Source organism: Trichosurus vulpecula, chromosome 9, assembly GCF_011100635.1.
Source record: "Trichosurus vulpecula isolate mTriVul1 chromosome 9, mTriVul1.pri, whole genome shotgun sequence".
Lineage (NCBI taxonomy): Eukaryota > Metazoa > Chordata > Mammalia > Diprotodontia > Phalangeridae > Trichosurus > Trichosurus vulpecula.
This window is the reverse complement of record NC_050581.1, coordinates 207,623,558-207,748,889: the sequence shown is the minus strand read 5'-3', so window position 1 is coordinate 207,748,889 and position 125,332 is coordinate 207,623,558. Positions and strand designations below refer to the sequence as shown.

The window sequence follows — 125,332 nt, the reverse complement described above, 5'->3', positions numbered from 1 at the left end:
GGAAGGTAGCATATACAATATTAATCACTTAGTCATTTCCATGCAATGGAGTTGACTACCTACCATTTCTTGATCTGAACAATTTAAGATCCTTGGATACATTCAATTTTTTTAAAAATTCTAATAATATATTATTTTTCCTTCCATGACTTAGCTCGCCCGGACTTCACAGAAGCCAAAGCATTGGGATGGCAGCTTTGTACTTCTCTAATAACTGCTCGTTACCCTTTCCTTTGTTTCTGCCCTAAGAATAAAAGCAAATCCTCCTCCTCTGAAATTTCTGGTGACTGCAGATAGTTTTCCAAGACTAAAAGAAAAGAAGCCAGCTAACTGGTTGGCCAGGGCCCATTAAGTAGCTGCCTACCCAGAATGACGGTTCCCTTGCTGATGCCAGATTTGTTGGTGTTTCTTTGTCAACACATGAAAGCAAATCCTCTTTTACCTAAGGAAGAGAGAATTTATAGTGTTTGAACCTGTTAATCATGAGCATCTTTATCAGATCTAAGAACACTGGGATGGGGGATATAGGGCACTGAAGGGCATAACAAGGAACACAAAGTATTGAAATATTTCTTTTGTAGTTTTTTCCCCCCTGGAAAATTATTTTTCCTTAGTTAACTTATATGAACAGTTCATAGTATGATGTCAAACACTCTATCATTACAATGTAGCACTACTGCCAGATAGTCAAAATCTGTTCCACTTTCCACATTTCTGTCAAAAGAACTTCAGACCAGGAAGCCTCAAGGCCAGCTGTCCTATCTTCCCTTAGGCACAGAGTCTCTCTTCTCAAAGTCAGCAACAGAACTTCAGCAGCTTGTTCTCCCCTTGTGCTGATGTCACTGGGTGGCCCCAGAAAAGCCACCCATAGATCTCCTTCCTTGGTGGTTGGGGTCATACCTAGGAACTTACTTGAGAGAAGCTCTGCCCTTCCTACTCCTCTCTAGAGCCTGAGAAGGATGATTGATTCCACTTTCTTGCCTAGGTTTAGAAGGTAGTGTTAGAGCTGTAGTGAATAGGATAATTAGATGAGTTATTTATTCTAAATACCTTTAACCTGTAGTCCTGCTTGGCTTTTACTACCCACTTGTTGCAAATCACTCACCTCTCCATTTGTCTATGGAGTGATCTTTGTAGAATTTATTGGCTGAATCTTATCGCTTGACTTCTAGAGAAGCTGTGTAGTCTACAATAAAGACTTGAAGCCAAAAAGAAAGAAAGAAAGAAAGAATTACCAGAGGAAATGAAGCAAGAGGTCTAGGGTTCTTTTAAGAATGAAAAATGTTTTTATCAATGAAATGATAAAAAATAATAAAGAAGTGAATGCTATGAAATTTTTTAAAAACTGAAAAAGGAATTAACATCTTGACTCAAGAGGTACAAAAGTTTGCCCAAGCAACATTCCGTAAAAGTTAGAGTGGACCAAATAAAAGCCAATTGCTCCATGAGACAAAAAGAAATATTAAAACAAAGTCAAAGGACTAATAAAATACAAGAAATATAAGGTATCTCATAACAAAAACAATGGACATACAATGTATAACAAGTAGGAATAAAATCATTAAGAATCATTGGACCATCTGAACACCATGACCAAAAAAAACCAACCCCAAAGCAAAACAATCTAGACATCATCTATTTGCCTCCTGTCTGTCCTGTTCTTAAAATATAGATTGAATGTTCTCTCTCTCTCTCTCTCTCTCTCTCTCTCTCTCTCTCTCTCTCCTCACTCTCTCTTTCTTCCCCTGTCCCAAGACAAGGAACTACAAAAAGTAGGTAGTAATGAATGAATGAATGAGTTGAAAAAGTGACATCTCTGCTTTTTAGTATGCTGTCCAGATTTACCATAACTTTCCTTCCAAAGAGCAAGCATCTTTTAATCTCATGGCTGCAGTCACCTCCTGGAGTGATCTTGGAGCCCAACAATATAAAATCTGACACTGCTTCCATTCCTTCTACCTCTGTTTGCCAGGAAGGGATGGAACCACTTGCCAAGATCTTAGTACTTATTAATCACCTACTACGTGCCAAGCACTGTGCTAATATGTGTATCCCTGGGGATATAAAGAGGCAAAATACAGCCCACATCCTCAAAGACCTCACATTCTAATGGAGGAGACAATATACAAACAAACATATGCAAAGCAAGCTATAGACAGGATGTATAGGAAATAACAGAAAGAGATCCCTGGAATTAAAAGGATCCCTTAGAAGATGGGATTTAAACAACCCAATCTTAAAAAAAGAAATTGGAGAGGATATCAATGAACTTCGTAAGAAAAAATCCCCAAGACCAGATGGATTCATAAGCGAATTCTGCCAAACATTTAAAGAACAATCAATCTCAATGTCATATAAACTATTTGGAAAAATAGACAAGGAAGGAGTCCTACAAAATTCCTTTTACAACACAAATATGGTGCTGATGCCCAAACCATGAAAAGACAAAACAGATAGAAAAAATTATAAACCAATTTCACTGATGAATTTCTATGCAAAAAGTTTAAATAAAATACTAGCAGGGAGATTACAGCTCTATACCACAAAGATCATACACTATGACCAGGATTTATAACAGGAATGCAGGGATGGTTCAATATTAGGAAAATCATCAGCATAATTGACCATATCAATAAAAAACCAACAGAAATCATATGATTATCTCAATAGATGCAGAAAAAGTCTTTGACAAAATACAGTACTCATTCCTATTACAAACATGAGAGAGCATAGGAATAAATGGAGCTTAGCTTAAAATGATAAGTAATATTTGTCTAGAACCATTAGCATGCATTATCTGTAAGGGAGCTTTCCCAGTACAATCAGGGGTGAAGCAAGGATGCCCATTATCACCTCTATTATTTAATATTGTACTACAAATGTTAGCTATAGAATTAAGAGAAGAAAAAGAAATTGAAGGAATTAGAATAGGCAACAAAGAAACAAAATTATCACACTTTGCAGATGATATGATGGTATAGTTAGAAAATTCTAGAGAATCAATGAAAAAAAATACTTGAAATCATTAACAACTTTAGCAAAGTTGCAGGATACAAAATAAACCCATGTCAATCATCAGTGTTTCTATATATTACCAACTAAGTCCAGCAGCAAGAGATAGAGAAATTCCATTTAAAATAACTGTAGACAATATAAAATACTTGAGAATTTGCCAAGACAAACTCAGGAATTTTATGAACACAACTGTAAAACATTTTTTTGCAATTTTAATTATTATTATTTATTTAATATTTTTAGTTTTCAGCATTGATTTCCACAAGATTTTGAATTATAAATTTTCTCCCCATTTCTACCCTCCCCTCCACTCCAAGATGGCATGTATTCTGATTGCCCCATTCCCCAGTCAGCCCTCCCTTCTGTCACCCCACTCCCCCCATCCCCTTTTCCCTTATTTTCTTGTAGGGCAAGATAGATTTCTGTGCCCCATTACCTGTATATATTATTTCCCAGTTGCATGCAAAAACAACTTTTTTTTAACATCTGCTTTTAAAACTTTGAGTTCCAAATTCTTTCCCCTCTTCCCTCCCCACCCATCCTCCCTAAGAAGGCAAGCAGTCAAATTTTCTATTCAACTCTGGTCTTTTCACTGAGAAAGCTTGAAAGTCCTCTATTTTATTGAAAATCCATATTTTGCCTTGGAGCATGATACTCAGTTTTGCTGGGTAGGTGATTCTTGGTTTTAATCCTAGCTTCAATGACCTCCGGAATATCATATTCCAAGCCCTTCAATCCCTTAATGTAGAAGCTACTAGATCTTATGTTATCCTGATTGTGTTTCCACAATACTCAAATTGTTTTTTCTGGCTGCTTGCAGTATTTTCTCCTTGATCTGGGAGCTCTGGAATTTGGCAACAATATTCCTAGGAGTTTTCTTTTGGGGATCTTTTTGAGGAGGTAATTGGTGGATTCTTTCAATTTCTATTTTACCCTCTGGCTCTAGAATATCAGGGCAGTTCTCCTTGATAATTTCTTGAAAGATGATATCTAGGCGCTTTTTTTTGATCATGGCTTTCAGGTAGTCCAATAATTGTTAAATTATCTCTCCTGGATCTATTTTCCAGGTCAGTGGTTTTTCCAATGAGATATTTCACATTGTCTTCCATTTTTTCATTCTTTTGGTTCTGTTTTATAATACCTTGATTTCTCATCAAGTCACTAGGTTCCACTTGCTCCAATCTAATTTTTAAGGTAGCATTTTCTTCAGTGGTCTTTTGGACCTCCCTTTCTATTTGGCTAATCCTGCCTTTCAAGACATTCTTCTCCTCATTGGCTCTTTAGAGCTCTTTTGCCATCTGAGTTAGTCTATTTTTAAGGTGTTATTTTCTTCAGTATTTTTTGGGTCTCCTTTAGCAAGTCCTTGAGTTGGTTTTCATGGTTTTCTCACATCACTCTGTGTTGGTAAGCAAAATGGGCTCCTTAGCACTTAGTTCAACAAGTGCCCTTGAAGAGTTTGGCTTTTGTTTGCTTTGAGTAATTCAGTGTATTTCATTGAGTCTTACTAAGTGCTAAGCCCCAGGCCCAAACCCCTATTAGGTGTAAAACCTATGTGGGTGTGGATTGGCAACTAAGGTGGGGCCCAAGGTGGGGCTAACTCCAGGGAGGGCCTAGCTTACATGTCTGGGACAGCAGAGGCTTTTAGACCACTTGGGTTTAAATCGCCTCTTTGTGATGATTCTAGGTCACGTGGGTGAGTCGCATGTGTGACTCACCCCTGACCCTGAAAAAGACATAAAACCAGGGGTTGGCTTGCTCTTCTTTGGAGCTCTTACCCACAGCAATTGTGGTGCGTGTGACTCTGGGCCACCCCTTGTTCTGAGCTCCCAGGCTGAACCTAGATGTTGGTAACTATGAATCTGTATTTGGTCTGTCTGTTGATGGTTGTAATTTGTTTGTAATTTGCTCTGAAGTTCAGTGTGCTGTTCTCTTCCCCTGAACTAAGTGAATGATATTTGTATGCTGAATTAAAGTAAGCTTGTCAACCCCTTAACCTTGCTTTCCTTTGTTAAGCAGATCGAAAGAACCTGTGCTTTCACAGTATGCTGGCAGCTTTCTGGGTGCTGGCTGTTGGTGGATCTTACACCCCCACAGCAGCTGCTAGCTGGATTGCGGAAACACACTCTCATTTCTCTTCCCAATTTTTCTTCTACTTCTCTTACTTGCTTTTCCAAATCCTTTTTGAGCTCTTCCATGGCCTTACACCAATTCGTATTTTTCTTGGAGGCTTTTGATGTAGGCTCTTTGACTTTGTTGACTTCTTCTGGCTGTATGTTTTGGTCTTCTTTGTCACCAGAAAAAGATTCCAATGTCTGGGTCTGAATCTGAGTCCATTTTCACTACCTATTCATGTTCCCAGCCAACTACTTGACCCTTGAGTTTTTTGTTGCAGTATGACTGCTTGTAGAGTAGAGAGTACTTTGTCCCAAGCTTGTGGGGCTGCACTGCTATTTTCAGAGCTACTTCTACACAGCAAGCTCTGCCACACCAGCGTTCCTTCTCCCCAAAGAACCACCACCCTGGACTGCAACTTGGATCCAAGCAGGCTGTGCACTCCTGCTCTAACTCACCACTTAGTTCCTCCCATCAGGTGGGCCTGGGGCTGGAAGCAACTGCAGCTGCAGCTCTGGAAGCAGCCTCAGAGCTGCACTGCCTCCACTACCCCTGGGGAGGTGGCCCACCGCAAACTCCTTTCACTCTTTACCAGCAGCTTTTCCCACTAACCTTCTCTGTTGTCTTTGGCGTTTGTGTGTTGAGAAGTCTGGTAACTGCCACAGCTCACTGATTCAGGGAGCTAAGGCCTGTTCTGCCCAGCTCCTGGTCTGGTTGGTCCTGGCACAGCCCATGCTGGGCTCTGCTCCACTCCACTCCCAGCTCCATGCGATAGATGCTTCCCAGCGAACATCCAGGTTGCCCTGGGCTGGAGCCCTGCTTCCCTTTGCTATTTCGTGGGTTCTGAAGCTCTAGGATTTGTTCAGAGCCATTTTTATAGGTGTTTGGAGGGACCTAGTGGGGAGCTTAAGCAAGTCGCTGCTTTTCAGCTGCCATCTTGGCTCCACCCCCTAAAACATTTTTCACACAAATAAAGTCAGATCTAAACAATTGGAAAAATATTGCTCATGGGTAGGCTGAGCCAATATAACAAAGATGACAATTCTACCTAAATTAATCTATTTATTCAGTCCAATCAAACTATCAAAAATATTTTGTAGAGCTCAAAAAAATAGTAAAATTCAGCTGGAAGAACAAAAGTTCAAGGACATCAAAAGAATCAATGAAAAATGCAAAAGAAGGTGGTCTTGTCACAGCAGATCTCTATCAAAATAATGTGGTACTAGCTAAGAAATAGAGTGGTGGATCAGTGGAATAGAATAAGTACAAATTCTTACCTAGCCTTAATCACTGAATGGGCATTGTCTCAAACTAAGACCTGGGAAAGACCTTAGCTTCAAAAGGCCAAGGTGAACCACTGCAGACAATTGTTCTGATCTGTATCATGCTACTGGACCCAAATGGCTCCATAGGAGAAAGCAAAGCTGGTGACTTTGCACAGCCCTCCATCAGTTAAATCCAATTCACTTACAAGTCATGGCATCACCCTCCTAATGGTCCTCATGGTCCTCTTTGAGAATGAAAAACAAACAATAACATTATAGTAAATGATTATAGTAATCTATATTATCTATGTCTATATCTATATCTATATCTATATCATCTACATATGTATAGTAAAACCAAGCTCCAAGCTTTTGGAACAAAAACTCATTATATTGCAAAAACTGCTGGGGAAAACTGGAAAACAATATGGCACAAACTAAGTATAGGCCAGGGGTAAGGAACATTTTAATAAAAAAAATAATTTGTTTTGTAAAGTTTGTATTCAGTCAAAAGGCAGCACTCAAGGATTTAGAAGGCCACAGGTTTCCCACCCTGGTGTAGGCTAACATTTCACACCACATACCAAGATAAGGTCAAAATGGGTACATGATTTACACAAAAAGGATGATACCATAAGCAAATTAAGACAGCATGGAATATTTTACCTCTAGGATCTATAGATAAGGGAAGAATTTAGGACAAAGAAGATATAGAGAGCATTACAGAATGTAAAATATATTATTTTGATTATGTAAAATTTAAAAAATTGCACAAAAAAATCAATGCAACCAAAATTATAAGGAAAGCAGAAAATTGGGGGTGGGGTGGGGATTTTGCAACAAGTATCTCTGACAGATGCCTCATTTCTCAAATAGGTAGAGAGCTGAGTCAAATTTATAAAAATGCTAGTCATTCACCAATAGATAAATGGTCAAAGGATATGAATAGGCGGTTTTCAGACAAAGAAATCAAAGCTGTCATATGAAAAAATGGTTAAATCATTATTGACCAGAGAAATACAAATTAAAAACTCTGAGCCATCACTTCACACCTATCAGATTGGCTAATATGACCAAAAAAAAAAAAAAAGAAAATGTTGAATGTTAAAGGTGATGTGGGAAAACTGGGACACTAATGCACTGTTGGTGGAGTTGTGAACTGATCCAACCATTCTGGAGAGCAATTTGGAATGATGCTGAAAGGGTTATAAAACTGTGCATACCCTTTGATCCAGCAATACCACTGCTAGGTCTATATCCCCAAAACATCCAAAAGGCGGGGGGAAAGGACCTATTTGTACAAAAGTATTTGTAGCAGATGTTTTTGTGCTGGCTAAGAATTGGAAATCAAAAGGAGGCCCATCATTTGGGGAATGGCTAAAGAAGCTGTGGTATATGATTGTAATGGAATGTTATTGTGCTATAAGAAATGACAAGCAGGATGATTTCAGAAAAACCTGGAATGACTTACTTGAAGTGATGCAGAGTGAAGTGAACAGAACCAAGAGAACATTGTACACAGTAACAGTGATATTATTCAATGAAGATCCATGAATGGCTTATCTATTCTCAGCAATACAATGATCCAAGACAATCCCAAAGGATTAATGATGAAGCATATTATCTGCCTCCAGAGAAAGAACTGATATTGATTGAATACAGACTGAAGCAGGCTATTTTCACTTTCTTTCTTTCTTTTTTTTTTCTTTTATTTGAGTCTTCTTATACCAAATGACTAATATGGAAATGTTTTACATAATTGCACATGTATAACCTATATCTGATTGCTTACTATCTCATGGAGAAGCAAGGGGAGGGAGGGAGGGAGGGAGGGAGGGATAGAATTTGGAACTCAATACTTTAAATAAAAATGTTTAAAATTGAGAAAAAAATAAGATGGGTTTTTAGTTGGGACTGAAGGAAACTAAGGAAGTCAGGAGGCAAAGATGAGGAGAGAGAACATTGTAGGCCTGGATTGTGGGACAGCCAGTGAAAATGTCTGGAGCCAAGTCGATGGAGGGTCTTATTTAAGGACAACCAGGAGGCCAGGGTCACTAGATCAAAGAGAACATGGTAGAGAGTAAGGTACATACAGACTGGAAAGATGGGAGGGGCCAGTGATGAAGGGCTTTGAATCCTAAGCAGAACATTGTGTATTTGATCCTGGAGGCAGCAGGGAGCCACTGCGGTTTTTTGAGTAGGGTGTGACATAGTCAGACCTGTGCTTTAGGAAAATCACTTTGGTGGCTGAATGGAGGATGGATGGGGATGCGGAGAGAGGAGACAGACAGACCCCCCAGCAGCTGTTGCCATATTTCGAGTTCGAGGTGATGAGGGTCCGCGCCAGGATAGGGGCAGGGTCAGAGGAGAGAAAGGGAAGAATTGGAGAAATGTCACACAGTTAGAAGTGATTGGCTTTGGCAACAGATTGGTTGGGGGAGGATGGTGAGAGATAGTGAGGCATCAAGGAGGACTCCTGGGTTTGGAGCCTGGTGGTCTTCTTGACAGAAAGAAGGTAGGAGGTGGGGTGGTGAGGTGGGGTGGGTTTGGGGAAAAGATTTTGAGCTTGGTTTTGGACATGTTGAGTGTAAGATGTCTGCTGAACATCCAGTTGGAGATGTCTGAAAGGCTGTTGGAGGTCAGCAGAGACTAGGGCAAGAAAGGTTAATCTGAGAATCCTCAGCATGGAGATGGTCATTCAATCCACAGGAGTTTCTGAGATCCCCCAGTGAAGTAAGACAGAGGGAGAAGAGAAGAGGGCCCAGGATGGAGTCCTAAGGGGTACCCCTGGATAGAGGGTGTGGTCTGGAGGAAGACTGCACCAGGGAGACAAAGTGCCTTTGCTGCTGCCTACAAACATGCCTGTTTTTCCCCATCCTGAAAAACCTCTCACTCGATCCTTTCGTCACCACCCAAACTGCCCTCTCCAGAGTGACCCATGACCTCTCAGTGCCCAAACCCAAAGGTTTCTTCTCAGTGCTTATTCTTCTCAATCTCTCTACAGCTTCTGACACTGCCTAGTACTGCCTTCTCCTGGACACTCTCTAGAGCTCCCCCCTCTCCTGGTTCTCCTCCTGCCCCTCTGACTGCTTCTGTTCAGGGGGTACCTGGAGAACAGGTTGGAAAAGCAGATCCAGGCCAGACAGCAGAGAGCCTTCTGTGCCAGCCTGAGACAATGGGGAGCTATAGTAAGATCTAACGGAAAGTGGTGAGGTCCACACTGCCCCAGCAGCCACTGACGCTGTGGGCTGTCTGTCCTCTCCTTCCTATCTTGGGTGCTGGACACAGGAGCCAGTGAGTGCGCTGCCCACCAGCCTGTTGCTGTCTCTGCTGCCTGGAAGAGCCTGGCTGGAAGATTACACTTTTGTAACCAAGGTCTGACCTGCCTTGTCCCCCCAGCCCACCCCAGCCCACTTGCTCGAGCCTTTGAAAAGCCTGGAACCTGGTGCTCAGGGCCATGGGGGTCTCCAGAGAGAGCAGACAACAAAGGCGCCTCCAGGCTTCTCTCTCCTCTTAGAATAGCCAAGAAGTTCTGACAACACATGAAGGGGTGGGGCAGAGCTGAGAGCCCTGAGGAAATTAGGGCCATTAGCACTTTCAGAAATTAAGGGCCTAGGGTTAGGGTTCCAGAAGGCCTCATCTTCCCCTCATATCACAGCAGATGCAGAGGAAAGGGAAGGTGGGAAGGTGAACTAGGCACAAGCTATCTGCTGGATCCAAGCTGTCTCCAAAAACATAAAATCTCTCTCTCTCTCTCTCTCTCTCTCTCTCTCCCTCTCTCTCTCTCACACACACTCTCTCTCTCTCTCTCTCTCACACACACACACACATACCTCTCTCTCTCTCTCTCTCACACACACACACACACACCTCTCTCTCTCTATCTCACACCTCTCTCTCTCTATCTCACACCTCTCTCTCTCTCTCTCTCTCTCTCACACACACACACACACACACACACACACACACAGTCACACATGCTCACTCGGTAAGACCTCGAATGGTCCTTATATCCCCTCCCACCCCAGAGCTCAGGAGAAGGTGATTGAGGAAGGACCCAACTGCCCACTCCCAAGTGACAGCTGGTGGCATTGTGGATGGAGTGCTGGGCCTGGAGTCAGGAAGACCTAAGTTCAAATCCAGCCTCAGACACTTCCTGGCAGTGTGACCCTGGCCAAGTCACTTAATTTCTTCCTGCTCTAGTTGCATCATCTGTAAAATCAGGATAATAATAGCACCTACCTCTCAGGGCTGCTGTGAGGACCAAATGAGATTCTATTCCTATAAGCACAGTGCCTGGCACATAGTAGGGGCTTTATAGATATTCCATCCCCTCCCTACCATGTGGGGACCCAAGCAGGCTCAGGCACCATCCAGCTGAGACCTATATCAGAGGAAGGGACCAGCATTGGGAAAGGTCCCAATTGTTTCTCTACCACTCTGGGGTTTGGCCTCACTCCCCCTTCACCTGTACCAGCATCTTCCCCAGTGAATCCTGAAGTCAAAGAGATGGGCCTAGGGGAATGGAGCCCATGTAAAATCATAGACTTTTAGAAGGAACTAGAAGGAACTTCGGAGACTATGCACCTGCCCTTCCCCCCTCACATTAGAGAGAGGAGAGAGGAGGATCTGAGGTGCACAGCCCTTCCCCTCAGCCACACACTGGCCTAGGCATGGAAGCAGCACAGAATGCCAACCTCTGCTCTGTGGGCAGCGCCTGTAACTATTTCGACAATCCGGCTAGCAGCTGTTGTGGGGGTGAAAGACCAACACAAGCCCAACAACAAGAACGCTGCCAACACGCTGCAAAAGCACAGATTCTTTTGATCTGCTTTAGTAAGGAAAGCAACATTAAGGGGTTGACAAGCTTACTTTAATTCAGCATACAAATATCACTCACTTCAGGGGAAAAAGCCAGCACCCTGAACTTCAGAATAGATACAAACAAATTACAAACATCGACAGACAGACCTTGTCTGATTCAAATCCCAATATATAGTTACCAGAGTTCAACAAAGTCTCAGCATGAGGGTTTATAAGCTGGAGGGCTCTTAGCTACAGCTAAGTTTCAGCGAAGAAACAGGAAAGTTTCTGCGAGCCACCAAAAGTGAGAGCCCTGTGGGAATGGCCCTGTCTTCTCTTCTTATAGCATTTCAGACGTCATCAAACATCATCTGAATGACCAGAACTTACACTCCTATGACTGGCTCCTGTTTTGGCTCCTCCCCTTAGGACCCTGGGAGCTTCACACCCACATGGGCTTAGCACCTAATAGGGATTTGGGCCTGGGACTTAGCACCTAGTAAGACTCAGTGAAATACACTGAATCACTCAAAGGAAACAAAAGCCAAACTCTTCAAGGGCACTTGGTTGAACTAAGTGCTGAGAGCCCATTTTGCTTACCAACACAGTAACCCAGAAAAAGCCCCCTTATGGAGTGTGGGGATGAACTTTGGTCTGAAACAGAGCTGGCCTGGAACATGCCCAAGACTTGGAAAAATGAAGGGAATTCTATAAACATAGAACTGCTTGGTCAGAGTTAGAAGTAGGCCCCAAAGTTCAAATAAATTATTTGGAACACACAAGATTCCAAAGCTTTCACATATGCAAAGTCAATGCAATGACTCCTGCTGGAACTCTATTGGGCTGGGGAAGACCCCTGTCAGACTTCCAGTGGTCAGCGTCCTCAGAAAAGGAAACAAAGTCGGAAGGTGTCCCGGGACCCGAGCTCAAGACCTCTTGTTTCAGGCCACCTGGGCAAATATGGGCATCTCACCAGGTGATTCTGCAGCAAGTAACCATTAACTTCCAGGGAGAGGGAGAGGGAGAGGGGGAGAGGAAGGGAGGGGAATAGGGAGGAGGGCAAAGAGGGAGGAGTCGGGTGGGGGAGAAGGTGAGGAAAGGGGGGGATAGGGGGAGGGAGAGAGTGAGAGGAAGGGAGGGGGAGAGGGAGAAGGTGGATGGGGGAGAGAGAAAGTGAAGGAGAGGGAGAGGGAGGGGGAGGAGAGAGGAGAGAGGGAGGGGAGAAGGAAAGGGAGAGAGGAAGGGAGGGGAAGAGGGAGAGGTTAGGTGGGTTAGAGGGAGAGGGAGGGTGGGGGAGAGGGATGGGGAAGGGGAGGGAGACAAGGGAAGCATGGAACCCTCTCCACCTCCCTTTGCTGCACTCCTCAGGGAAGAGCAAGGGAAACCCTGATGGGGGGTTAGTTTTGAAAGGCTGAAAGAGTCTGATTCTAACCTCCCTAACAACTGGCCTGTTTCCCCAAACTGTCTTTCTCTGTTGATGCTCCTTCCTTCATCAGCAGAAGTGTAGAAAAAACTTTGTCCTCACCCAGGAAGGTTCCAGTCCTTAGCCAGGACTTGACCTCCTTCACAGAGGTTTCCCAAGTCCCTTTGAGGGCTGCCTTTCCTTCTCACATCAGCAACTGGAAGTGTGACCCTTTATCTAAGTCCTTAGGGTCATCCTGACCCTCGGGAGGCATATTCTGGATGACCTCACTGAGAAGACATTTCTCTGCCCAAAAGAGAGAAGACAATTGTTTCTGATTTGCTGCAATGAAAATGCCCTCCCTCAGAATGTCAGGAACCAAGAAAGGGGAGCACTTGAAGGCACCAGAGAAAGACATCAAAGAATTTGGTGTCCAAGCTTCCCAGAAGCGACCAGGGGTGCATTGGAGCCCCTCAAATGGACTTGAGACTCCTGCTACAAATAGGGACTTGACAATGTTTTATTAATTTTCAGACTTTAAAAACTGTAAATATTGAAGCTGAAATTGAAAAGTCTGCACAGTCATTTGTCTTTCCAGAGAGCCCAGCACTAGAAACATTGCCTGAGCTCACCAGGGGTGTGACAGACATCCCAGAGAATGAAGCCATCACCACCTGGAAGTCAGGCATAGTTTAATTACTACTACTGATAATGTTTCAAGGTGCCTTAAATCCATTATCATATTTGGGCCTCACATCACCCCTGCAAGAGACCCTGGGCAAGCCAGTTAACTGCTCTGTGCCTCAGTTTCCTCATCTGTAAAATGGGAAAATAATAGTACCTACCTCATGAGGTTGTTGAGGATCATGTAAGGCTTTTATATAGCCGAAGTTTTGCAAGCCTGAAAGCACTATACAAATGAAAGCTATTGTGATGAGGAGGAGGAAGAAGTGGAGGAAGAGGAGAAGGTGGAGGAGGAGGAGGAGGAGGAGAAGGAGGAGGCAACAATCAGAATTTAGGCAGAGGAAGATTGCGGAGTGTGTTGTAGTGCCTGTTACTGGATGGGTCTGGGGAGGGGGAATTGGGGAATGAGCAGATTCCCCTCAGTCCTTGAAGGGGTGGGCACAGCCAGTAGCATCAGCCCAGTCTTTCTCTCTGAAGTTCCTGTGGAAGGTAACTGATAGATCTCACTTCAAGCTTCTGCTCTCACCTGTTTCCCAGGCCCTCCTGTATTTCTTCTTCAGTGTTTTTCTGCCACCACTGCATCCATGCTGCTGCTCTGTTCAGTTCCCTCTTCCCAGTCTGTATGTGCCCCCTTTAAGAGCTCAAGGGCATGACTTCTGTCATATTTAAGATCGACAGTCTTGAATCACTCTCAGGGCTGAGCAGAGAGTACTTGTCTCTTTGAACTGAAATCTTAGACTGCTGGGCAGTTCTCAAACTCTTGTCACCCCTGCTTGTTTAGGGGTTTCCAGGAAGAGTAAGGATTGACTTCTGTCTCAGATCACCTCCAAATAGAAACTATCATGGCCACCCACCAAAGCCAAGAGCTCCCAAAGACAGGAGGGTCCCCTGATTTGTCTCCAATCACTTCCAACATCGCCATTCAAGCATCTAATGGTTTCCTTCTCTTTTTGGCTATGACCAAGATGGATAAGCCTCAAATCCATTTCATATCCATCCTCCCTGACAAATTCTCAAACCACAATATGCTCAGGCAGGTACTAAGAGTATAACATATGCTGAATTTGATGGACATCTGTAGCCAGAATGGCCTTTGTTTTCTTTGAATGACTCAGCTTACCTCATTGAGCTTCCCTGGATGCTGGGGCTTGCTCTTCCAGGGCAGGACCAGACAACTTCCTGTGTGATGAGTCATGGGGCTGGCTGAGGGGAGGTGTTAACGGCCACGCTAGGGGGAGGGGCCAAGTCAAGAACCAATCGGCCCTGGTCGTTCAGGCGGTGCTTGATGATGTCAAAAACTCTATAAGAGGGGAGAGGACAGCTTGAAGATCCTCTTTTCCTTTTCCGGTTGGAGCCAGAGACAGTTACAGCGACAGTTACAGCGACAGTTACAGCGACAGTTACAGCGACAGTTACAGTTGCAGTCACAGCCACAGCCACAGACACAGCTGAAGCAGGAGCTGCCAGTAGCAGAGCTGACCTACGGGAGAAAGCTGAACAAAGACTTCAGGCCAGTGGGTAATCTTATTACCATAGAGGGGGAAACATGATTTTGCTTTACGCAATCATGCTTCTCTGTAGCCTCCTGGTTACTCTTTCAAGGCGTACTTATTGGGCCTGGAAGCTTTTGATCAATATATCAAAATGGGGTTGCTGGTTCATGGGTTGGTTACTGTGGAGCCTAAATAAATGTTTTGATTCTTCTGCCTTCTACTTTGAGAGTTTCTTATATCCGGCAGTTCCGAACGTTTCAGACATGTTTATGATCCTCTTTGAGATTATAAACTCTGCCCTCCTAATACATTTGGCGACCAGGATGGGATCGCTAGGTATAAGATCTCTATTTAGAAGCAGAACAATTCCAGAGGAAGAGATGAATATCCCAGGATGGGAGGATCCATTTTATTCCTCCCTAGCAAAAGAATTGGCTAAAAAAGCTGGACCCTGTGAAAACTGGGAACCAAGGCTACGGAGAGGAGATCCTAGGGATTTGGAAAAGTGTTTACGAGAAGTTGGGATTCAGTCAGGGGCATCACTATCTAGGCAAAGCTGGATAGTGTTATCAGCCTACCGGCTAGTATACGAAAGATTGAGATTAAGTGAAAGACATGGGGGCACTCCTACCCCACAGGAAGAAGGGGAATCTCAGATAGCAGGAGACCAAACTGACTCAAATGAGAACTTTTCTATTAATGTGGCTAAGAGCAACAGGAGACCAAAAAAGCCCAGAGTGCATTTCAACCCAGCCCAGAAAGAGCCTGACTGCCTGCTTCGTCCTAGCCATGGTGGCAGAGGAAGTGAGTGGGGAGAGAATGAGACAATGTTAGGGGCTGAGGCACAAAACACTACTGGGGTTCAGGATGTGCCTCACACAGAGCATAGGAGATGGTTAAATGATCAGACAAGGGCTCGACCCATACAAAGGAGGAAGACAGAAACCCGAGGTGAAGATTCAGTTACAAGGGAAATTCAGGAAGATTTCTCACCGCAAGAGGTCACAGATATTTTGAGTAGATTCAGCCAAAGAATAGGAGAACCATTGATATCTTGGATGGTAAGACTCAGTGATCAAGGGGCCAGTGGAATATCAGTAGATAGGACAGACTGCATGAGATTCATAGGTATCAGCCATGATCCTCTAGTTCAACAAGCTTTTAGGGAACATCATCAGCAAGGAGATGGTGATAGCAGGACTACTCTGTTGGCATTAGCCGCTGTGGGATGCAATAAGAGATATGATACTGATTCTATGTGGCCCACTGAGCACAGACCCTGGTATTCACTTAGAGATTGTATCATGAGACTAAAGGAGGAGGTAATGAAGACTGCCATTATGATAGGAACTGCAGACAAATATTACAATGATCCAATGGGACTGCCTCATAGGAATTTAATAATTAGGACAGCTCCCCCTGCTTATAAACAACTAATTTTGAATTTATTACTTGGAGAAGTAGGGAGCCGTCTTACAACAGTGATAAATAAGATTTTACAGTTATATGACTTAGGTGACTGGGGAAGGGATAGATCTCCTCGAGAGAGAAGAGTGAATAACCAGCAAACTTGGCGCCAAAGGAGAGTAACAAGGAAAGAAATGTTTACTGCTTTATTGAGAGCAGGGGTAGGTTTTGAAATGATAGATGGAATTCCAACCAATGAATTATATAGAATGTACAGAGATAAAGGCCTTGATAACAGGAGAGATAGGGAAATCAGAACTGCTCCTGCAAATGCTACAGATGTTGAACCTTCATACCCAAGTGAATCACATGAAAGGGAATACTAGGGAACAGGCCAGGCCCCAGCCCAAATTAAGGAAATACATAAGCTGGATTGCAGACCTCACATTAACTTGACCATATATTGGAAAAATGGGTCAAGTACGGTAACTGAGGCATTAATAGATACTGGGGCCGAGGCCACCCTTATTTATGGAAATCCAGACAAGTTCAGCCATGGAACTCCTATTACCATTACAGGACTAGGAGGGACTGAAATATCAGCCAGGCAAGTTAAATTAATGATGAAAATTGGACAGTTGCCCAAGAAAGAATATAGTGTGGTTATTGTGCCTATTCCCGAATACATCATTGGAATAGACATATTGAAGGGTATGACCTTAAATTTACCCGAAGGGAAATACCAATTTGCTGTGAGGAAAATGGGCATTAATGCAGTCTTAGTGGGGAAAATCAAGATGGATCCAATCACTTTGCCCGAACCTTCTGAAATAATTACTTTGAGGCAATATCGTGTGCCAGGTGGGCAAGATGAAATTGCCAACACTATAAGAGAATGTGTTGAGGCAGGAGTGTTAGTCCCTACAACTACTCAATGGAACAACCCTGTCTGGCCAGTCCGAAAGTCAGATGGGACATGGAGGATGACAGTAGATTATAGACAGCTGAACAAAGTGACTCCTCCCTTGTATGCTGCTGTTCCAGACACGGTTACTTTAATAGAGAGAATACAAAAACATGAAGGGACTTGGTATGCAGTTATTGATTTAGCCAATGCCTTCTTTACGATCCCAATAGACCCCAAGCAATGGAATCAGTTTGCTTTTACTTGGCAAGGCCGACAGTATACATTTACACGCCTGCCGCAAGGATATATTCATAGCCCAACTATTTGCCACAGGATTGTAGCTGAACATTTGGATGAATTAAAGTTACCTGGTGTACAGCTTACACATTACATAGATGACATCATGATACAGGGAAAGAATATAAAGGAGGTGGAGGAGAGTTTAGCATTATTAATTGACCATATGAAAAGCAAAGGATGGGAAATCAACCCCGCAAAGGTTCAAGGGCCAGCTCAAACTGTAAAATTCTTGGGGATACAGTGGAATAGAGGACTGCGAGAAATTCTCCCACAAGCTCGACAAAAAATCCAGGATTTTCCCACCCCTACCAATAAGAAAGAGGCCCAAAAGTTCATAGGGCTGTTTGGTTATTGGAGACACCACATCCCACATTTGGGACAGATTTTAAAACCCTTGTATAAAGTCACCAGAAAGAAATATGAATTTGACTGGGGACTTGAACAAAGTAGAGCTTTTGAGGAAGCAAAGGCTGCTATTCAATTAGCTCTAGACTTATGGCCTATGCAAAATGGGCCAGTGGAGTTACAAGTGACTGTACAAGATGACTATGCAAATTGGAGTCTGTGGCAAAAACAACAAAGCCGAAGTGTACCTTTAGGCTTTTGGTCAAGGAAACTGCCCTCATCTGGAGTGCAATATACACCTTTTGAGAAGCAGCTGTTAGCTGCATATTGGGCTTTAGTAGAAACTGAGCAACTAACTCTGGGTCATGAAGTGGTATTAAGGCCTGGAATTCCAATTATGACTTGGGTAATGAGTACCCCAGCTTCTCACAGAATTGGACATGCACAAGAGGCAAGCATAATCAAATGGAAGTGGTATATTCAGAATAGGTCCAGAGCAGGCAAAAATGGAGTTTCTGCTCTACATGAATCTGTGGCGAACATTGATACTGAGAGCAATGAAAAGCCCCTTGAATCTAAGCAACAGATGGTACCATCCTTAGTGAAATGGAATAATGGATATGACGGACTAAATGAAGAACAGAAGAAACATGCTTGGTTTACTGATGGGAGAGCAAAATATTTAGGACAGAAGAGACATTGGAAAGCAGTAGCCTATAACCCCTGTACAAGGAGAACTCTGGAAAGTTCTGGGATAGGTGGAAGTAGCCAATATGCTGAACTGATGGCAGTGCATCAGGCCATCAGAGCAGAGAAAGGAGGACAGTGTCATATATTTACTGACTCGTGGGCGGTAGCTAATGGATTAGCTACGTGGATGCCTATATGGAGGAATCAGAATTGGGAGATTCATGGCAAACAAGTTTGGGGTAAAGAGTTATGGGAAAATATATGGGACATGTCTTTGGTTACAGATCTGTCAGTTTTTCATGTTGATGCTCATGCAACCCTGACCACACCAGAACGTGAGTACAATGCACATGCGGATCGACTAGCAAAGATTGCTACTGAATGTATTGTCCCTACTCCGACTCCAACTGATGACCCAGCCTTAGCAAGATGGGTCCACCAGACTGCTGGCCATTTAGGGGTCCAGGCCACCCATCGATGGGCACAGGATCGAGGTATCAGTATTTCTCATGCGTTGTTAAAACAAATAACAGAGGAGTGTTGTATATGCCAATTAGAAAAAGAACGAACTCTTCCTAGGATAGTTACTGGAGAAATAGCAAGGGGAAAAGTTCCAGCCCAAATTTGGCAGATAGATTATATTGGCCCACTACCCCAGGATAAAGGATGTAAATATGTATGTACGTGTGTTGACACCTATTCAGGTGTACTAGTGGCTTGTCCTTATAAAGACGCAACTCAGAAAAACACCTGTAAAACTCTAGATATTGTAAGTTTATATTATGGAACCCCAATGCAGATTCAAAGTGACAATGGGTCACATTTCAAGGGCAAAGAAGTGAAAAGATATTGTGTGTTGAATAATATAGAATGGATATATCATATTCCATATTACCCACAAGCATCTGGGCTAATTGAAAGAATGAATGGATTGTTGAAAGAACAGCTGAGAAAATTAAGCTCAAATAATTCATATCGACATTGGAAGGATAATTTGTCTATTGCCTTACGTAATTTGAATAATAGGCCCTTAGGGGGGAGTACACCTCTAGCCAGAATGATGACCCCAAATCTGCAGATCAGAGAACAGCAAACATGTGAGATCCAAAACATTGAATTTTGGACTGTGAGGGAAGATGTCCCACTACCAAGTCCAGGAACACCTGGTTCAGCAGGATATGATTTACATTGTATAGAGAATTTTAGGTTAAATAGGAAAGAGATAAGAAAAACCCCTACTGGAGTATGTATGAGAATTCCCAAGAATCATCTTGGACGGATATTACCTAAACCAGGATTAGCGGCTCAAGGAATACATGTATTGGCTGGAGTGATAGATTCTAATTATCAAAAAGAAATTGTTGTGACACTCCAGAATATGGGTAAAAAACCTGTACAATTTTGTAGAAATGATAGGATGGTTCAAGTCATTATTATCCCCTGTGAAAAAATACCCTTTGTGAAAACTGACCCTCCTCCCAAAATAACTACTAGAGGGGCAAAAGGGTCTTGCTCCATTGATAGAATAAAGTCAGGAGCTAAGGTATGGGTAAAACGGAAGCCAGATGATATTCCAAAGGCTGCAGAAGTTATAGCCCATGGGAAGGACAACACTGTAACAGTTGTCTATTCAGGGGAAAATAATTACCAAATCGTACCCCTGAACCATATATTTTACCGTGAATAGGTTATAATAATAGATTCACAGACTCCACAGGTATGGCTGATGCTGGTAAATGCCATAAGCCACTTGAAAAGAAACATTTCCCACCTGAGTTTGGCTCTGATGTTGGATCTTTGCATAACTGAAATCTCAACCAAACTTGAGATGATTTTATTTGAAGAATTATAGTCCATACTTGTCTATTCTTTTTGTCCTTTGTTTTGGCTAACCTTGTTGCTAGTTTTGTTTCCTTCAGGCTTAAGCACCCTGCACTTTCCGGTGACTGCCTAAGCATGTAGCATTCTTGGAATTCCTGCCAGCTCGTTAAGAAATGACCTCTGGAATGGGACTTTTTGGGGGCAGGGCCATCTCTACATCCAATTTCAGCATGAAGAAGCTATGGAAAATGAGACCTTCACCCCTCACCCCAAGATTTTGAGCCCCAATCGTTCAAGGGGGGTGGAAATGATGATAGTGTTCTGTTTGCTTATTTTGTGTTATCCTTGCTGTGTTGTTTTATTGTTATGATATTATTGATCCTATGTAATGGATACAAGGATTTAGGGGTGGACATTTGAATTATTAATAATTATTTTGGGGATGATTAATTGAAGAGATTATCTTGCTGGGATCTAGGGGTGGATCACATTTGAATCGTAAACCAATATTTAGGAATGTCACCAAATGATATGTTTTGCTTTATAATGAATGATATGTTTTAGTTTCCTTTGTAATTGGATCACAATGTATGTTCTAGGATACATGGCTGATTAGATTATGTATCCTATAACAAGGGGTAGAGTGTAGCCAGAATGGCCTTTGTTTTCTTTGAATGACTCAGCTTACCTCATTGAGCTTCCCTGGATGCTGGGGCTTGCTCTTCCGGGGCAGGACCAGACAACTTCCTGTGTGATGAGTCATGGGGCTGGCTGAGGGGAGGTGTTAACGGCCACGCTAGGGGGAGGGGCCAAGTCAAGAACCAATCGGCCCTGGTCGTTCAGGCGGTGCTTGATGATGTCAAAAACTCTATAAGAGGGGAGAGGACAGCTTGAAGATCCTCTTTTCCTTTTCCGGTTGGAGCCAGAGACAGTTACAGCGACAGTTACAGCGACAGTTACAGCGACAGTTACAGCGACAGTTACAGTTGCAGTCACAGCCACAGCCACAGACACAGCTGAAGCAGGAGCTGCCAGTAGCAGAGCTGACCTACGGGAGAAAGCTGAACAAAGACTTCAGGCCAGTGGGTAATCTTATTACCATAGAGGGGGAAACATGATTTTGCTTTACGCAATCATGCTTCTCTGTAGCCTCCTGGTTACTCTTTCAAGGCGTACTTATTGGGCCTGGAAGCTTTTGATCAATATATCAAAATGGGGTTGCTGGTTCATGGGTTGGTTACTGTGGAGCCTAAATAAATGTTTTGATTCTTCTGCCTTCTACTTTGAGAGTTTCTTATATCCGGCGGTTCCGAACGTTTCAGACATGTTTATGATCCTCTTTGAGATTATAAACTCTGCCCTCCTAATACAACATCAGGATAAAAGCTGGACCCTGGCTTCACAGCAGGAACAAAACTCAAAATTGAAATAGCCCACCAGCATCTCCAGTTTATAGAGAAAGCTTTGACCCTAGAAGAAGGAACTCACTCAAAGTCACTCAGCTAGTAAGTATAGAGGTGAGATTTCAGTCAATAAATATTTATTTGCCACCCACTATGCACCAGGCTAAGTGCTGGGGAAACAAATACAAAAAAGGGAAAAAATTCCTGCCCTCAAGGAGCTTACAATCTAATGGGGGAAGACAAGACAAGAAAGATTGAAAGTTGGGGGTGGGGAGGTGATGCAGGGATGTGGTGAAGTCAGAGATGTCCCATAAGAGGGCAGACAGGATAGAAATGAGATGTCTGAGCCGAGCTCTCTCCTTTATTCATGGCCCTGCCCTCCAAACAGAGGGATGCAGGATAGTGATGGGGTGGAGTCCCAAGACTGATGGGACCTTCTAGGATGATGAGGTGATCCCAGTCATGAGCTTCTTGGGGCTCGGGAGAAATCAGTCAAAGAAGTCCCAGAGGAGGGCAGCCAGGAGAGAAATTATTTGAACCAAGGCTGTTGAGCTCCAGAGCCATGTTGCTCCAAGTTGCCATTTCAAGTTTGGGAACTCCATCTTGGAAGCTTCACAAAGAAGCTTTGGGAATATAAAACCAACTCTTGACTGCATAGGTTTAGATGAAAGGAAAGGCTGAAGGCATAACTAGAAAGGGCTCCCTTCTGGGCACTTGGCTTCCTTTTTACCTGAATCCAGCTAGTTCTAAAGGGGACTCTCGTAGAGGGACACATTGGACTACATGACCACTGACGTCTGCCACAACTTTTAACTTCTGTGATCTTGTGAATTGAATTTTGGGAGTACCACGGGCTGGTTCGTGGCTGCTACAGAGAGCAGCCTGGATAACTCTGAGGAGGGCAGTCCCTGCCCTCATGGGACTTGTTCCACTTGGGGATGAGATATATGAGACAGAGCACTGCACATACATAGTGGTACATGGTGTTGGGTGCTGTCTGAGGGGAAGAAACCCTGGTGCTATACTGAGTGGACTGAGCAGGGATGCCAGGTACAGAGCCCATGAAGGGAATGGGTATGAAAAAATCAACTTCTTAAATACAACAAAGTATTGATTAAATAGAAGTTGTTCTGAGGAAGATCTGAGGTCCTGAGAAGACTGCAAGCTCGATATGAGTCAGCTCATTGATGAGGCAGCTCAAAAATTGAATGTGATCTTGGGCTGTGCGTGCTAATACAGGAAATCTGTGTCCTCGTGGGGTTTGATGTGGCTTGTAAGAGCCACTGATCAATATCTCTTCAAGGGCGAGTGTGGAAGCCAGATTGCACGTGAATAGGAGAGGCTCATCCCACTGTTCTCTGCCTTCAGCAGACTCATGTGAAGAATGTGCCAAGTTTAGAGCAGCACAGCTGAACGGGGACATTGGTCAGCTGCAGAGTGTCCAGAGGTGGGCAGCCAGGATGGGGAGCACCCTTGGGTCCATGTCAAATAAGGCCTGACTGAAAGGTCTGGAGAAGAGATAACTGGGGAAGGAAAGGTGGCATGAGAGCTGTCTTCAAGTATTTGGGGGGTTGTGTGGAGCAAGGACTAGGCTCGTTCTATGTGGCCCTCAAAAGAAGAACAAGGAGTCATGGGAGGGAGTTGCAGGGAGGCCCATTTGGGGCTGAGGTTGGAAAAACCTTCCTGATAATGGGAGCTGTCCAGGGGTGCTGGAGGCAGCTTCCAGGGACTCAGGAGAACCCATGGTAAATTTCAGTGTGAGTATGGACACCTTGGAAATTGGCAAATACTGAAAATCAAGCCTCCATTTATTGTTTTGTTGATTGCCCAAACTTACCTGGGCCAGAGCTTAATACAGTGTCTGGCCCATGTGCTGACTGATGGAAAAAATGTCTATAATGAAAATTAAGCATTAAAGTGTGTCTAGTGGCCCTTCATTTTAAGAGAGCTGGTTGTTGAGCGTTTACCAGCACACCACTGACTGAGCGCCCACAGTGAAACAGGCTGTTCTGAGAAGCTGTGGTCTCCCCTTCCTTGGAGGTCTCCAAGCAGATGCTGGACAGCCACTTGGCTGCTCTGTGACAGTGGAGATTCTTTGGGGTGTGGATTGAATTAGAAACTTTTAAGATTTCTTCCAGTTCAGAGATTAGGGCTTCTGGTGAATCATTAGCATCAAGTCTCACTCTGCCTACTGTTCGATGCCTTCAATAGATGTTATTTGCACGTTGGCTATAACTTGTGGTGTGTTGAGCAGCAAGGTGTCTGTCATCACGCTAATTAGATTAAAATCATTGAGGACTTCTAGTCCAATCCACACATGGTCCCTGCCTTTCCTCCCTTATCCTGTCCCTATAAAAACAAGCCCCTGTCCCTCTATAAATTGCTAGTCCTTCCAGGGCTAGCCCACTGCTTTGGTATCAATAAAGCTCCCCTTGGTTAGGAGAAAATCATCTAAGTGAATTCTTTCACACCTGAACTAGCTCTACCAACTCTAAACCTACTTACTTCCACATCTCACAAAAACGATGGCCATGGATAAACAAACTCATTTCCCTCCACAAAAGAATGCACAGCCTGGGAAAGACCTCCAGAGATTAACTGGGAGGAAGACAAGTGATTTCCAGCAAGACTCACCAGAATCCTTGGTTGGGCAGAAACCACCGACTCCTGAAATCACTTGTACAACCTTGACTGGGCTCAGAGGAACCCCAAGGTCTGTGACTTTGATCCCCCTTCTTTAAGTACCTTTTTCCTCTCCTTTCCTCTCCTCTCTCCTCCTGTCCTCACTTCTCTTCCTCTCCCCTCTCCTCTTCTCACTTCCCTTTCCCTCCCCTCCTTTCCTTTCCCTTCCCTTCCCCTCCTTTCCCTTCCTTTCCCCTCCCCTCCTTTCCCTTCTCTTCTCCTCCCCTCCTTTCCCTCTCTTCCTCTCCCTTCCCTTCCCCTCTCCTCCTCTTCTCTTCCTTCTCCCCCTTTCCCTCCCCCTCCTTCTCTCCCTTCCCCTCCCCTCTTCTCCTCTTCCTTCCCCTCCCCTCCTTTCCCTCTCCTTCTCTTCCCTTCCCTCCCGTCTCCTCTCCAGGTTGAGGTTGTAGCACCTCACACGAAAGAAGTGATGAGGTAGAGGATGAGAAACAAAGAATTGTAGGCTCTCAGAGCTGGCAGCAACCTCAGAGGTCACTTCACTCAGCCCCTTCATCTCACAGAGTGGGGAAATTGAGGCCAAAAAGGTTTGTGGGGATGGCTGCTAGTCAGACAGGTATGAAGCAGCAACATTAGAATTTGTTTTTTTATTATTTTGATTTTTCTATTCAGTTGAACAATCATTTGTTCAATGCTAAGAGCAAGGTGCTTTGACAAAATCTACATGAAACCCCAAGTTTTCACACCTGACATCACACCTTGGGGACACTCAAGGCAGTTCTTCAGTTGGAAGTCTCCCCTTTTTCTTTGTAGTCATAGCACAGAGCCTTGATATAGAAGCTATCTTTGACTCAGTAAATAGGTCCCAGGAAGTTTCCAGGAACTTGTGGCAACTAAGTGACATCCCCAGGGCCACAGTTAGTGAATGAATTGGTCATGCCTGGTACAGTAAGAACTTAAATGGGTGACAAATGGAATCCAGTTCCCAAGAACTTTCATTTATAGGTCCTGGGGGAGAGAAGGAAAGAACATGGGGAGAAGACAGAAACTTAGAGGGACCCTCGAAGGGTATTTAGTCCAGCATGGATCTAAACAGGAATGCCATCCACCAGATCCCTATGGGGCTCACCCAGCCTCCACCCGAAGACCTCTAGTGTTGGGTAAGGCATTGCCTGATGAGGCAATCCACCCAGTGGTGGGTAACTTCAATCATCTTGGAGTTCTACGTATATGAGCTGGAAGGCACGCCTTCCCTTTTGTTGTTCTTCAGTCATTTCAGTCATGTCCAACTCTTCATGACCCCATTTGGGGTTTCCTTGGCAGAGATACTGGAATGGTTTGCCATTTCCTCCTCCAGTTCATTTTGCAGAAGAGGAAATGGAGGCAAACAGGGTGAAGTGACTTGTCCAGGATCACATAGCTGTCTGAGGCCAGATTTGAACTCACAAAGATGAGTCTTCCTGACTCCAGGCCTGGCGCTCTGTGCACTGCAGCACCACCTAGTTGCACCTATCCCATGCCCCATCACCTGCCCTATCCCTACTATCACACATACTAGTGGACCTTTCTCATACAAAGTCAGCCCTGATGGAAGGGTTATTGTTTGGACTGGATCTCCCACTTTTTAAAGAAGGAGACAGTGGAACTGGAAACTCTCTCCTTCGGGTGCCCAGAGAATGAGAGAGACAGAGAGAGTCAGAGTGACAGTCAGAGACAGAGACCGAAAAAGACCAGGAAGAGATAAAGGAAAGAGGTGCATGGTAGGAAGGAGTGCTGAATTTGGAATCAGAGACATCAGAGACCGTAGATCAAACCCCACTGGGTAGGATTTGGGTACGACTCATATGACTCCAAGCTCGGGGTTGTCTCCATTTACTCAGGCTGTTCCTGGACTTCTCAGGAAGAACTAGATTCAAGTCCCACTACTGACCACTAACAGCTGTGTGACCCTGAGTAAGTCACTTAATTCTGAGGCTCATCGACCTTGTCTCTGAAATAGGGATCTAATCCAACATGCATTTATTAAGTGCCTACTGTGTGCTAGGCACTGAAGACAAAAAGAAAGTAAAGCAGTCCCTGCCACAGAGCAGCTTACAAACAAGAGATAACAGTAATAATAATTATGTAACATTGAATATTATTATATTGTCACATTAAAAATTATATAAAATCATAATATTTAGTAGCATCTACAGAGCACTTGCAATGTGCCAGGCACCATGCTAAGCACTTTACAAACGTTTTCTTATTTGATCCTCAAAATCACCCTGGGAGATAGGTGCAGTTATTATTCCCATTTTACAGGTGAGGAATCTGAGGAAAATGGCAGTTAAGTGACTTGCCCAAAGTCACGCAAGTAGTAAACATCTCTGGCTGGATTTGAACCCAGGTCTTCTTCACTCCAGGCCCAGCTCTCTATCTACTAAGGCACATAGCTGCCCCACAATTATGTACAGGACAGAGAATCGCACCTGGAGTCTGTAAGACCTGAGTTTCAATTCATCCTTAGACAGTGTTAAACCTGAAAGTTTGGTTAAAGAAGGCAAACAAGGTAGGTGATAGAAAAAAAAAATTCCTATTGCTTATTTATTTATTCATTCCCTTTAAACTTAGCAGATACCTGCATGTATGGAGTCACACCTGAATCTGACTGCCTGAACAAAGGAAGGAGAAAACTTATGTACGTTATTTTTTAGCAGACTCAGAAGTCTGTGTTACCTCACTTTTATGATCCCCACGTCTGTTTAACCATGGTACAAGAAGATTTTCCTCAATGGAATAGATTTGCAAATACAATAAGAGTGTTAACAAGTGGCAGTTGAAACTACAACCCAGCATTTCTGTGTTTCATTAGCATTCCATAATGTGGTATATGCCCGTAAAATATTAAGCGAGGTCGTCTCTTGGGATTAGGGTCTCATCCTTTAATGGTTAACGGGGGTAAGAATGTTCTTGGGTCGGCCGGATCTGGCCTTGTTGACAGAGGTAAGGGTATTACCTGAGCAAACTTTAGAGAACAAAGAAGCCCAGGTCCAGGTTCTTCTTCTAGTTGATCATTAATTCAGGCCCTGATGATATAAAAATGGTATGAAAAGTTCCACAACAGTTACCAGCTAGGTGACCAACCCTCATCAAGTCCCTGTAACCTCTGTCTATCTCAGTTTCCTAATCTGTAGAATGGAGATAACAATTGTGCTGTCCTGAGACTTCAATGAAATAACATTGATAATACCACTCAGCTCTCTTAATGCCTACTAGGGTTATTATGAAGTGAATACAAAGACTATGCAAAGTGATTCAAAGTAACTTCTTTCATTGTTACAGAAGCCATTAAAGAGAAAGGACAAGAATGGGACCCCTTCCGGACAGCATCTCTGGAGCCCCGGCTTTACACGAAGGACAGAGGGGAGGGGAGATGTCAGTCTGTGTGGGAAAGTTGGCAAGCAGGCTAGTCAGACCAGACAGGAGGTCTGCAAAGGGGAGCAGTATGGAAAACAACAAGAAAGCCAGTTGTAGAGGGCTTTAATGCTGGGCTGGGGATTTTGAATTTGATCCCAGAGGCACTAGGAGCCATAGAAGATTTTTGAGGAGGAAAGGTGACGTGTGGTCAAAACTTCATTTTACCAATGTCAATTTGAAAGATACATGGAGAGTGGCTTGGAGAAGAGAGACACTAGGCAGGGAGATCAGTTCAGAAGTTATTGGTGATGCCAGAGATTATGAGGGTCTGGACCAGAGAAGAAGCTGTGTTCTTGGAGAGAAGGGGGGCGACTGATGTGGGGGATGGGTGTGGAGGGTAGTGAAGAGTCCAGAATGATGCCTGGGTTACAGGCCTGGCAGGTTAGGGGGTCAGTTACATAGCAACACCTCTCTCAGGGCCCCTGGGTGCCGTCCCATCCCCCTGGACAACTTCTTGTCTCTGTCTCAGGCTTTCTCTCTTCTAGCTGCATCACCAAAATCCCTTATCCTTCTTTGGATTCTTCATTACCCTGTCCTGGACAGGGCCAATCTGACCTAAAGACCAACAAACAACTAAGCTATGATTGGCTGCTGTAAAAATGAAGCCTGACAGCCTCCTCCGAGTGACCGTGGTGCTAGAGGGAGGGACCCGGCGGCGGCGCTGGCAGAAGGTGGGCTACGCCCTCTTACTGTGCCTTCTTCTGCTCAGGACGTCGCCCTGAACCTGCAGGGGACCTTCTAACTGGAAGTGGGGGGACACCCGGGAAAAGCTGCCCGGCCTGGAACCACGACCCTCCCGGGAGCCTGAGGAGGGAGAAGTCGGAATTTCGCACAGCGGCGGCAGCAGCGACAAGACTCCCTCGGGACCCCTCAGCGTCGTCTTAACCCGGGGAAGCAGCCTCTTTTTTTATTTATCTTTTGGGGGAAAATTTTATTGAGTGCCACCATCTTCGGTCCCTGGAAACTCGCGCCTGGTGGGTGACACCAGCCTGGTCCCCGTCTCTCCCTCCAGCGGCCAGGATGGTGAGCAGCAGCGGCTCCAAGGCCGAATTCATCGTCGGAGGGAAATATAAACTGGTGCGGAATATCGGGTCCCGCTCCTTCAGGGACACCTATCTGGCCATTAACATCACCAACGGAGAGGAAGTGGCGGTGAAGCTAGAGTCTCAGAAGGCCAGGCACCCCCAGCTGCTGTATGAGAGCAAGCTCTATAAGGTGCTCCAAGGTGGGGTTGGCATTCCCCACATAGGGTGGTATGGTCAAGAAAAAGACTATAATGTTCTAGTCACGGATCTTCTTGGACCGAGTCTTGAAGACCTCTTCAATTTCTGTTCCCTCAGGTTCACAATGAAAACAGTACTTATGTTAGCTGACCAGATGATCAGTAGAATTGAATTTGTGCATACAAAGAATTTTATACACAGAGATATTAAACCAGATAATTTTCTAATGGGTATTAGGCATCACTGTAATCAGTTATTCCTTATTGACTTTGGCTTGGCCAAAAAGTACAGAGACAACAGAACAAGACAACATATACCATACAGAGAAGATAAAAATCTCACTGGCACTGCCCTTTATGCCAGCATCAATGCACACCTTGGCATCAAGCAGAGTTGTCATGATGGTATGGAGTCTCTAGGATATGTGTTGATGTATTTTAATAGGACCAGCCTGCCCTGGCAAGGATTAAAGGCTGCAAGGAACAAAAGTATGAAAAGATTAGTGAAAAGAACATGTCCACTCCTGTTGAAGTTTTATGTAAGGGGTTTCCAGCAGAATTTGCCATGTATCTAAACTATTGTCGCGGACTCCGCTTTGAAGAAGCACCAGATTATATGCATGTGAGGCAACTATTTCGTATTCTTTTCAGGACTCTGAATCACCAGTATGACTGAAGGCAGGCAGCTTCTTCCAGTGGTCAGGGTCAGAAGGCCCAAACCTTCACAGGCAAGCAAACTGACAAAACAAAGAGTAACATGAAAGGTTTCTAAACATGAAAAGGAACAGATGAAGCAGAGCAGATGATCAGAGCAGGACTTGTTACTGCCCAAATCTAGAAATTTTAGTTCATATGTACACATGCCAGTGGTTGTGGGCAACCATTTACTTGGTGTAAAAGAACTTAATTTCAGTATAAACTGGCTCTGGTCAGCGTTGGTGATGCTGCATCCTGAGTTGTAGCTGCTGTAATTGTGAATATTAACAGATAGTGAAACATAGTGTCCAGTTTTCTATTGCATTTTTTTCAAGTGGTGGAGAAATTGTGCATATGCCAATTTTTGTTACCTTTAATTTTGAACCACACTGCTTTGAGATCTCGTTTAAGAAGAACGGCATGAACAGTTTTCAGCCACAGTTGTGATAATTGTAAATGTTCATAATTGTACACTTTTAGATTTTTCTTTCCCCCTTCCTAGGGTTTGAAAGTTGTAAACTTACACATTCTTTTTTCTCTCTCTCTTTTTAATTTAATATATTTAGTTTTCAGCATTGATTTTCACAAGAGTTTGAATTACAAATTTTCTCCCCATTTCTACCTTCCTCCCCACTCCAAGATGGCGTATATTCTGGTTGCCCTGTTCCCCAGTCAGACCTCCCTTCTGTCACCCCACTCCCCTGCCATCCCCTTTTCCCTTCCTTTCTTGTAGGGCAAGATAAATTTCTACGCCCCATTGCCTGTGTATTTTATTTTCTAGTCGCATGCAAAAACTTTTTTTTTGTTTTTGAACATCTGTTTTTAAAACTTTGAGTTCCAAATTCTCTCCCCTCTTCCCTTCCCACCCACCCTCCCTAAGAAGTCAAGCAATTCAACATAGGCCACATGCTTTTCATTATGTATAACCCTTCCACAATACTCATGTTGTGAAAGACTAACTATATTTTGCTCCTTCCTAACCTATTCCCCTTTATTGAATTTTCTCCCTTGACCCTGTCCCCTTTCGAAAGTGTTTGTTTTTGATTACCTCCATCTGCCTCTGCCCTCCCTTCTATCATCCCTCCTTTTTTTATCTTCTTCCTCCTTTTTTCCTGTGGGGTAAGATACCCAATTGAGTATGTATGGTATTCCCTCCTCAGGTCAAATCTGATGAGAACAAGATTCACTTATTCCCCCCTCACCTGCCTTCTCTTCTCTTCCTACAGAACTGCTTTTTCTTGCCACTTTTATGCAAGATAATTTACCCCATTCTATCTCTCCCTTTCTCCCTCTCTCAATATATTCCTCTCTCATTCCTTCATTTGATTTTATTTCTTTTAGATATCTTCCCTTCATCTTCAACTCACCCTGTGCCTGCTCCTTCTCTTTCTCTCTGTAAGCAGAATGGCCTTTGTTTTCTTTGAGTGACTCAGTTTATCTCATTGAGCCTTGCTGGGTGCTTGGTGGGGTAGGGCTAACTCCAGGGAGGGCCTATGTTGGATTAAAGTGAGCTTGTCAACCCCTTCACTTTGCTTCCCTTGGTTAAGCAGATCGAAAGAACCTGTGCTTTCCCCGTCAACCCTGTCACCTTGCTTAAGCAGATTGAAAGAACCTGTGCTTTCCTGGCATACCGGCAGAAGCTGTGGGCGGGTCTTACACCCCCACAGAAACTGCTAGCTGGACTGTTAAAAACAGCTTCCATCGGAACCAGAGACAGCTACAGCCGAAGCTGAAGCAGGAGCTGCCGGTAGCAGAGCTGACCTATGTGTGGATTGAGGACTGCTGAACAGGGACTTGAGGCCAGTGGGTAATCTTTTTACCATAGAGGGGAAGCGTGTATATGATTTTGCTTTATACCATCATGCTTCTCTGTGGCCTCCTGGTTACTCTTGTGAGGCAGACTTATTGGGCCTGAAGGCTTTTGATCAACATATTAAAATGGGGATGCTGGTTTGTGGGTCTGTTACTTTGGAGCTTAAATACATGCTTTGATTCTTCTGCCTCCTACCTAGAGAATTTCTTATATCCTGTGGTTCTGAACCTTTCAGACATGTATATGATTCTCTTTGAAATTATAAATTCTGCCCTCATATTACACACTCACTCTCTCTCTCTCTCTCTCTCTCTCTCTCTCTCTCTATATATATATATATATATATATATATATATATATATATACATGCATATATATATATATATACACATGCATATATATATATATATACACATGCATATATACATACATACACACTCACATATACATATATATATATATATATATATACATAAACATATATATATGCATATTCCCTTCAGCTACCCTAATACTGAGGGCTCATGAATCATATACATCATCTTTCCATGCAGGAATGTAAACAAAACAGTTCAACTTTAGTAAGTCCCTTGCAATTTCTTTTTCTTGTTCTTTTTCTTGATTACCTTTTCATGCTTCTCTTGATTCTTGTGTTGGAAAGTCACATTTTCTATTCAGCTCTGGTCCTTTCACTGAGAAAGCTTGAAAGTCCTCTATTTTATTGAAAGCCCATATTTTGCCTTGGAGCATGATACTCAGTTTTGCTGGGTAGGTGATTCTTGGTTTTAATCCTAGCTCCATTGACCTCTGGAATATCGTATTCCAAGCCCTTCGATCTCTTAATGTAGACGCTGCTAGATCTTGGATTATTCTGATTATGTTTCCATAATACTCAAATTGTTTTTTTTCTGGCTGCTTGTAATATTTTCTCCTTGATCTGGGAGCTCTGGAATTTGATGACAATATTCCTAGGAGATTTCTTTTTGGGATCTATTTGAGGAGGCGATCTGTGGATTCTTTCAATTTCTATTTTGCCCTGTGGCTCTAGAACATCAGGGCAGTTTTCCTTGATAATTTCTTGAAAGATGATATCTAGGCTCTTTTTTTGATCATGGCTTTCAGGTAGTCCAATAATTTTTAAATTATCTCTCCTGGATCTATTTTCCAGGTCAGTGGTTTTTCCAATGAGATATTTCACATTGTCTTCCATTTTTTCATTCCTTTGGTTCTGTTTTATAATATCTTGATTTCTCATAAAGTCACTAGCTTCCACTTGCAAACTTACACATTCTTAAAATTGTTGGCTTCTGTGTGCAAGTCAGCTGACATGGTAGCAACCAAAGATTCCAGTTTTTAAGCATATGAAAGACTCTGCCTGCTTACTGTGCTAGAATTAACAGCATCTAAAAGTGAAGACTTAAGAAAAACTTAGTGACTACTAGATTATCTTTAGCACTCTGCGTTAACTCTATAATGTTCTTGATATAAAAAAGAAAAACAACATATTCATCACAGAAATTTAGTTATCTTACAACTAACCCTGTATGTAAATTGCTTAGATCAATGTAATCACTGTAAACATCTACATGACCTGGAATTTTGTTTTTATTTTGAAATGGGAGCTTTTTTTTTTTGTTTACAAGTTCATTAAAAACTAAAAAAAGACTCTGTAAAAAATTTTTTTAAAAGAAATGCCTTGCTAATTCATTGATAGAATCAACATCTCTCCAATTTTTTTTAATAGACTACTTGATGGCCATTGTAAAATAAGTCATATTCTTTTGCAAATAATTTTAGATTTAGTGTTGTGCCTCTTTTTTTAACATAAATTTTATATTTTTTTTCCTCAGGGGAGAAGGCATTCCTGATTTTTTTTTAAAGTTCTTGCATCAATGCCTAGTAGTGCAAGTGCAGAACTGGTCTGGTAGCTCTAGTGTTGCCATTGACTAAACAGCTGGACTGATCTGTCTTATTCCTTTTGAAAATAAGAATGAAAGCGTTAAAGGGTTTTGCAAAGGAAGGATATTTTCTTTCAAATTCTTGTGAAGTGGCTATGACCAGATTGTTTCTTGTTCTTAGATTGCCTCACACTGTGGTGTTCTCATGATTAATATCCCCTGCCCTCCGATGTGGAAGTCTGTGTGAGAGCTTTTCCCAGCTTGTTTGTGCGTTTTCTTTTTCTCTTTATCTCTGACCCATTCGAAAGAAAAAAAAAGTACTATGATTGCTGGTAATCCTTTAAACAGTGTAATTTATTCATTTATAGCATGTCAGAATAAATTTAAAAAACATTGTCTGAAAATGCTACCAGATGCCTACATGTAAATGTGGTGTTTTGTACATTAACTTTGTTAAGACTGTAAATTTACACACGTTAAGGTTTAGTTTTGTGCCCTTTAATTCCAGTTTAGTTTTTTTTTTAAATTTGAAAACTGCCTTAGCAATAATTTCACGATTGCCACATTCAGCCACTAAGGTATGTATATATATGTAAAACAGAACTGCAATACTGCAAGCATCTTAATTAATGAGCTCTTTGGGGTAGTCAGCTTATTGTAATGATTGCTTTTTTTTCCTCTTAGCCTTTCTAGCTTGTTTATGGCATTAGTTGCTTTATTAATAAACCCTTTCTTTGGTACTTTAGCTAAAAATCACTCTTATAAAGCTATTTTTAAGTATGGTTTGTGTAAATGAAAAGGAAAGAAAAGAAGTTTGGCTTGGTTAAAGGTTTTACCAAGTTGCGCTTCCTCTGGCAAATATTTTCCAGTGCTTTCATTTACTATGCACTTAGACTATGCACTTTTTCTGAAATACTTTTGTAACACTTAAACCATTTCATATTTTTGCCATTTGAAAAGGTTGTGGTGTAGTCCGTCTGTAATTAAGTTACAAATTTAAGACTGTTTAGCTTTGTAAATCAAAATGTAGGTATTTGTCCTGAGTGCATTGTCACTCCATCTGCAGCTGGAGCTGGAATCCCATTCATCTTCTAGTTACCATTCCTTTTCTTCACGGTTTGGCAAAAGAAGAATATGAAATTCAGTGAATGCACTAACAAATCCTGACTGGAGAGAAATCTCATGTGAACAAAATATAAATTACACTTTTCCACTAAAAATGATAGTACAAGTTGAAGACAAGACACACTCAGAAATTGAACAACCTGACCACTTATGGCTCCACAGTGGCTTACTCAGCTGAACTCTAGGTTATTCCTACTTTGTTCACCCACTGGAGGTGGTGTTTAAAAAATGTTGGGAGATGGCCATTCTAACTATTATTTGAATGTCTCTGGGAAGAAATAACAAGCAAATAAAAGTGGAGGGAGAGTCTGGTTATCTCTTCCCCATGTTAGTGTGGAAAAAAATTAAAATATAAAGCCTGACATCCCCTCCCTGATAATTGGCTTCCTTTTTAATAGAGAGGGGCTGAATTCCTGGCAGGCAGTTGGAGGTAATGCTCTTCAGGAGACACTGCTGGCTTTGGGACATTATCCAGTCAAATCCAAGGTATGTTGGGAAAATGCCACAGCCCAGGGCACCACCCCCTGCCTGGGGCTGGGATGAGGATTCCCTGTGATGCTGGAGGTAGGAGAAGAAGAGCACAGAAGCCCAAAGCAGCACAGTCAGCACACTCATAACCCTCAAGATGTAAATATAACACACCAAAATGAAGAGTTTAGCCAAGGATGGCAAAAAGAAAAAAAATCATTCTCAGAGATAGAGCAGAGGCTGTTCAGAAGAACCACTTGCCCTCTCTCTCTGGAAGCAATTGTAATTATTCATGCTATGGAGTCACAACACATGGATGTGACCCACTTGACATAATTTCCTGGAAAATTGCATAGAAACCAGACTGAATGCTTGAGAGGAGCTGACTATTTTTAGAGGAATCCTGGTGAATATTTTCCTCAAAAGAACAACTCTTGAGTAAAATGAGGCTTTCTTTCATGGTTTAGGGTTTCCATTGTCTGGATTTGTATACATCACATCTTCTCCAAGGGAGTCGCCCATAAGTGGTTCATGAGGACATTGAGGAAAGTAAGGTTACTGGGCATGAGGGGATGATGCTGGAGGAATAACGATGATAATGGAGATGGTGATGTGGAAGGGAAGGACCACTGGACATTTCTGGCTAAAAATCAGACATCAGGCTCCTCCCAAAGAGGGAAGAAGAGAGAACACAATCCAAAAAAAGAACTCGTCCTCCAAGAAATGTTGCTATGGCTGTTAGGTGGTGAGTAGTACACTCCAAGCACTTGGCATCAGGAACAGCTGAGCTCAAATCCAGCCTCAGTGATGCTGGGCAAGTCACTTAATCTTTGTCTGCCTCAGTTTCCTCAACTGTAAAGTGGGAGTAGTAAAAGCACCTGCTTCCCAGAGTTGTTGTGAGAACCAAATGAGATAATATTTGGGTTTTTTAATTGCTTGGCACAGTGCCTGGCACATAGTAGGTGCTTAATCAATTTTCCCTCCCTCATTCATTCATTAAGATGAAGAAATTGTCTTTCCAGAGGTCACACAGTTAGAAAGTAAAAAATGGGATTTAAAGCTGGGCCCTCTGTCTCCAGGATCAGTGTTCCCTCCCCCTTTCCCAAATATTCCAGCTCAGTCTTGCCACCATCCCCCACAGCAGCGAGCCTTGGAATCTATCATCCCTGCTGCCAACAAAGCCAACCAATGACAGATAAGGAAGGGAGCCCTGGCAGCAACTCTGCCCCCCAGACCATCAGCCATAGTCCAGGGAAGCAGCCTCCTCTCTGCACGTGCTGCAGCCAGTGCCTTCTCAGCAGCCACAGTCACTGAAGGCCCAGAAAATTGGCACGGTGATCCACTGGAGGGTGCTGTTCTCTTTCCCATTCTAGGCCAAAATATTGATGGCAGGAGGAAGCCTTTTACAATCCTGGAGAGGAGTGGTCAAGTAAGGAACCAACCTGGAGGAAGGCTGGGAGGTCAAGGGAAGGACCTTACCATGATCCTTTGGAACTATTAACGCAAAATTGCATCTTCCTTGTTGAGATGCCTACAAGGGGGGGCCTGAAAGTCATCTTGGGGTAGAAAGACATGTCAGAGGACACAAGAGACAATGCCAGTTTGGATCTCTCTATCTCTGTCTCTCTGTGTGTGTCTCTCTCTGTCTCTGTCTTTCTGTCTCTCTCTTTCTGTCTCTGTCTCTCTCTGCCTCTGTCTCTGTGTGTGTGTGTGTGTGTGTGCGCGTGTGTGTGTGTCTTGTTCTCTGCTGTCTCTATGTGTCTCTCCATCTCTATCTCTATCTGTCTCTGTCTCTAATATAGAAATAGTTTGGATGCTAGATCAACATTAAATGAAACAACTTCATTTCTTGCCAATGTATGACCCAAAAGCATTCAGCGTTAATATGTCTGTGATGGCACCTTGCCATCTGCTTGGTCACTGCCCCAGAGGACTCTGGGGATCTTCTATCAGCCCAGCATCTCTAACCTCTTCCATGTGGGCTCACTTCCACCCAGAGTTTAGGCCCTGGAGCTTGGCCCGGTGTTTGGCCTGTCCTGAGTGCTTCCTAAGGTTCTTTCATTCATTCATTTCTAGAATTTGTTGTGAAACTTCTCTTCTTTGTCAGCAGATACAGGCACACAAGCTGTGATGACTGCAGTCATGGTGGTCCTGTGGGACTGATCATCTGTCCCATGAGACAGAGCTTCCTGTGGCCTGTAGGAGCCTGGGGGATGGGGGTCCTTCCTCAAGCCCCTTGACGCCCTTCTCCAGGGACAGCCTGGGAGCCCCCTTTGGCTGAGTCTTCTGAAACTTCACTTCCTCCCAGTGTGTTCACTGGTGGGCCACTTGGCAGGGATCAGAGGTGAACTTAGTGTTTCCTGAGGTCCAGAGGTTTGTGATTAGTGCAATGCTTAGCAGTCAATGCCTCCTTTTCCACCACCATCAGTCAACCCTTAGAGGAACCAACAACCTTTTATTAAGCACCTACTGTGTGTCAGGCACTGTGCTAAACTCTGGGAATACACAGAAAGACAAAGACAGCCCCTGTCCTGAAGGTGCTCAGGCTGATGGAAGAGAAAGTGTCAGTGAATAGTTGGGCACCATATATGTACAGGGTGGATAGAAGACTATCTTAGAGGCCATAGGGAGCTACTGGTGCTTATTGGGGAAGGGGGTGACATGGTTGGACCTGGGATTTAGGAAAATCCCCTTGGGGGCTGAATGAAGGATGGGCTGGAGGTGGGATGGAGATCTAGGCAGGCAGACCCTGCCCCCCAGCTACTGCCATAGTCTGGTGAGAGGTGATGAGGGCCTGTCCAGGGTGGGAGCTTCCACCAGAGATATTGTGAAGGGAGAAACAACCAGACATGGAGACATATCAGATATATGGGGTGAATCTGAGAGAGGAGGTAAGGATGCTCCAAGGTGCTGAGTCTGAGTGACTTTGGGGGACGTAGAGCTCTAAACAGGAATCAGTTTGCACAGAGCTTTGCATGGGCATTCTCATTTGATCTGTAGGAAGGAAATTGGGAAGAGGGGAAGGTTTGGGGAGAGATCACCCCAAGGAAGGGATCTGGAAGGATAGAGGCCTCTTGATGGCCACAGGGCCAGTCTATGAGGCTCAGTCCCAGGAGTCCTTAAGAAGACTGCAGGTTCAGGCTACTGCTGAGACTGTCCTTGCTGTCTTTCCAGCTTGACAGAGCCCACTGGGGCTAGAGCTAGGCTGGGACAGCCTTGAGGCCAAAGGCTGAGTCACCTTCACAGCCCCAACCCTCAGGATGAGGAGAAGCTAAACAGACCTGCCCCTCAGACGGTAGGCTCTGTGTCATCCCCACTACATAGATTCAGGCTCGTTTGTTTCGTCTTTATGTTGCTGGCGACCAAGCTGCATGCAGTAGGTGCTTAATAAAGGCTTGTGGCACTTCTTCCCAGCACGTAGGAAACTTGCAAGGCTTGCCTTCCTGTCTTTGTCTCCCACCCAGTGCCTGGAACTGAGCTGGGCATATTTTTGTTTGTTGTTATTTAGTAGTTTCAGTACTGTCTGATTATTCATGACCCCATTTGGGGTTTTCTTAGCGAAGATACTAGAATGATTTGCCATTTTCTTCTCCAGCTCATTCTACAGATAGGAAACTGAGACAAACAGGGTGAAGTGACCTGGTCAGGGTCACACAGCTAGTCACTGTCTGAGACAGGATTTGAACTCAAAGAGATAAGTCTTCCTGACTCCAGGCTCCCTAGCTGCCCCAACCTGGGCATACAGTAGAGCTCAATCAATCCTTGACAAATGCTGGAGTGGGACCATCTCCAGTCGTCCTGATGAATCTCTGGCCACTGGACCCAGATGGCTCTGGAGGAGATAGTGAGGCTGGTATGACCTTGCACAGCCCTCCCTCACTCAAATCAAAGTCAACTGCAAGTCATGTCATCATACCCCTGTAGGACAAACACAACCAGGCAAGTGCTGGATGCGAGGAAGTGCAGGACAGGGTGGGAGGCAGAGCCCCGGGGCCTGGGGTTGGGAGGAGACAGTAGGAGACAGCTGAGCTTAGATGCCAATGAGTCATTGCGGAGGCACTGATAGTGACATCTAGCCTGAATAGAGGCGGCCCCAGAAAACCTTTGTCCTCCCCCAGCCTGGGCTGGGCTGCTGTACTAAGGGCTGAGCCCCAGGCTGGTTCTGCGGCTGCGTGATTCACCGAAGGAGGATGTGAGTCAGCGTCCCAAAGGGCACGCTTCCCCCAGGACAGGAAATAGTCAGCATCTGGGACACAGGCATCAGCCTTTCTCCTGGACCCAGTGGCCCCATGGACGCTGTCCCCTCCTGGCCATCCACTTGTCCACATCCACACTGGAAGGGCATCTGTCTCCACCCTCTTCATTGGGGGCTTCACTTTTTAAAATCTTATTTATTTTTAATCTACGAAATAAAACAAACATTTCCATAACATAGTAGAACAATAAAGATGAGCACACATGAAACTTGTCGGCCCACCTGTCCCTCTGCCTGGCGATCCCCCCTCAGTTCCTCCCCAGGGCATCATCCCTGCAGAGCAACATTCAGTTCCACGCTGCCCTGTCTCTCAAGATTCCCACCCCATATTGTGGAGCTAGCTTTGGCCTGCCAAGCCGAAGGGGCAGACCACTGCCCCCTCCTTTGCCTTTGCCCCAAATGAGCTGTTGAAGGAAGCTGAGATCACAGAATTGTGTTGGATGGATCCCAAACCTCACCTCATAGTCCCCTCACAGGTCTCCCCTCCTCCGGTCTCCAGATCCCCAGTCTCCCCAGATGGGGCAGGGGTCCTTCTCCTCGAGGTCCTGGGCCATCTCCCATTCTCCCCTCCCAACACTGTTATGCATCATCCACAGGGCCCCTTCTGTCCTCTGCCACAGCTGCCCTGGAGTTGGCCCTCACCACTTGGCACACCTGAATGGGCCTTCCTTAATCAAAGGTCTGACCATGGCACCCCCTTCTTCTTTCAAACCCATTGGCTCCTTGTTGTCACTAGGACCAAATGTAAACTCCTGGGTCATGTCCTGGCCCGTTGCTACTTTCCAATGGGCATCCTTGCTGTTCCTCTGTCTTCGGAGACCACGAGTTTTGGTGGCTGCTGGGATTCTCTCCATCTTCATTTCTGCCTCCTGGTTCAGCTAGAGCCCCATGGCCTCCTCAGCCCTCCTGCCTTCCCTCTGTGGGTCTACAGTTTACTCCATCTGTCTCCACCCCCCATTGGGCCGGAAGATCCCCCTGTGAGAGCAGAGACCATCCTCGGCCTTTCTTTTACCCCCAGGACTTGGCACAAGTCCAGCAGAGTTGCATGACTTGCCTAGACCTCTCTGCCCTCACCTCTTAGAGGCATTATCCATTCCCATATATTCAATGCCCATCTCTCTGCTGTGATTCTCAGACCTACTTCACTGTGCTGACCTCCAGCCTCACATCTCTCTGCCTGGTGGACATCTCAGACTGGATGCCTCAGCATCCCCAAAGCACAACTCACTCTATTGCCCCCAAAAGCTTCTCTCTTCCAAATCCCCCATCACTGCAGAGGGCATCCCCATTCCCCACACTCCCAGCCTAGGAGTCATCCACTTGTCCCCCAGATCCAAGATAGTGCCAAGGCCTGTCATCTGACCCTTCCTCACATCTCTCCCATTCTTTTCCTTCTGGGCTGTTAGAACAGCTTGATATTGGGTCTCCTGGTTCCATTCTCTTCTCCAGTACATCTTCCATAGGGTCAGCTATGTCATGTCATAGATAAAGTGCTGGGCCTGGAGTCAGGAAGACTCATTCATCTTCCTGAGTTCAAATCTGGCTTCAGACACTATTTGAGTGACCCTGGATATGTCATTTAACCCTCTTTGCCTCAGTTTCCCCATCTGTAAAATGAGCTGGAGAAGGACATGGCCAACTCCTCCAGTGTCTTTGCAGAGAAAACCCCAAATGGTGTTACAGAGAGTCAGACTGGACTGAACAACAACACATTTTCCATGCAGGATCAAAACAATCTTCCTAAGGTATATGTCAGACCATGTTATATCTTTCTTACTACAAACTCCCCACCTTGGCATTGAAGGCCCTGTGTAATCTTGCTCCAGTCTTATTTCATGCTCCTCACCTTCAGACACACACCATTATCAAGTCCCTAGACATACAAAAACAAAAGTAAAATGCCCCCACACAGCAGCAGGAGACAGCAGGCACACCCAGAAATATACAGTGGGGCCAGGAGCACGTTGGGGAAAGTGGGATGGAGGCCATGGGCACCTGGGTGGGGGTGGGATGGAGGCCATGGGCACCTGGGGGGAGGGGGCACAAGAGCACCTCTCCTCCTCTCCCCCAGCCTCTGAAAGGCCATGGCCCTTCTGCCAAGGCCAGTCCTGTATCAGTGCATGTGATCGCATCCCACTTCTCCAGCAGATGATTGTACCCTCAGTTCTCTCTCCCCCCATCCCCAACCTCTTCAGGTCCGCCAGGCCCTTCCCTACTGCCCCTGTCTCTCTGTCTCTCTTCTATCTCCTTCTGACTCCTCTCTTATTCTCTTCCCTCCCTGTCCCTGTCCCTGGCTCTCTCCCCCAGAGACAGTATTTTGACTATACACATCGGTTTAAAACTAGTTCTTTCTCTCTTTCTCTCCTGCTGGGATGTTCCCTGTGAAGTTAACAATGCTCCTAAAGACACTGTAACCTTTTAAAGCAAATAAAGGTAACCTCCCTTTTAAGAAACAGGGAAAGGATCCGCTTTTAGGAAGGAGTCGAAGGAAATACAGAGTAACTGCCTAGGGTCTGTAATTGAATGATGGGAGAAATCCGGACCAGATGTGCAGGGTGGGCTCAGGCTGGGTGCTGGGAATGAGGGGTGAGGACCAGAGAAGGGAGCTGCCCCTCCTGGGAGGGTGGGCGCTGGGGGTTGTTTCAAATTCTTTGTAATTTATTTATTTAACCATAGTTTTTAAGAGCCACCAGGTGCCAGGAGGGGACTAGTGCTGAAGGTCCAAGGAAAGGCAAGAGCAGACCCCTGCCCCCAAAGGCTTACATTCTAACAGGCCGAGACAACACACTGACCTCCATCCACGGGAGATACACACACACAGGGGTGAGGGGGAGTAAAGGGGACGTGACCTCAGCAGGCGCCCCCCTACACCCCTCGCCCCGCCATGGGAGAGGGTTGGGTGTCTCAGGTTGGGTCGAGTCAATTACGAACACACTGCCCCCACTCCCCCCAACCTCCCCTTCCGGAAGAGGGCCTGAATGTTCCCCGTGGGGGCGGGGGTGTGGCCATGAGGCTTGCCTGAGCGATCCCGCGTAGGATCTCCCCAGTCACGTCCCAACCCCGGAGTCCCCGCAGGAGGCTCTTCTGCCCTCCCGCCTGCCTTTCGCCCTCCCAGGGGGTCTCAGAGGAGCCCACGTCCTTTCCTGGACTATGCTCCCCAGAAGCCCCCGCGGCACCTTCTGGGACTACATTTCCCAGAAGGCTCCGCGCCGTGCCGCCTTCGTGGTTGTGGTTCCCGGCCGCGCTTGCCGTGACGTCATCACCCCGGGCCGACTTTGGCGCTGACGTGGCGGGAACGAAAACAGGGTTTGGGTATCAGGATGCGGCGCGCAGGCCTAGGTGAGTGGGGCGGAGGGCGGGGAAACTGAGGCAGACGTGGCGTGGGGAGGACGGAGGGGATCCTGAGACAGGGAAACCGAGGCAGGGCAGGGGGAGGGGCTGCATGGGCGCCTTCCCAGGCAGAAGAGGGAGGTCAGGGCCTAAGGGGGCCGGGGGTCGGCGGTCTCGGAGGGAGGGGCGCCCTTGGGCCTTCTGCCTCCTGGCGAGTTAATACTCTGTGTAGACTAGGAGCCCTGTGGCCTTTGGGGGTCCCAAGGGCCCAGACACGCAGGGGGCGCTTTACCTTAGGCAGGCCACACCCCTCCCCCGGCTGCCTCAGTTTCCCCCTACTGTACAGTCGGGGAGGAGGTCATTCTAGCCCCCCCCCCAGGGTCCTCCCAAACCTTCCCCCTCCCCGCCCGGTATCGGGGTCAGTTCCTCCCCCACCCAATGCTAGATTTTGTCCTCTTACCGGCTGACCCCATAGGGGGAGGGGTCGGAGAGGGAGGGGACCTCACAACCCAATGTGCAGATGGAGGGGGAGGAGCCCAAGACCTGGCACACAGTAGGCGCCTTGGGTCTACACCGCTCTTGTTCCCAGTAAAGGGCTTTGGTGGGGGGGGGGGGGGAGGGGCAGGGGAATCAGCCCATTTCTTAGATGGGCAGGGCCTTGGGGAGAGAAGGCAACACACATCCCAGCGTTTAGTGACTACTGCATGCCAGGCAACAACCAAGTGCTGAGGATGCAAAGAAAGGCAGAAGTTAGCGCCTGCTTGGGGAGGTGTAAATGGGGGAGGCGGCAGAGCAGGCTTCCTGGAGGAGGTGGAGACTCCGGGGTCAGGCCCCCCCCTACGATCAGGCCACTTGGGGAAGGGGCCTGAGTTGGAGAGGACCGCGCCACCACCGCAGGGGCTTTGCCTAACTCCCTTCCCTGTGCTGTGCCAGGCGAAGGCGGGCCGTCCCCCGGGCACCACGGCTATGCGGCCAGCGGCTACAGCTCCTTGGAGGAGGAGAACGCCCGGCTGACCGAGAGCCTGCGCACCAAGGTGACCGCCATCAAGTCGGTGAGTGGGAGCCCAGAGGCCATCCTGCGGCCCCGGGCACGTCCAGGCCAAGCCAAGGAGCCCTGGCCATCAGGCGGTCTGCCAGGGAGTACTTAGAGCCCCTGAGCCTGGGGAGAGCCTTGGCCCACTGGCTTTCTGAGGCTGCTGGTGGGGGTGCTGCAGGGGGAAATCCTCCCCTTCCTCCTTCTCTTCCCCCCCACTCCTTTGCTGGCCAGCGGCCATCTCTTTGAGCTGCGGGGTCAGTAACAAACCCTCCTTCACCCGGTGCAGTCACTTGTATAGCAAAGTCCCAGGGCAGATGTAGAAGTACAGCCGCCAGGAATGTAGGGGCCAGCTCCTGCAGCAAAGTCCGGCTTTGGTGGGAGGCAGCGGTGGCAAGCAGGAAGAAAGTCCCAGGCGCTTCCTTCCCTTCCTCCTGCCCCCAGTGCCTCCTCAGCTCCGCTTCCCGTCTCCCCCCCGCAGCTTTCCATCGAAATCGGACACGAAGTGAAGCATCAGAACAAAATGTTGGCGGAAATGGTGAGTGTTGGGCTGGCGGGGTCAAGAGACTTAGTCTGATGGGACAGAACCGATGTTATTTTCATGTGAATTTTAGTTTTCCAATGATCAGGTTTGTGTTTTCGCTTCCTCTCTTCCTCTCCTGAAAGTAGAAAAAGAAAAACAAGCCCCGTCCCCATTGGCCCGAGCAGGGTGGGGCACCATGGTCCCTCATCTCTCAGGCCCTGGTGGTCACTGCGCTGGCTAGAGGCGCCTCTCAGACCGAGTTGTGTTTACAATGGGAATCTGTGGCCTTGCCTCCTGGTTCTGCATCTTCCAGGCTTTGCCAAAACCGCCTCTTTGCTTTGCTTTCTTTCTCCCTTTCCCTCTTTCTTTCTCTTCCCTTCTGTCTTCCTCATTCTTTTACTTTCTCTCTCCTTTCTTCCCTCCCTCCCTTCTTCCTTCTTTCTTTCACTGCCTTCCTTTCATTCTGTTATCCTTTCTCTCCTTTTCCTCCTCCTTCCCTTCCATCATTCCTTCCTCCCTCCTTCCCTCCTCCTTTCATTCCATTCTCCCTTTCTCCCTCCCTCCCTTCCTTCCTTCCTCACTTCCTTCCTTCACTTCCTTCCTCACTTCCTTCCTTCCTTCCTTCCTTCCTTCCTTCCTTCCTTCCTATGCATGTGCCCTAATTTGTTCAGCCATCTCTCAATACCTTTGGAGTGTAGGCCTACTGATGTCACTGGATCAAAGAATTCACACACAGTTTAATCCTCTTGGGAGCCTAGTTCCACATTGCTTTCCAGAATGACTGGGCCAGACCACAGCTCCACCAACAATGCATGGGAGTGCCTGTTCCTCCATGGTCCCTCCAGTCTTGGTCATTTTCCTTTTTTGTCATCTTTGCATCTGATGGGGATGAGGTAGTAGTTCAGAGTTGCTTTAATTTACATTCCTCTTAATTATTACTGGTTTGGAGCATTTCTTCATGGGGATTGCTTCCCTTGAGAACTGCCTGTCCATATCCTCTGACCATTTGTCAGTTGGGGAATGGGGAACCTGGATGAATTAACCAGACCATAGAGTGATTCTGCCTTCCAGCATTTCTCCTGTTACACCAGAGGGACCCCAAAGGAAGACCCCTCCCTATTGGAGCTTATGGAGAGGCAGAGGTTGCTGTGGAGGAGGGCAGGATGTCACCCCCTCCTACCCCTCCACCCCCCCCCACCCCCGCCCTGAGTTCCTGCCAGGCATGAACAGGCTGGTCTCCCAGACAAGGGCTCTTGACTCGGGTGTTCAACAGACAGTAGAAAGGACAGGAGATGTCTGGGCCAAGCACCCCGATACAGGGCTTACTGGGAGTGGGGCTCCTTCCCATCTTTCCCCAAAGGACCTCTTTAATGGGGAGCTGATCTTGTCCCTGACCCAGACTCCTCCTACTCAAGTTTCTACCTTCCTCACTGGCCACTCTACTAGCTGGGAGAGATGACCAGCCCTGGGGCAATCTGGGGACCTGAATGGGGCTTCTCTGGGTCTGCAGCCCCTGGGAAAGTGAAGCGTGACTACACACTGACCGATTCTTCTCACTTCTCTCCAGCATCTCATGGTGTTCTTAGGGGAAGGGGGGTCCTGTTAGGTCTTGGCCTTGGGCTCCAGTTGGTTTTTTTCTTGGGGGGGGTGCTGGACAAGTCTCCTAGTCCCCCAGCAAGTTCTGCCCATGCCTGGTGCCCACCCTCAAGGAGCTCCCCGCCTACAAACAGCTGTGTTGGAATGGGGGGAGTGTTCTGAGAAGGCCCTGGCAGTGGGGCCACGCCCCCCCCCAGGAAAGGCAGAGTCTGGAAGGAAGCTGGGTGGGGGCCAGAGAGATTTCATCAGTGCCTCAGAGCCTACAGGGAAAGGGTCAGATCCCAGACCTGGCCAGAGGTCCAAGCTGGGTGATGACACTGCTTTGCTCTCTACAGGGGGCCGGGGAAGGTCACTCTTTGGATTATATCAAACATGTGGGGGGTCAGGGCCGTGGCCTGGACCCCACAGACCCCTGACTGCTGTTGCCTCCCTCTCGCAGGACTCAGAATTTGATTCGACCACCGGTTTCCTGAGCAAGACCATGGGGAGGCTGAAGGTCCTGTCCCGGGGGAGCCAGGCCAAGCTCCTGGCCTACATGGCCCTTTTCTCCTGTTTTGTCTTCTTTGTCATTTATTGGATCATTAAACTGAGGTGATGCCAGCGGCTCCCAGGCTCACTTTTGTGCAGTGGGCAGCTGCCTCTCCTTTCTAATGGGGGCCAGGCTTGGTTTGTACCCCCATTACCCAGGGGCTCGGCCTGGCTCGGGTCCAAGGATCCTGGCATGTGGGAACCATGTCTGGGCTTTGGGAAGAGTGCCATCCCCATGGTGCCTGTAGGGTCTGGGCAGGATTCCCCTGCTCCTCTCAGCCCCCTCCCCTTCCCTTCCTGCCCCCTTCCCTCCTCTCACTCTCCTACTCTTCCTTTCTCTCTCTCCCCTCCCCCTCCCTCTTCTTTGTATCCCCTCCCACTTCCCACCCACCCCAGTGGTTCCCTTCGTAGATAAAGTTGATTCCACCTGGAGAGACCTGGTGGCATTTTCCTTCCTCTTTCAAACATTCCTTCCTTCCTTCCTTCCTTCCTTCCTTCCTTCCTTCCTTCCTTCCTTCCTTCCTTCCTTCCATAAGATACCTTGGTCTTGGGGGATGTTTTTGGTAGAACCCAAGACAGACCTGCCAGCTGAGGAACAGTGTGGTGATGAATTTCTCAGGCTATGACTCCAGCTCAGTCTGACCTTCCCTCCTGCCTTTGGTGGCCGCATCATGGGGCAGGAGGTGATTCTTTGGATCTCGGTGGGTCTCGGCTGCCGCCTGGCTCTCAGGCTCTGCTTCTGGTCAAGGCGTGTCCGCCTTTACTTTGGTCTCCTCAGATAGTTGTTCTTTCCTCATGGAGATGAGTAAGTGGCAGAAGAGCCTGGGGGAGTGTGATGGACCAGGAATTGGCTTCTTTAGAGAATCTAAAAATAAATTTGTTTTAAAAATGACGAGAGTTTGTTGATACCTGTTGTCAGATTGTTTTAGAATGAAAACACCTGTAATTTAATTCTTCTGTAACTGGGTTCGAAATAAATGTCTGTCAGCATCCTTCTGTAGTGGAGACATCCATCAGCATGATGTCACCAGACCCACTGAGTCACAGCTTGCTCCTTCTGTCTTGTAAGGGTCCTGTTGGGCCCTCCAGTGATGCAGATTGCAGCCCCTCCAAAAGCTTCCCCCTGCAGCCAGTCCTCAGGTGGCAGGCAGCCATCACTTTACCCCTGCCTGTGTCAGTTTCCTCACCTGTAAAATGAACATCATCGCCCCTACCTTCTAGGACTGTTGAGAAGATCCGATGGAATAATGATGATAACCTACTTAGCACAGGCCTGGCACCTCGTGGGCGCTTAATAAATGTTTATTCCCTGCCACTTGTGGGGTACTTTCTGCCCCAGTAATAACCCTAATGACCTCCCTCCCCATTCCCAGTCCCCGTGGCCCATATGGACGCTGTGTCTCTCACTCTGTGGTTTTCTTTGGTCATGGCCCTGCTCCAATCTGGTGGTGGGAGAAGGGGAGGGGAGGACAGAAGGGAGCGCACAGTTAGGGAGGAGTCTTTGAGAGGATTCGGTGTTTGACCTTTCAGGATGGACCATGGCCAGAAATGGCCATGAAGGCAGCACAGCTGTAATGGATAGTTTAATTTTGCACGTTTTTGGAGGTGGTGATATAACATCCACAGAGAGCCTTGGAGCGAGCTCGGGCCTGGACTACAGGCATGCAGGCCTCTAGGGGTGCTCCAGAGATCAGCCAGCCTCCCTGCCTCCAGGCTTCCGTCTGCTCTCTCCGTCTCCGGGCTCAGCATCTCCGTTAGCTCCGGGTCACACACCAATTCCTCTGGTGCCGGAAGCCAACCCCCACCTGGCTTTACAGGCTTCCTACATATTATCCAACTTCAGTGCCTTTGCATTGGCTGTGCCCCATGATGTCATTCCATGCCTCTTTACCTCCATTGCCCGGAAACCCTAGTTTGACTCAAGACATGAACCCTTCCCTGACCACCAAGCTGCTTGAGCCTCCCCCATGCCATATATTTTGTGCCTTCTGTATACTGTTATATTACTGTATATATTGTTAACCCTAGCTGGCTTCATTGGGAGGCTCTCCACCTTCTCAGTGCCCTTCCTAAAAGATGGCTCCCAGACCAGATTGCTTCTCTCATGGAGGTATCAGACCAGGAGACAGGGCCCAGCTCCAAATCCACCGATTGGAGCCCAAGGCCACAGGAAATACCACCTGGCTCCCATCTTGCAGTGTTGTCTTAAGAGTCTCTAAGGGGGGACTTTGCCCATACCCTTGTGAAGTTCAGACTGCCTAATGCATCTGGCAGCCTTCCCATCTGCAGACCCCATGAGAAGAGAGATGAGGCGAATATGACAGCCTGAGCCCAAGAGGGCTGGTCACTGCTGTCTTTACAAGGGATCTCTTGTAAGAAACCCCACCCCAAGCTTTCTAGAATTCTCTCTGATATCTTCAGGGCAGCAGGACATGTTCACCCACTCAGAATCCTCTCAAGATGAGCAGTTCTGATAAATATTCCACAAATGTGGGGCTTCAGTCATGTAATTTATTCAATCAACATAGGAAACATTTGTTAGAGCAGCATGGGGAGAAGTGATGTTTGGCACTTTTCCCTGGAAACGTTCACAGTCTGCTCAGAGGGGTCAGTGTAGTGCCTGGGCAGCCTGGCCAGCTTCCTGGGAAGTTTCCATTCAGATCATTTCACTGATTTGGTCCGTGGAAGTGTGTCCATGTATTTGCATATGACAGAAAGCATGACTTCATCTGCACCCGCCCCTATGGATATTAGGCGTAGGTCTCTGAAATGAAGGGACAGCAGGTAAGGTGTCAGACCTTGGAATGGGGTTTCTCCCATGCCAGCCAAGGCACTGGCCAATTAATAACATTTTTAAAATAAATTTATTTACATTCTTTTTAACATTCTTTTTTAAAATTTTGACTTCCAAATTCCCTCCAGCCCCTTCCTTGCCAATTGAGAAGGCAAGCAATGTATCAACTATACATGTGAAATCACACAAAACACTTTCATATTTGCCATCTCTCTCTCTCCCTCTCTCTCTCTCTCTCTCTCTCTCTCTCTCTCACACACACACACACACACACACACATACACACAAGAAATACAGTGAAAAAATTAGACTTCACTCTGTACTTGGTTCATCTCTGAAACGACAGTATTTTTCATCATGAGTCCTTCAGAACTGTCATGAATCATTGTATTGATCACAGTAACCAAGTCTTTCACAGATTAACAGCATTCTAAAAGCACATTCCTCACAACTCCCTTATGAAAAGATGACTGCCTGCCCCACAGTGGAGGGATTCCCCAAGCTCATCTCAGCTGGACCAGAATGGACCAGGCAGGATAGTTCTCCTGGGAGGGTGGAGTTTTCAGTGGTTCCCTGAGCCTGAGACCTGCCTTCCGTGCCTAGTACCTCTTTTTAATCCCCTCCATTTGAGAATTTGTGTTCTTAGCTGGGCCCCCAAGGTGTCTCTGCTAACTAACATGCCCTCCACTTATTTCGGTACTGAAAGGATGCATTGGACCCCTGCTCTATCCCTCCACCCCAGCTTTAGGAGTTGGTCTCTGTGGCTAAGTACAAATGTCACCTGAGTGGCCAACTCCCAGGTGTTAGTTGGACTGAATTCAGGTGGATGGACCAAACCAGAGGATGGTCTGTTTTCTGATCTGGGCAATGTCGGAGGAGGGCATTGCCAGAAGATGGACCCTAACCCTCTCCAGTAGCCTGCGGACCCCCCCTGAAAAGGCTGTGGTTTTGGAGAAGCCCTTGTGTGAAGGTGCTGCCTATAGTCTCGGTTTGCTGGGTTCCAAGTTTGGTACACTGAGTTTCCCTAAAACAAGGAATACTCACACAGGCCATTCTGGTATGTGTGTGGCCCCCCATGACATGGTTGGCATAAGCAGAGGAGGTCCCACTGATGATGGAAGACTGAGTGTCCTCAGCCCCAGGTGGACCAAGGTCTAAAGAGTTTCCGCCAAAAAACTGTGTTTGATATTCACAAGCACCTTCCAGCAATGAGCAAATCACTTGCTTAGACACGTGTGTGTGTGGTCATTCTCTGTCCAACCTGAAGGGACCTGAGAGCCCTAGCCTTGGGTATTGGGGCACTGAGGCCCAGAGAAGGGAAGGAGCTGCTCGTGTTTAGTGTCTGCTAGCAATGAGAAAACACAGACAGAGAACAACAGTCATTTCACTAACTGCCTCATCCCTATCTTCCAAGGGTGCCGTAAGGATCAAGTGAGATAATATGTGTAGAGTGATCTGTAAACCTTAAAGTGCTGGCTATTATTCTGGCTATTATTTTTATTGCTATTTCATTACATCCTGGGTTGGGGAGGATGCAGGGGATGGGAGACAAATACATACATGTATAAGTAAGAATGCATGTTTTGGGAGGATTGAGGAGGACCTGGTGGAGATGCTGTCATAGGAAACCTTTGAGACTCAAGCAGAGTGAAATCCATGGTGTAATAATCACCCAAAATGCTGATCTCATCCTCTGTGGGGGCAGAACCTGGGGACTTACCCTCTGACAGGCCGAGTGTGATGGATTTGGAGTCAAGACTCGGGCTTCCGTGTCACCTCAGACCCTTCGTAAGTCAGGAGGACAATGGGCTAGCTGCTAAACAGCCCAGAATCTCCACTTCCTCATTTGTAGAAAGACCATATTACCTTCATCACAGGGCTGCACCAGGAAAGCATCCCGTGAGCCCAAGGTGCCCTCTAAATGCAGGGTATTCCCTTTTTTCTTTCACATTTTGTTCCAGTTCCCTGATTCCTATCCTAATTGTGTGACGTCTATAAAAATGTACTTTTATGAGTTCTTGGTGGCCTATGATATAATCAGGGTGAGTCACTGCCTTGTCTACATATTAATAAAATTCACTTATCAGATAAGTCCATAGATATGGGGAGAGGGGACTAGGAGGGAACAGACCTTCCTTAAGTCCCTACTGTGTGCCAGGTACTGCGCTGAACATGTTGCCAGTACAACCTCATTTGTTATGTCTGTTTAATTGATCCTAGCACACTGCTCAGTTCCACACATTCGTTTGCTTCTTTCTTCTTCAATTTGTCACATTCTAAAAGTTGAAATCTCCCACTCTTCAGTTTGGTCCTTTTTAAATGCAGGTAATATTTCCCTTAAGCGCTTATTAGCTGCTGTGCCCTTAAGTAGACATATGTATGTTTAACATCGATCCATTTACCCTGACAATATAGTTCCCTTTACCATGATATAGTTCCTATGCTTGTCTCTCTTAATTGTCTCTCATTTAAAATCAACAAAATCATGTTTGTAACATCCTGTGTTCTAGAATCAGTTGGCACATTCCCCTGGTAAATGCCTTTCTGCCTTAACTGTGTTTCCTGCTGGAACCCTAATGTTTGACCTTTCAAGGACATTTAAAGCCTTCAGAAGGCCCCAAACTACCCATTCCATCACGGAAATTAGGAATGCCAGCAGATGGTAGAACAAAAGAAAGTATAATTATTCTCTGTTGATTCTCTGAAACAAGCTCACCTGAAGAGTCTGCTGACCAAGGCATTGTGGGTGTATCCCATGGCCCCCCAGTACTGGAGACAGCTGTCAGCCACCTCACGAGAAAGACGACCCGCCTTTAATTTACCCATCGACACCAGCTTGGTTGCATCGAGGCCTCGCATGTACTGAGCTGGAGATAGGGAGATGAGTGTGAGCTGATATGACCTGCTTAGAGCCACCCTTTTCCCTCATAGGCTCTGGCCTCCTCACCTACAGTCCGGTACAGCAGTGATCGAAGCAGCTCCAGCTCCGTGGCCAGCTCTGCCAGACGGAAATGCACCACTTGGCTGTCCAGCAGGGGCTTGTTGAAAAGGATGCGATTCCGGGCATACTCTGTGGTCTGGTGGATAATGTTGGTCAGTGGACTCAGCACTAAGGGACAGAGAGCAGCATGGCCACTTCCAGAGAGTGGCTGTTGGGCCTCCCCATCACGGGGCCTTTTATAAAAAGACCAACCATGACAAAACCCTGAAAAACCTGAATTCTGATCCAGCTTCACTGACCTGCCCTCGCTGAGTTCCCAAACCTTCCAAGAACCATTGGAAGTCTCTTTCCTGCTCTGGAAATACGGGACAAGAGCTCAGAACCCAGAAAACAATTGACATTAAATTAAAGCTACTTTGTTTTGAATATTGTTGGCGAGAATATGCAGGTAGAAATACTCTATGTAGAGGACCTGAGAAGGGTAAAGGGTCCATCTGGATCTGTGTCATGTACCAGAGAGAATGAAGCAGGGGAAGCCCTCAGTCTCCTCATGGATCTGGGAAGAACAGGACCACCAATAGTGGTCTCCTGCCTTCTTCCAGTGATCAAATGAGATAATATTTGTTAAAAAAAAGCACTTAGCACAGTGCCTGGCAGATAGGAGGGACTATAGAATGTCTAACCCCCTCCCTCTCCCCTGCCATCCTTTCCCTCCCATGGTCTCCATTTTGGAAACCCCCATATAAACTCTGACCCGGAGATGAGGATCCCACAGCCTGAAAGTTTCAGCCCCGTGCTATGGAACATGTTGGGAACTTTGGGACGAGATAAAATCCCCAGTTCACGTGTACACCAGAAGGATGCTGCAGGCTCACGTCTGGGTGAGAAATGTGCTGGCTACTGACTTGTGCTGTGGAACCTCCGATAAAGGAGATGGCCAATGAGAATGACTCACAGAGGGCAGATTACCAGGCGACCAGTCCCGGCTGCCCAGGCAGTCGGGACAAAGGGCGGAGCCAGCAACGCCCCCTCCCCTCCAGCCAGCCCTCTTCTTTACCCGCGGCTGTTGCAGCCATCCGCTCCTCTTGGAACTGCAGCATCTGGTACTGGAAGCCCTGGCCTTCCTCCCCAATGAGGAACTTCCTGGGCACTCGGACATCCTCGAAAAATACCTGAACTGTGTCTGATGCCCACATGCCCAGCTTTTCTATGTTCTTGGAAACGTGAACGCCTAGGAAGGAACAGAGACATTGTGAGCGAGCGAAGTTCACACTCCCTGGATGCATGGGAAGCAGCGCGTTTCCCTTATTATCGTTGAGAGGCAGAGTTCCAAAACAGACGGACCTGGGGCCGCAGGAGAGCCTGGCAGGGCGTCTCCAGCCCCCCAGTATTCCGTGATGGAGACTCTGCTCTCTGGCGATAGGGTGCTGGTCTTGTACTCAAGACCTGAGTGGGTATCCTGACGCTGTTCCTTGCTGATGGAGTGACTCGGACAAGACAGTTAACTATGTGCCTGAGTTTGCTTCCTCGAAGGATGGGGCTGAAAAGGAAAGTGCTTTTGTCGTTACGGGTCTCTCTCCGGTCCCAAAGTGTCACATGGATAGCCCCACATGTCTCCTCACAACAGCCTGGGGCTGGACGATGTGGGATGGGAGGGATCACGATGGGCTTCTGGGACCAGATCTCTCACAATCTAGACTTAAATATGACATGAAATAAGAGTGAAACATGCAGACCCTATATCGGAGTGCTTACTAGCTCATGAAGGGGGGAGGAAGGGACAGAATTTGGAATTCAAAAATTCACCAAAAAAAGTTAAAAATTGGTTAACATGTAATTGGAGGGAAATAAAACATTATTTAAAAAATAAGAGCGGTGTCAGATGACCTGGAACTGAGCATTTCTTGGGGGAGACAAGAAAGGGGCTTGGAGACAACAGCCTCAATGGCCCAGCAAGTCCCACTTTCAAACTGGAGTCAAGAGGGAGGGAGACAGAAAGCTTAGTTGTCATCCTTGCTGACACCTGGTGGGAGGTACTACATTGTCATGATTCCATTTTACAGATGAGGAAGCTGACCTTCAAAGAGGTGAAATTACTTGCCCAGGGTTGCCCAGGTGGTGCCAGACACACAATTCAAACTAAGTTCACTGCAGCATCTTCATGAGCAAAGAGAAGCAGGCAGTTGTAGTGGAGAAGAGTCAGAGAGGCCGGGTGGGTGGTAGAACATCTCCCAAGGAGTAAGCAAGGCCTGAGTGACATTTGGAGGTCAGAAGCACACTTGGCGCTCTTCCTGAAGGAGTGGGACCTGGCTCTAAAGGGGAGTCAGGAGCTGTTCACCCCACAAGGAAGAGACCATGGTGGCTCCCAGGCCAGTCAGAGGAGAGAGCAGCCAGTGACAATCTCAAGAAGAATGGAGGCCAGTGGGCCATGACCAGGCTATTTGTCCCCCTAGAACAGGGGTGGGGAACCTTTTCATGTTGGAAGGCTGCATTAATATTTAGCTGTAGTCAAATTGGGCTGCATTCAAGAAACTTCAATTAGATGTGCCTAAAAATATACATTATTTTGTAAAAATCTAACTACTATGTACTCAATAATTTCAATAAGTAAAAACTATTTGCTAATTTTAAAGTTAACTAACCTTTTAATGACTTTGTCAGGTCTGCTTTTTATTGGAAAGCTTTTGAATACTTGGCTGCAGCATTTAGGATTAGTTTCAGTTTCAGTTGATCCTCTCTCTAGATAATTATCAGTCATTTGTGACCTTAAGAGTGTCTTGATTTGGGTCAGGTAGGAGAATGTAGATCCACAGCAATAAGTGGTTGAAAAGCAAGAAAGCATTTGGGGGGGCATGTTGCTGAAGACTTGGGTAGTCTATTGCATTTCTTCATATTTCAACTGGATCTTTCTTAGCATCAAACAATGACTTTAAAATGTCGTCTACTGAGAGCTCAATCAATTCCATCCGTAGTTCTTCGGATGCCTTGGTGTGACATCATGATTCTCAAAGTCAGTGAACCTTTCCTTGTGTTCTCCAATTAGTAGGTCAGTAACGGCTTCTTATTTTTAAATGATTCACATATACCACCCTACTCATCAATGACCTTTGCTAACTGGGGAAATGTTCACCCAAAATTTCCTTTCAGAGAGGTGTTTTGAAAAAAGAGAGCTTTTTTAATGCTTGTATTTTTTTTTGCCACATATCACATATAGACAGTGTTACCTTGCAAGGAAATATTTGAGTCATTTTGATCTGACATGATATCACACATAAATGCAGCATTCCCGTAGAAATCATCTTTCAATAATTCACATCACTGGTTCTGTTCTTCTTAAAATTTAATCATCTGTTCTCATAGAGATACAATTTTGACCTGTCCTTGTGACAGCCAATGCACTTTAGAATGATATGGCAAATCCCCATTGAATACTTCATCATTCAACTTTAGCATGTTCCAAAAATGACAATGCTGTGTTGCATTTGCATGAATATACTTAACAATACTTAAACTTGTTGCAAAGTGTCACTTAAAATAGCACAGAGATTTTACTGATGCAAGAGACAATGAAAAGAAATGAGAACATCTGCATCTGTTGAGACTTTTTTTTAAATCTATGCAATAAACCCTTCATGTTTTCCTGTCATGGAAGGTGCACCATCTGTACATACACTTACTAAATTTACCAAATTCAATCCAACTTCATGACATTTGTCTTAAAGTTGTTAAAGATCTCTATTCCCCGTGTTCTATTCAGAAGAGTACCCAAAGCGAGTTCATAGCAAAGAAAACCTTCTGTTATCACCCGAATGAAGTATAAGACCTACGCCGAGTCAGTAGTAACAGTTGGTTCATCCAAAGCGATTGAATAACATGTATTTTCTTTTTGAAGTATTGCATGAAGTTGTTCCATTAAATTGAAGGCTAATTCACACTGCTGATCAGTTATAGTTCTTGAAAGAGGCCCTTGTTTGTTCTTTGAAACATTATCGGGCATCTAAGCATCCTACAACTTCGACAATGCATTCTTTCACAATTTCTACATCACTGAATGGCTTCCCTTTTTTCCTGAGTATATAAGCTATGTTGCTTTAGTGGCATTATTTCCAAAGAATTGTCTTTGCTTTTGCTTTTTATCTTTTAATTTCTGCAATACAACCTTTCATGCCTCTTCCTCTAATTTGAAATATTTGTGATCCTTATGTGGTTCTTTCAGCATTCTCTTGGTCTTCTTTGACATGATAGATTGTTAAGCAGACAGAATTAGAAAATACTGTCGAGCTGTGCAACTATCCACAAATTCTACTTCGAACAGAAACATGGTGTACCATTGTCAAAAGCTGATAACAGACTGGCGTACTAGACCCCCATAAACTCTCTCCGACTAGTCCATGTGGTAGTGGCGCCAATCAGGTGGGAGAACTTAGAACTAAATAATGAGTGCGGCAGCCATCAATTTGGCCCTCATGGCTTACTATAGTTCTAATTGTGGTGGTCAGTTGGGGAGGGTTATTTCATTGAAACTTATTTTATTTTTTGGCATTTTAAATACATTCATTTTAAAAAGAAAATAAAAAGTATAAAAGATGAACAAAAATGTATTAATAAAAATAAAAGGATTTTTTCTGCAAAGTTTGGATTCAGTCAAAAGGCTGCACTTAAGGACCTGGAAGGCCATATGTGGGCTTAAGGCCACAGGTTCCTCACCTCCGCCCTAGAACAGTAGTGAGCTGTTGTTTTCCAAAAGCATGTGTCCAAGGTGGGACAGAAATCCCTACCCAGACCAAATCAGACTGAACTTTAAATGTGCACTGCTGCCTGCTTCTAGTGATGGTCATGGACACCAGTGATTGCCCCACTTTGAGGAAGATGGCCAAGTCTTAGTCAAGCAACTGAAAACATCAGGGACACAGGCATCGCTGCTCGCTGAGTTCACCTGTCTCCTCCAGCTCATTCTTAGAAGACTCTCACTTGACTGCATCTTCCTTCAGGGCTCATCTGTCACCTCTCTCAGGAGGTGGTCAGCATTCCCTGTCACTGCACTCTGAAATAAGGTTGATCATTGTTCTCTCTCTCTCTCTCTCTCTCTCTCTCTCTCTCTCTCTCTCTCTCTCTCTCTCTCTCGGCGATCATTGTTCTTAAATTGTCCAAAGCTGTTTGTCTTGACCATGATGCCAATATTACAAAAGTTGTCTCTGCTTGATTCCCTCTCAGGGTTTGTCCTCTGATGGACAAGCCTGCCCACTGGTCTCCCTGTCTCAGATCTCTCTCCACTTAAGCCCATCCTCCACTCACCTGCCAAAGCAATCCTCCCAAATTGCTCTGCCTAATCTGACCCCGACTTTCTAAACTTCTCACTCCTGTCTCCCAGCCCCAGGCACTTTCCCAGAGGGCCCGGAACTGTCACTCTCCTCCCCTCTGCCTTTCCTAATCCTTCTGGTACCTTCCTTCCATTAGTGAGCTCCAATTCATCTTGTCTGTCCAGAGGCATTTGCGTGTTAACTCTCCCAGTTTTCGCCTTTCTTTGTATCCCCAGCACTTAGCACAGTGCTTTGAACATTTGTTGTTCAGTCATTTCAATCCTGTCCACTCTCTGTGACCCCATTTGGGATTTTCATGGTAAAAAAACTGTAGGGTTTACCATTTCCTTCTCCAGCTCATTTTACAGATGAGGAAACTGAGGCAAACAGGGTGAGAAGTGACTTGCCCAGGATCACACAGCTAGTGTCTGAGGCCAGATTTGAACTCAGGTCTTCCTGACTCCAGGCCCAGCACTATATCCACTGCCTCATGTAGCTGCCCATCTTGGCACATAGTAGGTACTTAATACATGTTTATTGACCGATTCAGCAACAACTAGACTCACATAATGTTGCTTCGTTCTCATTTGCTACCCACCGCACACCATGCAACAAGTACATTAGGGTTTATCTGAACTCTGTTCTCAGAGACCGAGAGGTGACCACTCAGACACAGCTGGCCAGGTGTGCCTTTCTTGGACCATGTGAAGCATGTAGTTCCTCTACCCTTACAAGTGTAGGATCTGGTGTCCTGACCCTGGCCCCCAGTCTAAAGGTCCAGTCTTCTTTCTACTGCCCCACTCAACCCCTCCAGGACAGTGCCTGATCTTACCAGCCAGGTTCATGGGCAAACAAAAGAGGGACTTGTTGAGGTGGGGTGGTCCTGCACTGGTGTTGGCCAGTAGACACATCCAATCAGCTTGGCTCCCAGATGTTGTCCACATCTTGCTGCCATTGATGATGTAATCACCCCCTTTGAGCACAGCTTTTGTCTTGATATCTATTGGCAAAAGAGAAAAGAGAAAGATGATGGCTTTCCACACTCCAACTCATCTGGGAAGGTTGTGAGAATTGATCAGAGAAGAGACTCTGATCTGAAGGGTGCCTGGGAAGCTGTTGTATCAGCCAATCAACAACCCTTTACAAGTACCTCTTCTGTCCTTTGCTTTGCTAAGTTCTGGGGAGACAAAGGCAAAAAATGGAAACAGTCACTGTCATCAAGTGGCTTATATTCTTTCACAGACTTCATTCTATCTAGATCAGTCTCCTTTTATCACAAGGACCTGAGCCACCAAGAGGAGCCACTAAGGCCTCACGACTGGCCAAAGACATAGCTGGATCCACTGTGCTCAGCCTCTGCCTGCCACCCACCCACACACTCCACACTTCCTCCCTCCTTTTTGTCGTTGTCCTTTGTTATCAAGGACCAAAATGACATCACTATGTTGAGGTCAAGGCACAACATGTCTGACTGTGGCTGATCAGACCAGTTAAGAGCTTAGAAGGCTCTACCACAAGTTGGGCACAAATAATCCATATGAATATTTGGACCAGAGATGGCCCTAAATTTGTACATCTCTTGTTTCTTTTGAGCTATTTCAATTCCCTCATAGAGCACAACACCTTCTCTGAGGAAGGCATGCCTTTGTCACTGGAACACCACCAGGCAGGAAGGAGGATGAGGTTCTGGTCAACTAGTGTCTACAGGATGCCAGTTCTGGTCATGCAGCCACCCAAAGAGGTTCTTCTTCATCACACAGTTAGCAGACCAAATGCAGGTACAGAATATCTGGGCATGCTCCCAAGTCATCCATGCATTAGCGAGCCCCTCTGCACAAGCTCGTAGTCCATTCCCCTATCACACTTTGAAATCCACTTTCCCCAAATTCAGGGTGTATTCTAGCCGTTGCTGGCATTCCTCACTTTTGTTTTTTGTTTTTTTTTTTCCCAGAAGAAAAGTTTCAGCACACATCTAGGTAAAGTCCCTCCTCATAACTAGACGATACTTCTCTTGTCATCTATTTGCTGAACCCCTTTCTGTCCCAGTGGTTTCCAGTTTGCTGTGATCATAGTATCATTTCTGTTTTTCTTTCATTGATCTTTGCTCTCCACCCAGTTTCCCACCCTGGCTCCTGAATGAGGATAGTTTGTTAACAGACAATACTCTGCTCCCCACCTCCCACCCCCACAAGATAGGTCTTTTCCTATCTTGTTCCCTTTAAAAAGGTATACCCTTAGAAGCAACCAAAGCAGTACTTAGGGGAAAATGGATATCTCTAATTACTTACATCAATAAAATAGAGAAAAAGCAGATCAACCAATTGAGTATGCAACTAAAAAATTAGAGAAAGAACAAATTAAAAATCCCTAATTAAACAACAAATTTGAAATCCTAAAAATCAGAGGAGAGATTAATAAAATTGGAAGTAAGAAAACCATTTAACTAATAAATAAAACTAGAAGTTGGTTTTATGAAAAAAAAACTAATAAAATAGATAAACCATTGGTTAATTTGATTTTTAAAAAAAGAAAGAAGAAAGCCAAATTACTAGTATCAAAAATGAAAGGGGTAAATTCGCCACTAATGAAGAAGAAATTAACCTTAACCCTAAATGCCCAATTATATGCCAATAATTTTGACAATCTAAATGTAATGGATGAATACCTACTAAAATATGATTTACCCAGATTAACAGAAGAAGAAATAAAATACTTAAATAATTCAATCTTAGAAAAAGAAATTGAACAAGCCATCAATGAATGAGCTTCCTAAAATAATCCCTGGGACAAAATGGATTCACAAGTGAATTCTACCAAACATTTAAAGAACAATTAATTCCAATACTATATAAACTATTTTTGAAAATAGGCAAAGAAGGAGTTCTACCAAATTCCTTTTATGACACAAATATAGTGTTTATACCTAAACCAGGAACAGACAACACAGAGAAAGAAAATTATAGAACATTTTCCCTAATGAATACCGATGCAAAAATTTTAAATAATATTCTAGCAAGGAGAATGCAGCAATATATCACAAGGATCATATATTATAACCAGGTAGGATTTATGCCAGGAATGCAGGGCTGGGTTCACTATCAGGAAAACTATCAGCATAATTGACTGCATCACTAAGAAAACCAAGAGAAATCATATGATTATCTCAATAGATGCAGAAAAAGCCTTTGACAAAATGCAGCACCCATTCCTACTAAAAACATTAGAGATCATAGGAATAAACAAAGCTTAACTTAAAATGGTAACTAATATTTATCTAAAACCATCAGCAAGCATTACCTGTAATGAGGATAAGCTAGAAACCTTCCCAATACAATCAAGGATGAAGCAAGGATGCCCATTATCACTTCTATTACTTAATATGGTATTTGAAATGTTAGCTATAATGATAAGAGAAGAAAAAGAAATTAAGGGAATTAGAACAGGCAATGAGAAAACAAAACTATAATGCTTTGCAGATGATTGGATGTTAATACTTAGAAAATCCTAGAGGATCAACTAAAATACTGCTTGAAATCATCAACAACTTTAGCAACGTTGTAGGATATATTACCAATGAAGTGCAGCAGCAAGAGATGGGAAGAGAAATTTCATTTAAAATAACTATAGACAATAGAAAATACTTGAGAGTCTACGTGCCAACACAAACCCAGGAACTATATGAACACAACCGTAAAGCACTTTTCACAAAATAAAGTCAGATCTTAAACAATTGGAAGAATAGTAATTGCTCATGGGTAGGCTAAACCAATGTAGTAAAGTGACAGTTAATTAATCTATTATCTAAATTAATCTATTTATTCAATCCCATACCAATCAAAACTATCAGAAAATTATTTTATAGAGTTAGAAAAAATAATAACAAAATTCATCTGGAAGAACAAAAGCTCAAGGCTATCAGGGGAATGAATGAAAAAAATGGGAAAGAAGTTGGTCAAGCTGTACTAGATCTCAAACTGTTATATAAAGCACTAATTATCAAAACAATCTGGTTTGGCTAACATGACAAAACAGGGAAATGATAAATGCTGGAGAGGATGTGGGAAAATTGGAACACTGTTACATTGTTGGTGGAGTTGTGAATTGATCCAGCCAATCTGGAGAGCAATTTGGAACTATGCCCAAAGGGCTATAAAAATATGCATACCCTTTGACCCAGCAATACCACTTCTAGGACTGTATCCCAAAGAAATCACACAAGTGGGAAAGGGACCCGTATGTACAAAAATATTTACAGCAGCTCTTTTTGTGGTAGCAAAGAATTGGAAATGAAGGGGATGCCCATCAACTGGTGAATGGCTAACCGAATTGTGGTATATGAATGTAATGGAATATTATTGTGCTATAAAAAATGAGGAGCAGATGGACATCATTATAACCTGGAAAGACTTATACGAACTGATGCTGAGTAAGGAAAGCAGAAGCAGGAGAACATTATACACAATTGCAGACACACAGTATCTGTAAGGACTAACTTTGATAGACTTGGCTCCTCTCATCAATGCAAGGTTCAGAGACAGCCCCAAAAGACTCATGATGGAAAAAGCTATCCACATCCAGAGAAAGAATTATGGAGTCTGAATGCAGATTGAGGCAAACTATTTGCTCTCTCTTTTTTTTCCTTCTTTTTTGGTTTCATTTCTTCTTTCTCATGATTCATCCCATTGGTTATAACTCTTCTTTACAACTGGACTATTATGTAAATAAGTTCAACATGAAGGTAGAACCTACATTGGATTACATGCCATCTTGGGGGGGAGGAGGGGGGAGATGGAGAGAGAGAAAATTTGGAACAAAAAACTAGTGGAACTGAGTGTTATAAACTAAAAATAAAAAATAAATTTATAAAAAAAATCTGATGCTGGCTAAGAAATGGAGTGGTGGATCAGTGGAATAGAATAGATACAAATTACATTATCATAAATGATCATAGTAATCTAGCATGTGATAAACCCAAAAATCCTAGCTTTTGGAACAAAAACTCATTATTTGCCAAAACTGCTGGGCAAACTGGAAAACAGCAGAAACTGGGTATAGATGAACATCTCACACCACATACCAAGATAAGATCAAAATGGGTGCATGATTTACACATAAAGGGTGATACCAGAAACAAATTAAGAGAATATGGAATAGTTTATCTGTCAGATTTATGGATAATGGAAGAATTTAGGACCAAAGAAGATGTAGAGAGCATTACAAAATGTAAACTAGATAATTTTGGTTATATAAAATTTAAAAGTTTTTGCACAAAGAAAACCAATGCAACCAAAATTATAAGGAAAGTGGAAAACTTGGGAGGGGGGATTTGCAACATGTATCTCTGCTAAAGGCCTCATTTCTCAAATATATAGAGAACTGAGTCAAAATCATAAAAATACAAGTCACTCCCCAATTGATAAATGATCAAAGGATACAAACAGGTAGTTTTCAGACAAAGAAATCAAAGCTATCTATAGTCATATGAAAAAATGCTCTAAATCACTATTGATCAGAGAAATGCAAATTAAAACAGCTCTGAGCTACCACCTCACATCTATCAGATTGACTAATAAGACAAAAAAGTTAAATGTTGAATGTTGGAGGGGACGTGGGAAAACTGGGACATCAATTCACTGTTGGTGGAGTTGTGAACTGATCCAACCACTCTGGAGAGCAATTAGGAACTATGCCCAAAGAGCCATAAAACTTCAATCCAGCAATAGCACTGATAGCTCTCTATCCCAAAGACCTCAAAAAAGTGGGGTGTGGGGGGGAAAGGATCTATTTGTACACAAATACTTACAGCAACTCTTTTTGTGGTGGCTATGAACTGGAAATCAAAGGGATGCCCATCAATTGGGGAATGGGTAAACAAACTGTGGCATATGATTGTGATGGAATATTGTTGTTTTATAAGAAATGACAAGCATGATCATTTCAGGAAAATATGGAAAAACTTACATGAACTGATGCACAGTGAAGTGAACAGAACCGGAAGGTTGTACACAGTAACACTAATATTGTTCAAAGAAGAACTGTGAATGACTTAGCTATTCTCAGCCATACAATGAACCAAGACAAACTGAAAGGACTAATGATGAAGCATCCTATCTGCCTCCCAAGAAAGAATTTATATTGTCTAAACACAGACTGAAGCATGCTATTTTTCACTTTCTTTTTTTGTTCAAGTCCTCTCATACAAAATGACTAATATGGAAATTTCTTACATAATTGCCCATGTATAACCTATATCTGGTAGCTTACTGTCTCAAAGCAGGGTGAAGGAGGGAGGATAGAATTTGGAACTCCAAACTTTAAATAAAAATGTAAGAAAAATTGACTGCTAATAGGCAAAAAAAAGGCAGATCAATGGATTCTCTAGATATACCGGACTTCACACCAAATGTATATAAAAGATTAATGTTTAATAAATCTTTGGAAAATTTTTGAAAGTTATGCCGTTTTATTAATCACAGTCCAGGCTCTCTCCACCAAATCCCTGGGAGGTCCCATTCACCCCCTTGCTTTAGAATCTGGAGTCCCTCCTCTTTTAAACTCCTCTTTTGTAAATTTATGGATGGACATGGGGGAAGATGAATTTATTACTGGCTCCTTTCTTGGACTTTAATACCTTTTTTGGAATTCTGTATGTCTCAAGTGCCATTCTTTCTACACTGTAGCTGCTTTCCATAGTAGATAGATGTTGGATAGACATGGGAAGTTCCCCCCACCTTCCCTTTTGAGGCTTACTTTCAAGCCATTTTGATTCAATTGGTAAACCACTAGGCAAATGCATCCTTAAGGAGCCCTCATTGGTGAGGTACTTTCCATCCCTGGCCAGAAGCCTGTTATTCCTACATTTTAAAGAGAATGGTCTAAGATTCCAGATATCATTCTCATATAGCCTCTTTTTAGCCAACACATTTTCTAAATCTTGCTTGTGAATTTGTATCCCTAGTTCTTTGCACATAGAAATGATTCACTTTTGTTCTGTCCATCCACCTCTTCTGAATCCCTCACTTTTCATGACCATTGCTAAGAGAAACTCTAGGAATCACCCAGCGCCCCCAGTGATGGCTGCCATTTAGCACCCAAGGGGAGGCAGCCCAGATAGCTGCTCACATCTTCTATTGTTGTTCTTGACCATCTATATGACCAGCCTCACCCAAGGAGAACATTCAAAAAGAACTGAGTGAGCCAACACAGATGACTCAGCAGCCTCCATTATAGAGTAACAAGGCTCATCAGTAAAACTCAGGAGAAGCTATAGGTCTGTCATGGTCCTTGGGACACTCATTCACTCACTTGCAACATCAGACCCTGCTCCGGGTTCGCTGACTCCAAGGCAGGCCACAAAATCTCCAGAAATGGACGGCACCAGGAATTGCTGCTTCAGCTCTTCAGCACCAAACCTGAAAATGCAAGAGAAGAACATGAAGGATTCAGGGCTAAAATTGTTGGGGAAAACAGCATTTTCCCTGCACCAGGAGCCCACAGGCAATTCTAGGCTTGTTGGAATAGCTGTGTGTGCGCACATATGTGTGTTCAGGTGCTTCCCCTTCACTTTTAAAACCATAAGACAAAAGGCAAAGGGTCCAGATATCTTTCCAATACAACCCTTTCTAGCCTTCTAGCTCCACACATGTGCTCATGAGCTTGAAGACCACGAGGAGTCAAGATGACAGCAATGGAAGATTAGTGATTTGAGGCTTAGCCCTTAGGGAAGGCAACTCTGACAATCCTCAGTAAAATTTATCAAACCTCTCTCAGGGGACCTTACCTGTGCAACTAGTTAGACTTACTAGGAAAGGTAGATAGATAGATAGATAGATAGATAGATAGATAGATAGATAGACAGACAGATAGAAAGAAAGAATATGGATACTGCAGGAATATATGTGTGTGATATGTAATATATACACATAATTCGAGAATTTTGAAGTAATGAATCTACATCAATCAGTCAACTGCCTGTGCTAACAGCTTTCAGAGTTGAAAAGAATCTCCCCAACTAAATTAACTGGTAAAAAGGTCATGTTCTGGTACCATAATCACGTGGAAACTTTTTTCAATGGAATCAGATCAATTAAAGACATTCCAACTAAGTGTGAAAAGGCTTTGCTCAATGTAGACCTCTCTTATGTGCCATTGGATAAACTGGAAGTCTATTCAGAATGACTGAAGAAGCTTGGTTATGACCCAGGGAGGCAAACTCATGAATATACCTTTCAAGGGCGGGGGTGGCCATGTCGGTCTGCAGGATGATGGCCATGGAGATGCCCATCCCAGTGATATTCCCCAGTTCTTCTACCACTGCAATTTGATGAGATAACTCCAAGCCCTGGCCTCCATACTCTGCCAAGGAGGAGAAAAGTGAGGACAGTGATGACATAAGGGCATGATACTCCTCCTTCCAGGGATGTTGGCAAGCCTGGCACTGAGATGGGTCCACACTCCCCTGTCCCTGTTTGTCCCATGAGCCCCACCATGGTGGTGTAAGTGGAGCATGTGATAGGATACCCAACAGGTGTGCTGAATAAATGTTTGTTGAATGGGAGACATTTCAGGGTCTTCTCAGTAGGTTTCCTGAATCCTGCCTCATTCTCAGGAGGGGAAGGAAAAGGGACCTCTTCCTCTCCCCATTCCTGATGAAATGGTCACCCAATGGAGCCCAAGTCTGGGTGTGGTCTTGGACTGCAATGCTCTCTAAGATCCCTGTCCCATGAAGCCCTCAGGGGTCTTTCACTGCCCTTCCCCCATCCTGTGTTTGTGCATTGGATCCTCTGAACCCAGGCAGGAGTTGACATTTGTCACTAACTTGCATGGTATTCTGTTCTGTCCTGGAGATTCAAGGGTTAGCTAAGGGCTCTTCTGACTTTTTTTGTCCTTGTCATTGTCCAGGTGGTTTTGCAATCTTGCCAAGTGACTGAAGATCATTCCAGATGGACATGGCACTGATCCCAGCACTGCCAGGAGGAGAAGAGTAGGCTGGTGTAATATCAATTGAGTTGAGACTTTCTTACTGTTTTAAAATGATTAATTAAGTGTCTTTGAGACTTACTAGGTGCTAAGCCCCAGGCCCAAACCCCAATTAGGTGCTAAACCTATGTGGGTGTGAATTGGTAACCAAGGTGGGGCCCCAGGTAGGGCTAACTAAGGGAGGGCCTAGTTTACACACGAGTCTGAGTGATAGGTTTGGAACATCAGAGGCTCTTAGACCACTTGGGTTTAAGTCGCCCCTTTGTGACGATTTTAGGTCATGTAGGTGAGTCGGATGTGTGACTCATCCTTGACCCTGAAAAAGATATAAAACCAGGGGTTGGCTTGCTATCCTTTGGAGCTCTTACCCACAGCAGTGGTGGTGCATGTGACTTTGGACCAGCCCTTGTTCTGAGCTCACAGGCTGAACCTAGATGTTGGTAACTATGAATTGTATTGGGTCTGTGTGTCAATGTTTGTAATTTGTTTAGGGCTCTCACTCGTGCTGGTATGCTGATGCAGAGACTCCGGGCAGCTGTAGCTAAGGGCCCTCCAGCTTGTAACCCGGATGCTGGGACTTTGTTAAACTCTGGTAACTATGCATTGGGATTTGAATCAGACAAGGTCTGTCTGTCCATGTTTGTAATTTGTTTTTATCTATTCCAAAGTTCAGGGTGCTGATCTTTTCCCCTGAACTAAGTGAATGATATTTGTATGCTGAATTAAAGTAAGCTTGTCAACCCCTTAACGTTGCTCTCCTTACTAAAGCAGATCAAAAGAACCTGTGCTTTTGCAGCGTGCTGGTAGCGTTCTTGTTGTTGGGCTTGTGTTGGTCTTTCATACCCACAACAGCTGTTAGCCAGATTGTTAAAACAGCTGGGCAGCTGCAAGTGTTTCTCTCTGAAAGAGTCTGATAGTCTAGTTAACACCAAGAGAGTTAAACCAGCTGTGTGATCCTGGGCAAGTCACTTAGCCACCAATTGCCTCAGTTTCCTCAACTGTAAAATGGAGGGTTATTAGGAGAATCAAATAAGATCATATTGGTTAAGTACTTAGCACAGTGACTACAAATAGTAGGCCTGCCCTGGGTCTGGCCTGTTGGGAGACCTGCCACCCCACCCTGCCAAGTCACAGATTTGCTGGCACAGACTGGGCAGATGCAGAAGACATAATTACATTTGTTGCTAGACTATAGCACTTAATCTATGAGAATAAAGACTCTATAATTGTTGAGGGGTTAGGGAAGGCCGTGTGGTGCTGTAGACAGCATGAGATTTGAAGTCAGGAGTTCTGGGTTCAAATTCTAGTTCTGTCATTTAGGATGCTATGGCCATTTCTCCACCCTGAGCCTCCATTCCCTCATCTATAAAATGAAGGCATTGGACTAGATAGAAATCTGTGGCTCTATGTCATCCCTAAGACTGGGAAAGAATGACAAAAGTCTGTGAGCAAGTACAAGCCTGAAGTTCTGATGCTGGCTGAAAATGCAGGATGTCTTTAAAGCAGGACCAGCCTGTGAGAGCCTGGAATGATGACCATCCACACACTAATCGTTGCAATGCAAATACAAATTTGGCCTTGCCCTGGAGCCTGGGTAGTGGCCTCAGAGACACCCGGCCTCTCTGCCTCTCCTTCCTTACTCAGTGCATGCCCCTCCTCTGCAGTGGGAGGGAAAGCCCTCTTTGATGGGACCTTCTTCAGGAGAGAGATGAAGGCAAATAAGTAGATTTGGGCCTTGTCTGTAAAGAAATGATCATCATGGGAGATGAATCTCAAGGAAGCCTGGAGAAAGAGAAGAGACAACGCACCTCAGGGGAATGGGAGAAGGGGGACACCCCAAACGCGAGGGCTGTGACACCCTAATATTCCAACAAAGGCGGCTGAGAAGTGAAGTCAGACGGGTAGGAGAACAAGTGGTCATGAAAACCCAGAGAGGACAGAGGATCAGCAGTGTCTAAGGCTGGACAGAGCCTGGGAACGGCCATTAGAGCGCGGTAGATCAAAGGTGTCCATATAGAGGGCACATTCATTACAGGGGGATCCAAAGCCTGGCAGCGGGATGTCATTAATAAGGCCAGCAGGACGTCAAGAAGGTGAACCACAGACTCTGCAGCAGGGTTAGGGTTTGGAAAGGACCACGGGATGGAACCTTGAGGGACAGCGGGATCGATGAAGAGGCTTTGTCGTTGTGGGTTATATTTTTAAGGTTCAGAGAGATTCGGGCATGTCTGTGAGCAGCGAGGAAGGAGACAGACTGAAGACGGGGCCGGGGGTAGAGGGAGGCGGGAAAAGTGCAGGGGCCGACTTCCAGAGGAGCCTGGGATGGATGGCGTGGAGAGCGCCTCCTCCCCACCTCCCAGTAAAGCATAGCTGGCTGCGTGGAGACAGGCTGGAGAGATGAGGGCGTTCGCAACAGATAGCCTTGGTTTTCCCTGCTGAGAGATAGGTGGATGGGGACAGAGGAGTGTTTGGGGCAGCTCCTGAAGGGAATGTTCGCCAGGTGAAAATCAAAGGGCATAACTCAGGAGGGAACTCAGGAACCAGGGGAGCTGTAGCTGAGAAGGTGGCATGGTGACCCAGCGTGAGGGACTGGCGTCCACCTTCTGACTCAGCAGTTCCTCATGTCACTAATGGCCTCCAATTCAGTATGGACATCTTCCTCACCTTCGCGCGGAGCCCCTGGGGCAGCCCCAGGGCCCAAGAGGACAAGATTCTCCAGAAACTCCGCCCCTGACGCGCATTTAGGTTTAGGGTGAGCACAGCGAAGCCCCCTGCCCCAGCTCCCGAGCGTGGTTTTCCTCCCGGTAGCAGTTCTTCCTAGGAGTCTAAGTGTTGACAAAGGGACCCCACTTTCTCCTCAGCCATCTCCTGAGTCCTGAATGCCCTCAGGGAGCAATAGAGCAGTTGGAGGAATCAAAAAATTACCTCAGGCTGTTTTTCACCATCCCTCAGGGCAGGGGGCAAGAGTGGATAGCCCTCCCTGGGATGGGCGTGGGTGTTAGCCTGGTTAGGGCATGGAGGAGCAGCCAGAGGGGCCTGGTGACAGGACGCCCCCCCCCCACCCCCGGCCCGTCTCCCTCCCTGCTCTGCGAAGAACACATCTGCCTTCGAAGTTTCCATACTTGTAGGCTGGACCCGGCAGTTGCGCATTCAGCGCAGGAAGCCCTGCTTGGAAAGGAAATATGGCCTTATCCTGATAAATATCAGGAAACTGCTTCATGTTTCCGGCTGTCTAAGCCAACTTTCCCACCCCCCACCCCCCAAATGTTGTCATGTTCTTCTAGAGCAAGGCAGAAGCTGCAGAGCTATGCATCCACCTCCCCAACTCGGGGCTTCCTCCGGGGCCTGACCCTGAACCCAGAATCCGCCCCCTCCCTTCCAAAGGCCAGGCTGGACTTTGGGGCACACACAAACATTCTGTTCCTGGTCCTGATCTGTCAACCCTAAGGTGAAGAGCAGCCTCTCGAACGGGCTGTGTGGCCAGAACTAGAAGTACAATCACCCAGAGTTCCTCCCTTCTCTTGGGCAACATCTTCCTGCCTGATAGGGCAGGAATGTCCCTGGTGTTGTGGGGGAGGGGCCCTCGATCCTCCCCATCTGTGGAGGATGTGATAGTGGCTCATGAATAGGGACCTCGTATTCTTTACCTCGGAGCGGTTTTTTTCCCTTTAGGGGGAAGAGATTGGAGGCCACAGCCTGATGGGTTTCAAAAGGTCCAAGGTTGAGTTCATGTCCAGCCTAGAGGCCATGATGGTCGAGGAGTGACCTTCAACCTCTGGCTTCAGCCATTGGAGCAGAGATAAGGGTGCATCCTGTAGCAAGACCATTTTTGGACATGAATTTGGTGCAACCAAATCGATGCTGAACAGAAACTGCCTTAACTTTGAGCCCCTCTCCCTAGAGACAACATGATGTAAGGGAGAATGTGACCACCTGCCCCACCCTCCCAGAGCCACCCCTGAACTGGTCAGGGAGAAGGTTCTGACTAAATCTTTACATATCCCTTTGTAAAAAGAGAGGTGAGTTAGAGTGGAGCGCTCAGTCACTTGAGGCTAGGCAAGAATGGAAACCACATCAGAACATGGTTTGAGTCAACAGCAATAGAGAGAGACAACCCCAACCACTCAGGAGTACCTTCAGAACCCTTGAGGGGACAGGGAGATGAAACCTACCTGATTTGGGGAGAGTGAGAGCAGATCATACTTACTACAGAGGGAGGGGAAATGATGTCTTAAAATACACTAAGAATCCCTCAGCCTAAGCCAGGCTGTCACATCCCATTAGGGAAGCACCTACAGAGATCAGATGGAAGGTCTGAGTGCACTCCTGGGCCTGCCTCCTCCTCACAATAATCCTCCTTGCCCTTTCCTATTAGTCCTCTGCGTTCTGCCAAATCAGCATTTCCTGGGCCACCATGTGCCAGAGTAATGGGATCTGTCCCCTGATGCCTGAGGTCACTGATCCCTCTGAGGTCAGACAGTTCTTGGAAATCTCCCTCCTCCAAATGCTCCAGAAAGAGGAGAAAAGTCTTTCTGGCCTCAAGAGAATGGTCCAGCTCTAGGTTCTGATCCACTCTCACTGGGACTCACAATAAGTCTCAGACTAAACTGGGTTCTGCACGAATTGCCAGGGACCATCTCCTTAAAGCAAACTATGTAGGCACATGAATTTTCAAAGACAGCTTTTGAAAGAACAGTCCACCACCCACCCACACAGTCTCTTACTTGTTGACTTGTTCACACCCAGGAAACCAGCTTCCCCAAGAATCTTGAATATGTGATGGGCTGGGAAGCAACGTTCCTCTTCCCATTTGTCCACAAGTGGGTTAATCTCCTTATCAATAATCTACAATGAAAAGAAAAACAAAAGAAATACTGTTAGAAAGATAGGATGTTTCCTGCGAGAGTTTCCATCCCGAAGGCTACATTAATCCTTAGTTCTGCCTTGTCTTCCAAGGCCCAGGCACTAGAGAGCAGGCCCATCCCATCCATATTGCTGAATATTTAAGGACCCACGTCAATCAGAAAGAAATACTATACATTTCTCTGAGGCCGAATAAATAACAAAACAGCCCCTTCACTGAATACCAAGTACCTCTCCTTTGAGAATCTAGCAGATTCAGCCACATTAGCTGTCCCAGGACTATGCTTGACACCATAATTAGTAGAAGACATTAGGGGCATGGGGACAGGGTCAGACAGGGAGCAAGGGGGACCTGGACTCAAACCCTGTTTGGCCGTATAGTGAGAACACTGGCTGTGTGACCCCAGCAATTCATTTAACCCTAGGTGTCTCGGGCCATTCTCTGAAACATGAACTGGTGGAAAGAGTTTACTGGGAGTAATTACAAGTCAACATGTGTTGCTAAAAACTAGTACATTTTCAAAAATGAGTTTCAATATTAAAATAACCACTATGCACTATTTCTCAAATAGAACATGAGTTAGACACTTTAGGTTTCAGAATACTACCTAATTTATGGATAATAATTAATTGCTAACTGGAGAAGGAAATAGCATATACAGATGAAATCAGAAGTTGAATCCCCACTTCTCCCTATGATAATTATCCATGCTACAGAAGAACTATGTACATGTGTGTGCATGTTTATGTACACATATGTTGGATTAAACACCCAGTGTTTCAATATACTTGGACAAAATCACTTGGTTATTATAATGCTGCAAAGGGTCTTCTCTTGCCCTGCTGGGGAATTGAATGATAGGTCCCACCCCTTGTGAATGTGGCCAGTCAGTGCATGCTCTGGTATGCAGGCATCTGGTCAGCCTGAGTGCCAGCTTTGGACAGCAAGAGTGGGTATGCGATTTCTCTGCTTCCTTGATGCCATGATTCAGTACTCAGTGAGTCTCCCAAAATTTGTTTTCTCCCCTTAAAAATGAAACAAACCCCTTCAAACAAGCAAGGACTCTGAGCTCTATCATAGCTACAGACCATCTAGCCAAGCAGTTTGAATTCATTTGACAATCTTTTATAATGACTAGATACCAAGCAGGCTCCATGCTGGGCATCAAGGATGCACATACACCCCAGTCCCTGCCCTTAGGAATTGTGGGAATTAAGTGAGCACCTGTCTTGTGAGAAAATTTTATTCAATTATGGGAATTGTGAGAAAACTTTATTGCACTGTTTGAATCTAGCCCTGCATGGCTGGGAAGCAGGACTACCCCTACCTGCTGCTTAGAGACCCTTAATTAAGGACCTTGGTTATGCTGACCAGAAATCTGGTCACATCCTAAGATTGGCACAAGAAGTTTTTTCATAATCACACATCTCAAGCAACTCATGTGTCTTATCTGAAAACTAGCTCTGTCTGATCAATCAGTTATTGTTTCCATGTTCCTTTGATTAAATATAGACATGGGGGATGGGGAGTGGGATGCCTCTTTTTCTGAATTCAGATAATTGTACCTGTTCACTCTCTGCCTCCCAGTTTGGAAAGCCCCTAATTCTTCCTCCAATTAGAAATCAGATTACCTAAGCTTGTATCCTGGTTTATATCCTGTTAATTGTTTACTCTTAATGCATAAAAATCTGTATCTGCCTGTAGGCAGGGTTCAGTGCCAACCCAAGGGTTCTGATTTGTTATGCAGCTGGCATACCTTGCTCACTTGAACCTTTGTTTCCTCAGTCATTTCATCTTTCACCTGCCACATCCCTCAGAAACTTATCATCTCTAGGGCTCTTAGAGAGAGGCTAATTAAACAAAGGGTTTTGATTTGATTCTATTGTTTGAAATGATCTCAAGAGAAGAATGGAAGAGTGGGGAAGAAGAATGCACTGGGAAAGGGGGAAGGATGAATGGGGGAAAGTATCTCCCCAAAGTGGAGTGAACAAGAGAGTTTATGCAATGGAGGAGCACAGGAGGGAAGCAGGCAACACTTACACTTTACTTTCATCTGAACTGGATCAAGGGGGGAAGAAAAAACATGTACAATGGGGTGCAGAAATTCACCTCACCCAACAGGGAAGTAGGAAAGGCTGAAAGGGGTGGGATAAAATGGAAGGCAGCCTAAAGGAGGGATTAATCAGAAGCAAAACAGATTTGAGATGGGGACAGGGTAAAAACAAGGGAAGGATAAATATCAGAAAATAAGATGGAGGGAAACATACAGCTATCACAACTATGAGTGTGAATGGGATGAATTCACACATGAAACAGAAGGAGACAGCAGAACAGAAATAAGAATCCAGCAATATATTGTTTATATGAAACACATTTGAAACAGATAGATATGTGTAGAGTTAAAATAAGGGGCAAGAGCAAAATCTGTTGTGCTTTAACTAAAGTAAAAAAAAAATAGGTATGACATTCATGATTTCAGACAAAACAAAAACAAAAAATAGAACCAATTAAAAGAGATAAAGAGAGAAACTTATTTTTGCTAAAACGTACCATAGACAATACCTGAAGATCAATACTGAACATATATACACTTAATAGAACAGCATCCAAACTCTTAAAGGAAAAGTTAGATGAGTCACAGGATAAAATAGGCAGTAAAGTTATGGTAGTAGGAGACCTCAATTTATCCTTCCCAGACCTAGATAAACCTGATCATAAAAAAAATAAATTAAGGAGATAGTAGAATTTTAGAAAAGTTATATATGATAGACTTCTGAAGAATAAACTGTAGAAGAGTATTTCATGTTTCATTTTCCTAATTTTTTTGTGACTGATTAACTAAATTAACCAAATCTAACCAAATTAAGCATTCTGAAAATTTCTTTGTTATAAGTAATTACAAGTCAACATGTATTGCTAAAAACTAGTACATTTTCAAAAATGAGTTTCAATATTAAAATAACCACTATGCACTATTCCTCAAATAGAACATGAGTTAGACACTTTAGGTTTCAGAATACTAATTTATGAATAATAATTAATTGCTAACTGGAGAAGGAAATAGCAAACCACTGCAGTATCTTTGCCAAGAAAACCCCATAGTCAGCATTGGCCTGCTCTGGTCCACAGGGTCAGAAAGAGTCAGACACCACTAAATGATTGAACAACAACAACGACAATCTGGGGAATAATGAACAGGAATAGAAAGGAGTATGCCTAGTTCTTAGCTATGCATGACACTTTCACAAAAATTAGCCACCTCACAAAAAAATGCAGTAAATCAGAAATATTAAATGTACCCTTTTTAGACCATAATGCAATAAAATTATTTTCAATGAAGGGTTTTTGAACCATAGACTAAACATTCATTGGAAACCAAATTACCTAATCCTAAAAAATGAGTTAAAATTATCTTTACATGTAATTAGGAAAAAATAAAATATTATTTTAAAAAATTAAAATAGGAGACAGAGTCAAGATGGAGGAGAAGAGGCAGGAAGTTGCCTGAGTTCTCCTCAGTTTCCCTTTAAACAACTTTAAATCAAGCCTCAAAATGAATCTGGAGTGACAGAACCCATAAAAGGATGGATTTTTCCAGCCCAATTTTCCAGCCCAAGATAACTTAGAAGGATTGCAGGAAAGGTCTCTCTCACTTGGGTAAGAGAGAGAGAGAGAGAGAGAGAGAGAGAGAGAGAGAGAGAATAAACAGGGAAAAAATAAGATGGAGGGAAAGACAGTTAGTAATCATAACTATGAATGTAAATGGAAATAAACTCTACAATAAAATGGAAATGGATTGCATGGTAGATTAAAAATCTGAATCCTACAATATATTGTTTACAAGAAACACACCTGAAACAGAGAGACACACAGAGTAAAGGTAAAAAGCTGGAGCAGAGACTATTATGCTTCAGTTAAAATGAAAAAAAGCAGGGGTAGCAATCTAATCTCAGACAAAGTAAAAGCAAAAATAAATCTAATTAAAAGAGAAAAGGAAAGAGACTACACCTTGCTCAAAGGTAGCCAAGACAATGAAGTAATATCAATACTAAACATATGTACACCAAATGATACAGCATCCAAATTTCTAAAGGAGAAGATAAATGAGTTAGAGGAGGAAATAGACAGTAAAACTATAATTGTGGGGGACCTCACCTTACCCCTCTCAGAACTAGATAATTCTAACCACCAAAAAAACAAGAAAATTAAAGAGGTGAATATAATTTTAGAAAATCTAGATATGGTAAACATCTGGAAAAAATTGAATGGGGATAGAAAGTAATATACCTTTTTCTCAGAAGCACATGGCACCTACACAAAAACTGATCATGTATTAGGGCATAAAACCTACCCTAAATGCAGAAAGGCAGAAATATTAAATGCATCCTTTTCAGATCATGATACAATAAAATTACATTTAGTAAAGGCCCAAGGAAAGATATCTTAAAAGTGTATCAGAAACAAAATAATCTAAACCTAAAGAATGAGTAGATCAAAGAACAAACCATAGAAACAATCAATAATTTCTTCAAAGAGAATGACAATAATGAGATAACAAACCAAAATTTATGAGATGCAGCCAAAGCAATACTTAAGAGAAATTTTATATCTCTAAATGCTTACATCAATAAAACAGAGAAAGAACAGATTGATGAATTGGGCATTCAACTAAAAAACTAGAAAAATAACAAATTTAAAATCCCCAATTAAATGTCAAATTAGAAATCCTAAAATCAAAGGGGAGACTAATAAAATTGAAAGTAAGAAATACTATTGAACTAATAAATAAAACTAAGATCTGGTTTTATGAAAAAAAAAAAACAAGAAAAGATATAAACCTTTGGTTAATTTGATTTGAAACAAAAAAGAAGAAAGCCAAAATACCAGTATCAAAAATGAAAAATTGAATTCACCACCAATGAAGAGATTAAAGCAATAATGCAGAAACTTTGTTTTACATGACTACACATATTTGTAATGGCTTTTGTTTTTCTTGCCTTCTTTTTGGTTGGGGGAGAGAGGGAAGGAAGGAGAGAACTTGGCACTGGGGTGCGGGTGGAGTAAAAGAATTTAAAAGTCTCTGTGATTTAAAGAAGAAAAGAAAGCCGTTGCTACAGCTATGTCACTGGGAAAGCCACTCCCACTCTCTCACTGCCAATGTAGGATGCAGCTGTGTACTGTCCAAGCCAAACAGAAATCCATCCTCCCTCCAACAAGCCTTTTTGCCTGAAGCAAGCAATAAAGGAGGTTGAGGTTGAGCTCTTTGCCATCTGGTATGCAGGACAAAAGGTCAGCTTCCTTGGAAGCCAAGATCTCAGGGTGCCCTATGGCCTCCAGAACTGGAGTGTAGAAGAGTGAGCATGCCCCCTTTTCTGGGCATCAAAGGAGATTAAGAAGAACTGGGCCCGACAGACTGGTCAGTCCAGCGGGGAGGGCAGCTTGAGGTGGAGGTAGAACCGACAACTGGCAATTGATTGGATAAGGGAAGAATCTGACTGATTCTAAGGTTCCAACCTTGAGTGCCTGGAGGGCAAGGGTGCCTGAAATGACTTCACCATGAAGATTACTCAGGCTTTGGTTCCCTCACACCTTCTCAACTCTCCCTCCCAGACCTGTCCCCTCTGAATGGAGGGTGAAGCAAAGCCTTCTTTGTTAGAAGGCTCATAACCTTCCAGGTGATTGTGATGCATAGCTTTGGCTCCATGGAACATTCTGCCCCAGTATTGGGTACGTCGGGGCACCCCACACACACTAGATTGTAAACTCCCTGAGAGCAGGGAATGTCCCTCTTTTTTATTTGTGACCCCAGTACTTAGCACAAGTGCCTGGTACATTACTATATACTTAATATTTATTGAATTGATTGCTTGGGGCAATATTATGTGTTCTGTTCTGTAAGGGTGCTGTTTGAGAAGCCTAAAGCAATCCAGATGATGATGTGTAGGGTAGCACCCAAACACAAGTGAATGTTTAATTAAAAGCCAGAATGTCCAAATGGAGAAAATGATGGACTTGGAATTCCAAAGGCCTAGGTTGAAATTCCACCTCAGCCACCTACTAGCTTCTGTGACCTTGGGAAAACCACTTGGCTACTCTGAGGCTTCATTTCTCCATCTGTAGAATGGGATAATGGCTGAGGTCTTTATCTCACAGGGCTGTCTTGAGGACTAGACAAGTTAATGGCTATAAAGTGAACTCTGAACTTTAAGATGCTGCATAAATATCAGAGATCCCGAGGACAAACTCAGCACAGGTAGAATCTGAAGGTGGGTAGCAAAGGAGAAAACACAGTGAGTACCCTCGCAAGTTACAAAGTGTGAAGTGCCTCCCCTCCTCCTCCCCTGTCCCCCGAGGAAACCCAGGTTCCAGCCAAATTGAGTCATGGGGGTAGAGGTCAGTGCCAATGAACAGGTGCCCTGCCAACTTCTTCCAGGATGTTCAAAGCAGTAGCCCCTGAATAGGGCAAGAAGGAGAATCAACCCTGTCCCTGCTCTAGCCAAACACAATTGTGTCTTAAGTGAAAAACGCAAAAGCCTGAAACAATACCCGAGATAGGCACAGGAGAATGAAGGCATGCCCAGTTGGATCATGTACAGAGGAAAGTAGCCAGCATGGCAGTGAGGAGACTAGACAATAGACCAGGTGAAGAGGTGAAGGAGGAGGGAAGAGGAAGAAGAGGAGGAAGAGGAGAATCATTTTTCACTCATATACAACTTCTTGTGACCCCAGTTGGGGTTTTCTTGACAAAGGTACTGCAGTGGTTTGCCATTCCCTTCTCCAGCTCATTTTTACAGATTAGGAGACAGAGGCAAATGGTAACTTGCCCAGAAAGAGAGTATGTTCCAGATACCCATTTCTGAGACAAACTTTTCCCGGTCACTAGGAGTGTCCACCAGCAAACATGCTCTTTGATTTGTAACAAATAAATAAACAAGTCTCTGGGCATGTCAAACAATGGAAGTGCTCTTTTATTTGTAACAGATAAACAAATGTCACCCCTATGTGTGGAATGCTCATACTTGCCACAACAAACATCAAGCTGGAGGACTCATTCTCATACTTCTCCCAGAAGAAGACAAAAGGGAGCCCCAAAATTGCCAGAAAGAAAGCTGGTTTTCTAAAAGGTGTTTGAGGGAAACTCGGCCTTTTCAGAAAAGACCCCTCTGGGTTTGTTTTTTTGAAATCAACCCAAAGAATGTTAGGTAATCACAGGCATTGACCTGCTCAAACCACTGGAAAACTGCCCAGGGAACAGGGTTCATGCACTCCATTGTCACAGACTCAGATTGGGGCTCCCTGTGATCTGGTCCTAACTATAGACCTTGGGAAAAGGAAGGTCCTTGAAGTCCAGCTGTTTCACCTGATCCCTAACAGAAGGGTCTACTCAGGAATCAGCCCCACAAGAGCCTGAATTTCCTTTGGGAGTAAGCCCAGAGTTGAGGATGGGGGGCAGTAGAAAGCAAACCAACCTGATGTTTGACAACCTCGGCAACCACACTGGGATCTGGGACAAAAGTCAGTGGGCTCAATAATATCACTCTGCCTCCACTTGTTAGATTTTTGTGGGGCTTTCTGTCTGCAACTAAACAAACAAGAAACAAGGGCTCTCAGCCAGCTCACAAGAGAAAGAGCAGAAAGTTTGGCTGGGAATTCAAGGTAAATTTGTCTCCCTGTTGCCAATGCAAATATTCTACCTGGGTAAGAAGTATTCAGCTTTCAAAATCACTGGCAAATGCAGCTGAGCTGCTGTGACTCTGTCCTTGCAGCCCAGCCAGGGCTGCTCTGAGGGCCTCCACTTTGTGCCAGCTATCCGTCCCCTCCTGGCTCTGCTGCTAGTTGCGGGACCCCCTCCCCAATACAGTACCTCCCTGGCTGCTGATTTGCTTGTGTTGGTCTCCTCAGCCCTTAGGACAGTGCCTGACATTCAAAGAGCCCTTACATTTTTTTCCTCTTCTTTCTAGGGCTTCAGATCATAGAACATATTCCTGATGGTGCTTGTCATGCTTCTTCTGACTGGATCCTCCACAGCCTTTGAGGGTAGGTGGCATGAATATTGTTATCCTAATTATACAGACTACAGTAAGGGGGAAGGGAAATAGGAAGGAATACAAAAGACAGACCAGCAGAGACCCGGAGAGCTACAGAGACAACAGAGATAGAGATGACAGAGAAAGAGACAGCAAAGGAATAAGAGAAAACATTGGCAAAGGCTGGGAAAGAGACAGGCAGAAAGAGAGACACACAGAGACTGAGAGAGACAGACAGAGACAGAGAAAGAAACAGAGAGAATGAGAGAAACAAAGAGAGGGACACAGACAGAGAGAAGAGTGTGTGAACTGAGTTGCCAGAGGTCACTCAGCTGGCAGCACCAGACATAGAACATCTCCTGTCTCCCACACCAGAAATCTGGCCACGACCCCACAGGGCCTTGAACAAAGTGCCTGCTGCCCCACCCCCACCCCCGCCCCAGCTACTCGAAGGCACTAGCCCCATGTCTTGATGATGCCTAATTTAGTACCCACCACACCGAGGCCTACCCCCTGAAAAGCTCAAAGAAATAGCCCCTTTCCGCGGTAGGTCGGAACCCGCTGGACATCCAAGGTTACCCCTTAATACGAAGGAGACCAAAGAGCCAGCCTGGTAAGGGGAAGGTCAGGCCTCTGCCTGCATTGTAGCACTCAGCACAGTAACGGGTCCTTCCAGCCTTGGCTTCTGCTCCCTTGGGGGAATTCCCCAGAGGGTCAGAGTTAGCCGGCAAGTCAGGCTCGGTTTACAGCTGAGCAGAGACCCTCCTGTCAGGTTCCCAGAGCCGGCTGGGGGCTCAGGGCCTCAGCTATGACCAAAGGAAGGGCAAGAAAGGAAGAAGAAAGGAGGAGGGCGAAGGGGGGGCGCTTCCGGGAGTTGGTAGGGGCTCTCCTTGGACTGGTGGCCGCTGCTACCTTCCGCAGGGAAGCCCGTAGGGCACGGTGCTCCTCCGTGTAGCTCAGCGGGTCTGCGCTGCTGAGGCTGCCGCCTTCCTGAGCAGTCCCTGGGGAGGAGTGATGAGAGGAGCTGCGGCGGATGCCCCTGGGGATCCCTAGAAAAAGGGACTGGGCCGCCTCTGCGCTCCTCAGCCAGCGCCCAGCCAACGCAGCGCAGCAGCGGGCCATGATGTATGGAGATACTAGGGAGGGTTCACTGAACCCAGGAGTACCAGAGAGGCCAGCGGGCTAGGGACTGGGCCAGCATGGGGCGGGGCTTCAGCTCCCAACATCTTCCTGCCAGGCCACCTGTGCCACCCACCTCCCTCCAGTCAGCTCCTCCCAGAACAAAGTGCATCTACCCCCTGGTCCGCAGGCAGCCACCCCCCCAGGCTCAGGGAACATCCTGACTGCCTCTCCTCTCCCAGCCTACGAGAACCCAAGCCCGGCTTTGGCAGAGAGGGAGGAGTGAAAAGGGGAGACAGAGCTTTATTGGGGGAAAAGAGCAGTGAAGGTGAAGGCGGGGCGTTGTCAGAGCCACGTGGAGGGTTCTAAATCCTTTCCTGCAGCCCAAGGGCGGGGGTGGAGGACGGCCTCCGGAATCTACCTCTGGAGACACCCGATCATAGTGTCAGAGCTTTAGCGTTTCCCAGCAAAGCCGCGGGGAAATACACACTTGCGAATATGTCCAAGGCCTGGGTAGAGCCTTGGCCTTGGCCTTGCTTGGAACCCCGGGGGAACTGCTCAGGAGAGCGTGCAGCCTGCTTTCTCCTTATACGGATTCTTGTCTTCCGGGATGCCCTTCACCAGTGGGTCTTCGCCACAGCGCGCCTCGATGTACTTCTTTATTTCTTCGGAACACTTGGAAACCTGAAAGCAGAGAAGAATGCGTCATATGGAACAGCCTGAGGAGGCCACCAAAGGCCCGGCTCTCCCGGCCGAGCTGCCAGTGCCCTCTCAGAAAGCCTTCCATCTCCTGTCTACCTGGCCCTCTGTATGTAGTCTGCCCATCAGACTGTGAGCTCCCTTGGGCAGACTTGGCCTTTTCTCTTAGCTTCAGGGCTCAACAGCACACAGTTGGTGCCTAATAAATGCTTCTTGGCTTGACTGAACGTCAAATGGGTGCAAGGCTCCAAAGACACTAAGAAGCCACAGAACCTTCTCCTGTGGAAGCTGCCAAAATTTCCAATTCACATGAGGAGAGAAAGAGCCTGTTTCCAACACTTGACAGCTAGGCCTCAATTCCTTTACTTCTCCCAGATTTCTGTTCTTTCCACAATTCCCCTGCAAGGTTATAGCCTGCTTTTAAGCTCTTCTACTGGTGAGTGTGGACTGGAATGTGGTACTCTTGCCCTATTGTTCGGTCATGTCCAACTCTTTGTGACTCCATTTGGGATTTTCTTGGCCAAGATACTGGATTGGTTTGCCATTTCCTTCTGCAGCTCATTTTACAGGTGAGGAAACTGAGGCAAACAGGGTTAAGTGACTTGGCCAGGGTCACACAGCTAGTAACTCTCTGACTCCAGGCCAGGCACTCTATCCACAGTGCCACCTACCTGTCTCAGACCATTTGTTAGAGGTTACAAAAACTTGGAAAATTACATCTGCCCTTAAGGAGCAAATGTTCTGCTATCCTGTGTGCATAGTTTAGTAAACAGGAAAACCTGAGGTGGAACATTAACCATGGGAACATTAGACATTGCCCTTCAGAAAGGAAGTAGCCCTGCAAAGGAATTCTGATAAATGCTCATCCATGCAGTCTTTGCTTGACTACTTCTGCAGAGGGGGAACCTGCCGCCAACCCTAACTCCACCTCTATCTTCACAGTTCTCAGCTTTTCTTCACATCAGACCTTCCTACCCACTGCTCCACTCTCTGCCCTCTGGGGCCAAGCAGAACTGAGCAGAATCCTTCACATCCTAGTCCTTCAAATGCTCAGAGACAGTTCACATGTCACCCTTAAGCTTCTGTTTTCTAGCCTAAATAAGGCCAATTTCTTCAACCAGCCTTCCTAGAGCACAGATTTAAGGCTTTTCACTGGTCACCTACCCTGACACTCTCCAGCTTCTTTTTTTTTTTTGGAGGGGGTAAGGCAGGGCAATTGGGGTTAAGTGACTTGTCCAAGGTCACACAGCTAGTACCTGTGTCAAGTGGCTGAGGTGGGATTTGAACTCAGGTCCTCCTGACTCCAGGGCCGGTGCTCTACTCACTGCACCCCCTAGCTGCCCTACTCTCCAGCTTCTTAATGTCCTAATACCCAGAGAGAGAGGACTGGGCACTGGACCTGTCACTTCGCTGGTCTAGAGAATTTCTGGGAGAGGAAACTCTCTCTACCAATGCATGGCAACACCTACCTTGCAACTTACCAGCTTAGATAGTTGCTTAAAACAGTGAGAGGCACGATGACTTGCCTAGGGTCATACATCCAGATAGGTCTCAAGTGAGACTTGAACTTCCAAGGAGATAAAATGTGTGAAGCACTTAGCACATATTTGGTGGTCAATAAGTGCTGCTTTCCTTCTGTCCTGACTTGGAAGCATGCTCTTTAGCTGCCATGCCACACTGTTTCCAGCTGAACACAATATTGCAAAGTAGTCTGACCAGGGCAGAGTGAAGTAGGTCTCTTTGCAGCCTGTCCCTGGATACTCTCCCAGGACTGCATTCACTGTCTTACCCACCACATCACCAGGCCCTTCCCAGTCACCTCCAAGCCATGTTGCCTGCACTCCGGCAATGCCCATCCTCCCCACCATCCTCCAACTGGAATTTGGACCCCACTGGGAACCTGAGCTGGAACTGGTGAGTTTTGCCTCATCTTGTCTGGTCCTGGGTCCACCATACCACTTCCTGACCATCTCTAAAACATGCTAACCCCCTGATTTCCAACTCCATTAGTCACCCCAGAGGAAAAGGCATCGGGGAGTTGTGATCTTAACCTTTGGAGCGATGCTTTCATTGACAAAGTCCTGGCTCCAGGGTTAGGAATGACCCACATTTCTTAATATGTCTCCCTCAGGACCAAGAGCAGGGATTTATCTAGAATCCTGCCATAGGGTAGATGTTCAGTCTGGGGCCATCATTTGGATTTTGCTCTTTGAAAGCTAAATGTCTCCCCATTTGAGCTCTGACCTTGACATCCCTATCCCCAAGATGCTACCGAAAGATATTCCTTTCAACAAACATTTGCTGCTAAGTACCTGCAAGCCACTGAGATAAAATTGATGTAGTTGGTACCCTCAAGAGGCTTACAGTCTAATAGGAGGGATGAAACATGTAAAGAAGCTTGAATAAGTGAGGTTGGGGGAGAGGAAGAACATTAAAGCCTCCTGACAGATTCGAGGAGATTATTAGATCAGACATCATACAGCCCTCTATAACTGAAAGTATCTGGGAAAGTTCCATGGAAGAGGCAGTGTCTGTACTGGTCCATCAGAAGAACTACTTGGACAAGCAATGGCAAGGAGCAATCTGTCCTAGACATACACTGAGACAAGAGATGCCCCAGCAGGATTGGAGAACAGCAAGTATATAGAGTATGCAAAAGGGAATATGATCAAATATGACTGGAAAGGAAGGTTGGAGCCTGACCTCATAGAGCCTTGAATGCCAGGATGAGTCATCATTTTAATCAGTATAAAATAAATAGGGAGCTACCAAAGATGATCCAGGAGATCAGACCTGTCCCTTGAAAAAGTTGTTGATTAAAGGGAGCTAAAAGATGTCTTGGAGAGGCAAGAGAAAGGAGGCAGAGTGGCTAGTGAGGAGTTGGTGGCTCTCAAAATATCCCAGATGAGAGGAGATGAGGACCTGAATTACAGAGGTAACCATGGGAGCAGAGAGAAGGGGCCAGATTCAAGAGATGACATGGCAGCTGGACTGATCAGACTTGCTTGGCTTTCAATGAAAGGCAATGGGAACAGCTGGTGGTGCCCTCCATAGAGCTACTTTGGAAGAGACCATTTAGAGACATAGGAATTGAGGACTACATAGGCTGGGAAGAAGGAGGGCAGACATGGACCCACATTCCAGGGGAGAGTTTGTCTTCCTAGAAGTGGTATTTGAAGCCATGACAGAAGATGCAAACAGAAAAGGAGGGAATGTAGAAACAGGAGACAACTGAGGAATGATTCTTGAGGGGCATCCATACTGAGGAGCTAGAAGAAGGGAAAAAATAGCAAAGCAGGCCAAGAAGGACCATTCAGAAAAGAGGCTGGAGAACTAGGCAGGAAGTGAAAACAGAAGTTGCAAGGATAGGACAAGATCATTGGGCTGGGTCTCAAAAGCCCTGACTCTGCCCCCACATCCTGAGGTGAAACTAGACAAGCCTGTTCACCTCTAAGGGACTCAGTCCCCTCATCTGTAAAACGAAGCAATTGGGTTAGGCAGCCTTTGGGGTCCTTTCCAGTTCTGCTATTTTGATAATCTCAGTGGAGAGAGAGAGACAGAGACTGAGACAGAGACAGAGAGACAGAGAGAGAGAGAGAGAGAGAGAGAGAGAGAGAGAGAGAGAGGTGTCTGATAGTTGCATAATATCTCCCTCATTCCCATGGAAAAAATCAAAATAACCACATTACAGGAAGCATTATGGGCTTTTTGGGTGTTCCAGGAAGCTGGAAGCTGGCTCAGTCACTGTGTGACTCTCCCAAAAGGCAGGTCTTTGGGAAAAATACACCCCATCATACAGTCCTCTATAAACAGGAGTTGTCTCCAGGCACAGCCCAAAGCCAGATATGACCCGAAGAACACCAAGCCTGGAGCCCTTAGCCTTCCTAATTACACTGTAAGTTAGTGCAGCAAGAATTGATTAAGCTCTTACCTTGTGCCAAGCACTGTGCTAGGCCCTGGGGACCCAAAGACAACACTAAAACACTCTTTGCCTTCCAGGAACTTGGGGGGCAAGAAGGAAGGAGAAAGGAGGTGAAATGTCACATAAACATCTAAGTACAGAATGAGCCTAGCTGTGGCCAAACTCCCCAGCTAATCCCCAGGAGACTACCAAGTGCAGAGGGAAGCCCACAGCACCTCCCTAATGTTATTTCGTTCTGTGGAGAAAATCTTGGTGTCAGCACAGTCCCCTCGGAATCCCCATGCCTCTTTGCTCCCTTGGGCTTGAATCCACTGGCATTTTGAATGAAGGAAACCATTTATTTTATGTTAAGAAATGCTTATTGATTGAGAGATTAAGGGAAGAAAAGTTATCTCCTCAAAAGATTCCTGGAAAGGGCTCTTGCGAGGAGGGGATTTGAATATTTCTGCCTTGGGGGCCAGTTCCCTGAGGTTGGGCCTGGAACCTTTCCCGTCCCTTCCACCATATTCTCGAGAAAAAGGGACTTGGTATGGAGCAGAGGAACTCTGAGATGCCCTAGCGATGGGAGTCTGGGGGAAGCAAACCTGAGGCTCTCTCCTGTGTTCTAGAGATGGGGAAAGCCTACATCCCCTAGGAGTCTCCGCGTTAGCCTCTAAGCCCTTGGGGCAGGGCTGGAAGGACTCGACCCCACAGATCCTCCCGGGAGTGGAGGCCTCGAAGTTCTCCTTCAAGCGGGCTGGGAACAAAGAGCTTCCTGACCTTATGTCCAGTACTCCATTCCCATCCGCCCTCACCTCACACATCTTCCCTCATCCAGGCCGCTCCCCAACTGGCTCCTCCCTCCCATCTCAGCCTGGAGAGACCTCGAAGGCCAGCGAGGATTGCTCCTCCTCATGAAACCAGCTCCTGGCCCGTGGTCTGGGTTACGGGGATGGGGGGTCACCTGCTGCCTCTGCAGCTTCGCCTCCTTCCGGAGCTGCGCCACCTCCATCTTTAGCTTGTCCTTCTCCGAGAGGTCTTCGACGTGGACTGCCGGCATCTTCTCTCTGCGGAAGGTGAAGGAAGGGGCCCTCTGAGCTCCAACCCGGACCCGGAGCCGCCTCGCTAGCAGGGCTTGGGAAGGTCCGCCCAGAGTGTGATCTGCGCCTCCATCCGCCCCGTCCCAACTCACTGCCATCTGGGCATGGGGCCCTAGTGCCCCAGCTCTTCCTGGGCACGGCCTCCTCTCCCAGCTCCCAAGGGTCCGGGTGACCGCCCACGATCCGCGCGCCCAGTCCCATTCTACCTCGGTAGAGTCAGAGCCCAGATTCTCAGTTCTCGGCAGAGACACCCCTCCAGGCTCCTAGCACCGCGTCTACCCCTGCTCTGGGATCCTCCAAGGGAGGAACCCCCCAAACACACACACACACAGACACACAGAGAGAGAGAGAGAGAGAGAGAGAGAGAGAGAGAGAGAGAGAGAGAAAGAAAGAGAGAGAGAGAGAGAGAGACTGCGCCTCCTCACATCTGGGCCAATCCCACTGCCATGGGGTCGCAGCACCCCAGCTTCTTAGCTCCTCACGGCCACAGACCCCACCCAGCCCCGGAGGACCTGGGCACGGCTTCCATCAAGTCCTCGGAATGCCCCACACTCCAGACCTTCCCGCTGTTCTTCCCCAGGGGCAGCGAGGCTCGTGATTTCCAGCTCCCTGAACCTCGTCCCCTTCCGGCTCCTGGCGCCCCATCCACTTAGGCCTCGTGAGGACCGAAACCCTGAATCTCCCCCAGGTCTTTTATGACCTTTGGAGCCTTATCCCAGAAGGGGTCCAGGGCCCTTACGGGGGACCTACCGGGGGAGGGGGGCAGGACAGCTGAGGAGTGAAGGGGTTACCCACCGGCCTCCCAGGCCACTTCGCAGAGTGCTGGCGGTCCCCGGGTCTGAATCACCGGATCCCAGACTTAAACCTGGGAGGACTTTGGAGATCCTGGAGTCTTCTTCCCTCTTCCAAGCCCTCCTCGCTCCCAACCCAACCCTTACAACGGAAGAAACCCTGACAAGTAAGCTACAGAGGGAGAGTGACTTGCCTGAGGTCACTTAGCTAGTTAGTAGTACAGTCACGTTGGGAATCCAGGATCTCTGCTGCCAGCTCTCTGCTTACTGCACTGCCGGTCTGGACCCCGGACCCAAGAGCAGGGAGGAAACAGGTCAGAGGCTTGGGGCTGGGTTTCTTGTTTTTTTGTTACATCCGGGCTTTGTGTGTGAATCAAGGAAGAGGATGAGGCCCTTTGGGAACCCTGGTCCCCTATCGGGGTCCTCCTTCCCTCTCGCCCCAGCCTCCACACCGCTCCCCCCCCCCCACTCCAGCCAATTCTAGTTTCCCTGGGGCAGGGGCGGGAAGGCGGCTGAGGAGGGGAGGTTGGGAGGTGGCTGTGGTTGGGAGTCAGCTGATAGGGCAGAGTCCCTTCTTGTTGGATCCCTAACATTCCTGGTTTGGTTTTCCAAGGACCTGATATCAGCCATGTGTAACTGGGGCCCCCAGGGGACTCAGTCTGAAGGCAAAAACTGGTTAGCTGGATCTGGGACACCCTGTGAACCACTTGATAATTAAGGAGAAGTGGGGGAAGGCTAATAAAGGCAATAAACACCGGCAGGTTAGAAAGCCCTTTCAAGAATACACTTTTATACCCACTGTCTTGTTTGATCCTCAACATGACCTAGTGAGCACACCTGCAGGTGTCATTATGACTGTTTTTTTCATTTGGGGAAACTGAGTCACAGAGAGATGAAGTGGCTTCCCATGGCTAACACAGCAGCCTCTGAGGAAGAACTTGACCAGGGGTCTGCCTGAAGCCAGGACTCTTTCAGTAGAAAGAGGTAACACTACCTATGGACAGCCCATCCTTCCCCCACACCTCCAATACTCCTCCAGCACAGTCTATGGACAGTCCTCCTAGCCCCTTCCCCTCCAGCACCCTCTCCCCCACTGCCTATGGACAGTCATCCCCTTCCTCCACCCCCTCCAGCACACACACACACACACACACCCCTCCTGCTGCTGGTTTGATGGTTTTGTGTGCCATACATCTGCCTGGAAGCCCTCGGATTGTTTATCCTGATGTCTGGAGAAGACGCTGCTTTCTGGAAGGCTCTGCCAGAAACAGAACCAAACAGAAACTCAGAGCTTTTTTTGAAATTCAGAATTTAATAATCATCAAATACAAAGGGTGTCTCCACAGACAAGGTAGAACAGGAAGAGACGCTTCCTATGGATCTGGAACCTATGGATCTCTTCTGTCTGGTTCACTTTTCTTTGTTAGTCTCTAAGAAGTTGGACCTGCAGCTTTGCGTGCTGTTAGGCTTGACTGCCAGCTTCCTGACCTTCCTTCTGTTCTCAGCATTTTTGAAAAGGGTACCTCAATGCCCTTCTCCTTTATTTTTTAAAAATCTCATCTTGGGCCATTCTAACTCCCCCACCCTTCACCCTCTGGGAGGGGGGAAGGAAAAAGAAAGCCCTTGTAACTAATATGCACAGTCAAGCAGAACTAACTGACTTTGGCTGTGTCCTAATATGGACAGCTCATTCTGCTTCTTGGGCCCATTGCCTGTGTGTCAGGATGACGGCAGAATGCTTCATTATTCTATGCTTGATCACTGCACTGAACAACTCAACTTTTAAGATGTAAAAGCACCAGGTGAACCCTGTATGGGCCCTCAGTTGTCAAAGGACCAGCCCAACCAGGTGCATTCACCATGCGGAGGGTGGTTAGCATTTTCGGGACCTCTGGGAGTGGCTCCTTCAGTCTCCACCCTAGCTCCTCCAATCTTGGAGGCCCCTTCCCTATGGCCTACAGACAGTCCCTTAAAGCCTTAAAGGCCCTTCACTGGATCCTGCTATGGCCCCAAGCTGTTGTACAGCATCTTTCTTCCCTTACAGTCAAGCACTCCTTGACTTCCCTTCCCTTCCTCCCACTCACTCTCTTCTTAACTCAGTGGCTTCCACGTGGGCCCCTAGACTGGAGCTGCTCTTCCCAAGGTTCCCATTGATGGCTTACTTGCCAAATCTGACAGGCTTTGCTGCATCCTGATCTTTCTTGGCCTCTTCTGCAGCCTTCAGCATTGTCTCCTGGATCTACTCTCCTCTCTGGGTTTTCATGAACCTGTTTGCCCTTTACTGATCATCATCCTTCCCATCCAGCTCTTCCATCTTAGTGCCACTTTCTGAATCACCACCCACCATCTGTCACCTAGGAATGGGAGAGAGCCTCAACCCTCTATCTTTGGCCTTTCCCCCTTTCCGCCTTTTCTCTCTATAGTATCTTGGTGATCTCATCAGCCCTCATGGGTTCAATGAATATCCCTATATAGATAACCCCCAAGTGTATCAATCCAGCCCCAGCCTCTCTTCTGAACTCCAGTCCCCCATCACTGACTGCCTCATGGACATTGATTCCTGCCTTAAACTCATCCCTTCCCAAATTACCTGTTTTTGCCATACACCTCCAGAAGAATCTCAGCTTCATGGAGGAGAAAACTATTTTTGTTTTATCTTTGTTTCTCCAACAGCTCAGGGGATTGGACTGGATGCTCGCTCATGCAGCAGAGTGGGCTTGTGGGTCTAGGGGACAGGGAATGTTGTGCTGTCACTGATGAAGTCACGACTCTTTCAGAATAGGTTTACATAATTACATGTTATATGGATTATTTGTACCCAACCTGTGGCAGACCCTTCCAAGCTCATATTGGTCTAATTAGCCACAGTTAGACATTCTGTACATTGAGCCCAATATAATGATGTTATTTTGGTCCTCTTCAAGGATGAAAGGCAACCAACCAATCAACCATGTAATCACACTAATAATCAGCTAACAGGCAAGTTAACAAGCTTATGTGGCAAGCAATTCAGATCAATTAAACAACTGTCTAATGAGCTCCTGCTGGGCTAGACATTGGAGATGCCAAGACAGACATAGACCCTGATCTCAAAACTGAGTCTAGAAAGAACTGACACAGTGGAGAGGGACCAGGTCAGGGATGGTGGAGTCACAGAAGGCTTGTGAAGGTGAAGCCATTGAAGTTGTCTTAATAAAGGAGAGAGACATTGACAGATGGTGGGGGTGGGTGCTGATCCAGGTATGATGAACCATATGATCCAAGCCATGGAGATGTGAGAGGGAAGGATGAGAGCAAGGGGATGGGAAACAGGCCACTTTAGCCTCCACAATGGAGTGATGTGGGATGGAAGTTGAGGGCAAATCAAGGGCAAGTCCTCAAATCAGGATCGGGATCAGAAGTTTGTGCTTTATTCAATGGGCATTGGTGAGCCACCCAAGGTGTTTGAATGACGGGGTCAAACACTCGGCCTCAATGGGACATTTGGAAAGTTATCTGGACAGCTGTGTGGAGGAGAGTCTGGATTAGAGATGGATGTGAAGAAGGGAGACCAAGAAGAGGTTGGCAACAATCCCCCTGAGAGGTGATGAAGAAGTAGGTGCTGCCACTGGGGTGTGAGGGAGGAGAAGAGCAGGCTATTGCCTCTGACTCAGAGGGAAACAGACTAGGACACAGTACTGCACACAGAGCCAAAGAGTTCTGGGTTCAAATCCGGACCATGGCAGTTGTGAGTGGGGTGGCCCTATCCAGGTCGCTTCAGATCTCTGAGCGGCACTTTCCACCCTTCAGGTCCTGCAACAGCAAATCATATTTGGGCTCTGGCATGCTGACTTTTGACAAGAAAAGCAACCTCCAAGGGGCAGTTATCCTCCTTCCTGTCCCCAGTCCTTGGATATATATGTAAGGCATGTGTATAACTGAATTTACAAAACAGCAGCTGGAGAGAAATTGACAGATGGAGACACAGAGAGAGACAGACACACAGAGACAGAGGCACAGAGACACAGGCACAGAGACAAATAGAGAGCCAAGAAAGACAGAGACAGACAGAGAGACAAGTGAGACAGAGACACAGAGATAAGAGAGACAGAAACACAGAGAGAGACAGAGAGCCAAGAGAGAGAAAGATGAGAAACAGAGAAAGACAAGAAGGTCAGAGACAGAGAGACAAGAGAGACAGAAAAACAAGAGAGACAGAGACAAGAGTGACAGAGACAGAGAGACAAAAGAGACATAGAGACAAGAGAGACACAGAGAGACAAGAGAGAGAGAAAGACAAGAGAGGCAGAGACAAAAAGGCATGGAGACAAAGAGAGACAGAGACACAGAGAGAGACAAAGAGAGCTCCCATGCTCAGGTGCTCTGGGTCATGAATATCTACAGCCCTCCCTAGGCTCCCATTCTCCTTTCTCCTCACCTTTAACCTGATTACCTGGATTTCCAAAGGAGCAAACCCTGAGTGCAACAGGAAGGAGTGGCCAGCGCCCCCTGGTCAGGGACAATGGCAGTGACTTCATTTCCTCTTGTCAGGCCTCCTTCCTTTGGTCTTTATCCTGTCACAAACCTTTCAGAGTCTCTACTTTAAAGTGCCCTGATCCTAGATTCATCCCAACAGTGAAGTGTTTCCAGCCCCTTTTGTCCAAACTAGTGGTCTCTGGGAAATGGAGCCCTTCCATGAAATGTCTAGTACACCCTCCTAGGCCTCAGAGCCATTCAAAACATTCCTCCCACCTCCGCCAGATTCGTGTAGCTTGAAGGCACATGTGAGAGGAACACGGTCTGGATAGAAAGAGCCAGCAATGGGAATATGTTTAATGTCATCAAATCTCCCTCCCTCCCTCCCTTCCTCTCTTTGAGTCTGGCCAGGCAGCCCTCCCACTGTCCACCTTGCACAAGAAGATCATAGGGAACTTATCTTAGCTAAAGTCTAGTTAGGCTGTATCTACAACACCGTTTTGACTTACCAGTGTCAGAACTCTGTCAACAAAAGGAAATGAAGTTAGCTTGACATAAATTGCTCTTGAAGCTGCCATCTTGGCCCTATGTGATGGCTGCTTCCTTTTCTAGATGTCCACTAACCATCCCTTGAAGAATGCATTCTGAAACATGGGGACCAAGGAGAGCATAAGGCTGACTCAGCTGGGTCTGGGGCCTTCCTGATGATGCTGGGAGCTGGGGACCCTCTTTTGTGGCACAGCCTGGCCCACCATGTCCTGGGAGCTGACCAGCTCTGGAGCCAAGTCAGGAGGAGCTGAGGCTGATGGAAGGGATGATGAAGCCCACAGTGAGTGGTTTTCGAGATAGAATTGTCTGAATGTGGAGTAAGAAAGGAGCCAACTGAAAACCTGGTCGTTAGCTGGATGCCAACACCTGGCCTCCTGCCAGATTTCCTGGGGAGGCCCTAAGGATTGTTTCTGCAACAAGGAGAGAGAATCCCACAGATGTGGGAGAAGACTAGATGAGGTAGCATGGGGAGAGGGGGTGCCCTCCTTGGGGAGTCCAGAGTGAAAGAATTAATGAAAGAGATTGATGATCACCAAACAATCCAACATGTTCACTGAGCCCAAGAGAAGCCTAAGAGAGACAGAGACAGACAGAGACTCAGATCAGCCACTTCAATGAACCACCTTCCAATCTTTATTAAAAAGAAATTCTGAGATTGTGTGGGGATGGTGGGGAACAGCAGCCCTCAGCCAGGTGCCAAGGGTCTGCATCTTCTCCAGAGCTGTGAATGGCACCCCTGCAGGTGCGGGGGAAGGGCTGCCCCAATTCCCATGGAGACAGCAATGATGAGCGTTGGAGTTTTGATACAGGGTCCTTTCATTCTGGTCTGTTACAGCAAAGGGATTTAAAACTAATTTAAAGCATCTTGGTCATTCCACGGTCCTCCATGCACCAGGGCCTTCAGGAAATGATACAGCCTCCCTTGAGCTCCTTGAAGGGGTTCTTGTCCTCAGGGATCCCCTTCACAAGAGGGTCCTCACCAGACCGCTCCTCGATGTAGTCTCTCACTTCTTCACAACATTTTGAAACCTTTGAAAAAAGAAAGGGTGGGAGAAGAGCTGCTGACAGATGGATGCCATGTGTCTAGTATGCAGAACACCCCCAAAGACAGACCACACTGGAGCCATGGCTGGCTCCTAAGTCTTCCTTTCCTTCCTCCAACTTTTCTTAGAGTCTTGGACTCTCTGTGAGGCTTCAATCTGGATGCTATCCTTCATGCTAAGTGATAAGGGCCCTGCTGGGACCAAGTCCATTCCCTGCCCTTCCAGGGTATCGATTAATTTTGTACGCTGGTAGGCACTGGGGTGGCAGGGAAAGACAAAACCAGCCCCTAACTTGTAGGTGCTGCCATTGGGCTTGGGGGCAAAAAACCATGAGATAATCTGAGAAAGGGGATGCAGTTATGACCAGGTAGTCAGGAAAAGCTTCCTGCGGAGGCAGCCCCTGAGCTTTGAGAGAACACATAGATTATAAGGGGAGAGGGGATGAGGAGGGAGAGCTGATCTCAGGCAGCAGCCAGGGTGGCTGGAAAGTGCCTGCCTCATAGAAGGGCTATTGTGATGTTGTGTGTGCAGAGCTGTCTGGGTCTGTTGCTGTGAGTAGCAGTCATCAGAATAATGGAAGGTATGAATGGAGTGCTGTAAAGTATTCAGATGGGAGTCAGCCTAAAATGCCACCCCAACCCAAGCTCATGCCAGGTGCCATGGGGACAAAGATAAGAATGGAGGAGGCCTTCCTCAGGGAGCTGCATGGTCCCCAATGAAGACTCTGCATCTTGGGCCATGACCTATGGCTACATGGAGGACGTGGTGGCTGTGCACAGGGGCAGTGCCCAAGGGCCTGGGGGTGGCAGCTCTGCCCAGGATCGAGGGGCCAGGCCTCTTCCCAGGGCATGTGAAGCCACTACCGCTTTTCCCTGTCCTTCTGCACCAAGGGCTTTGGGAGCAGTAGGGACAGAGAGCTTGCTTCACAACTGGGTCCATGACCCCTCAGTCCCACCCGAACCAGGAGCCCTGTGTTTCCCCTGAAAAAGCAGAGTATTCTTGCTTTGTGCTTGGTGATCGATCCCTAGAACACAAGGGAAGGAAGGGAGGGATGGCTGCTTTGTCTAAACTGGCTCTGACAGTGGTATGGATGTGAGCAGGGAATCCACATGACTGGTCTAAAGGACCTGCATCCCATTCCCAATCCTGACTCAGTTTATTGCTGCCATCTTCCCTGAGTGGTTCACCCCCGCCTCTGGGATGGTGAGGGGAAGGAAAGGCCAGAAAAGTATTTGTCCCACAAGCTCAGAGGCCACTAAATGTGGGGCTGGAAGGTACGGAAGAAGGGACAAGATAGCATTGGGTCTGCACCCTCCCAGAGACTTCAAAACAGGATAAGGGTACAATGTACTACCACCAGAAGAGTAGGGAGGAGGGGGCCCCCTGGATGGTGGGTTCTCATGGGCACCAAGTCCCTGGCCCTAGCCTCATTCCAGGGCAGCATCAATGTTAGGAGCCACTGAGCATAAACCAGGGGCAGTCTGGCCCCTGCCCTGCAACTGGGACCCAGGCCACCAGTGACTTCTGGCCAGCAAGGTCTTCACCATTAGGCTATTTCTTAGCCCTGAGACTTGATGATGAACTTCTCACATCTGGAGATCACTCTGAAGCCCAGCCCTCTCCTCACATCCCCTCCAATGCCTTATGATGGGAAGGGGGTGAGCTGAGGTGCCCTCAGTCTCTGCCCATAGAGCACACCCCCTAGAAGGTCCTGCCAAGGTGGATGGGCCCTGGATACAGGCCCATTGATGGAGAGTGTATATGGAGGGTGGACTGCAGTGGGGAGAGGTATGGGCAGGCTGACTGCCAGCAGTGACTGCCATAGTCCAGGCATGTAGTGCTGGGGGTCTCCAGAGTGTGGATTTTCCTGAAGCCTTTTCTCATTGTCTTTGGATGATTCCTATCGACCGTTTTTTTCTCTTTCTGACATCAGAATGAGTTTGCATTTCCTGTAGCACATACCCCATGCTGCTGGGAAGTAGGGTGAGTGTGTACTCTGGCCTGGGGTTGCAGCCTCAAGGCCAAGAGAGGCCCTCGGACACATCAGGAGGGGCTCCCTTGGGCTCTCAGCCCTCCCCTTTCCCTTCTTTCTCAGGAATGGAAGTGGGGAGTGCTTCTGCCCTTGAGTTCTCTGGGATGACTGGACAAAGCTTTGGGGTCTGACTTGGACTGTGCCCTAGGCCCTGAGCCATGACCCACAGAGGGGATGGAGGCCACATCGCTGCTTCTGGTCATAGGGAGAGCTGGCCTGACCTTCCAAAGAAGCATCCCGAGCTTTCTCACTCTGACAGTGGGCACATGCAAGGTGACCCAGAGGTGATGGGCAGGCGGGTGAATGGAGCAAGGCCCAACTTGGGGTCGCTGAGGAAGCCTCACATGTGGGAGACACCAGAGAACACACATGATCAAAAGAGGAGGTCACCAAGGGACTGTCATGGAGGGCGAGAGTGAGAACACTCTGTGGCAGACACTGGTCTCCCCAAAGAAGGCCAGGACATAATGCTAAGCATGTTGCCTGGCTCAGAGTAAGCATTTATGAAACGTTTGTAGACTGAATGACTCCCAGCTCACAGAGGCTGGAAGAGGCCTGGTACTCTGTTGGGGATTTATGGGAAGACTGGGGATGAGAATAGGTCGAGAGAGTGTGGGGTGGGCTCCAGGTGGGCCCCTCCCTGGGATGACACCTGGGGTGGGGGGGAGGTACTAACTCCATCAAATGTGTGGATTAAACAGAAATGACTAGAAAGAGGGTCGACTTTTCTCTCCAATGACCTAGAAGATCAGCAATGGCCAAGGTGCCTCATGGGGCCAGAGATCGGAGGCAGGACCCTGCTCAAGGCCAGGGTAACCCCCAAGCTGCCTGACTTCTGGTCCAGGCTCTTGGCATGCTCTTAGTCCAGGTTTGGTGAAGCACATTTGTCCCTTGGATTGCTGGAGACAGAGCCACCAAACTGGAAGGACTGTAGGCAACGAGACAGACTGTACAAGCATATGATGTATGGGCCAAATGTCAGGGCCAGAGTTCTAGCATGGGTTCTAGCAGGGTTCTAGTCAAAAGATGGAGGACAGAAGACTCAGTGCCTCAGTGTCCCACGGTGCATCCTCCACTGCTGACAAAGTCTGGCCTGCCACCCTCTACTCAGTCACCTCCTGTGGCTCCCTACTACCCTGAGAGCAAAGAAAGCCTCCTCTGTTGGGCATATTAAACCTTTCATAGCCTTGCACTGGACAGTCCTCACCCTGCCCTCACCAGGGAGACAGATCTTCCATTTCTTCAAGACAGCCCCAGTGCCTCTCTTCTAAGGCACTTCTCAGAGGCTAGTGGCCTCCCCTCTAAGGATAGCTTGTACCCATACCTGGATGTCTCTGTACATGTTTTCCCCTGTAGAGTGTAGATGCTTGAGACCAGGAACTATTTCTCCTTTGTCTTTGCACCCCCAGCACCAGCTGGACACTCTTCAATGGCTATTGATTCGCTGATGGACTGATTGCTGCTGCAATTCAGGCCTTGGAAGCCTGGTGGCAGACACTTTGTGCATCCCTAGCTCAAAAGGCAACTAGAGGAACCCCACAAACAGAATGAAACCAAATGCTCCTCTCTTCCCTTCCCACCTCTTCTCTTGCCTTCTCTTCCTTCACTCGGGCAGGGAGCCTTCAGGAAGACAGATGTGTGTCTGCCACTAACTGGGTTGCTGTTCACCCTCAGCATGCAGCACGGCCATGATGGTCCTGTGATGTGGAGGGTTTGGAGAGAAATGCCCCAACAGCAGGGTTTTTAGAGGCCATCTGAGGACTGAAGGCCAAGGCAAAGCAGCATTGTATAATGGGTAGAGAGCCAACCCCTGAGTTAGGATGACCTGGCTCTGACATGTCCCTGTACTGTGCACTTAGGGCAGCTATCCAAGATCACTCACCACAGTCAGTGGCTGGAATGAGTCCTTTTGACAGGTTAGAACAAAAAGAATGGGGTGGAGAGAGGGGCATTAGCCCCCTGTTAGCATTTCAGAATTTTGCATCTGTTCTTTTGCAGGGATTGCTGGGCCCAATGGCCTGGCAGCCAGGTAAAGAATGCAGGGACAACCCCATAGTGCAGGTGATGAAGATGAGGCTTCAACCCAGCCTCAACTCTGGGGCCTGAGTGCCTCCCTCTGTTCTGGCTCTGAGGTCTCTGACCAAGCAGCTCCTTGCAGAAGAGAGCAGCTTTGCAGGTTCCTGGGACTGGGCCTGGTCAGGGATCAGGCACCGTGAGGGTGAAGGGCTCCGCTGGCCTGGCCTGGGAGCCTCCTCTGTGCTCCCAGCGTTGGCCTAAGGAGGGGTCATCCCCGATGGTCTCCCCCAATGTCATGTCTTTTCAAGTCTGAATTGGCTGGGCCCTGCCTCCCCAGGAACCTCCCCTGTCCTGGTCTTGGTGCTAGTCCTGGTCCTAGACCCTGAAGTCCCAGGCCCCGCCAAAGTGGCCACTCACCACCATCCTTTCCAGCGTCACCTCTTTCTTCAGCTGATCCACTTCCATCTTGAGCTTATCCTTCTCCGTCAGATCTTCGATATTGATTACTGGCATCTTGTCCCTGGGCTGGCCAGCGCCCCCCTCACCAGCCTCACTTGCTCCCTTCTGCCAAGGGCTTGGTTTGCCTCAGAGTCTGCCCTTGCCTGACCAGCTTGTCAGGCCTGGCTCCTGCCCCTCTCCTGCTTGACTGCCCAGCCCCAGGGTTTTAAAGCAACTTGACATAAGCTCTGCTAATGTGATTTAACCGAGGATTAAGCCCTCTGCCCGAGGCTGGGGTCACTGAGGCTACAATGCGGACTGAAGAGCGAGGGGGTGTCTCCTCAGTCCACTATGGTTTTCCTTCTCAGTGAAATTGCATTTTTTTAAGTACTCATGGGATGATTCACATGCTTTCTCCTCCTTTTTGAGGTCACTGGGGAAACTGACCACTAATCCACTAAAGTGCTGATGTGATTAATCTGGTATTACAGGGGCCCCAGGAAGAGGTGAGTGTCATTCTGAAGTCTGGACTGGAGCCAGGGCCCTGGAAAAAAAAAAAAAACAGAGCCAAGGAGGAGGACACACTGCCTACCAGGGACCAAGCCACATCCTGGGAGGAAGTAGCTCTAGGAAAGTGGTTAGGGCTGCCAAAAAATAAACGATCACAGCCTGGGGGAGAAAGAGGAGGGATGTGCCAATTAGCCTCACCATGCCACCAAGTATATTTATCCAGACCTGATTCCTGTGGGCTCTCCTCCAACAAGGAGCTCAAACCACAGAGGGAGGGACTCAGGGTCCTGCCCTGCTAGGGTTAAATGCTAGGTGGCTTTTCCCAGGCATCTCTTAAGCCCCCCCAGGGCCTGTCCCTGACCTTGAACTGGTGGACTGAAGATGGAGAAGGTCACTGTGGATTCTAAGGGGCAGAAGGACGGCTGTCATCCAATCCTGGAGAGAGGGCAAAGTGTCCTCCACACTGTTAGCTGAGAATTGAGCCCCCTGCATTGCTGACCCAGAGAGGACCTGGAGGCCAGTGACACCCTCTACCTCCTTCCACCTAGCTCTTCTCTACCTGCACTCCACTTGGGTGCAGAAGGGGTAGACAGTTTCCCTGGCAATCATTCATCTCATTGCTTCCTGTTTCAAATTTTCCTATTTCAGCTTCTTGGGGGTGGGGAACAAAACAAGACAAAGTGGCATCTGGGGATCTCCTCCCTAAATATTTCCTTCATTCCTAAGCTTTTAACCAAGGATAAAAAACTAATGGGTGCCCCCACCCCAACCCCATGTCTCATCTTCCAGCATGACCTTTTTTAATCTCCACCTGATCACTTGACCTCAGCAGCCTGTGACCCTGCGGATGAGCCCTCTCTCCTTCTTGATACTCTTTTCTCTAGGTTTTGGAGACAGGGCTCTCTTGGTTCTCCTCCTTCCTGTCCAATGGCTCCTCAGTTCCCTTTACTGGATCTTCCCCCAGCTCTTACCCAATAACAGTTGGGGGTCCCTCTGGGTTCTACCCTAGATCTCTTCTTTTCTCCCTCCAGGCCCCACTTTGTGGTCTCATCAGCTCCCAAGAATTTAGTTGCCATCTCTATGCTGATGATTCACAGATCTTCTCATTGAGCCCTAACCTCTCTGCTGACCACCAGTCTCAAATTTTCAACTGCCTTTCAGGCATCTTGAACTGGATGTCCTGTAGATATCTTAAACTCAACATGTCCAGAACTGAATGATTTCCACCTCCCCCCAAACCTTTCTCTCTTCCTAATTTCCCTATTTCTGTCAAGAATGCCTTCTTCTCAATCACCCAGGCTTGCAACCAAAATGCCATCCTTGATTTCAAGTATTCACCTCCCACATACAATTTATTGCCAAGGCTTGTTGATTTCACCTCTGCAGCATCTCTCCAATATGCCCCCTTCTCTCCTCTGACCCTGCCCCCATTCTGATGCAGGTCCTCATCCCCTCCCACCCAGAATATTGCAATAGTTGCTGAGGTGTCTCCCTGTCCCAAGTCTGTCCCCACTCTACTACATCTTCCATTCTACCTCCAGCCACCAAGTGATTTTCCTAAAGCACAGGTGCAACCATGTCAACGCCCCCTGCCCCATATCTATAAACTCCAGTAGTTCCCTGTCATCTTTAGGATCGAACATAAAATTCGCAGTTTGACATTCAGAGGCCTTTATAACCTAATCTCCCCATGCCATGCTAGTCTTATACTTTACAACATCCCTCACCCCCACCCCCAGGTACTCTGTGATGTAGTAACACTTGCCTCCTTTCTATTCCTCCAACAAGATCCTCTATCTCCTGACTCAAGGCTATCCCACACGTTTAGAATGCCTTCCTGGCTCACCTCTACCTCCTGGCTTCCTTCACATCCCAGAATGTCTAATTCAGGGAGGTGCTCAGGCCTGCACAGCTAGGTGGCACAGTAGATATAACACCAGGCCTGGAGTCAAGAGGACCTGAGTTTAAATCCAACATCAGACACTTACTAGCTGAGTAACCCTGTTTGCCTCAGTTTCCTCATTTGTAAAATGAGCTATAGAAGGAAATAACAAACTGCTCCACTATCTTTGCCAAGAAAACCTCCATGAAGTCACAAAGAGTTGGACACACCTGAAATGACCGAACAACAACAACCCAGCCATCCAGGTCTCACTTTCCTTCAGCCTTCGCTCCAGACTTTCTGTATCATGGGCTCCTTGTTGGTCCTCAACTGTATGATGTAAACATTGCTTCTCTTTCAGAAGTCCTGGAGACTCCAGGTTCAAATATTCCCTAGGACAACCTACACGATGCCCCAGCCAGTTGGTAAACCCACCAAGCTGTTTACCAACTCCTCAGTGGAAAAAATTCAATAAAGCAAAGAGAGCCTGGGATGATCCTCACTGGAACCGCGAGTCAACTGGCTCACCCACAGCAGCTCCTGCACCCATTGCCCGCTCTCTGCTCACATGGCCCAGGCCATCATTGCAAGCACCACATGCAGCCCATTGGAACACCTTTAGCTGCTAATGCCAAACTGTCTTGGATGGATTTTATATGTGACGTGAATATATTCTTCACACCCTAATAAACGCATCTGTCGTCTCTCCCCTCAGACGGCACACTCCTTGTGGACAAGAACTGACTTGTTCTTCATAGATCCAGTACCAAGCAAAGTTCCCGGAGCCCAGAGGTGTATCTTAGTCTTACTTGTTGGGGCATGGGAGAGGAGTGTGTTCAAGTGGCTGAAGATGGCAGCGAAGATGGGAAAGTCAAGTTAACCAGCATTAACTAAGCGCTTATTAGGTGACAAACACTGTGAAGAGACAGTTAGGGCATCAATGGTTAGAGCTGGGCCTGGAGTCAGGAAGATGTGAGTTTAAATCTAACCTCAGACACTTAGCAGCTGTGTAAGCCTGGGCAAGGCCCTTCACCTCTGTCTGTGTTGGTTTCCTCAACTATAAAATTGGAATAAAAACAGCTTCCCAGAGTTGGGAAGATTAAATGAGATAGTATCTGTTAAGTAATTAGCACAGAGTAGGTGTTTTGTGAATGTTTATTCCTTTCCCCTTCCCTTAAGTGCTGGGAATACAAGAGGCAAAAAAATATTCCTGCTTCTTTTCTCTTTATAGTCTGATATTTATATTAAGGTCACATATCCACTTAGAATGAATTGTGGATTAAGATATAAGGTGTTAGTCTGAGCTTAATTTCTACCAGAATGCTTTCCAGTTCAAACAGGGAGTTCTTGCCTAGGTAAATTTGTATGTTGCATGTATGTATGCATGTGTATATGTGTATATATATATACATATATACACACAAATATACATATATCATATGCTTTACCATATGCATATGTATATATGTTAGTTGTCATATATGCATGTGAAACCAAAAGCCATTCTCTAATTCATAAGTGTTCGAAGGATATAAGCAAATAGTTTTCAAAAGAATTGCAAATTACTAATAACCGTAGGAAAGAATGCTCCAAATCCCTAATAACAAAAAAGTGCAAATAAAAACAAGCCTGAAGTTTCACCTCATGCCCCACAAAAAGATAACAAAAGATAGGAATAATCAATGTTGGAGAGGCTGTGGGAAGATAGGTAAACTAGTACATTATTGGTGAAGCTGAGAATTGGTGCAAACATTTTGTAAAGCAATTTGTTAATATGGAAATAAAGCAATTAAAATGTTTGTACCCTTTGACCCAGAGATCACACTATTAGGGTTATGCCCCCAAGAAAGCCATCAATAAAATGAAAGTCCCCATATACACCAAAATTTTTATAGCAGAAATTTTTTTTGTGGTAGCAAAGAATCAGAAGCAAAATAGATGACAATTGATTAGGAAATAGCTAAATCAATTGTGGTACATGAGTGTAGTGGAATATGACTGCATCATAAGAATTGACCTGTGATGAATATAAAGAAGTCTGGAAAGATCGACATGAACTAATGCAGAGTGAAGTGAGCAGGGCAAAGAGGACACTCTACATAGTGACTACAACAGTGGAAATGGAAGGAACAACCATCAAACGATCAAAGGCAAATTTGTGAAATGGTGAAGAATGAGCCTGACTTGAAAGAAGAAATGTGAGAAGACTCTTGTCCACCCTGTGCAGCTTGGCAGGTCCATGGTGGTGATACACTGCAACTGCTACTCTTTAAACTCAAACCACTCTGACTTTCATTTAATGGCTGAGAGTAGCCCCCAGCTCAAGCCTCTCTTGCACATTGTTTGGGTTTTGATGGCTCAGAGTGAGTGTGAATAGCAAGTGATTCCTGTTCTGGGTCTTCCTCTCCCAGAATGATATTTTGTGACGATAAATTTTGCCATCTTTTGTCTCAATTCTTACTTAGCCCTTAGTCACTGAATGGATGTTGCCTCAGACAAACTCAGGACTGGGAAATGACCTTAACTTAGAAAGATCAATGTCACCCACTGCATCCTGGGCCATGACCAGTCTTGACTTTTGTCTTGCCACTGGACTTTGGTGACTCTGGAGGAGAGAGTGAAGCTGATAACTGTGCAAATCTCTTCTCCTCTTAAATCCAATTCACACTCAAGTCAAAACATCACCCCTCAAAATCATTGGTCCTCTTAGAGAAGGAAGAACAAATAACATTAAATGTGTTTTTAATATATTGATTAGTTTTACTGATTGTTTTTGGTCTTTTCTTTCTCTTTTTTGATTTTTTCCTTTAAAAATATTATTTTGGAGGGGCAGAGCCAAGATGGCAGCTGGAAAGCAGGGACTTGCCTAGGGCTCTCCCTCAAGACACTCCAAACACCAATAAAAATGGCTCTGAACAAATTCTAGAACTGCAGAACAAACAAAATAGCAGAGTGAAGCAGGGATCCAGCCCAGGACAGCCTGGGTGGGCACTGGGTAAGGTCTATCACTCATGGAGCTGGGAGCAGAGCAGAGCAGAGCCCAGCATGGGCTGCACCTGAACCAACCAGACCAGGAGCCGGGCAGAACAGGCCCTAGCACCCTGAATCAGTGAGCTGTGGCAGTTACCAGACTTCTCAACCCATAAACACCAAAGACAACAGAGAAGGTTAGTGGGGAAAACTGCAGGGGACAGAGGGAAAGGAGTTCATGGTTTGGCCCCCTCCCCAGGGGCAGCGGGGGTGGTGCAGCCAAAGAACTACAGATGCAGTTGCTTCCAGCCCCAGGCCCACATGGTGGGAGGAATTAAGTGGCAGATCAGAGTAGGAGGGCAGAGCCAGCTTAGATCTGAGTCAGGTCCAGGTTGGCAGTTTTTGGGGTAGGAGGAGCACTGGTGTGGCAGAGCTTGGTGTGTAGAAATAGTTCTGAAAACAACAGCGCAGCCCCTCAAGCTTGGGACAAAGGACTCTATACTCTACAAGTAGTCATACACTGACAAAAGACTCAAGGGTCAAGCAGTTGGCTGGGAACATGGCCAGGTAGTGAAAACAGACTCAGATTCAGACTCAGACTTTAGAATCTTTCTTTGGTGACAAAGAAGACCAAAACATACAGCCAGAGAAGTCAACAAAGTCAAATGGCCTACATCAAAAGCCTCCAAGAAAAATATGAGTTTGTCTCAGGCCATGGAAGAGCTCAAAAAGGATTTGGAAAAGCAAGTTAGAGAAGTAGAGGAAAAATTGGGAAGAGAAATGAGAAGGATGCAAGAAAGCCATGAAAAACAAGTCAATGACTTGCTAAAGGAGACCCAAAAAAAATACTGAAGAAAATAACACCTTAAAAAATAGACTAACTCAAATGACCAAAGAGCTCCAAAAAGCTAATGAGAAGAAGAATGCCTTGAAAGGCAGAATTAACCAAATGGAAAAGGAGGTCCAAAAGACCACTGAAGAAAATACTACCTTAACAATTAGATTGGAGCAAGTGGAAGCTAGTGACTTTACGAGAAATTAAGATGTTATAAAACAGAACCAAAGGAATAAAAAAGTGGAAGACAATGTGAAATATCTCATTGGAAAAACCACTGACCTGGAAAATAGATCCAAGAGAAATAATTTAACAATTATTGGATGACCTGAAAGCCATGATCAAAAAAAGAGCCTAGATATCATCTTTCAAGAAATTATCAAGGAGAACTGCCCTGATATTCTAGAGCCAGAGGGTGAAATAGAAATTGAAAGAATCCACAGATTGCCTCCTCAAAAAGATCCCAAAAACAACACTCCTAGGAATATTGTTTCCAAATTCCAGAGCTCCCAGATCAAGGAGAAAATACTGCAAACAGCCAGAAAGAAACAATTTCAGTATTGTGGAAACACAATCAGGATAACACAAGATCTAGCAGCTTCTACATTAAGGGATCGAAGGGCTTGGAATATGATATTCCAGAAGTCAATGGAGCTAGAATTAAAACCAAGAATCACCTACCCAGCAAAACTGAGTATCATGCTCCAAGGCAAAATATAGACTTTCAATAAAATAGAGGACTTTCAAGCTTTCTCAGTGAAAAGACCAGAGCTGAATAGAAAATCTGACTTTCAAACACAAGAATCAAGAGAAGCATGAAAAGGTAAACAAGAAAAAGAAATTGCAAGGGACTTACTAAAGTTGAACTGTTTTGTTTACATTCCTACATGGAAAGATGATGTGTATAATTCATGAAACCTCAGTATTCTCAGTATTAGGGTAGCTGAAGGGAATATACATACATACATACATATATAAAATAACATAATATAATATATTATATATATATGTAGACAGAGGGCACAGGGTGAGTTGAATATGAAGGGATGATATCTAAAGAAATAAAATCAAATTAAGGGATAAGAGAACAATATATTGAGAGAGGGAGAAAGGGATAGATAGAATGGGGTAAATTCTCTTGCATAAAAGTGGTAAAAAAAAAGCAGTTCTGTAGGAAGGGAAGAAGGGGCAGGTGAGGGGGAAAGAGTGAATCTTGCTCTCATTGAATTTGACCTGAGGAGGAAATAACATACACACTCAATTGGGTATCTTACCCCACGGGAAAGAAGGAGGAAGGAGATAAAAAAAGGGGGGGATGATAGAAGGGAGGGCAGATAGGGGGAGGAGGTAAACAAAAGCAAACACTTTTGAAAAGGGACATGGTCAAGGGAGAAAATTGAATAAAGGGAGACAGGATAGGAAGGAGCAAAATATAGTTAGTCTTTCACAACATGAGTATTGTGGAAGGGTTTTGCGTAATGATACACATGTGGCCTATGTTGAATTGCTTGCTCTCAGGGAGTGGGGTGTGGGAAGAGAAAAGGGGAGAGAATTTGGAACTCAAAGTTTTAAAAGCAGATGTTCAAAAAAAAGTTTTTGCATGCAACTAGGAAATAAGATATACAGGCAATGGGGCATAGAAATCTATCTTGCCCTACAAGAAAGTAAGGGAAAAGGGGATGAGGGGGAGTGGGATGACAGAAGGGAGGGCTGACTGGGAAACATGGCAATCAGAATATATGTCATCTTGGAGTGGGGAGAGGGTAGAAATGGGAAGAAAATCAATGCTGTGAACTAAAAATATTAAATAAATAAGTAATAAAACACACACAAAAAATATTATTTGTTATACAGGATGACTCTTGGGAGAGGAAGGAGAAGGCATACTGAGATACATTATTGTGATGTAAAAAAAATAATGCCAACAAAATTTTATTTCAATCAATAAACAAATTAATAAAATGAGCCTTCAAAAAGAAAACTGTTGGTCATCTTAGAAAGAGCCATTTCAGTCAGTAGTTGGGTCAGAACCCATATCGCAAAGAGTTGAGAAGTGAATGAAAAACCAAGAAGAGACAGAGAGTAGACAGCTTTTATCTAGGGACTGGGCTGTGAAAGGGGGGAACAGGTGACATGCTGAGTGGATGACAAGTCTAAGTGATGTATCTTAAGGATGAAGAGACCTGGGCATGTTTGTAAGTATCAGTGAAGGAACCAGGGAGAAAGAGAGATGATTAGAGATAGAGAGGATCTGGCAAATGTGCCAGCAGAGGCAGGAGCAGGCAGTGTCAAGGGGGTGGCTCTGACCAGGAAAGGGCTCACCTATTCCTCTGGGATTCTGAGATCAAAGGGAGGTAAATTGGGGAAGGGTGGGATTGAGGGATTTGAGGGGGGTGATAGGTGAAAAGAGGAGGATGGCCAGCCTCCTTTCTCTTGATAAAGTTTGAGGTGAAATCTCTTTTGAGAGATGAGGGTAAGAATGGCGTAACCATAATAATAATTAGTAATAATAGCTAGTATTGATACACTGCTTTAAGCTTTGCAAAGCATTTTATGAAGATGTCCTTTGATCCTCACAACAACCCTGGGAAGTCAGTGCCATCATCAGCCCTATTTCACAGTTGAGCACACTGAGACAGACAGGGGCTGAGGCTGTGACTTGCCCAGGGTCACAGAGCTAGTAAGTGTCTGAGGCTGGATTTGAACCCAGTCTTCCCGACTCCAAGCCCAGTTTGGAGATTCTGAGGGGAGCAGGATGGGAACTCAATGAAGGAAGAATGGGAGGATTTGTCTGCGGCAATGAGGCCTAGTGAGGTGCAGTAAATGCAAATGTACATCTGTAGAGGTCCAGTTGTCAAGGCCATCATTTCTTCACTAACAGAGAAGCAAGAGAAGAGGGGGGGGGGTGGGGAGAAACCCAGAGGCTCCCCCAGGGCTGAGGCCTGGCCAGGAATTAGAGGGGAAAGGATTGGGGCTAGGTCTGAGCTTGGTTGAACAGTCAGCCAAAGTGCCAGGGTTCTGAAGGGTGGAAGCCTGGCCAGAGAAGTGGCCAAAGGCACTAGGGCTGCCATGTGGCGGAATCGGACAGCAGGATTCTGTGCAAAATGGGGCAGGGTCAAACTAGCGGAGTAACATGACAAGGTACAGCCTCACTGCCCTCCCCACACATCCTCTGCCAAGGTCTAGAATGAGCAGGAGACTGGATGCCGATCCAGAAATCCAACCCAGAACATCCCCATGAGTCATTTGTGCAGCTCAGGATGTCTTGTACCGACAGAGGTCTGAGGACACTGGGAATGAGGTCTGGCCCCACACAGAACATGACAGCACCCGGGGCCTGAAGGAGGGCACCAGAATGGGAAGAGATCCCGGGGACCTCTACACTGGCAAGGTGGTCAGGAACAGGTTCCATCCAGCAGCTCGGTTCCCCACCCTGCAGTTCCAGGACAGACTCAGGTTGGACTGAGGAGGGGACCTGTGCCCAGGGGTGGCCCAGCCATGTCCTGGGGGCGGGGGGAGCACATTAAGGAGCAAACAGATGCCGTGTGTTTCTGATCCAAGGACCAGAGCAGAGGCTCAGTACTAGTCCCCAGCTCAGGCTGAAGCTGCAGAGGAATAACCAGCACAGAAGCTCCAGACCAAAGGGCAGCCAGCACTGAAGCTGCTCTGAACCTGCAGAGAGAGCCTTCTAGTGGCAGAGTCCAGCAGCAGTATGCTGAAACTTCCAATGGACAAGTTGACTGAACTAACCCTGGGTCAGAAACTTGCAGATATCAGGCAAGGAGAGCAGGAAGCCAATTGGCCCCAGTTCGCATCCCTTTGGGAACCTTGAAAGTGCCCAGGCCCAACCAAGAGGACACTAGCTCAATCCATTTGGCTAATTCTGTCTTTCAAGGCATTCTTCTCCTCATTGGCTTTTTGGAGCTCTTTTGACATTTGAGTTAGTCTATATTTTAAGGTGTTGTTTTCTTCGATACTTTTTTCAGTATTTTTTGGGGTCTCCTTTAGCAAGTCATTGACTTGTTTTTCATGGTTTTCTCACATCATTCTCATTTCTCATCCCAATTTTTCTCTACTTCTCTAACTTGCTTTCAAATCCTTTTTGAGCTCTTCCATAGCCTGAGACCAGTTCATGTTTTTCTTGGAGGCTTTTGATGTAGGCCCTTTGACTTTGTTGACTTCTGGCTGTATGTTTTGGTCTTCTTTGTCACCAAAGAAAGATTCCAAAGTCTGAGACTGAATCTGAGTCTGTTTTCACTACCTGGCCATGTTCCCAGCCAACTTACTTGACCTTTGAGTTTTTTGTGGGGGTATGACTGCTTGTAGAGTAAAGAGTACTTTGTTCCAAGCTTGAGGGGATGTGCAGTTGATTTCAGAGCTATTTCTATACAGCCAGCTCTGCCACACCAGCACTCCTCCTTCCCCAAGAACCACCAGCCTGGACCTGACTCAGATCTTCAGCAGACTGTGCACTCCTACTCTGATCTGCCACTTAATTCCTCCCACCAGGTGGACCTGGGGCTGGAAGCAACTGCATCTGTAGTTCTGTAGCTGCACCACCCCTGCTTCCTCCAGGGCGGTGGCTGAACCGGGAACTCTTTTCACTCTCTCCCCCACAGCTTTTCCCACTAACCTTCTCTGTTGTCTTTGGTGTTTGTGGGTTGAGAAGTCTGGTAACTGCCACAGCTCACTGATTTAGGGCACTAGGGCCTGTTCTGCCCAGCTCCCAGTCTGGTTGGTCCTGCTGCCGCCCACGCTGGGCTCTGCTCTGCTCCTCTCCCAGCTCCCTGCACGATAGACCTCATCCAGTGATCCTCCAGGCTGTCCTGGGCTGGATCCCTGCTTCACTCTGCTATTTTGTGGGTTCTGCAGTTCTAGAATTTGTTCAGAGCCTTTTTTATAGGTTTTTGGAGGGACCTGGTGGGGAGCTCACACAAGTCCCTGCTTTCCAGCGACCATCTTGGCTCCACCCCCCGCCCCCGGTGCATGGCACTTTCATACACAAAAATTGATCCTATATTAAAACATGAAAACTTCACAAACATATGTAGAAAAGTAGAAATACTAAATGGATGTTTTACTGATCATAATACAATGAAATTATATTCAATAAAAGGTCTTTGAAACAAAGATTAAAAATTAATTGGAAACTAAATAATTTAATCCTAAAGAATAGGTATATCAAAGAATAAATCTTAGAAACAATCAATATTTCCATTAAAAAGAATCACAGCAATAAGACAATAAGCCAACATTTTGGGGATGCATCCAAAGCAATACTTAGGGGAGATTTTATATCTCTAAACATTTTCATCAATAAAGGAGAGCAAATCAATAAACTGAGAGTGCCACTAAAAGAACAACACCACCTAGAAAAATAACCAATTAAAAACCATCAATTAAAAGCCAAAATAGAAATCCAAAATATTGAAGCAGAGATTTACATAAAGGAAAGAAAAAAATTAAACTAAATTAAAAACTATAAGCTGGTTTTCTGAAGGGAAAAAGCCATTAACTAAATTGATTTTTTAAAAGAAAGGAGAAAATCAAACTACCAGTATCAAAAATAAAAATGTAAATTCAATGAACACTACAATGTAAGAAATAATACAAAAGAACTGCCCAGAACTTCTGAACACAGAAAAATGAAATTTCAGTAGAAAGACTTCACAGATCATTTCCAGAAAAGAAAAGGAAAACATTCCAAGGCTGCAAACTCCAAGACACATAGTGGTTAAATTTAGCAATTTAATTCAGAAACAAAAGGTCTTGTGAATGATCAGGAGAAAAGCTATCTAATAAAAAGGAAAGGACATTGAAATTATATAATTCTATTCTGTACCCACCAAAAATTCAGGAGGGGATGGAATAATGTGTTTGGAAAAGCAATGGAGTACAGGATGCAGCCCAGAGTGATCTACCCTGTAAATCTGAGCTTAACCACAAATGTAAAAAAGATGGACTTCAATAATAAAGAGACATTTTCAACATTTTTAAAAAGAAAACTAGACCTGAAAAGGTTATTTACTTAGTAAAGACCTTGGACAACAAAAATGCAAGATGGGTGAATGAATACAGTAGGCAAGGACAGTAGCAGCAGAAAAGTCATAGCAGAGAGGCCAGTAAGAGACTTCTTTCTAAATTTAAACAAAGAGACAGAGGGAAGTCAGGAGGAGGTAACAATCCCGAGGCAGACCTGAGGCATTATGGATAGAACCTTGTGACAGCCTGCCTACAGGTGAATCAATGTGTTGGGGTTTGGTTTTTTTTTTTTTTGGTGGAGGGGTTTGGTGGAACTACAGTGAAAATGTAGATGCAGTTAGATGGTTCAGTAGAGAGATAGCAATGAGCTTGGAGTCAGGAAGACCTGAGTGCAAATCCAGACTCAAATACTTACTAGCTGTGTGACCTTGGGCAAATCTCTTAACCTTTGTTTGCGCTAGTCCACTGGAGAAGTAATTGGCAAACCACTCCAGTATTTTTGCCAAGAAAACCCCATGGACAGTATGGTCCATGGGGTCATGAAGAATCAGACATCACTGAATGACTGAATAACAACATTAAAATTAGAAGGGTACATAAAAGGTAGGGAGAAGAGCAGGGGGTGAGGGAAGAGTGTATATGGAGTCAAATCGAGGGCCAGATGAGAGAGAGAATAACACTTGTGGTCTCTCTGGAAGAAAAGTCTACAGAGGAGCAGGTGAGGAAGAGGAAGGAAAAGAGTGAAAAGGAAAGGCAAAAGGCTGGAGACCTTATTTTGGAGAAGGGAGGGGGTCCCACTGACATATGTTCCTATAGATGAAGAGGGATGCACTGTGAAGGAAATAAGGACCTTGTGCTGGGACTAGGGGATTTGTTGCTTGAAAAGATGACTCATCCAACCTTGGGAGCGAAGGGGAACTTCTGGAGATAACTGACAGCTGGGGGAATGGGGGTGGGGCATGGACCAAGGGATGAGCTTTTGAGGCAAATGGGGAAAAGAAGGTATCCAGAGGGAGGGTATAGATCAGTGGTGGACCACATAATCAAAGAGATGAGAAGGAAGGGTATCTATCACAGGGCAGTGATAATTGGCATTGTTCTGAGAGTAAGACACAATGGAAAAGAACAATCCAAGGAGAAAATTCTACAAGGTAGCCTTAGAAACCACTTAGAGGGGAGAGTCTAGAATGGATACCTTGAAGGCTTTAATTGCATGAGGAATACAGAGGATAGGGAGAAACTAAGTCTAACAAAAGTAAAAAATGAAAATATGGAACTGAACAAATTGTTAGAGAAGCAAAGCTACTAAGACAGTTAAGAGCTTCAGCAAAGTTGCAGGCTACAAAACAAACCCTTAAAAATCAACTGCATTTCCATTTAACACTAACAAAACACAAGAAACAAAAATAGAAAGGGAAATTCCAGTCTGAATAACTTGTAAATGCATAAAATATATAGGGATTGATTTACCAAAACACAAAAAACACTTAGTACAAAGTGTTCCTTAAAGAAACGAAGACCAACTTGAGTAGCTGGAGAAATATTCAGTGCTCATGGTTAGGTCATGCCAATATAATAAAAATGATAATAGTATCAAAGTTAATTTATACTTTGAGTGCTATACCAATCAAATTACCAATGAAGATACTTTGTAGAACTTAATAAAATAATAACAAAATTCATTTGGAAAAGAAAACAAAATATCTAGAATGTCTTCAAGGGAAACGATTTAAAAAAATAAAAATGACAAAGGAATAGTATTCCCAGACCTCAGATCGTATTATAAAGCATCAGCCATCCAAACCAGCTGCATTGGCTAAAGAACAGAGGGAATGATCACTGAAACAGACTAGACAGGGGAGAATCAGAAGCAATGGAACTCAATAACCCAGTGTTCAAAAAAGCGAAAAACCTAGATTGTCTAGGGGAAAAATTACAATTTGATAAAAACTGCTGGGAGAACTGGAAAGCAGTCTGGTGGAAATGAGCCTTGGACTGACATCTTACACCATATTCTGTAATACATTCTAAATGGGCAATTTCAATGTTAAAAGTATCTTATTAAAAAATTGGAAGGGAAGCAGATTGTGTGCTTCTTGTAGCTAGAGTTAGAGAGTGAATTTTTTTAACATAACAAGAGATAGAGGCAATTTAAAAAGATAAACTGAAAAGCTTCTGCACAGACAAAATTAATGGACTTGGGATAAGAAGAGAAGTGTTGGAATGGGAAAAAAAACCTTTGTATCAAATTTCTCTGATAAGAGTTTGGTATCCAAGATACATAAACTATATTTGTGTGTGTGTGTGTGTGTGTGTGTGTGTGTGTGTGTATACATATATGTGTGTGTGTGACTAATAACCATTCCTGGTCACAGAATATGAACAAACAGTTCCAAAAAGAATCACAAAGTATTCACAACCATATGAAAGAATGTTCTAGTTTAAATCACTAATAATAATAGGAATACACATCAAAACAACCCTGAGGTTTCACCTCATACCCTGCAAATCAGCAAAGATGACAAAAGATGAGCATAGTTAATGGTGGAAGGGTTATGGAATGATAGGCAAACTAAAACATTGTTGGTAGAGGTGTGAAATGGTATAAATATTTTGGAAAGCAATTTGGAATTATGTGAGTAAGGTGACAAAGATTTCTATACCCTCTGAACCAGACTTCATTATTAGGGCTTATGCCCCAAGGAAACCATTGATAAGAATAAAGTCCCCTTATATGCCAAAATATTTATAGTGGCATGTTTTGTGATAGCGAAGACTTGGAAACAAAGTCAATTAACACAGATTGGAGAATGACTAAACAAATTATGGTACATGAATGTAATGTAATATTACTATGCTTAAGAAATGTGTGTGTGTGTGTGCGTGTGTGTGTGTGCATGTGTGTGTGTGTGTGTGTGTGTGTGTGTGTAGGCCTGAAAAGATCTACATGAACTGATGCAGAGTGAAGTAAACAAAGCCAAGCAAATATGCAACATAATTACACTGATGTAAATGGTAAAAGCGAACAAAAATCACCAAAAAAAAGCACACTCCAAAAAGTCAAAAGCGAATGCTAAAAAATTGTAAAAATAAAGCATGACTCTGATAGAGAGATGCCAGAGGAGACCCCAACCCACCCTTTTGTGGAGGCAGGAAGGTCACATTTGCTATACATTGCACAGGTTTGGGGACTTTTTCCAAGGTACTGATTAGTCACACTGATTTTTCTTCTTCCTCTTTAAAAACATCACGTGTAATACATGTAAATGTTGTTAAATGTGATGGGGGGATGCTGGGCATAACCATGATGATGTGTGAAACAGAAGACATCAATAAGGAAGGGACCATTGGGTGTGAGACAGAATGACAAAGGGACAAGGCTGCTGTTTACAACGAATGGGATGGTATTATCACGAGTATCGATCTGCTGAATCTCAGGGTTGGAACATGGTTTAGAAGGAATTCAGGTATGTGTCAGCCCACTCTGAAGTTCTATGATTTTGCAAATCTATTTGTGGCTTTGACTACAGCCCTTCTAGCTTTGGAAGGGTAGAGACTAAGGAGTAAGTCCCGAATGGGGACCCTCATTATTCAAGGCTCCACTGACTCAACTAGGAAGTACCATATCAAGAAGCACCATGTTGGCACACAATTCCCAAGTCAGCCAAATCTTTGGAATTTGCATGGCTCTCTCACCCAGCTTCTGGAAATGTGATGGTTCAAGCAACTCTGATTTGCATGGGGAAAGTTCTCTAATGGTTAGAGACAGAGCTGTGGAAGCAATTACTGCCTTCTTCCAGGAGAGTGACCCTGTGCTACTTTGCAGTCATCTTGCCATTGAAAGGAATGATTTCGTGATTTCCATTTTTTGCTTATTGCCTCAAACCTCTCACTCTATTATCTATGTCCTTGTCACACCCTCCCCCAAACCTTCCAGCCTGTCCTCAGATGCTCAGTGGAAGGCCAAATATGTAAACCTTTCCTCTTCCTAACCTCTTTCTGTGAGCGCAGTGTTATAGTGGACTATCGTTCCAACTAAGGGCTGCCATGATGGGCCTCAGGAGGCTAAGTGTGACCATATTTGGTGAGGAGATAGCTTGAGAGGAAGCTTAAGGGTTGCTCCTGGGACTCTTTCCTAGTCCTTGTCTGGTGGAAGCAGTGGCTATTTTCTCAAGATTGGTGACTAGTTGCTTGGATTTCATGCAAGAAAGGATGAGAAATGAGAATGAATGGGGAAGGGCAAGACATGAGGCCAAAAATGATGGGGTCAGAAGGATGCCAAAGCACATTCCTAATGTGCCATGAGGGTAAACAACAAGGCCAAGTATCTGAGGCTTAGGACTCAGTGGGGGCCTAGAGTCCCCAGGTAAGGAGGAAAACATGTATGAGGGACCCTGAGCTCCCCATGCATCACAGCATGGCCTCTAGCTTTTACCCTGAGCTTTGGAGGTTCAAGAAGGGCCTAGAGAAATCCATTTTTCTGATAGGTTCCTAGGGGCCAATGGATAATTAGGGTATAATGTTTCACACACACATTTTCAGAAGGGGCTTTGAGGGGGCACTGAATGTTATCCCATCCCAAAGATACCAGGAACCTCTTCTGGAGCAGCAGGGAAAAGGGGGGCAGCTGATTAACATTTTCCATCCCTTAGACAGTCACAACAAAGAATACCATTTTAATAAAACTCAGGGAAATGACCAAGGTTGTTTGAAACTGTGTGTGTAGGTTTTCCAGTCCTCAAAAGTCTCCTCCCTCTAGCTGCCTGTCCCCTAACCTGTCTGCGACCAGAGCATCTTAAGAGTTAGTGGGACACTTAGGGGCCTTAGAGTCCACCCACAATCCATTATACCACACAACCCCCTTGTTTCCCATCCATGCAGGATTTCCCAAGAACTTGCTAGCAGCCCACCCCCGATTCCCAGAAGTAATGAGGGTGTCCAGAGGGGCAGATCCGGCTGAAGTTCTCCTCTGCTGCCATTCCGAAGCTGGTGACAAGGAGACTGCTGGGAAGAGTCAAGTCCAAAATCCCGGGTATCGGGAAAGTGCTTCTGGCTGGCCTGAGGACTTCCCAGAAGTTTGGAAGTGAGCTGGCTGGGGACTCCGGCTCTTACTGGGACAGCTGCCCTCACCCGCGTGTAGGTAGCAGAAACGATAGGCCCACGCATTGTATGGTGTCGGGAACCGAGAGTGACTGGCACAGAGGCAAGCTAGCCACGAATTCAGGGTTTTTAGGTGAGATCACCTTGGAGAACAGGGACTGGCCTTTGCCTTTCTTTCTACCCCAGGCACCTGGCACCGTGTCTGGCTCGTAGTAGGCGATTAATAAATGCGCGCTGACTGATCCCAGAAGTCTTAGTTCCCTGGGATGAGCTCCGGTGTGAGAGAATGCCCTCCTCCACTCCCCGGCCCCCACATACACACCATTTCTCGGTTCCCTCCCCCTAGCTCCGTGGCCTTGCCTTCTCCCTTCTCCTCCCCGCCTAGCTTGGAGAGCAGGGGATGTGCAGTATGCGCCCTGGACCAAGGCCATCTCTTTCCTTTCTCCCTTCCTCCAGCTGGTTGTTGGCGCCAAGTTCAAGTTCCTTACTGAGAACCGCCCCCGCGTCCCAGCCCCTCCCTGCTCCAGCCTGACCCCGCTCCGCCCCCGGGCCGGGCCCAGAGCAAGGGACGATCACTCCCTTAAATAAATCGGGAACCCCCTCCTGGCCCAGCCAGCACCCGCAGGCGCCCAGGAGCTCCGGACCAGCCGCCTTCCGCCCTACAGTCTGTCAGTCCGTCCGCCGCCCAAACCTCATCCCCTCGTCTCGGACCCGCATCGGAACACAGTCCCTTCACCATGCTCACTCTCCTGCTGCTGCTGTGGTCCACTCTGCTCACGCGGCCGGCGCTGGGGGAGCCTCTGCCAGAGTCCAGAGGTAAGGACCAGAGGGCCATGGGGAGAGAGGAAGAAGGGTCGTTGTCCAGGGCTCCTGTCCGCCCAGCCTCGGGGTGCGGGCTCAGCACTGAAGCCTTGGCCCTCTCGTCCTCTTTATCCTCCTCAGCTCTCCACCCCATCCCTCTCCTTGGAATCCTCCCTTTCTCTTCACACACCCCCACACCGTCCACCTCTTCCTCCACCTCTCCCACCCTATCCCCTCCCCCATTCCCCCGTCTCCCTCTCTCCCAACTCCTCCCCGTCCTCTTGGTTTCTCCAACCCCCCCACCCTTTCTTCTCTCCCTTCTCCTCCTGCCTGTTTCCTCCCCGCCTCCTTTCTCTTGGTCTCCCAATCATTTTGTCTCTTCCTCCCTGTCCCCTCAGGCCAACTAGGCCCCTTTTGACCCTCCAGGGCGCCCCCGCCCCAGGCCCGCGCTCTGCCCCTCTCCCTACTTTCTCCCGCTCCCCTTTCTTTCCCCTCCCCACCTGTCTCATTCTTCCCAGGCCTCCGCCTCTGCCTCCCCTGTGTACTCTGGTAGGGTCCTCCAGACTCGGCTTCCTCCCAGTCCTGTCACTCCTCTCTTCTTCCTACGCGCCTAGACGTGCCCCCGGCGCGCTGCCTGCTGCCCCCAGAAGATGGGCCATGCCGAGCCCGCGTCCCCAGCTTCTATTATGACCGTCACTTGCAGAGCTGCCGCCCCTTCATCTTCGGGGGCTGCGAGGGCAACGACAACAACTTCGAGACGTCAGAGGACTGTGAGCAGGCATGCGGATGGATTCCGAGTAAGTGGGACCTCACAGGGTGCCCGCTGCTTGACCCTCCCCCTTCCTGGTGCTGTCTAGACCCAGCCCGGCATCCCAGTGTTAGCTCTGAGCCTCCAGCCCCCTGTCCTGTCCCCACCCCCACCCCCAGCCCTGTCTAGCACTTCACCTCCACTTCTTCTCTTGCCCTCCTCCCGGCCCCGGCTCCCCGGTGTTAGCTCTGAGCCCCCAGTCCCCCGTCCTGTCTAGCACCTCCCCTCCCTCCCCTGCCCCGGTATCCAGGCATAGTCCCGCCACCGTCATTATTGCCTATAACCCGTGATTTTGTCCCCTCCGTTCTCAGAACTCCTTCCTAGATGGCTCATTCCTTCAAACAGTCATTAGGGATCAGCTATGGGCCCACCCAGGGTGCTAGTGGTTGGAGAGTTAAAAAATAAAGAATTTCCGCCCTCAGGGAGCTTGGGAGAAAGGCCCCAACAATAAACACCGAGGTGGAGGGAGGGCACTGTACTGGTGAAAGAAGGGAGGCCGGAGAGCTGCCTGTAGGAGGTAGCACTGGAGGCTGGACTGAAGCTCTGGATTCGGAGCAGCCTTGGAGATGAGGTGGAAGCACCAGACCTCAGCCCCACCTCCCCTGGCCCTACTCTAGGCACGTAGCGGGACGGTTGCAAAGGGGCTGCTCCCAGATTTGATCAGCTTCGGGACTCTGGGGGATTTCTTTGCTCTTAGATAAAATCCTTTTGCCATGTGAGTCACAATCAACTCCACATGACTTGCACTAGAAGCTTTTGTTAACTGACTGCCTAATTCTAATTCTTGTAGCCTTGGACCATGATTTCAAAATGCCTTTTTTTTTTGACAAATTGGAAATTCTCACTCCTCCTCCCAGATGGTGTGACTTTCTTGTGGTCCCTGCCACAAGGGAAGGGTCCTAGGGAAGGGAGCAACTAAGACTGGTTTTCTCTTTGACCAAAAGACTGACTCACTTGGCAGAGCTCCCATCTATCTTCATAAAAAACCAGACCATAGTGACCGAGGCCTTTCAATAGGCAATGCATAGTGAGTGTGGAGCCTGGCTGAGGCTGGACCGCCTGTCTGGCTATTGGCGCTCCTGTGCTTTTGAATTAGTACCTAGGGACTAGCCTAGTATTACTCTTTTGAGAGGGAGCCAAGCCACAGCACCCTTTGGTCTGTGGGGCTTGAGTCCCACCTCAGCCATTGCCTGGTTGTGTGACCTTATGCAAGTCCCTTCACTTCTTCTTGACCACCCCCCCCCACTAGAAGCTCTCTCTCCCCTAGCTTTTCATGACATCTTCTGACTCTGAACATTTTCACTGGCTTTCCCCTCCCCTCCTCCGCCTTCTGGCTTTCCTGACTTCCTTCTAGATTCAGATCTAATACCATGTGCTGCAAAAAGCCTCTCTCCTAACCCAAATCCATTTTGAACACTTTCCACACTCCCAATCCTTTCCTTCCAAGACCACTTCCCGGTTACTCTATCTGTCTTTCTTGTATGTACCTAGTGATCAGCATGTTGTCTCCCCTATTAGAATGTAAGCTTCTGGAAGGTAGGAATTCTCTCTGTTCTTTTCTAACACCAACATTTAGCACAGTGCCATGTGCACACACACGTATATGAAGTCATTGCTTACTCAGTGCTTATGGACTGACTGACACTGAGCCTGTTTCCTCTTCTGGAAAATGGGTGTAATAAGAGTGCCAGCCTTACAGATTTCTTGTGAGCATCTAGTGAGATGGTGTCTGTAAACAGTATACGTTGTTATCTGCTGTCTGATGGTGCATACATGTCCTCCTTCTCCTAGGAGTTCCCAAAATATGCAGGCTGGAAGTCAGTGGAGCAGAGTTTGGGGAGCACCAGGAGCAGTATTTCTTCAATCTCAGCTCCATGGCCTGTGAGAAGTTTGTCTTCAGTGGTGGTCGTGGCAATCGAAACCAATTCCCAGATGCCACCACATGCAGGAACTTTTGTGCTCCCGTGAAAAGTAAGGCACTCTCTTACTTCACCGATATACTTGAAATTCCTCAGGTATAACTCAAACATCATAGTCCGGGAGATTTCCTTGCCATCATCCCCCCCCCCCAGCTGAGCATGAACATTAAATGTAGGCCATCCTCATTCATGGATGCCACAATCTGAGAAGATTCAGGCATCTCTCTTGCCCTCTTCAGTCTTTGCAGGACAGAAGTCCTCCTGTGGACTTTAGATTTAGCCCTTGTAGTTACACTGGGAATTCAGCCTCAGGTTGGCAGTCACAGAGTGTGTGGAAAATCCTGGCCTCTTTCCTTCAGCAAGGGCAAAAGCCTTGGCGAAATTGGGAGTTCTCTATTTGATGTCTCCTCACGGATTGCTGATAATAAATGGCCCTGGTTGTCCAAGGGAAGCCCTGAGGAAGCAGGAGAGTTTGTGTTGTGACTGAACTCAGAGTGGTTTCTGAAGGGCAGTGATGAACTACAGGATGTCCAGAGGAGGCGGACAGGAAGGTGAAGAGCCTGGAGTCCCTGGAGCACGGAAGGGAACAAATATTTACATGGCACCTATTACTCATCAGGTGCTGGGCAAAGTGCTCTACGAAAATTATCTCATTTAATCCTCACCTACCCTTCGAGGTAGGTGCTGCTATTATTCCCATTTCACAGTTAAGAAACTGAGGCAAAGAGAGGTGCCTAAGGTCATGCCACTAGGAAGTCTTCTGACTCCAGATCTCCAGTGCTCTATCCATCGCACCAACCAGCTGCCCTAAGGCCCCCATGGCATAGAAGGATAGGCTGAAGGGACTAGACATGCTTAGCCTGGAGAAGACTCAGTGGGTGGAGGAGAGGCACATGAGAGCTGTCTTCAGATATGTGAAGGGCCAGGAGTTGGAAAGGCTCTTTTCCTGGACCTGGAGTCCAAGGCCTGGGAGTCTGTCCCCTCTACCCCTTTAGAAGTCAGTTATTCTATGATCTACTGCATTAGAGAGCTGGAGTGCTTGGCCAATGTAAGCAAGGAAAAATGCCATAGCACTGAGAAATGGGCTGCTTTGGAAGATAGTGACTCTCTCATCACTGTAGAGGATCCAAGAATGGCTTGTTGTCATGTCATGATTCCTGGACAGATGTGGGTTGGACCAGATGGTCTCTGAACCCTTCCTTCCAGTGAAGAGGTCCTGAGATCGCTTGGCTCCTTCTTGAGCACATTAGCAGCAAACTTTTCGGGGGCTGCTGGTGTGGTGCTCACCCCTATTCTAGGATATCAGAGGTGTGGGTAGAGAGGATTATGGATTGTCATCACCCTTTGGGGCTTGGCTGACTCAGCTCTGGGTCAAAGGCCTTCTAACTCAACTTTCTTTTCTTTCCAAAAGCACCCCACTTCTGCTATAGCCCACTGGATGGGGGGTCTTGTTCAGCAAATGTGACTCGGTACTATTTTAACTGGAAAAGCAAAATCTGCAAGCCTTTTACCTACACTGGCTGCGGTGGCAACGAAAACAACTTTGTCTCCTTGAGGGACTGTGCCCACGTCTGCATGAAAGGTACAGGTGACAATTGGTGGTGGAGCAAAAAGAACTGGTTCTACCCCAGGACAGATTCTGTCCTTTAGGGCCCCTTATTGTCCTGGCATTGCTGTGCCAGCCCATTTGCTAAGTAAAACTAATGGTTTTAGACTATGTGAGGGCATCTAATTAGGTCAGCCACAAGGCTCTCTCCCCATATTTGCTATGCAAGCTCAGAGTGTGTGTGTGTGTGTGTGTGTGTGTGTGTGTGTGTGTGTGTGTGTGTGTTTGTAAACTAGAACCACACAGATGGGGGAGGGTCTTAGATTCATCCTCCCAGCTTATTTGGCCCCACCATGCCTGTGTTTCTTAGCCCAAAGGCTGTGAATCCAATTATAAATGCCAGTCAGGCTGTCAAGGACTAGGGCTATATAACATGGCTTGGGGAGAAGCCTTCAGGATGCTTTGAGATTCCCAGACTAGAAGCAAGTGAGGGTCATTTCAATGAGGATGTGTGGACTGATATTCACACACTCTCTAGGATGCAGCAGAAACTCAGGGACTTAGTCTCACTTCCAGGCTAGATCATCTCTGATCTCTGTTCCTTGTTTCTCTCAGTTCTGAAGAAAAAGCCAAGGAAGATGCCCAGGCTCAGCTTTGCCAAGAAGATGAGGCCATACAAGAAGTTCCCCTGATCATGTCCCTGCCTAGAACCCCTGGGACTGGGACCGCATCAGCCCCCTTCCTGGACACAGACCTTGGAAGGGTTGGCACTCATGTGGCAACACATGGGAAAATTGGAGAGATGGGATTGGCAGAGCTGCTCTCATTCCTGGGATTCAGAAGATGGTGTTGTATTTTTGTTGTCCTGTTACTGGCAGCTCTTTGCTAAGGATCTGCTGCTCATTGGTTCTCTCCTTGACTAAGCCCTTGTAGGGCATATTAACCAAGGGGCATCCTTCTTCTATTATTATATTCTCTCTTCTGCTCATTTTGACAGGGACTGATTGGGGACATTGAGCCACTGGGTTCTCAGAAGCAGATATGGTCTGGTGAGGGTCTTGAAGTATGAGGAGAGTCAGACTCTATGTTTTCAAGAAGTGGATTTCTGAGGGTGGAGAAAAGAAAACCACAGGCTGAATGAGGCTCCTCAAATCTCAGCAGCTCTGTGAATCTGAAAGCAGAGGTCCTTTGTCTGACCATTGTTAGACCCAGGTAGAGTCCTCTGTCCCAATTGGTGTGAGATGGCTGACGCATGACTGCGGGGAGGGGAACAAGCACCTTTGACCCTGGCATCTAAGTGCTCTTCCCAGTGACCAGCAGCAGCCTCTCACGTGGCCAACACCAAGCACAAAGTGCCCACCAGGCAAGGCTGATTACCCTTGTGAGTGAAAAAGCCAGGAAGCCCCTGCTGTAGTCATGTGAAGCAGCCTTGGAATATGCTTCTTCTAAGGAGGACTCAGGATTAGTGAAAACATTAAAAGTTGGGCTTTTTAGGGCAGGAAAGATGAGGGTGCTTACTTTTCTCCAGTTTGAGAATCCAGTGTCAGATTTTCTCCTGGGAAACAAGAAACCAGTTCCGAGTACAGGATGGGGGAGGAGGAGAAATGGCTATGAGCCCTTTTTAGGGGCAGCTCTCTGCAAACCTCCCTGGGGCTCAGTGCCTCCACCCTGCCACCTTGACCAGGAGGCTTTTCCTCTTCATCCCCTTATTCCAGAGGCCCAGCAGGGCAGGGCTCATGTCCATGGGCCCCATCCAGAGAGATGGTCACCAAGGTCAGGAAGGCAATGGTACCTGAGGGATGGAAGTGCTTTGGATTCCTTCTAGCCCATTCCCTCCAGAAGAACGGGTTGCTCATCTTTCTGTCTTGTTATCCCAAGACAAAAAAGTCACCATTTCTGTGCTTGTCAAGTCTTCTCTTCCCAACTTTAGGAGCCCCTCCTTTGAGAGGTGACATTGTCTACACTTCAGTGCTACTGCCTGTGATGCCCATTTTCTTTTTACCAAGAATCCCTTTTGAATTTAACAGGTATCATCAGTATCACCAAGTTCTTAATAAAACATTGATGTTAATGATGCCTGTTTCCTTCAGTGGATTTTGTCGGGTATTTGCTGGATCAGCTCCAGACGTCCTCCTTGCCACCCCTTCTCCCACTCCAAACTCCATTAGCTAGACAGAATCTCAGGGGGGTCTGGGGACTGTGTGGAGCCCCACCTCCCACCCCCACCCCTGACAGCCTGTGAGGAAGCAGATTGTGGAAGGAAACCAGTAGGCTCCACAGGGCCGGCCATTGATGCTTTTCTGACCAGTTAAGCTGTGAAGGATCCTGGTGAGTACCTGGGTCAGCCCTGGCACCAGATCCAGACCTGTCTCACCCTGAGTTCTCATGGTTAATTCTGAACCACAGAGGCTGGAGCCCTGATATGTTGGAATCAGGTACCTCTTAGGACGCAATGACCAATTTTACTTTCAAACCATTCCCTGCTCATGTCGCCAGAAGAAAGTCTGTTTGCTTCCTGCAATTTCACCAACTCAAAGTGCCTCAGGGATGGGGGGGAGTGAGGGAGGGGCCAGGGTTAGGGGAGTGACCCCAATTTCTGCCATACTATTTTCCAGATTTCTAAGGGAGGTATTTTAAGTTCTTTCACTCCACTTCACAGATGAGGTGGGATTCTAATCCAGGACTCTCCTAACCTCAGGTCCAGCAGTACATACACTGCCCCATCCTTCCTTTCTTTGAATTCATGGACTTATTCTAGTAAAGAAGGAGAACCTCGAGAGAACATGCTCGAGCGCGCGAGCGCGCGCGCACACGCGCGCGCGCGCACACACACACACACACACACACACACACACACACACATGAGCATGACTCAGGCTAGGGTGCCCAAGCACCAGGAGAGAGGCATGGAGAGCAATCTTACTAGAGAGTGGAGAGCTCTATCAGTTCTGACTGGGAGGTCAGAAATATTTTTGAAAGGGCCCCAGGAGCAGAGCCTCTGAAGGGAGGGCAGGGATTGGTCAGGCTGCAAGGAGGCAGAAGGTGTTCCAAGTGGAGGAAACGATTCAAGCCAGCACAGTGTGAGAACAGTGCTGGGCCCTGTCCAGCTGGGGTATGAAATACACATAAAGGTGAGCAGGAGCTCAGGCTGGAAGGTAGGTAACCACTACTCAACCCAGGATGAAAGACAATGAGGAGTCTTTGGACATTTTTGGAGGAGTGATGACTCACTGCTCAGAGCAGGCTTTATCAATATGGCTCCAGTCTCACCAAGGAGGGGTGGGGAGAAGCTGGAACCAGAAAAACCAGGAAAGAAGATACTACTTTAAGTCCTGTTCTGCAGAGGCCTCTCAGCGTGCCCAGGGGCACACTGAGCAGTGTCCCAAAGGGTCTTGATTTCAGAGATGCATCTGCACCACCACAGACCTAGCTGTCCTGGGGGGCTAACTGCCAGGGAACAGACAGGTACCAAGGGGAGCCACAATGCAGCTTCCTTGTCTGCCCTCCAACATATCAGAAAAGGTGGCCAGAGACCCTCACATAAGGAGAAGCTTCAAGGAGCCCCAAGTAATGCAGTCATGGCCTAGCAGACCCTCCCTCCCCCGAAGGCTATAGCCAAGTTTGCAGCCAAGGTTCTTTGTAAGGAACAGACACTCAGAAGTACAAAACCGTAGGTTTGCAGATCTAAATTGGAAGGAGCCTCCCTCAGAGGCCCTCTAGTCTAACCCATATTTTTGTTATAGAGGAGGAGACAAAGGCCCAGAGCTAAGGTCACAAAGGCAGCAAACATTAGATGCAGGGTGTGAACCCTGGCCTCCCAGGACAGCCAGTGTCTGTCATCCCCAAGGGCCCCACAAGAGTGACCACTGACCAGCAAAGGTCCACTCTGCCCTGTTCCTTTCATCTCCACAATGCAGGATTCCTCTCCACATACCCATAGATGCAAGGCAATGTGGCAGGGAGGTAATCATTGCTCTCCTTTGTGGTAAGAACCCATTGCTGTCTCTGGCCATGGTGCTGATACAGTATCGGTGAGAGGTTACAGGGACCCAATCTAGGTGTGTTGGCAGTGGAAATGGAGGCAACTGGGGAGATGCCTGAGACAGTGTGTGTGCAGGATACACAGACTGGACATGGAGAGCAAGAGGCTAGGGAGAGGGAGGAGTAAAAAGTGAACCACATGGATCACAGGGAGGAGGATGGTACCACCAGCAATGATGACCAGGAAGATGATGACAAGGACGTGGTAAAGAAAACGATGCATGTGAGCTACCTGTTCTTCTGATTTGAATTTATAGCGACACAGCTGTAGGTGGAGCAACATTACAGGGAACACTTCCTTCAGAAGAATGTCGTGAATGGGTAATTCTTTTCTGAATAGGCAAAATTCCAATTAAACGAGTCCTTTACAAAAATCTGGTAATGTGTCTGCTTTAAACTCATTGCCCAAGGCCACCCTAAGACTTGGGGGAGGGACCTAGAACCTTTCTGATCATAGCACTACTTTGTGATTTGAATTCACCGGGGAAAGGTAATGAACTTCAGGCTGCTAGCAGGGCAACTCCTTCATGTTCTGATGACTCCTATTTTAACTCAAGACAAATACAGACCTAGATCTTTGGGATACTACCATAGGGTTTGGACTCCTCTGGAGGGCAATACCCTTGAGGTTGCTAAACAGGCAACCTTCTATGGAAGATTGGAAAGAAACCCACTTTCACCTCCAGGAATCCATCCAACCATCTAACCTCAGGGTATCTTTGTAAGAGCCAGGGCTTCTCCAAGATTGAAAACAGAGAGTGTAGAGAGCCATCTCCCTTCCATCAGGTGGCACCATATAAAATAATTCATGGCAATGGCAGAGGACAAAGTCTAGGTCTTTTGATTCCCCCTGAAAGGGAGCACAACGAGCAAAGAAGTAGTAGATATGCTGGGAGAAAATGAAGATCCGAATGAGGGCTCAGGAGATGGGAAGGACAAAAGGCTGCAGTCAGAGATGGAGGGACACACTTCAAGGCTTAGAACTTTAGAAGTGGACATGTTCTGAGGAGGTGGGTGAGGTCCAAGCAGTTTGCAGAGCCCCTGAGAGTGGTAGAGATGGAGTGGAGATGAGAGTCCCTGGCAGAGGCAAGTGGAGAATTCATGAAAATGGTCATAAACAGGCATATTGGCTTCCTAAGGAGGAAATTGGGGGAAGGGACAAAGAGCAGATGCTGAGGCCATCCAGGATAGGGAGGAGGGGAATGTGTCCTGAAAGTTAGTGCTGAACAATTCCAGGGATGGGAAGAGGATGGTCCAGGGGAAACCCCAGATTTCTAAAGAGGATGAGTTGTTGAAAAGTGGTACAAAGCAGCCAATACACCAGCTTCACCTGGTGATTCAGAATGAGAAGGAGGAGTCTAGGGAAGAATCTATCCCCCGTGCAGATATTCAGGGAAATGATGTCATGGGGAGGGATACTAGGTGCCCTAGAGGATGAGGAGGTGGGTGAGGCCTATGAAAAAGAAGGTGATTGTCTCATGACAGGCCACAAGGGAAGGAAGGGGCTTGAAGAGGGGCCAGGAAGAGGGCATGGATGAAGGCCTTGGATGGAACTAAGGATCACAGGGATGGAAGAGCTGGGATGCTGGGAGGTAGAATTGAGGGACATACAAGGTGTGCATGTGTGAGCATGTGTCTGTGTATGTACGTGTGTGTGTAT

The 125,332-nt window shown here is 46.2% G+C and overlaps 5 protein-coding genes and 1 pseudogene across 6 annotated transcripts; 3 read left to right on the top strand and 3 right to left on the bottom strand.

The window, feature by feature from the left end:
- The first annotated feature begins 28,763 nt into the window (after positions 1-28,763).
- LOC118831540 lies at positions 28,764-29,812 on the top strand (annotated as a pseudogene).
- A 12,680-nt stretch (positions 29,813-42,492) lies between these two features.
- Positions 42,493-46,305, top strand: BET1 (Bet1 golgi vesicular membrane trafficking protein). The gene is made up of 4 exons (XM_036737567.1): positions 42,493-42,559; positions 43,484-43,602; positions 44,065-44,121; positions 46,142-46,305. Exons 1-4 carry the CDS (start codon positions 42,541-42,543, stop codon positions 46,295-46,297), a joined length of 351 nt encoding a protein of 116 aa, XP_036593462.1. The 5' UTR covers positions 42,493-42,540; the 3' UTR covers positions 46,298-46,305.
- A 2,416-nt stretch (positions 46,306-48,721) lies between these two features.
- LOC118830788 (probable acyl-CoA dehydrogenase 6) lies at positions 48,722-80,494 on the bottom strand. The gene is given in 10 exon segments (XM_036737731.1): positions 48,722-48,994; positions 51,741-51,891; positions 51,972-52,133; positions 53,023-53,196; positions 58,098-58,265; positions 64,571-64,677; positions 65,491-65,620; positions 70,969-71,089; positions 80,048-80,302; positions 80,304-80,494. Coding segments are annotated over 10 exon segments (1,494 nt in total). The 5' UTR covers positions 80,427-80,494; the 3' UTR covers positions 48,722-48,891.
- Positions 80,495-80,539: 45 nt separating this feature from the next.
- On the bottom strand, positions 80,540-87,230 carry LOC118830789 (guanine nucleotide-binding protein G(I)/G(S)/G(O) subunit gamma-11-like). 2 transcript variants are annotated; one of them, XM_036737732.1, is made up of 3 exons: positions 86,940-87,230; positions 85,819-85,921; positions 80,540-80,938 (listed from the first exon to the last, which is right to left on the bottom strand). In XM_036737732.1, exons 2-3 carry the CDS (start codon positions 85,912-85,914, stop codon positions 80,813-80,815), a joined length of 222 nt encoding a protein of 73 aa, XP_036593627.1. In that variant the 5' UTR covers positions 85,915-85,921; positions 86,940-87,230; the 3' UTR covers positions 80,540-80,812. The 2 variants fall into 2 exon arrangements, with proteins under 2 accessions (XP_036593627.1, XP_036593628.1); XM_036737733.1 differs by lacking the exon at positions 86,940-87,230 and adding an exon at positions 86,750-86,898.
- Positions 87,231-92,649: 5,419 nt separating this feature from the next.
- GNGT1 (G protein subunit gamma transducin 1) lies at positions 92,650-97,353 on the bottom strand. The gene is made up of 2 exons (XM_036739036.1): positions 97,258-97,353; positions 92,650-92,778 (listed from the first exon to the last, which is right to left on the bottom strand). The coding sequence occupies exons 1-2, from the start codon at positions 97,351-97,353 to the stop codon at positions 92,650-92,652; spliced, it is 225 nt and encodes a 74-aa protein (XP_036594931.1).
- An 8,921-nt stretch (positions 97,354-106,274) lies between these two features.
- On the top strand, positions 106,275-121,702 carry TFPI2 (tissue factor pathway inhibitor 2). The gene is given in 9 exon segments (XM_036739702.1): positions 106,275-106,284; positions 106,730-106,869; positions 114,444-114,690; positions 115,118-115,233; positions 115,235-115,373; positions 115,973-116,155; positions 117,958-118,137; positions 119,497-119,667; positions 120,247-121,702. Coding segments are annotated over 9 exon segments (1,263 nt in total). The 3' UTR covers positions 120,324-121,702.
- The last annotated feature ends 3,630 nt before the right edge of the window (positions 121,703-125,332 follow it).

What these genes read in the sequence shown, in the direction of transcription:
- BET1 (XM_036737567.1), top strand. An exon ending in AGGTGACCGCCATCAAGTCG is followed by an intron (nt 43,603 to 44,064) that starts GTGAGTGGGAGC and finishes TCCCCCCCGCAG; the next exon opens with CTTTCCATCGAAATCGGACA. An exon ending in ACAAAATGTTGGCGGAAATG is followed by an intron (nt 44,122 to 46,141) that starts GTGAGTGTTGGG and finishes TCCCTCTCGCAG; the next exon opens with GACTCAGAATTTGATTCGAC.
- LOC118830789 (XM_036737732.1), bottom strand. Translation starts at nt 85,914, where the DNA reads ATGCCGGCAGTCCACGTCGAAGACCTCTCGGAGAAGGACAAGCTAAAG. An exon ending in CGAAGCTGCAGAGGCAGCAG is followed by an intron (nt 80,939 to 85,818) that starts GTGACCCCCCAT and finishes CTCTGCTTTCAG; the next exon opens with GTTTCCAAGTGTTCCGAAGA.
- GNGT1 (XM_036739036.1), bottom strand. Translation starts at nt 97,353, where the DNA reads ATGCCAGTAATCAATATCGAAGATCTGACGGAGAAGGATAAGCTCAAG. An exon ending in TGACGCTGGAAAGGATGGTG is followed by an intron (nt 92,779 to 97,257) that starts GTGAGTGGCCAC and finishes CTTTTTTCAAAG; the next exon opens with GTTTCAAAATGTTGTGAAGA.